This window comes from Urocitellus parryii, chromosome 1 (assembly GCF_045843805.1).
Source record: "Urocitellus parryii isolate mUroPar1 chromosome 1, mUroPar1.hap1, whole genome shotgun sequence".
NCBI lineage: Eukaryota > Metazoa > Chordata > Mammalia > Rodentia > Sciuridae > Urocitellus > Urocitellus parryii.
Genome location: NC_135531.1, coordinates 126,921,883 through 127,048,568, shown reverse-complemented (window position 1 = coordinate 127,048,568; position 126,686 = coordinate 126,921,883). Strand labels below are relative to the sequence as shown.

At 42.4% G+C, this 126,686-nt stretch overlaps 3 protein-coding genes, 1 long non-coding RNA gene and 1 other non-coding gene across 9 annotated transcripts; 4 read left to right on the top strand and 1 right to left on the bottom strand.

Annotated features, from left to right (window-relative positions):
• Window positions 1–10,197: 10,197 nt before the first annotated feature.
• LOC144256230 (uncharacterized) lies at window positions 10,198–12,485 on the bottom strand. Of its 2 annotated transcripts, none has more exons than XR_013344037.1 (3): window positions 12,402–12,485; window positions 11,499–11,677; window positions 10,198–10,329 (listed from the first exon to the last, which is right to left on the bottom strand). It is a non-coding gene; the product is annotated as an uncharacterized LOC144256230 (long non-coding RNA). The 2 variants fall into 2 exon arrangements; XR_013344036.1 differs by lacking the exon at window positions 12,402–12,485 and adding an exon at window positions 12,260–12,348.
• Txndc15 (thioredoxin domain containing 15) lies at window positions 12,248–28,964 on the top strand. The gene is made up of 5 exons (XM_026398190.2): window positions 12,248–12,756; window positions 20,592–21,079; window positions 23,145–23,308; window positions 26,067–26,197; window positions 28,258–28,964. Exons 1-5 carry the CDS (start codon window positions 12,690–12,692, stop codon window positions 28,452–28,454), a joined length of 1,047 nt encoding a protein of 348 aa, XP_026253975.2. The 5' UTR covers window positions 12,248–12,689; the 3' UTR covers window positions 28,455–28,964.
• Window positions 28,965–30,984: 2,020 nt separating this feature from the next.
• Pcbd2 (pterin-4 alpha-carbinolamine dehydratase 2) lies at window positions 30,985–79,280 on the top strand. Of its 4 annotated transcripts, none has more exons than XM_026398181.2 (4): window positions 30,993–32,206; window positions 36,139–36,270; window positions 77,789–77,869; window positions 79,040–79,280. In XM_026398181.2, the coding sequence occupies exons 1-4, from the start codon at window positions 32,123–32,125 to the stop codon at window positions 79,133–79,135; spliced, it is 393 nt and encodes a 130-aa protein (XP_026253966.1). In that variant the 5' UTR covers window positions 30,993–32,122; the 3' UTR covers window positions 79,136–79,280. The 4 variants fall into 4 exon arrangements, with proteins under 4 accessions (XP_026253967.1, XP_026253966.1, XP_077653147.1 ...); XM_077797021.1 differs by lacking the exon at window positions 30,993–32,206 and adding an exon at window positions 43,349–43,363 and having other exon boundaries at window positions 36,250–36,270; XM_026398182.2 differs by lacking the exon at window positions 36,139–36,270 and having other exon boundaries at window positions 30,985–32,206.
• Window positions 79,281–82,361: 3,081 nt separating this feature from the next.
• On the top strand, window positions 82,362–112,682 carry Catsper3 (cation channel sperm associated 3). Its single transcript, XM_026398176.2, has 8 exons — window positions 82,362–82,516; window positions 86,036–86,189; window positions 103,417–103,656; window positions 108,847–109,029; window positions 109,687–109,827; window positions 110,167–110,286; window positions 111,092–111,246; window positions 112,580–112,682. Exons 1-8 carry the CDS (start codon window positions 82,362–82,364, stop codon window positions 112,680–112,682), a joined length of 1,251 nt encoding a protein of 416 aa, XP_026253961.2.
• On the top strand, window positions 102,808–102,881 carry Trnaa-cgc (transfer RNA alanine (anticodon CGC)). Its single transcript has one exon. It is a non-coding gene; the product is annotated as a tRNA-Ala (tRNA).
• Window positions 112,683–126,686: the final 14,004 nt, after the last annotated feature.

Sequence of the window (126,686 nt, the reverse complement as noted above, 5' to 3'; positions counted from 1 at the left end):
AGCTCTGTCAATCCCCCAGGTGCCACAGATCAAGAATTTTTCTGTTTCCTACTGAGACAAATGGAACTGACATCTATGGGAGAAAGCCATCTGAGACATGGCTTTAGGACTTAGTGCCCAAATTTGAAATACAGAATTAAAAAATTTTTTTGGGGGGGGGGCTGGGGATGTGGCTCAAGCAGTAGCGCGCTCGCCTTGCATGCGTGCGGCCCAGGTTTGATCCTCAGCACCACATACAAACAAAGATGTGTCTGCCGAAAACTAAAAAGAAATAAATATTAAAAAAATTCTTTATCTCTCTTTAAAAGAATAAATAATTTTTTTTTTTTTTTAAAGAATTTAACCTTTATGGGCTGGGGTTGTAGCTCAGCAGTAGAGTGCTCACCTAGCACATGTATGCGAGGGCTTGGGTTGGATCCTCAGCACCACATGAAAATAAATAATAAAGGTATTGTGGGGCTGGGATGTGACTCAAGCGGTAGCACGCTCGCCTGGCATGTGTGCGGCCCGGGTTTGATCCTCAGCACCACATACAAAGATGTTGTGTCTGCCGAAAACTAAAAAATAAATATTAAAAAAATTCTCTAAGAGCGATAAAAATAAAAAGCAGTGTTCAAAAAAAAATTCTCTCTCTCTTTCTCTCTCTCTCTCAAAAAATAAAAATAAATAAATAAAGGTATTGTGTCCAACTATACCTAAAAAGTAAATATTGGGGCTGAGTCTGTGGCTCAGCAGTAGCGTGCTTGCTTGGAATGTGTGAGGCACTGGGTTCCATCCTCAGCACCACATATATAAAAATAAATAAATAAATAAATAAATGTCATTGACAACTAAAAAAATATTAAAAAAACATAAATATTAAAAAATAATTTAACCTTTATTTGTTATTTATAGTTTTTAATGTGGTGCTGAGGATGGAACACAGAGTCTCACCTGTCCTAGGCAAACACTCTACCACTGAGCCATAACCCCAGCTCCAGAATTAATATTTTACTGCTGAAGTTTATACTTGTGATCATACCAGGTATCATCTCATGTATAAGAGTAAAGTCTAATTTTGAGTGAGAATCAAAGTTTAGGGTGTATGTTCTGAGAAATGGTGAGAAGCCTGTGGTTTTTTTAAAAGTTTTTTTTTTTTAAACTACATTGTATCTTGGGAATATTATAGATTATTGAAGGAGGTCAGTTGAATCCCCTTTTATTATTTATAACTAAGAAATGTTCAGTATCAAGAAAATAGCAAGTTCCGATAATGCTAAGTGAAGTTAGCCAATCCCAAAAAAACAAATGCCGAATGTTTTCTCTGATATAAGGAGGCTGACTATAGGGAGGGGGAGCATGGGAGGAATAGACAATTCTAGGTAGGGCAGAATTGTGGGAGGGGAAGGGAGGGGGCAGGGGGTTAGCAAGGATGGTGGAATGTGATGGACATCATTATCCAAAGTACATGTATGGGGGCTAGGGATGTGGCTCAAGCGGTAGCGCGCTCGCCTAGCGTGCGTGCGGCCTGGGTTCAATCCTCAGCACCACATACAAACGAAGATGTTGTGTCCGCCGAGAACTAAGAAAAAATAAATAAATATTAAAAATTCTCTCTCTCTCTCTCTGTCCCCCCCCCTCACTCTCTCTTTAAAAAAAAAAAAAAAAAAAAAAAACAAAGTACATGTATGAAGACACGAATTGGTGTGAATGTACTTTATATACAACCAGAGATATGAAAAATTGTGCTGTGTATGTGTAATAAGAATTGTAGGGGCTGGCTTTGTGGCTCAGAGGTAGAGTGGATGCTTAGCATGCGTGAGGCACTGGGTTCGATCCTCAGCACCACATAAAGTAAAAAAAAGACGTGTACACCTATAACTAAAAATAAATATTAAAAAAGAATTGTAATGCATTCTGCTGTCATTTATTTTTAAAAAATCAATTAAAAATTTAGAAAATAGCAAGTTTGCCAGGTGCGGTGGCACACGCCTGTAATCCCGGTGGCACGGAAGGCTGAGGCAGGAGGATCACAAGTTTGGGACAAGCCTCAGCAACTTAGCAAGGCCTTAAGCAACTTAGCAAGACTCTGTCTCAAAAAAATAAAGAAAAAGGGCTGAGGATTTGGCTCAATGGTTAAGTACCTCTGGGTTCAATCCCCTATACAAAAAACAAACAAGAATACCTGTCCAAATACTTTTAAAACACAAATGTAGGGAGGAGACGGACATAATAGAAAGAAGGATCCATGTTGGAACATCCAGATGAGTCAGATTGGCTCATTTTCATTAATCATAAACTCATTTAGTGCTCTGTCCTACTGGCTTTACGTGCACTCTCAAATCAGGTATGGAGAGTGACAGACAATAGGTTAAAGAAGGAAAGATGAGCTGTTATGTACTGTTGGGGATGAGGGGGGTAGTAAGCCAAATGATGACTGTTATGGTTTGGATCTGCTGTGTCCCCCAACGTCTCATGGTGAAAGCATGGCCCCCCTTCCCAATGTATATTCAGATGTTAGGCTTTTAGGTAATGATTGAATCATGAGGGTTCTAACCTCACCAGTGGAATAATCCATTTGATGGCTAAATGGACTATTAAGGGGTAGGACCTAGTTGGAGGAAATAGGTCACTGGGGACCAGCCCTGGAAGGATTTATCTTCTCCCCAGCCTCTTGCATGTTCCTTCTCTATTCTCTCTCCACCCCATTCCTTCCTCCTTCTCAGCTGCCATGGGCTGAAGCAGCTTTCCTCTCCATGCCGTCCCATCATAGGTTCTGCTTCACCTCAGGCCGAAAGCAATGGGTCTGGCTGAAACTGTAAGCCAAATCAAATCTATCTTCCTCTAAGCTGTTGTTTTTCTGGAGGGTACTGGGGATTGAACTCTGGGGTACTCAACCACTGAGCACAACCCCAGTCCTGTTTTTTGTATTTTATTTAGAGACAGGGTCTCACTGAGTTGCTTAGCACCTTGCTTTTGCTGAGGCTGGCTTTGCATTCATAAGCATCCTGTCTACTGGAATTATAGGTGAGTGCCACCGTACAAGGATTTTTTTTTTAAGGTAAACTTAACTAGAAATGCTAGGGTTTTTTTTCTTTCTATATTTGGTTGTAGATGGACACAATACATTTATTTTATGTATTTGTTTTTATGTGGTTCTGAGGAACCAACCCAGTGCATCACATGTGTTAGGCAAGTGCTCTACCACTGAGCCACAACCACAGCACCATCTAAGCTGTTCTTGTTAGGTATTTGGGCCACAATGATGAAAACATGGCCAACATGACTGGAATGATAAACTCTAGAACCGTGGGCTGTTTCATCCATGTTGTTCATTCTCTCAGATCCTCCTGAACCCATGTGAGGGCTTTCTGTATCAAAACCATGGCAGCCTGTTTAGAATACAAAGATCATCCACAGAGTCAGATTAATGATGTATCTTTCTGGTCTAACAGTCTCTCTCTGATGGGCACAAGGAGACCAGGGTTATCCTAGTAGAATTATGGGATCAAATTCATTATGACTTTGAAGCGTTTACTAAGCTCATCACTTTTACACTCATTTAATCTACATGGCTTTATATATTTCACTGCCATTTTACAGATGAAGACAACAAAGTTTAAGAACTGCTGACCCAAGGTTATAATATATAAGTGCTGGAGCTGGGATTCACCACTTGCTCAAACAGCCCAGGTTCCCCTTAACCCTGGCATACTATCCAACAGACTGCTGTAAAGACCTTTGAAATAGATTCCTATTTTCACTTTCTTATAATAACTTTGAAAGCTACACTCTATTGATTTAGCACTGGTGGCTCTTCCAAATTTGCTTTATTCAATTTTAGGAGGCCCTTCCTGCCAAAATGCCTACTTTCTGACAAGGTGGGGGTCATTCTCTCTCTCCTCTTTTGCCAGCTCAGGGAATATATTTATGGCTAGCTCAGATAGAAAAGCTGGTAAAGGTTTCAGAGATATTTCTTGGTTTTAGGGCTGATTTTGGGAAAAAGGAATCTAGTTTCTATGACTCATTTTGTGGAAGAGGAATTTTAGTTTCTGAGAATAAGAAATATCCAATTTCCAAACCATATTTTCCATCTTGAACAAGAAGCCAGTCTATTTATACAAACTGCTTCCTTTAAAACTTACAAAGGGCCTTTCCTGCCTTCGTATGGGCAGAACCTCAAGCTCTAACCACTCTATGACCTCCACCCTCCATCTTTCTGTGGAGCATAGACGGACCCAATGTGCGAGATCAGATGAGACGTGCGTCTGAACCATGAGCCATAATCGCCAGTGCCCATGTGCACACAATAGCAAAACCATCAAACTGCCTGATATCTCCTCAAAAGCTTGTCCAGGAACCCTATCAAGTGTGCTGTTTCTCTTAGGCTCAAACATAGGCACAGTAAATCCTCATTCCTTTGATATTGTTTGCTTCTTAATGATTTCTGTCTTGAACTGAGCAAAAGAACCCGGGGCTGATTGGCAACATTCTTGGTGACCCAGCTGGACCTCTCACTTTAAAGGGTCCCAAAGAAGAGAACTGACAACAGCAGCAGCCTGTGTGGAGCTGCCTCGTGGCTGACAAAGTGGCGCGTACAGCTTTGTTTCATGTCACCACAACCAGTGGGTTCTGCTCTGGCCGTCCTCAGCTTGAATGACACTGCTGCTTTCTGTTTGACTGCTTCCATCCTTTGTTTGGCTTCTCTTATACTTACCTTTTAAATTCTGTTTATTGTTTCTGTTCTGGTTTAAAGTTTGAGCCTTGCATCCTACAGTGGACACCTTCAGGGAGGGTGGATTTGGGCTCAATGGCCCCATTCTTGATTGTCCTGGTATTTTAGGCTGCAGGAGGGTTTCACCTCTTTGGTAGTCTCTGTAGGCACTGTTTTGGATTCAGTTGTAGTTTTGCCCTGAACCCGACACACCCCTGTTTTACGAGTGCCTTTGATTCTTCCTGTTATTTTTTTCTCCATGTCTTTATTTGTGGGGACCTGAAACTTGTCAGATCTTGTGCCATTTGGCTGTTCCTATGTGGATAATGTCTGTACTCTCTGGAAGACGGCCCTTGGAGATCCTGAGACCCTGTCTTTCCTCTTTGCTTGTCTTATAAAACACCTTCTTTCCTGCTTTTCAGTTGAAAGAAAGCATGAACTTGAACTCAGCAGATCTTGGACTTAGTATAAGAGCTTCTTGAGGATTTCTTAAAAGTTTCTGGACACCATCAGTAGCCCAATGGGAAGCTTATTTCCCCCTTTTCTCTTTCCTCTCGTACCTATTTATTTTATCTTTTTTGCCAACATCTCTGTTCACAGGCCTCATGGAACCAGAAAAGTCACATACCCACCTTGGGTCCATTCTTGAGGTTTTACATCTATCACCTTGACCTCTGATTGTTGGTCACTGACTATAAAGATATCAGACATTTTCTGAGCATTCTGAAAGACTCACCCCTTGGCTGTCTGATAGCTAATTGGGACCAATTTGAACTTGATGGTCTCAAGAAAAATAAATGATTTCTCCCCCACCCAAATTGTCTAGCCTCAATACAAGCTGGGGGACCATGTGCATTGGCTAATAAAAATAGGTCCCTAAACTATACCACCATCTTCCACCTCTAACCATTCTGTAAGAAGGAGAAAAAGTAGACAGAAATTCTCTATGTCCAAATCTTTATGAAGCTACATTAGGTCCTGGACTGAGGGACTCCTTTTGGGTCTCTGTGGCTGTAACCTCTAAGTCTGCTAAGTCTACAGACCCACCACCCAGACATTCTGATTGACTCTCACCTCCACCCAGTGCCCTGCCAGCAGCCTAGTCCCTCTCCTCAGAATCCTGCACCCCCTTCACATCCAGCACAAAGATCTACTCCACTCCCTTCAGCACTGCCCTTTCTATCTCCTGAACCAACTGACAGCTCTTTCCTGGCTCCTTTCCCACTTCATCCAAAGTGGAAGTCTCTTCCTCTCAGTCTCTCAGACCACCTAATCCACCCGTTCCATCTCTAATGGAACTGAGGTCAGGAAACAAGAAGACACCCATCCTACTCAAGGGAATCTGTTCCTCCTATGGGAAGTGTCAGATGGAGGTGGAGAAATGATTAGGGTGCATGCCCCCTTCTTAGTAATGGACATGGCCCCAAATAAGGAAAAGTTTAGGAACTTTTCAGACAACCCTAATAGATTCAGGGATGAGTTCCTTAAATTAAGTTTGACCTTTGTCTTTGCTTGGAAGGATATGATTGCAGTAGTAATTGTACTCTTAATGAAAAGGAATGGATTCTTAAAAAGGTTGTTGAAGCAAATGGTGCTGGGAAAACTAGAAATCTGTAAGTTTTAGCAGAATTAAATTGAACCTCTATCTCTTACCCTGCACAAAACTCAACTCAAAGTGGATCAAGAACCTAAGCATTAGACCAGAGACCCTGTACCTACTAAAAGAAAATGTAGGCCCAGTCTTCCATTATGTTGGCTTAGGATCCAAATTCCTCAACAAGATTCCTAAAGTGCAAGAAGTAAAAAGAATATAAGTAAATAAAATAAAATAAAAGGTTGTTGAAGTAGCTTACAGATTAAGCAGATAACACCATGGAATATAATGTCCAATAACCTGAGGAATGTGTGGTTCCAAGTGTAGACCCTAAATGGGACTCCCAGGAGCGCATCCACAGAGCTAGAATAGAATATTTTACAACCTTTGTTTCTTTTCTTTCTGGTACTGGCAGTTGAACCCAGGGGTGGTTTACCACCGAGCCACATCCCCAGCCCTTTTTATTATTACTATATTTTAAACTTTGAGACAGGGCCTTCTTAAGTTGCAGAGGCTGGCCTTGAACTTGCAATCCTCTTAGCTTCCTTGTCGCTGACATTACAGGCATGTGCTACATGACTGGCTCTAACCTGTGTTTCTAAGGGAATGAAGTGATGCCTAGTCAAACCTGTTATTATGACAAAGTTGAGGTCACCCAGGAAAAGGAAAAAATCCTGTGGTGTGCTTAAGACACCCTATGAGAGGCCTCCTAAAAATACACCAATACTGACCTGGAGTTGGTGGGAGGGGAAGCTTGGATGATTATACATTTTATGACAAAAGCTGCCCCAGATATCTGAAGGAAAGTGTAAAACCTTAGGTAGGACCCCAGGTCCTCCTGCTGACCTTGGTGGGGGATGCCTGTCGAGAGCCACCTGTGGACTAGGTGTGAACTAAAATCAGCATCGTAGCCAGTGAATAGGAAAATCTGGTGTTTGGGAACTTCCCATGGCAATCCCAGAGGGCAAAACTGCCCCAATACATGTGAATTTCTAGTCAGCTTTGCCTGGTCCCACATAGCACCAGAGATGGGATGACTTGCCGCAGCCACACAACCTTTCAGAGATGGGTGTGACCTGCCAAGATGCCAATAAACCTGTTGACAGCAAGACATTAGGAAGCAAGACCTCACCCCTGAAACCTTATCCCTGCCTTTGATATACCCCTTAAAAAAACAATGGGAGACATTTTCTAATTATTCAGCTCCAGCTTCTGTGTGGGTTGGACCTATCAGGTGCTCCAAGCTCCTTAAAACTATTTTTCTGACTCTGTGTCTTATTTCTTCACTAAATATTTAATTTTCTCTGGTGGCTTATACCCTCCTGGGAAGGAAGAAGGAACCCCAGCAAGGCACTGGCAGCCTCATGATAGAGGCCTTCAGGGTATATAACAATAAAGACAGGGCAGAGGAGGCCAAGAAGGGTAGAAAACTAGGAAAAAAGATATACTCTTGACTACCCTGATTTGGCCACAAACTGAGGTTAACATACAAAGCTCCTAAGATCTACAGTCAGCCTCCAGTGCAGCTGTGATGCCAAGGTCAAAATCAGTGAGCATACTGACAAAAGGAAGGGCACTTGAAAAGGATTTGTCCTCATCATCCCCGAGAAGGCCAGCTGGGCAGCAGCTCACGTCCAAGCATGGTTCCCCAAGTGGGAAAATTGGCACTTGGATTGAAGAGGCCTGAGTCCTGCTCTCTTCCAATGTCGGCTTGCATGATGATGGTTATAGATGGGCAGCTTAAGATGAGAAGTTTTACTTTTCCCCTCAGTTGTAAAGTTGGGTCTACAGCCATTGCCCAGTCCTTCCTGTATGTTTCAGAATGCCCTATACCCCTGTTAGGGAAGGATCTTCTTAGTAAACTGGGTGCTTCTATTTTCCTAAAGGAAGAATAGATGACAGGTTCCTGCAGAACCAGGATAAGGAATTCATCTACCAGTCCTCCTTGACAGCCCCAGTTCTAAACTCCAGCACCTTCCTGACAACATAAAGACTCAATGCAGGCCTCAGTTTGGAACACTGACTTTACAGATATGCTGTAAATATAGACTCGGTTTAGGTACAACTGAAATCTGGAACAGACCATTCTTGGAAAAGGCCATATCCTCTCGAACCTAAAGTTCTAAAAGAATCCAACAACTGTTGCAGAGGTTCTTAAACACGGGCTTATCAGGCCTTCTGATCTTCTGGCAATACTCTATCTTGTTTAAAAAAAAAAAAAAAGCTTGTAGGGAAATAATGATTTGTTTCTCACCTCTATGGTTAAAGAAGCAGACATCACCATATAGTCCTTAAATTTTACACCCTCACCCGAGTCCATACAGGGGAGGTGACAGAATTGCTTTTGTGTAAATTATGTTGTGGGAAGCCATTCTAACACGTGATCGGGTGACTCCCGAGGCACTTTGGCTAAGTCGAAGTTTTCCCGACCCTTTCCTGATGAGAGAGCCCATCTGTGTGGGGGTGTGCCTGACCACTGACCCCGGGGAACCAATCACTGACCCTGACCTTGGAGTGCAGCCCCCCCTCAACCTTCATTGGATGGAATTCTCCCCTGAATCTCTTGTTCCCTAATAAAAGGCTAGTCCCCGGCGTACTCTCTCTCTCTATCCTGCTAGCCCTGAGTAATCCTTGCTGCCCTGCTGGGCGAGGGAACCAGAGGGGTGAGCCGTCTCAGACCTAGCAATAGAAATAAGGTAACTGAGTCTTGTGTTTTATTTCGATCTCTTCTAACTAACTTTATGCCTAGAACCTCATTAATGAAACCACTGCGCAGGCCGTGTGGTAGATTATGTAATGCAAATTTTTAAATCTTCTCCTTAATACTTTTTTATTTTGTTTTATTTTGAATGGTCAGCCATCGTGGCCCCCCTTTTTGTCCCCCAACTTGAGATGTATGAAGGCTTTTGGTCTCCCTGGGAGTGGGCTAAGGTGTAGAGGCAGCCAGGGCTTAACTGTACACTCACTGACTTGAGACCAGTTCAATAAAAGTGCACACCTTAAAACAAAAAAAAATTTACACCCTGCCCACCCAGGTCTTTTAGAATGCCCAATACTTGATAGTCCTAGATCTAAAAGATGCTTTCATTTATATTCTCCTCCACTAAGAATCACAGTAACAGGGCTGGGGTAGTAGCTCAGTGGTAGAGCACTTGCTAAGCATGTGAGAGGAAGTGGGTTTCATTCTCGGCACCACATTAAAAAATAAATAAAATCGTGTCCATCTATAACTAAAATAAATCTATCTATCTAATCTATCTATTTATATCTCATAGTATCAGGTACAGTGGCAGAAGCCTGTAATCCCAGCTAGTTGGGGGACTGAGGCAGGAGGATTACAAATTTGATGCCAGCCTGGGTAGCTTAGTGGGCACAAAATAAAAAGTAAAGTGGGCTGGGGATGTAGCTTAGTGGAAAAGTACCTCTGGTTCAATCCCTAGTCTTGTGGGAAAAAAAAAAAAAAAAGAAAAAGAAAATGAGAAAAGGCTGGTGGGGTGGAGTGGTAATACGGAACCCCTCTTGTGGGAGGCCATCCTCGCACGTGATTTGAGTTACCTCCCTGGCTGGGTGAGAGGTGCTTGGACACAGCGGTGTTAAAGCCATCCCACACCCTGTCCCAGGTATGAGGGCTTGTCTGTGCAGAGGTGTGCCTGGCCACTGACCTGAAGACCCAATCGCTGGCCCTGACCTTGGGATGCTGCCCCCCTTAACCTTCATTGGATGGGATTTTCCCTTGAATTTTTTGTTCCCCAATAAAAGCTCATTCCCTGGCGTGCGCTCTCTCTCTTGCCAGTCTCTTCTGTAAATCTCGCCACTGCATTAGGTGGCTGGAGGCGGGAGCTAGGAGAAGCCATCTCAGAGCTGGGAATAAAGGTAAATGAGAGTCTGTCTCTTTAATTTAAAACTCACAAGCAATTTTTATGCATTAAACCTTCTTTTATGAAGCTCATGTTGGTCCCGTGGCAGACCCTCTGCTGAGATGAAGATTACTAGAAGGCATCGAAGTCCTCAAAGCTTGTCCAGGCCCCTGCATTAAGACTCCCTGACAAGGAGCAAAATTCAGAATTATACAGTGACACACATTGCTTGGAGACATTTATTTACTAAATCATTTCCAAAGCTCTTTGGCTGAACAATATCCTTGTGGAAGTTCATGGCCCATTAACAAGGCCATGCTCTCTTCCCCCAGTATCATGGGTACACAGAGACCTAGAGGCCAGGAATAATTCAACTGTTCTTTCTAGTTGTGCACCCCATGGCAAGGTCTGGCTATGCTGCCTCCCTGCAAATACCCACCTGGCCACAAACTCTACCACCTCCTTCCTTGATGAGACTCTAGCCTATGATTATACTGATGACCTGTGGCTCAAAAGTGATTACACTCTGGGATTTCTTGCTCCCTCAGAAATCTCCATATTTTACCCAAACCCACTTCTTTTATACTGTAATAAGAAGGATATAAGCCTTATCTTAGCAGGCAAAAGGGTCACAGTAGGTATGGATGCACCATGGGGAGGGTTGGCCAATCGTGAAACTACCCTGCACAATCTAACCACAATTGAAATAATCACCCAAACACCCATGAGACTATTACAGGACTAAAGTTTCCTTAATTTCTTAGCAAATTTGGTTCTTGACAACAGTCTAGCACTAGATTATCTCCTGGTAGAACAGGGTGGCATGTCCTGTCACTAGTACTTTCTGCTGTATTTTGATAAATACTTGTACTTAGGATAAGTTGAGGTAAACATTAAAAGGATATGTGATCAGACCCAGTGGGTTTACAGGAAAGCTGTAAGGAATGCTTTACCTGGCATAATAACATGGTCTCTACCCTTTCTTGGACCTCTGTTAATTATCTTACTGTTAATGTTCTTTGGTCCTTATGTTATAAACCTCTTGGTTAAATTTATTTCCTTGAGGTTACAGCAGCTTCAGGTCAAACTGAAGGTGATGTAAGGTTTTAAACAAATACCTTCAAAAGAGGAATTGGGACTTGTATTTGCCATTAGAATAGCCAGCAAGAGATTTTTACACCTCCAGTTACCAGAGGTTGGATGTCCTCAGTCAGCAAGAAAGAGCTAAAGATACTTTTGTTCATGACTCCTTAAGGAGAATAAAATTTCTCAGGGGGAATGAGAATAAGAAACTGTCAAGTTCCCAATCATGTTTTCTGTTTTTCAGAAGCTAATTTGGCTGAATTTACACTACCTGCCTTCTTTAAAGCTTGTAAAGGGGTTTTCCAGCAGCCTCTGGACAGCTATATTATCTGTTGTATGATCTTCCTGGGATGGCAGTAATGAGCCTTCGCTATCTTCCAGATGAGCAGACTCAACATGCATGAGCCAATAACCAATCACCATGCCGAGTGTAGACCCGATCCAAGGTGCCTAGAGCAAAGATCAGATGAAACGTGTGTAGAAATCCTGAACAGTAGGCAACAACACACACAACCACCAACCCATAAAAACTTTGCCTGATATCTCTTTTAAAAGCGGGTCCAGGAACCCTATCCGTGGTGCTGTTTCTCTCCAATTCAAGTACAAGCCCTAATAAAGCCTCATTGCTTTGGTATGATTTGCCTCTCTGTAACATCTCTCTTGGAGTAAAAGCCCCCTGGGCTGTTCCTCAACATTTCTATGGCTTGCTTGGGGGTAAGGGAGAGACCTTGGTTCTGAGGCTGCTTCTGAAGAGGCCTTCCAATGTCTCTTAGTTCAAAAGACTCAGCATGCCACAGTGCTATACTTGGGGGATTGTTTTCTGAGACCCTCCCTTAGTTAAAATGAACCAACAAAAGACTCCTACCTTGAGCAAACAGGTACGGCTAAGACCACAAATGTAGCATATTCAGTTATAAGAATTGTCCTTTAGACATTTCTAAGTTAATGTGAAATTCTAATTTCACTGGGTTTATCCTGATTCTATTTGGCAATCCTTGCTAGAGTAGCGTGTAAAGTAAGAGATTTGAAGACCTGCAGCTTCCAAAGTTTCTGCCTCTCCACAAGGTGCCTGAAGGCGATTTCAGGGCCTGTCTTTGGAAACGCAGGGTGGAATCTCCTCGGGCCTGCTGCCCACACAGGTGCTGATTTGCACGCAACGAATGGGAGCACGGACCTCTGCTGGAGCCCTCCTCTGGACTTCGGGGTCAGGAGAATTGAAAAAGACCTGCGACATCTGGGGCTGGGCCTGGAATGCCAGTCATACATCAGCGGCCAGAAGCTGTCCGCCCGACTCCAAGATGGCGCCCGAGGCAGCCGCCAGACGCCAAGATGGCGGCGCGGGGCCGCGCCCGCGATCCCGACTCTTCTCCCCCAGGCTTCCTCCGGCGCTAGCGTGACTCGCGTCGCTGTGCGCCGGTTGCCTTTCGGCAGGGGTGGTCACCGCCGTCCACCGCCTCGCACTATGCGGCTCCTTGGCTGGTGGCAGGTAGTGCTGTGGCTGTTGGGGCTTCCGGCCCGCGGCCTGGAGGGTGAGTTCGCGCCGGGACAGTGACCAGGGCGGCAGGCGGTGGTGTGTAAAAGCGGGGCGAGAAGGAGGTGGGCCCGGGAGGCGCTCTTTACCTGCGCCAAGGCCCGCGATGCTCGCCCTGCTGTGCGCTGCTCCGGACCTGGTTCCCCCCCGCCCCGCTCCCTGCCCGTCAGTGGTCCGGGGCAGGGGATGGCGGGCGGGGATCGCCGGCAGTGACCCCGTCAGGAGGAATTTGTATTAAACGCCTATCGAGGTGTACCCTCTTGCTATGAGCTCTTTATTATTCATAACCATCATCATAACGGATAGCCGACGTTTATTAAGGCCTTTCTTAGAAGCCAGGAACCGTGCCTAGTGCTGTGCACCTTTATCCCATTTAGTCCGCCCACCAACCCTACGACATGGTTTCATTAACATCTCCATTTTACAGTTGAGATGAAAGGCCAAGCAATCTGCCCAAGTTTGCATCTCTGCAGACAGAACCTGTTTCTGACTTCAAAGCCCACGCTGGAGTTCATTCTGCTGGACCACTTTCTAGGGAAGCCTCAGGTGCCTCGATAAAGGACAGACTAGAAAAACTACTGGAGACCACCAAAGTCAGGCTTGCAGGGACCCCTTTAAGTGGGGGAAGGCAGTCACCCTGGACGATAGCTAGAGTGGGTAATGGAGGCTTTAGTCTTATTGCTCTTCTGACCGCCTCCTCACAGTCCAGACCTTTGGCCTTGCTTTTCATTCACACCTTAATAAAAACAGAGGCAGGGCAGCTGACTGTTGCTGAGCCAGGGGAAGGGAGAGGTACAGTCACACCGTTACCATTAATGAAAGCACTCATTGTGTGCCAGGTACTGTGCTTAGTGCAAAGTGTTATTTAATCTTTAAATATTATGCGGTAGATGTTATTGTTCCCATTTTATAGATGAGTAAAAGGAGCCTCAAGAGCCGGTAAGTCTTTGCTAAGGTCATATAGTCAGAAATTAAGGAGTCACATGAGACAAGCCCATGTCTGCCTGACCTCACAGCCAAATCTCTGTATTCCCAGTACACTTAGCCACTAGCCTCAGAGGTATGAAGGCATGTGTAGACAAACAGCTGGTCTCTTGCCTTTGGGTTGGAGGGGGTGGGAGAAAGTGAGGTCAGTATGTTGATTTTCTTAGCTGACTCCCTCAGGGGTTAGCCCAGGCGGGCTGTGTCCCCTGACTGAAAGGCCACCGTGTTAGAAAGCTGCCTTCTCTGAGCTGCATGTGTTCTTCCAGGTTCTGTAACTGCTTTTGCCTCTGGACCGGTAAAGTCAGTGATTGCCTTCCCCTCTGCTGTTTCTGGCCTTTGAGTTCCTTATCACTGCTTTAGTCTCTATACTGAGCCCACATATTGGTGGTCCCTTATTCAGTTCTTTTTTCTTTTTTTGATAAATTTTTTTTTAGTTGTAATTGGACACAATATCTTTATTTTATTTATTTATTTGTTTATTTTATGTGTTGCTGAGAATCGAACCCAGTGCCTCACATGTGCTAGGCAGCGCTCTACCACTGAGCCACAACCCCAGCCCCCTTATTCAGTTCTTCAATTGCCCAAGTTAAATGTGTTGTTTCCTGACAGAATCCTCGGCTAACTCAGGGGACTGACTTGTTGTTGGATCAATGTGAGCCCATCTTGTAGTCGGGGTCACATTCATGCAGATCCTGAGGATGATACCAGCCATGGGGTGGACCACTGGTCATCGTGGACTGCTCATGAGTAGGGTGAGAACAGAGGAAACTTCACCAGCTGGTTCCTTCCCAGAGTGGCTGAAAACCTAAGACCTTTCTCTGTAGAGAGCACCACTGGCAGATTAGCATCTGGAGCGGCAATGCTGCCCAGGTGCCTAAGGATCGGAGTGAACTCCTGGCCTCAAGACCCCTGCCACCAGTCACCAGGCAGTCAGCCAGCAGATTCTTACTGCCAGACATAGTTGGGCTCTGAGGATTCAGTGATGAACCAGACAAAACAGGGACTGGGAGTACAGACAGAGCCATGTCATGTGGGGCCTGTTTTTTAAATTTTGAGACAGGGTCTAGTTATGTTGCCCAGGTTGGCCTTGGCCTTGAACTTTGGATCCTCGTGCTTCAGTTTCTAGAGTAGTTGGAATTATAGATGTGGGCCACTGCACTCATCCGTCATTGTTTCTTTTCTTCCTAATAGCTAAATGACAATGTAAGATTGCTGTTGTTCCTAATTTGAACTATGTACACATATATCTTCATGGAGGAAAGGGGTTGTATTCCTGAACTCAAAATACCAACTCTGGGCATCACCGAGATTCTCTGTTGGTTTTCTGCTGGGAACATCTATCTGAGGATGATCAGAAAGATCTGGATTCTAAATTGTCCCTGTTGGCATAGTGTACAAGTTTTTTATTGTTGTTTTTTTGTGGTTCTAAAAACATCCCCAGCCCTTTTAAAAAGAAATTAAATTTTTTTTTTCTTTATCTTGAAGTAGAGTCTTGCTAAGTTGCCCAGGCTGGTCTTAAACTTACCTTCCTTCTACCTCAGTTTCCCAGGATATTGGGATTATAGGCATGTTGGAATTTTACCTGGAGGCTAAATTGTCTCCTGAGCCAGGTGTGGTGGCACACACCTGTCTGTAATCCCAGTGTTTAGGGAGGCTGAGGCAGGAGGATTGCAAGTTCAAGGCTAGCTTCAGCAATTTAAGGAGGCATAGAAACTTAGCAAGACCTTGTCTCAAAATAAAAATAATAATAATAATAATAAAAAAAAGGGCTGGGGTTGTGCCCCTAGGTTCAATCCCCAGTACCAAAAACAAAAGAGAAAAATGTACCCTGAGATTTTTCTTCTGGAGATTCAATGTTTTATCATTCTCTATTTACTTAGGGGATCTAGAATGTTGACTAGGTTAGTAAGGGCAGATCTCCATGGAGCTGGGGTGTTTTGGTATAGGGTTGACCCCCAAACCTGGCACCTTTCTTTCTTCTCCAACTCTCTGGTTTCTTTTCCTGTGCAGCAAACTTGTTTATGCTCATCAACTAAAGGCTATAGACGGAGCACCAGTGTGATCCTGTTCCCCACAAAACTGCCAAAGCTCCTTGCCTGGGCACCCTGGCCCTTCTCTCTGTTGTAGTCACAGAAGTGCTTGACCAGACTCACTTGCTGCCTAACATTGTCGCCTGTCCCTCCCTGCCTCTTTTTCCATTGGTGTTATATATCCTCAAATTGTTCCTATGTCCTAAAAACACAAATAAAAACCTCTCTTAGTTCTTTGGAGATATATATATACACACATACACACACACTACCTTGTCTTCCTTGTCCCCTTCATAACAAGAATTTTGGAAAGAATTGTGGGCATTTATCCATGTAATTCCCACTCTGCCATTCTTTATTCTTTTATATGTGGATTTTTTTTTTAAAGAGAGAGTGAGAGAGGAGAGAGAGAGAGAGAGAGAGAGAGAGAGAGAGAGAGAGAGAATTTTTAATATTTATTTTTTTAGTTCTCGGCAGACACAACATCTTTGTTGGTATGTGGTGCTGAGGATCGAACCCGGGCCGCACGCATGCCAGGCGAGCGCGCTACTATTTGAGCCACATCCCCAGCCCCTATATGTGGATCTTTATTTACCTTTGGTATTCATTTTCTTCTGCCTGAAGTAGTCCCTTTAAGATTTTTGTGTGTGAGTCTATGGCAGTGAATAATAATACTAATAATACTAATAATTATTATTATTATTTTCTCCTTCTCTTTAGTGCTGGGGGGTTGAACCCAGAGCCTTATACATGCTAGGCATACTACCACTGAGTCCCTATCTCAGCTTTTGGATTTTTTTTTTTTTTTTTTAGGGAGGGGGTCTTCTTTTGTTGCCTAGTCTAGTCCTGAACTTTGGACACAGGTAATTCTGCCTCAGCATCCTGAGTAGCTGAGATTACAGTTGTGCACCACTGCAGGGTTTATTTATTTATTTATAAAATATTTTGTTTTAGTTGCAGTTGGATACAATATCTTTATTTTATTTTTATGTGCTGCTGAGGGTCAAGCCCAGTGCCCCAAATGTGCTAGGCGAGCCCTGTACTGCTGAGCCACAACCCCAGTCCCTGCGGGGCTTTAAAAAAAAAAAAAAAAAAAAAATCTTTGTTTTTTGTAAGATATTTTTGATGGGTATAGAATTCAAGATTTGTGTTTTTTTTTTTTCTTTTCCTTCAGTACTTTAAAATTCTGCTCTTGCTTACATTATTTCCAATGAGAAATCCACTGTCATCTGTGTCTTTGTTCCTTTGTCCTTCATATATCTGGTTTTTTTTTTTTTTTGGACACTTTTAAGATTTTCTTTTTGTTACTGATTTTGAGCAATTTGATTTTGATGTGCTTTGGTGTAGTTGGTTGAGCTAGGGATTTGTTGAGATTCTTGGATATATGGATTTATAGTTTTTATCAAGTAGAAGAGTTTTGGGGTCTGTCTTTCTTTGCTGAGCATTGAACCCAGGGTCCAATGCATGCTAGACAGTACTCTACCACTGAGCTACATCCTCAGCCCCACTTTTAAAAAATATTTTTCATTCATTCATTTTTTTTTGTTTGTTTGATTTTTGGTATCAAAGATTGAACCCAGAGTTGCTTAACCATTGAGCCACATCCCCAGCTGTTTAATTTTTAATTTTGAGACAGGGTTTCACTAAGTTGTTCAGGGCTTCTCTAAATTGCTGAAGTTGGCTTTGAATTTGCAGTCGTCCTGCCTCAGCCTCCCAAGCTGCTGGGATTATAGGTATGTGCCACCACTCCTGACTCATTCATTTTATATATACTATATATTATGTTATCATATGATTTTTATACACGCACAAATACACACACACACACACCTACACACACAAATTATTTTTCCCCTCATTCTCACTCCGGTGACACAATTCACTGGTAGTTCCCAAGCCACATGGTAAGCTTTTCTTGAGGGCAGTCAGCATCATTTGTTTCCATTGGTCAGTGTCTGGTGTCTGGCATTGAATTGAGTTGGAGAGCAGGAGTCATCCACAGAGGTCTATGGCAATTGCTAAATGGGCACCAGGATTGCCCGGGACTCTTCCCTTTTCTGAATATTTAGCCCAGGACCCACCTTCTGGCTCCAAAGTGGGAGGAAAGTCCTCCTCTCCTTCCTGCTGTAGTGGTTGCACTGCTGGGCCCATCTCTTAGCATTCCAAGAACAGCAGCTCAAGGTTGGCGGGTAGGACAGCAGAGTCTAGCTGTCAAGGTCATTCTAGGAAGGAGATGCTTTGTGGCTTGAGTAGTGTTCCTTAGGCAGAATGGCCTGGCATCCTCCAAGGATTCATTGTGAGGCGAGTTAGGCCCATTCTGGAGTAGCAACCAGAAGCCTTTGTCCTTAGAACTGGCTCTGCTGGGGCTGGGGATGTGGCTTAAGCAGTAGCGCGCTCGCCTTGCATGCGTGCGGCCCGGGTTCGATCTTCAGCACCACATACAAAGATGTTGTGTCCGCTGAGAACTAAAAAAAATAAATATTAAAAAAAATTCTCTCTCTCTCTCACACTCTCTTTTTTTTTTTTTATTATCTAATCTTTTTTTTTTTTATTGTTGGTCGTTCAAAACATTACATAGTTCTTAATACATCATATTTCACAATTTGATTCAAGTGGGTTATGAACTCCCAATTATACCCCGTATACAGATTGCTGAATCACATCAGTTACCCTTCCATTGATTGACAAATTGCCTTTCTAGTGTCTGATGTATTCTGCTGTCTGTCCTATTCTCTACTAACCCCCCTCCCCTCCCCTCCCCTCCCCTCCCCTTTTCTCTCTCTACCCCTTCTACTGTAAATCATTTCTTCGATTTGTATTATCTTGTCTTACCCCTCCTTTCCTCTTATATGTCTTTATGTATAATCCTGAGGATCGCCTTCCATTTCCATGCGATTTCCCTTCTCACTCCCTTTCCCTCCCACCTCTCATCCCTGTTTAATGTACATCTTCTTCTCAAGCTCTTCGTCCCTACCCTGTCCTTGTTTACTCCCCTTATATCAAAGGGGTCATTTGGTATTTGTTTTTTAAAGATTGACTAGCTTCACTTAGCATAATCTGCTCTAATGCCATCCATTTCCCTCCAAATTCTATGATTTTGTCATTTTTTAATGCAGAGTAATACTCCATTGTGTATAAATGCCACATTTTTTTTATCCATTCATCTATTGAAGGGCATCTAGGCTGATTCCACAATCTTGCTATCGTGAATTGTGCTGCTATGAACATCGATGTAGCAGTGTCCCTGTAGCATGCTCTTATTAGGTCTTTAGGGAATAGACCGAGAAGGGGAATAGCTGGATCAAATGGTGGTTCCTTTCCCAGCTTTCCAAGAAATCTCCATACTGCTTTCCAAATTGGCTGCACCATTTTGCAGTCCCACCAGCAATGAACAAGAGTGCCCTTTTCCCCGCATCCTCTCCAGCACTTATTGTTGTTTGACTTCCTAATGGCTGCCAGTCTTACTGGAGTGAGATGGTATCTTAGGGTAGTTTTGATTTGCATTTCTCTGACTGCAAGAGATGGTGAGCATTTTTTCATGTACTTATTGATTGATTGCATGTCCTCCTCTGAGAAGTGTCTGTTCAGGTCCTTGGCCCATTTATTGATTGGGTTATTTGTAATCTTATTGTCTAATTTTTTGAGTTCTTTGTATATTCTGGTTATTAGGGCTCTGTCTGAAGTGTGTGGAGTAAAGATTTGTTCCCAGGATGTAGGCTCCCTGTTTATCTCTCTTATTGTTTCTTTTGCTGAGAAGAAACTTTTTAGTTTGAGTAAGTCCCATTTGTTGATTCTAGTTGTTAACTCTTGCGCTATGGGTGTCCTATTGAGGAATTTGGGGCCCCATCCCACAGTATGTAGATCATAACCAACTTTTTTTTCTATCAGATGCCGTGTCTCTGATTTAATATCAAGCTCCTTGATCCATTTTGAGTTAACTTTTGTGCATGGCGAGAGATAGGGATTCAGCTTCTTTTTGATGCAAATGGATTTCCAGTTTTCCCAGAACTAAAAAAAATAAATATTAAAAAAAAATTCTCTCTCTCTCACACTCTCTTAAAAAAAAAAAAAAAAAAAAGAACTGGCTCTGCCACTCACTAGCTGTGTGCCATCAGGCATTGCACTGAGTTTCTCTGTGCCTTATCTTGGTCATCTATTATGTGAACTTGATCACCCCATCTGGCACATCTCATAGAGCTGTTCCAAGGGTGCATAGATGCTTTGACCTAGTAGGGTCTTGCATAAAACTATTATTTTCTGCTGGGTTGTGCACACTTGTAATCTCAGCCACTTGGGATGAGGCAGGGGGATTGTAAATTCAAACTCAGCCTCGGCAATTTAGCAAGGCCCTAAGCAACTTAGTGAGACCCTGTCTTTGAATAAAAGTATAAAAAAGGTCTGGGAATGTGGCTCAGTGGTTAAGCACCCCTGTGTTCAATCCCTGTTTACAGCACCCCCTCTCCCCGCAAAAAACTCCCAAACAACAGCAACAACAATTATTTTATTAAGTATTCTCATCAAGCAAACGAAAATGTTGAAGTGTTTATATCATATTTTCCTGATCAGATGTCTGCACCAGAATGTTTTGGTTATAACTCATAAGGCAGGCAGTGGGGTCCAGGTGAACCTATGTATTTGTCTACTTATTTGGTACCCATTAATCTAGATTGGTGACAATCTTCCTGAAAAGGAGAATGGTGATAGTCCTCTGATAGTCTGATGGGAAGCATAACTTTTTCTCCACAGGCGAAAATTTCATTTTTTGAAGAGTTCATTTACTTTTGAGTCGATTATCACTGAACATGCTGGCATGTTTTAGTTGCAGAGAAAAATGATCACATATGGTCAGAGGGGCAGCCGGCTTCCCATCTCCAGGCAGGGGCTGTGTACCTGAGCGAGGAGGAGCCCCCACATGACCGCACGGGCCGGGACAGGGCTTCGGAGGAGGCTGGTGCTGGGCTGGGGCTGGACGCTAACCAAGATCCCATGGTGGTGCTGTCTGTGATTCCTGGGGAAGCTGAGGACAGACGGAGCTTGGAGCCCAGTGGTGGCACCTGTGGTGCTGATGGAGAGGAAGACTCAAGGTGCAGTGCCCGAGACAGCCTCTTCTCTCTGGACAGAGGTGGGACAAGCTTCCCTGAAAGAGAAGAGGAGTACTATGCGGAGCCTGAGGTGGTGGAACCTGATCCTGCCCCTGCAGAGGACACCAATAATACCGAGAGCCTCAAGTCCCCAAAGGTGAACTGTGAGGAGAGGAATGTGACAGGGTTGGAGAATTTCACTCTGAAAATTTTAAATATGTCCCAGGTAAGAAAAAACATTTAGCACTTTTCTCCTTTCAGTGCATGAGTCCTATGATGAATACTCTACCAGCTTTTCACAGGGAGGGCCACCATCTTTATCATGTTCTTAGTGGGGGGTAACATTGAGTGGCCCTGTTAATGAAAGTTGACTTTGCTTCTGGTGAAATTTATAGGAAAAGGAGGAAATAGAATTAATGAGCTCACAGTTTTGAGCTCACAGTTTAATTATGCTTTATTTTGGTACTGGGAATTGAACCCAGGGGTGCTTTACCACTGAGCCACATCCCTAGCCCTTTTTAAAAATTTTTTTCTTTTGAGACAGGGTCTCACTAAGTTGCTAAGTTGGCTTTGAACTTTCTATCCTCTTGCCTCAGCCTCCCAAATTGCTGGGATTACAGGAGGGCACCACTTTGGCTCAATTATGCTTTTTAGGTGGCCAAAATCTAGTCATTCTTTGGGTAATCTCACCATCATGCCTTATGATAAAAACCCCAGTGGATAGATAGTTGGTTAGCATCAGAATCATAGCATTTGACTTCCAGAGCTGGGGATATAGCTCAGTGGTAGAACACTTGTCCTGCTTTCAAACGAAGTATTTATTACAGAGGCAACATAAAATTCCTGAGTTACAACTGGTCAGTGGCTTGTGCCTGCAGTCCCAGCTACTCCCAAGGCTGGCTTGAGCCCAGAGTTCAAGACTGATCTGGGCAAAGTAGTGAAACACTGTCTCAAAATAACAAAACAAAACAAAATTGAACTAAATTATAATTTAGCAGTATTTAGATGAGAAGTATTTATAATTCCCTTGAAGTTATGTCACATTGATTGTCATTTTCTTTCCTCTAAAGAATGTGGACCAGTAATTGTTTTGGAGCGAGAGCTGAGACCGTTGTCCTAAACCCAGCCATGCTTTTCCAGCTAGTTGGATAAATGATGATTCCAAATGGAATTCTGGGACAATGACTGACAATTTCTGTAGTTGAGAAGCCAGAAGAGCAGGATGAAGTCAGGCTGCTTGTATGAGAAAAATAAATCCCAGCTCTGAAAGCTGTGATTGCTTCTTGTCAGGGAGGGCATGATACAGTTAGTGCATGTAGCTTCTCTAGGAACAAGGGTCAGCCTGGGGTCTCACATCCCCTCCTGAATGTGGTAAACATTTTGCCTTAGTCCTGCAGTATTGTTTTACTGAGTCACATACATAACCAGGATAGTCTGAGTTATAGTTTAAATAGCTGGTGGTAAGGACAGTGCACACTTGACTTTAGGTAACCTTTGGCCTCATGCATTGATCCAGTTGCTTGGTATAGACTTAGCTCTACTAAAGTGATAGCTTGGGTCTGATATCATAGTATCAGACTCAAATATCTTTTGAGATTGTTTGATGGATGTGTTAGTCAGTTTTCTGTTACTCTAACAAAATACCTTAGATAATCAACTTAAAAAGAGGAAAGGCTTGTTTGAGCTGACAGTTTTGTAGGTTTCAGATCATGGTCCGTTGACACTGTCACTGTTGGGCCTGTGGTGAAGCAGTACATCATGTTGGGAGTGTGTGGCAGAAGAAGCCCTCTTCTCATGGAGGCTAGAAAGAAAGAGAGAGTGTGAAGAAACCAAGGACCCCAAATCCCATTCAAGTACACACCTGAAATGCCTAAGACCTTCCAGGTCTATCCCGTTCAGGCTTCACCACCTCCCAGTGGCACCATGGGCCTTTGGGATTTAAATCATAGTATTTGAGATGCACAATTCAAAGGCATGGGCAGTGACCTGTACCCTGTGAGTATTTGCATTTGAAGTAATGGATTATGAAAAATACTAAAACAGCTCTCTAGTCATATTTGAAAAGCTTAGAGGAAAATACATACCATGTCATTTGGTACTGCTTTTCTACTAATTCCTGGATCCATGTGGTTTGAATCCCAAAGGTTCCTGAGGAAGTTGCGCAGCTCTCCCTGCCCCCAGCTGAAGTTCCTCTCTCTGGAGGCAGCGGGCGTTTCTCTTTCTTGGGTGTCCGGCCAGAAGCACGTGTATGTACTTTATTGCTGACGTCGGTGCTGTTTCTTTCACCACAGGACCTTATGGATTTTCTAAACCCGAATGGTAGTGACTGTACCCTGGTACTGTTCTACACTCCATGGTGCCGGTTTTCCGCCAGCTTGGCCCCTCATTTTAATTCTCTGCCCCGGGCGTTTCCAACTCTTCACTTTTTGGCACTGGATGCATCTCAGCACAGCAGGTATCTTCCCATGGCGGGGTTTATGGCTCATCCTTTTGGCTGATGGTGCGGTTATGTGGAGGCTGCAGTTAGATAAGTTAGAAGTGGAGGAGGAGGTGGTGGAACTATGCGATGATGGAAGGAAGGGAAAGGCAAGACTGAGGTGTGTCAGCCAGTTGCCGTGGCACATGCCTGTAGTCGCAGCTACTCAGGAGGCTAAGGTGGGAGAATCACTTGAGCCCAGGAATTTGAGAGTAGCCTGAGCAGCACAGGGAGATCCTGTGTCAAAAAAAAAAAAAAAAAAAAGTGAATTAGTGCAAGAGTGTCAAACTTCTGAGAAAGCCAGTGGCATCATTTTTTGGAAGACCCTTAACAAAAGAGGCTTGGTCTCTGTGTGGTGGATTTAAAGGTGTCACATTTTGGCAGAATAAAGTCCAAAGGACTTTGGAGGGTCCTGGCCAGAGTGAGTTAGTGCAACTGGTGTCACAGTATGAGGTCTCTTGTGACTTTAACCTGCAGATTAGGTCCCCATCCCTGTCAGCCTAACTCTTAGGACCCTTTTTCTGTGTTTACTTTGACATTCTTCCTTTCCTTGTATTTTCTCTTGTCTTTCCTTTCTTTCCTTCCTCCTTCTTACATATACTCTTTTTTTTCTGAGTACCAGGGATTGAACTCAGGGTCGCTCAACTACTGAGGCACATCCGCAGCACTATTTTGTATTTTATTTAGAGACAGAGTCTCACTAGTTGCTTAGTGCCTCCCCATTGCTGAGGCTGGCTTTGAACTTGTGATCCTCCTGCCTCAGCCTCCTGAGCTGCTGGGATTACAGGTGTGCACCACCGTACCCAGCTCTTACATCTACTCTTTGCATGCAAGTTCCACAGTAAACATTCAATAAAGTAATGAATTAATTTAACCCATTAAAGTAACATTTACCTTTGTTTTATGTTTCTGTTATATTGCCCACTCAGTTTTTATCTTTTTTGGGAGGGAGGGTAAATTGGGTCTTGCTACATTGCCCAGGCTGACCTTGATCCTCCTGCTTCAGCTTCCCAAGTAGCTGGGATTATAGGCATGTGCCACCACCCTTGGCTCATCTTTTTAAAATGTCTAATAAAACAAGTTAGAGAATTTATTCAGATATTTTGCATTTACCCTAAGTGCTGTGATCATGGCCAGTTTATAAACTGTGTTCCACTTCTTCTAAATCAGATGTTCCTTAGTAGGTCACAAGACAATGTGTGTGAATCAGTCTAGAATGTTGGGAACCTGGTCAAGGTGATGGTAAAGGCTTTATTAATTTGTACTCTACTAATATTTTTCAGTGTTGGTCTATAACTGCTAATGTTTACATGAAACTTTTATGGAAAAAGAATAAAGGAATAAAAGAAATAGAAATTTATTTTGTTTCATGGTTCCGAAGGCTTCAGCCCCTGGTCAGTTCAGGCCCTGCCGGTGTGCTAAGGCATCATAGCAGAAGCACCTGGTGGAGGAAAGCTGCTCAGCTCTTGGTGGCCAGGAAGTAGATGGAGTTTGCTTGTAGTCACAAGCCTCACCCCAAACACATTAAGCTGTGAACCCATAAATGGATCAATCATTTAATGAAGTCAGACCTTATGATCCAGTTACTTCCCAAAGCCCCCACCTCTGAACACTACTGCACTGGGTACAAAGCCTTCAACACATGAGTTTTTGGGGACGTTTAAGATCTAAATTATAGGCGGCAGGTGAGGTGGCACATGCCTATAATCCCAGTGGCTCAGGAGGCTGAAGCAGGAGGATCATGAGTTCAAAACCAGCCTTAGCAAAAGCAAGGCCCTCAGCAACTCAGTGAGACCCTGTCTCTAAATAAAATACAAAATAGGGCTGGGTTGTGACTCGGTGGTCAAGTGCCCCTGAGTTCAATCCCCAATACCATTAAAAAAAAAAAGATCTAAATCATAACATAGGAATCTCATATATTAATATGCAAATAGCATGTTACTTGATGAGAAGAATATTTTGATTATTCAATATTTTTGTTTCACTAATGGGGGAAGCTGAGGTTTAGGGAGGTTAAATAATCTGCCCATAGGTCACAACTGGTTCAGTGGCCTGAGACTAGAACCCAGACTGGTCTGTATTTTGTAGAGGTGAAATAATCCTACCCAGGTCAGATTACTTCCAAGTCCTCTTCCCCTAATTGTGAACTTCCTGGTGCATTACGTTATATATTCCCTTGCACCAATTACCAAATCAATTGCTTTCTGTAAGTTGATGTTTTTGTTTTTTTTTTAGGGATGGAGATGGGCATTCTGAAGAAATTGAAATTTCTTCTGTCAAATAAATTGATACAGTGTGCTTTGTCCGTGAATTAGAATTTTCTGTTCTGATGTTTAACAGTTAGGAACTTAAATAGTGGAATAATTGGGTCATGGGTAGATTCACATGGTCATAGAAAGCAATTCAGGAATACCCCCAATCCTGACCCATAAGGAAAGAGGTCAAGAAAAAACTGAAAGCTTCAAATTTGAATATCGGAAATCTCCTCAGGTCACACAAAACTGATCCTTTCTCATTTATTTCCACCATTCTGATATGAGAAAGCTTGCTATTAATTAACTCAGGTTTTCTTTTTTTTTTTTTTATATTTATTTTTTTTAGTTCTCGGCGGACACAACATCTTTGTTGGTATGTGGTGCTGAGGATGGAACCCGGGCCGCACGCATGCCGGGCGAGCGCGCTACCGCTTGAGCCACATCCCCAGCCCCAGGTTTTCTAATTGACTTCTTTCTCTCAGCCTTTCTACCAGGTTTGGCACTGTAGCTGTTCCTAACATTTTGTTATTTCAAGGAGCTAAACCAATGGCTAGATTCAATCATACAGATCGAACACTGGAAACACTGAAAATCTTCATTTTTAACCAGACAGGTATGTAGCAATAATATGCTGGGGAAGAAGATATCTTACTTCTGGGGGTGTATGCCTTTCTTTTTGGGGGGTTACTGGGGATTGAACTCAGGGCCACTGAACCACATCCCAGCCCTATTTTGTATTTTATTTAGAGACAGGGTCTCACTGAGTTGCTTATTAGTCTTAAAGTTGCTGCGGCTGGCTTTGAACTCACAATCCTCCTGTTTCAGCCTCGCCAGCCACTGGGATTACAGGCATGCGTCACTGCGCCTGGCAGTGTATACCTTTTGATTTGCTTAAATCCTTAGATTGACTTTAAAGTGTCAAAATTATTTTATTTAAAAACTAATTAATTAATTAATTAAAGTTCTTTTCTAACGAACTCGTGATCTTGTTAAATACCTCTCCATCAGTGGCAAGCTTAACATGAGTAGGTAATTTAATGATTATAGATACCATTTAAAAAAAAAGATTTATTAAAATATAATTCATATATCATACACTTTACCTATAGACACCTTTTTATATTCATTTTTAGTTATTTAATATTTACACAAAATTACATAAATCATTGGTGATGAATTTTTATAAAGTGAAATTTCAACATTACATACAACTGAAAATGTATGTAAAAAGATATCTATACCCTGAGTAACCCATACTCGGTACAAGAAACACATGAGCAAAATAGCCCCTCTGCAAAGATAGCCAGTCTTGACTCCATACCAGTCTAGTGTTACCTGTTTTGTATTAGTGGAGATGTATTGTGTATATTCTTGGGTGTCTGACTTATTTCGTCCAACTACTATGCTTATGAGATATGTCTGCATTGTTTTTGTTTTGTTGGCATTCATTTATTAATCCATTTGCAGATGTTATTCTAATTCTTTAATTTAATTCCTTAATGTTTAAACATATGGCCAGGGCTGGGGTGCAGGTCAGTGTAAGACCACTTTCTTAACATGTGTAGGACCCTGGGTTTGATTCTCAGCACTGCAAACAATCAAACCAAACCAAACCAAACAAACACAACTTCACTTTTTACTCTTTTTTTTTTTTTTTTTTTTTTTTTAAAGAGAGAGTGAGAGAGGAGAGAGAGAAAGAGAGAGAGAGAGAGAGAGAGAGAGAGAGAGAGAATTTTTAATATTTATTTTTTAGTTCTTGGCGGACACAACATCTTTGTTGGCATGTGGTGCTGAGGATCGAACCCAGGCCGCACGCATGCCAGGCGAGCGCGCTACCGCTTGAGCCACATCCCCAGCCCACTTTTTACTCTTTGTAAGAGTTTGAGCATTTAAACTGAAGAAAATTTCCACCATTGTAAAACTTAACTACTCAAAAGCCTTACTGTCTTAACTAAGAGTATCCCTTCTTTCTGAAGTGTACTTAGTGGAAATAAGTTCAAATTAGAACACACTTCCCAGATATAGTGAGTTGCATGCAATCACTTTTCTCTTAACACTAAAGAGCAAAGTGCTAAGTTAATTGGAGGTGTGCAAGTGGGCCACAAAGTGGTTAGGAATCCAGGTCTAGTACTGGATCCCAGACTGGTGTGTGGAGAGGAAGCCATTTTCTTCACTGCTCTAGGAAAATGTAGAACACACAAAATCTAGGAGTCCTAGTGTCTTTGGTGATTACAATCCTAATAGTTGCTAGTTCTACCAATTTTTTCAGTAACTTATTTAAAAACATTTTGAATTCAGCATTACTTAAACATGTGGAAACATTCTGTGAACTCCTGCAAATAAGTAGCTTTACTAGTTGCTTGTTAAACTTTGGTCTCAGGAGAACAAAAGGCAGCTCCTACAAGGCATTGACTAAGAAATCTCTGATGAGTCCACAGAAATTCTGGAATTTTAGCTTGGAATAGTTGAATGGATTCCTGATCCTTTGATGTGGTGGGGAGAAAGGCAAGCTACAAATTATACTGACAAGCAGGTGAAATTCATCCCAGATATAATAGCGGTGGTGTTTATTTTAGGATTGCATGTCATTTTGCATACCATGCATCGTACTTCAAAAAAATCTGTGTCGGATGTGTTTTCTCTCTGGTTTGAAACAATTGATTTTTCTTTCAGGTATAGAAGCCAAGAAAAATGTAGTGGTAACTCAAGCTGACCAAATAGGCCCTCTTCCCAGCACTTTGATAAAAAGCGTGGACTGGTTGCTCGTATTTTCCTTATTCTTTTTAATTAGTTTTATTATGTATGCTACCATTCGAACTGAGAGTATTCGGTGGCTAATTCCAGGACAAGAGCAGGAACATGCCGAGTAGTGATGGACTGAAAGAAGCTAAAGAGAGGAGAACTTGCAGTTTTTCATTTCAGAAATTATTGCTGTAATCTCATACATTTTCTCCAGTGAAGTGTTGACTTGCAACTTCAGTCAAGTTAAAAGAATCATGCCTTTGTTGAATGGGTAAAAGAATTACAAACTGGTGTTTTAACTAGTTTTGGAATAAGCAGATGCAAAAATATTCATTAGAACTTACTATTCTTGTTTTTATTGCTTGAATATAACCCAATATTTTAGGAATAATCCAGTTTGAAATGTGAAGACATATTATGGTAGAATAATAAGTATAGTGCCATTGTAATTACTGTGTACAAGGCAGAAATAGAAAATTCTTGGTTCCTTGTGTATGTCTAGGAAAGTTGGTTTTCTGTTTGCAGTTTCTCTTCCAGAGTTGGTTAAGCAGGAACATGTTTTGTTATGGGAAGAATAATTAGAACTGACAGTGTATCCCTAAAATTGCAACTGATGGAAAATAAAAAAGTGAAATATCTTGGTGTTTGTGATCTCTGCTTTCACTGAAAGAATTTAAAGTGATTTCACTTGTTTCTAGGTAAGACAGATGTTAGGAAAAAGTAATTAAAAAAAACATTTTTTTTTTTTTTTGTATTAGAGATTGAACACAAGACCTTGCATACACTAGGCAAGTAATCTGCCACTAAACTGCATCCCTGATCTTTTTTTTTTTTTTTTTTTTGCTACCGGGGATTGAATTCTGGGAAACTTGACCACTGAGACACATCCCCAGCCCTATTTTGTATTTTATCTAGAGACAGGGTCTCACTGAGTTGCTTAGCACCTTGCTGTTGCTCAGGCTGGCTTTGATTTCTGATCCTCCTGTCTCAGCCTCTGGAGCTGCTGGGATTACAGGTGTGCGCCACCGTACCCAGTTTAAAAAAAAAAATATGTTGAGATAGGCTCTTAGTTACCCAGGCTGGCCTTGAACTAGTGATCATCTTTTCCTTTTGTCTTAGCCTTCTGAATAGCTGGGATTACAGGCGTGCACCACCATGCCTTGCAAAGTAAATATTTTTATAACTCAAGGTAATGTATTAGTTCCATGCTAAAGCATATTGTAATCACAGTACTAATTATTTCCAGTGTTTTAGATAGTTTAATGTGTATATCATTATACCCTAAATTCTACAGAATTTGGTTTCCTGAGTGTTACACTGAATGAGAATTGACAGCTTTACGTGTCATATTGTGAACAGCCATGGTTGGGATGTCCACTGGCAGAAGGGGACCATAGCTCAAGACAGTAGCATTATGGTGTCCATTTTACAAATAAGCAAACTGAGGTTTAAAGAGGTTAAGTAACTTCCTGAAGCTACATAGATAGTAAATTAATGAAGCTGGGATTTGAACTTCACAAGTATACTTGTAATTCCAGTTATTAAAAAAAAACAAAAAACTTTAATGATTCCATCTGTGATAGTAACACTTGAGCAACTGTTACTGTGAGTGCTGGGTACTATTTTAAATGCTTTACTCATATTGTTTCATTTATCCATAAAATAACCCTATGAGATGGATACTCTTAAATAGCCTCATTTCAAAGAGTAAAAGGAGGCCCCCAGAACTTGCTCTTCCAGTGGTGGGACCAAGCTTCAAACATAAGCATTCTTACTCTAGAACCTCTGAGAGATGGGACTCTCCCCAGCTCCATACCATGTCCCAGGTAACCACTGATTGCCTTTCCCTCTAGGCTTTCTCCAGTGTGTTGTAGTCATACTATTGTTAAAATTTAGCAACTGGATTTTTTTTTTTTTTTTTTTTTTTTTTTTTGCTTAACAAATGACCAACATCTCACTGTTGCTAGTAGTTTTCTTAACCTTAACAGACCTTTGAATAGATTTAGCATACTTACCTGTCTTCTTTGGCTGGATATAATTGCATATAGTCTCATTTTGGAATAAAAAAGAATTACAAATTTTGTTGGGGGCAAATTCCCAGTGTTGTAATTATATATAAAAGATTTAAGTGTTTTCATGCCTTGTGATATATACTGGGTTGCTATTCTAGTCTGGAAGGGGAGGGAGGGCTCCCAGGATGACCAGCATATCCATGGCTTGCTTCTAACACTTAGTTAAGACCAGCTATGTGGGGTTCCCCTGGAGGGAAATAAGGAGCAAGGCTATTCCCTACAGAGGAGATGCAGAGATTTGTCAGGAAACACTGGTTTTGAGGGAAGGAAGGGGAAGTAGCAGGAGGAAAGGAAGCAGTCCAGGATAAGCCTAACATTCGCAAAGCCAAACATGGTTGACCACTGCAAAAGATGTACCCAGTTAAGTCTTTGCTAAGGGGCTTAAATCCTATTAATCTGGGAGCTATGTGTGAAGGCAGAGCATTCAAAGCCCCTACCAGATGACATCACTCCCCTGACCCTTACCATCTTTGGCTGTTTGCCTGACTAGAGTTGACATGTTACATTTTCATAAAATGTTAAGGAAGGAAAGTGATGAAGGGTCACTAATTTGTTAAATCACACATAGCAGTTCATTTTTCAGTTCTCACTTTAATAAGCAAATTTCAAGAATATTTTTCATGATCATAAACACCCAGTGTAAATATTGGAAATACAAACTTTAATTACACTTGTAGTCTGTCTGCCTCAGGAACCCTGCGAAAGAAGCCAGTGTCTTACATGCCTGTTGCCAGTGACATGTTCAGGCCTCCCCCATCCCGCACCCCCAGCTTGAGTCTTCCCCTGGGTTTTGCTTTTCAGATAGCCATGTCTTGTCAAGTGGGCAAAAGGGAAGAAAGCAGGCCAAGCCAGAAGCCCATGAATTTTAGGCCATTTTGAGGCAAAAGGCTTTATATTTTTTTCAAGTCCATGTGGGATATAAAACTGACGGCTCACAACGGTTAAATCGATCTTTTGTACATATCTATTCTTTTGCTGTAAACTCTCCAAACCCACTTATGTCATTCATTTGCTTATTTCGAATACAAGTTAATGCCCCAAACACTACGTTTTAGAGGGTGAACCTGATGGTTTGTCAATTACATCTCAAAAAGAAAAATATTAATAAATACACACATAGAATACATAAAAGAAAGAATACCTCCCAATACACGAGACAGTTTTCCTGTCCTCACCTGTCTCTGGAGAGGCTCCGGTGTTGAGCCCGCGGGGAGGCTAAAGATGCAGCTCTTACTACTTTATCAAGACGGATACGGCTGACCACAGATTCGAACCCATGGCTGCCTGATTTGCATGGTTTCGAGGTGAATCACTAAGATCCACTGTCCCCAGAACTGAACTAACTACTTAGGGGGCAGCTCCCTCGTGCCCCCTTGCCCTTGCCTTCTATCGCCGGCGTCCCCAGAAGGGAGCCCCGCGAGGTCGGACGGTGCGCGAGTCCCAGGCAGGCCGAGGCCCGAGGCGAGGTCAGGGCTGCGCGGCAAACCCAGCGCCCTGCTGCTCCCCGCCGCGGCCAGCCGGCACTCGGCGGGGACCACGCGGACAGAGCGCCGCGTCCGCCCGCCCGGCACCCAGCCCGGTCAGCGGCCATTGCAGCTCCTGCAGGCCTCTGGGGCGCGCCGGGGCCTGCGTGGCGGCTGGGCTCGCAGCTCGGCGCTGCCTGCCACTCGGAGCCGACGCCGGGGAGAGGCGGCCGGGGCGGCGGGCAGCTCGCGGCGGACGCCATGGCGGCGGTTCTCGGGGCGCTGGGGGCGACGCGGCGCTTGCTGGCGGCGCTGCGGCGCCGGAGCCCGGGTCTGGCGGCCCTGGTGAGTGCCAAGCGCTCGCGGCGGCCCGCGGCGCCGGGTGAGGGGCGGGAGGGCTCGGGCCTGCGGACTCGGACGCTGCGCCGGGGCGTAAACTGGTACCTGCCTGCGCGCGGGTCGGAGGAAGTATGTCCCCAGCAGTGTCACTTCGCCTTTGGCTTAAAAATTCCTCCGCAGCCTACGAACTTCCTAGCCGGAAACAAAGAGGGCGAGTTGCTTTTTTTTTTTTTTTTTTTTAAGTAAACATGAAAATTAGTTGCAAAACTGATGCTTACGGCCACTCGGTTAGCTAATGACCAGCGGCGCAGGTGGGTCCTGGACACGGTACGCTCCGGGCGAGCAGGGCCTTCCGGGGTGCTGGCAGTCGCCTGTTTCCCTCGGTAGTGAGCTGGTTTGTCTTAGCGCTGAGTTTTTGGAGGAACTATTGATAAATAAATTGCTTTTTTTTTTTGCGACACATCGATTTTTCTTCTCACTTCCGACGGGGTGTTCAGTTTTCCTGCTGTGGAAATTAATACTTTGGAGTAATTTAACATGAGGGAAAATTTTAACATGCAGCACCACCTAGTGGAAAAGTTTTGCACTAAACGCACCGTTTCATTTCCTCAAGTTGCAAGTTAGAGCACGTTTCAAATTTCTTTAATAGAAGAAATTTAAAATCGCTGGATGGTGGAGGAAGATAAGAACTCTGCTTTCGTAGCCACGAAAGCGAGAACAACTTGAGTGCTTACTGTCAGCTAGACATGTCTTATGGCATACCTTTCTCTTGGTGTGGGTGACCACGGAAAATCATGGTGTCTGGGAAGGATTTAATTGGAGTGACTGTCACATGCCAGGCTCTTTCCTGGGTACCTTCACATTTAAGTTCTCTTTAAACCTGTCAAAAAATCTTGGCAAGTAGATACTATAATATATATCCCCATTACAGACACACACTGGAATTAAGAGAGAGGCCAAGTTCAGCATCCCACAGTAAAAAGTAACAAAGTTAGCCCTTGAGTCAAGTTTACTCTTTCAAATCCTGTGCTTTTCTCTCCCCACACTCCTATTAAAAAATTTCTAGGCCTCCATGGAAGGGTTCTGCTGAGGGTGTGTCCTCATGTCCTTAAGAGGGCCATAGGTGTTATGTAGATGAAATGACTCCATTTCACAGTTCTGGACATGATTCCTGGGCTGGGCAGACATCTATGATGAGCCAGAGTTACTACCGCTGATCTCAATGGGGTTGTGGATGGCACCAGAGAGAAGCATTGCCAGAGTGCTCATTCCACCGCCGTCAAGTGACTACTGCGCAACAAAGGCATATTTAGTTTTCTTCACCAACCATGCAGTGTGGACACAGATTCTGATTCTTTTCTGAAATTCTGAGTTGACTTAAAATAGTTATCTTCAATAGAAATTTTAGATTAATTTCTGTGGTAGACCTTAGTGTGAAATTTTTCAGAACTCGGTGTAAGACTAATGGATAGCTCTTTTGGCTGTTAATAGTAAATGCTTTTTCAGCAACAGACCTTCAAATGTTTTTGTTGAAGAGGTATTCTAGTTTTTCCCTTTTGTTAGTTGTGGGGAAGTGTAGCAAGGAAGAAAAACTAGAAAGTTTGTTCATTACCTCCTTTTTTCCTCTTTTCAGGGATGTTTTACTACTGAGCTATATCCCCCCCCCCCCGCCTTTTTTAGGTATTTTAGATACTTGTTGTTCCATATTCATGCATGCACACAGTGTAGTTGGAAACAATACCTTTATTTATTTATTTATTTATTTATTTATTTATTTATTTTTATGTGGTGCTGAGGACTGAACTCAGTGCCTCGTATGTGCTAGGCAAGCGCTCTACCCCTGAGCCACAACCACAGCCCCCCCCCCCATCATTGTTATTTTTTATTTTGAGACAGTCTCACTAAGTTATTCAGGGCTTCCCTTAATTGCTGAGGCTGGCCTCAAATTTTTGATACTCCTGCCTCAGCCTCCCAAGTCGCAGGGATTATGGGTATGCATCACCATACCTGGCAAAACAGTATTAACTATATTAATATCAGTGATAGAAGATTTTAGGATTTTAGAAGTGGGCATGAGTTGCAGCTTCATGGCAGAGAATCTGGAGAATCCCCAGTTGTCCTTTGATGACAAGTGTTCAACATTAGTTCAGACTTTCTGAGTGCCAGTCTCTCACCTGAACCTACAGTAGCTCTGCAAGTAGGTGAGGCATAAGATATTGGTTGGCACTTATACTGGAGTGAGAACCTAACCTTCTCTCTGGCCATGATTTTTTTTTTTTTTTTTTTTTTTGTACTAGGGATTGAATCTAGGGACACTTAACTACTGAGCCACATCCCCAGACCTTTTTGTATTTTATTTAGAGACAGGGTCTCACCAAGTTGCTTAGAGCCTCGCTAAGTTGCTGAGAGTGCCTCAACCTCCTGAGTGGCTGGGATTATGTGCATGTGCTAATGTGCCTGGCGAGGTTTAGAGGTTTTTTTTTTTAAATTTTTTTTTTGTGTTATAGATGGACAGAATGCCCTTTTTTATTTGTTTATTTTTATATGGTGCTGAGGATCGAACCCAGTGCCTCACACATGTTAGGCAAGTGCTCTGCCACTGAGCTACAGCCCAGCCTGAAGGTTAGAGTTTTTAAAGTTAAAAAGCAAATGTCATAGGAAATGTGGGCACATTTACCAAAGAACCTGGATTTGTGAATGTTATCACCAGGGGGAGAAGGCGCAAGGTGGGTTGTACACCCCTGTGCTTTGGACTGGATAGTACTCTGGACAAACTCTGGAGGGAGTTTTTCTTTTCTTTTTTCTTTTTTTTTTTACCATGTCTTTTTATTTTTTATTTTTATTTTAAGTGGACACAATATCTTTATTTTACATTTATGTGGTGTTGAGGATAGAACCCAGTGCCTCATGCATGCTAGGCGACCTCTGTACTACTGAGCCATAATCCCAGTCCCTTTACCATGTTTTTTTAAATTGGTGCATTAAAGTTGAACATACTTATGGGATTTATTGTTCCATATTCATGCATGCACACAGTACAGTATAACAGTATGATTTGGCCAGTATCATTCCTGGAAGTTTTTTGAACTGGTGCTCTGAGAAAAGGATTTCATAAATGTACTCTATTGGGGCTGGGGATGTGGCTCAAGCGGTAGCGCACTCGCCTGGCATGCGTGCAGCCCGGGTTCGATCCTCAGCACCACATACCAACAAAGATGTTGTGTCCGCCGAAAACTAAAAAAAATAAATATTAAAATTCTTTCTCTCCTCTCTCTCTCTCTCTCTCTAAAAAAAATAAAATAAATGTACTCTATCAAGACAAGGTCTTTTTTATTTATAGTAGAGGGTCTGTGGACCCCAGAAGTTATTATATCAAAATTCTATGTAAATGTACATTGGTTTTTCCCTCTGGGGATTGGTTTTTATCAGAGGTAAAAGGGCTTATTAATCAAAAATAGTTACAACCCATATGACTAGTTGATGAAGGCTACCAGGTGACAGGGGACCCTCCTGAAGAGCACTAAGACAGGAGTTCAGAGCTTTGAGTTCTAATCCTGGTCCTGCCAATGGATTTGCAGAATTTCCTTCAGTGGGTGTTCTTACCTCAGTTTTCCAACTCCTGAAATTCTGAAACGGTCTCTGGAGGCCAGTGGCAGTGGTCAGTCTCAGGGACGTCTATAAGAAACCAGAGTTGTCAAAACGTGAAGTTTGAGGCAGGAGTAAGGGGCAGGAGAGCCATCCTATGGAGGCAGCTTATTTTGTATAGAGCTGGTCTTTCTTTTGTCTGGGTTTTTTGAGAACAAAGAAGTGAAAGCTGGTTAGAATTTGTTGCCCTTGAGACTTTTCTACATCTGTTCTTAAGGTAGAGAGCTATGAGTTTATTTAAAGAGTTTAATAAACCTCTACATTTTCAGATATGAAATGTGTTCTCTTTGTAGTCTTCAGATGCCCAGTTGTTGGCAGCAGAGGAGAGGAACCAAGTTATGCTTGACCTCAAAGCAGCAGGATGGTCGGAATTAAGTGAGCGGGATGCCATCTACAAGGAGTTTTCCTTCAAAAATTTTAATCAGGTAATTATAAATTCTGGTTAGCGTCACCGCAGGCTGTAACTCTTTTGGTATCTGCCCTCCCCCCCCCCAAAAAAAAAGAAGAGAAAAAAAAAAAGAATTCAGTGTTAGGGGGCATCCTTCCAGGTAAAAATTACCTCTTCTGGGGGAAGAGGCAATTTCTATTATTTGGAAAATCAAATTCTGAAACCACTGTTGATATGATTAGGTGTTGGATAGTATATTTAGTTTTGGAATTTTAAATAACCTTAAAAGAGGGTGTGAAATTTTTATTTTTATCAGAAAGGGGCATGAATAAGACCAATTGAGAAACATACACCTGGGCTGGGGATGTGGCTCAAGCGGTAGCGCGCTCGCCTGGCTTGTGCAGGGGGCTGGGTTCGATCCTCAGCATCACATAAAAATAAAATAAAGATGTTGTGTCCACCAAAAACTGAAAAATAAATATAAAAAATTCTCTCTCTCTCTCTCTCTTAAAAAAAAAAAAAAAAAGAGAAACATACACCTGTTGGACTGATTACCTTTCCTTTTCCTGGGCAGTTTTGGTTCTTTCTGTAGTTGTGTTTCTGCCTCTAAGTCATCTCCTAAGCTGTACCCTCTTCCCTAATTGGCCCATTTTCCTCAAGCCCAGTAGCCAATCCTTGAAGCTTTTCTTAAAACCTGACCTCCCTCTTGGAGACTCAACAAGGTAACTGTTCCATTTAGACCCCACCCTGTTTAGAGAGTCATCTCCCATGACTTACCCTTCAATTATTACTCTGCTGCATTTATATAAGGTAAATGCTTTTGACTATTTCGTGTTTGTTCAGTTAGTTTGGTAATCCTCTGGACAGATTTATTGTTTTTATTTATATTAGGTGTCAGCAACTAGAAGTCAGAGACCGTGTTTGTTTAAATAACTCTCTATTGTACCTAGCACAGTTCTTGGTACAAACAGGCATTTGATAAATGCAGACATTGATTGTAGTGTTTGCTAGTTTCTAGAAGGGTGTGTGAGGACCAGATTTCCACCAAAGAAACCCTCGGCATGTTTTCCTAGTAAATGCCGTTGGCTCCACCGAGCTGCCTGCCCTATTCTGTTCTCCATCCATCTGGCTGCCAGCCATCTGCTCTGAGTCCTCAACTCCTGAGGAAACCTGGACCAAGCAGGCTCCCTGTCCCTGCTGCCCCATGTGCTCGACAGCTCTTGTCAGGGGCTTAGCACTCTGTGGCTGGTGGCAAGGAATCCCATTGGTACAGTAAGCTTGTGTATAAGCTCTAGGTAGCATTTTCCAAGCTTATTAAAATTCTTACATGTGTACAGCTTGACTTCTTTAAGCCTGGGCTAATTTATTGGGCTTGAACATGTGGCTTAAAGTACTTGAGTAGTGTTGCCTCAGGCCCTGCCCATGAGTCAGTCCTCCAGCACCACTCCAACCTTGCACTCTGGACCACTTTCAGAAATGGGGGAAGGGAAGCTTGCAGGGCATCCCTGATTAACTAATATTATTCACTGGGACATTTCATTAACTAGGCCCCCCTCCCCCCGCACCTTCACTCAGCTTTTAGGAAACAGAAGACCATAAATACTAAGAAAATCAGCTGGTGTCAGAGAATGTATTCAGAGAACCAGCACTGACATTATATCCTGGGTCAATTTTCCAGCAGTCTGCTGTGACTTTTCCTGTAATGGCACTGATGTCATGACAACTGTCACTGCAGTCCAGCCAAAGACAACCCAAGAGCACACGTCTAGTTGAACAAGTTGGCTTTATTGCTCATTGCAGCAAAGGAGAGCACACCCTATAGGGAACCATGGGCATCTCAGGAAGACAGTGTGTTGCAAAGACTTGTGGCGGGATTTGGGCTTGTGCTAAGTGTTTTTGGAGAGTGCTGAAGGAATCAGGACTTTGCTCTGAATTGGATGTTGCCTGGAAAGAGACAATTCTGTGATTCAGTATTTTAATGAACCTTACCTAAGGGACAACAGACTAAGGTTGGGCCAAAGCTGAAACTGGAAAAGAAGCAGTAGTTCCTCATTAGCCGGGAAAGTGGGGGTGTTTCATGTTTTGGGGCTTGGATAGCATTCCTGTTTTGTCTGTGTTCAGATGTCATTACAGAATGGTCTATTTATTTTTTTATTTTTAATTTTTTTTTAGTTGTAGATGGACACAATACCTTTATTTTGTTTATTTTTATGTGGTGCCAGGGATTGAACCCAGTGCCTCACACATGCTAGCATGCACTCTACTACTGAGTCACAACCCCGGCCCCCAGAATGGTCTATTTTTGATCCATCATGGTTGCAGAGTGGCTCTGTCTGCTGTTGATGTTGTGTTCAACAGGAGAGCACCAGGGCCCCTTCATATTCCCAGGCCAGCTCCCCACACCAGGAGCTGCTTGGCTCCTGCTTACAACCCATGAGTAGGGTAGTGACTCCCTGGCACTGACAGATCCTCATTCATCTTTTGGAAAAGCCACTGTCTTTTGTTTTTTCTTTTTCTTTTTTAAAGAGAGAGAGAGAGAGAGAGAGGAAGAGAGGGAGAGAGAGAATTTTTAAAAATATTTATTTTTCAGTTTTCAGTGGACATAACATCTTTATTTTATTTGTATGTGGTGCTGAGGATCGAACCCAGCATCCTGTGCATGCCAGGCGAGCGCGCTACCGCTTAAGCCACATCCCCAGCCTGCCAGTATCTTTTTTTTTTTTTTTCTAGCAACAACATAATGTTAAAATAGAATGGTATAAATTTAAAAAAAGATTTCTCATTATAACTACTTTTATTTTTTCCATTTTCTTCTAGTCATTCTCTGTAGGTATAATTTACTCACAATGTAACAGTTGTATGTGCAGGTAAATTTTTTAAAAAATTAATTAATTTACCAAATATTTGTTAAGCATCTTTTTCTCTGTGCCGGGCATTCTTCTAAGCTCATGTGGCTTATATTTCAGTGGGGAAGATAGATAATAAGTAGATAATGCAATATCACCTCATAAGTGGCATGAAGAAGAATTATGTGGGAGATTGGAATAGAAGGTGAAGGGGGAGACCCTTTTTGAGATAGAATAGTCTGAAGTGGTCTCTCTGGGTGGAGATGTGTGATGCCTGAGTAGAGCTGTGAGTGTCGCTCAGTGGTAGAGTACTTGCCTAGAATGTGCAAGGCCCTGGGCACCACCACCAAAAAAGAAAAAAAAATCTTGCTGATAGACTGGAAATGTCTCAAGGATAACCTTAGGGTGTGGGTTCAAGCTGTAGGGTGAAGGATGGTGGCATTAGTGCCACTTACTGAGCTGTGAAGACAGGGCATGGGGGAGGGGAGTAGGGAATGAACCTTGCTTGGGGCACTTCAGGTTTGAGAGGAGGTCATCCAAGTGGAGACATCAGGTTAGCAGGTGGATATATGGCATCAGGGGTCAGGCTGGAGAGACCAGTGTGAGCATTTCCAGAGGGGTAACTGTGAGAACACAGGACTGGATGGGCAGTGCAGGCCTTGTCATAGGAAAGCAGGAAGAGTGACGGGTACCGAGGGAGGTAGATGGGTAGTCGGTGAATGCGGAAGGGAGGCGTGTTGGAGGTCTGGGGAGAGAGTGGGAGAAATGGTCGTCTTGGAGACTAAGGTGGTGAATTCTCTGGGGACGTGTAGCCAGTTCTTAGTGTCTCTTCAGAGTTTGGTCACATATTTAAAGTGAAGATTTTGTTTGTTTTTCTAGGCACATTTAGCTGCGTAGACACAGGCTTGGAGTAGGTGTGAAGTTGGGCTGAAGGAAAACTGAACATTTGTCAAATAGGAAACAGGAGCAAAGTCAGGGAGGTTGGGGAGGGTGTGTGCAAGGGAGGGATTAAAACATTGGTCCTTGGAGTTCGGGCTGGTGAGGAAGTGCAACTGTGACAGGGAGCTGGCTGGTGAGGAGCTGGGAGTGTTATTTGATATAATCTTTTTGGAGGGTAAGTGGGCAATGGCTGCCAACCTTTTTTGTTTGTTCATTTTTGTTTTTAGTGGTGCTGGGGATCAGACTCAGGGCCTCACACATGCTAGGCAAGGACCCTACCACTGAGCCACACTACCAGCCCCCACGCCTGTCAACTTTTAAAATCTACGCGCCTATGGTCCTAACCTAGGAATACGTCTTCTAGGTACAGTCCCTGTGTGTATGCAAATTGGGTAGGTGAGGGTGACCATTGAAACCCTGGGCCTATTTCTGTGTGTGTGTGAGAGCAGGCATTTGTGTGTTCACATGTGCACTGTGGTAAGGCTGCATCTCCCTGGCTACAGCCCTGCCCTCAGCAGGAATTGGGGAGGCCTGCTGTGTTCCATGTGCCCCTAACGATGGTGCCCCATCTTTGCTGAACATATGGATAAAATATATTCTTTTGCACAGTAGGTTATGAAAATTTTCAGTTCTTTGCAGTCTTCATTTTGCTTTCACTAAAATCTTTAGGAGTAGGGGCTGGGGCTGTAGCTCAGTGGCAGAGCATGTTTGAGCCACTGGGTTCAATCGTTAGTACCACATTAACAAAATAAATAAATAAAATAAAGGCATGCTGTCCATTGAAAACTACAAAAATTAAAAAAAAAACTTCAGGAGTTAAGATTACACTTGGTTTGACATTATAATTTTTAAATGATTTGCTTATGTAGTATTTGTAAATTGGTATCACAAGTTTGCATCTGTCTTTATTTCTTTTATTACTTTAGAAAATGAACTGTACATTTTAGGAACATTTTCAGGGGCCCTGGATGGAAACCTATTTCTCAGAGCTTTGGCTTTTTTCGCATTTTATTATAGTGATAGAGCCAGAAAAATGTTTGACCTTCTTTTTTCTCAGAGGTTTTACCAAGATATGGTTGATTTCATATAACCCAAGTTTATTTGGTAGCTCAAATGGGGACAAATCTGAGATGATAAATGTGAAAATCCCTAAGGGATTCTCTCAGCATAGGTAGATGAAGTAGCCATGGGTGTGGATTGCTGTTGACCTCTGCAGTATGCACAGGGTCTGCAGTGCTTCGTGGGTTGATGGGCAGTGTGATGGTGACAGATGGTGACACTTGGAGAGTAGACAACATGGCAGTGTTGGGACTTGAGGCAGAGACAGGGTGGGGTTGGCATTTGTAAAGGAGCTTGACTTTCCTTTTCTATTCGTGTAGACATAAGGAGGGAGAGGTCTGTAACTGACATATAAACTTATTCTTGGGTGTTTGGCAACTGCAGGGTGTCTGCACTGAAAGAACAAAATGTTAGAAATGTGGGTGTGAGTGTCCTATAAAGATAAATTTTGTTGTGTATTGTCATGTACAGGTATAAACGGGAAGCTTACAAAATCAGGACGGTTTCAGCTTTACAAGTAGGTGCAGAAGGTGAGGCTCTGGAACTCAGGAAACAGCAACTCCAGATACCAGCAGGTGGAGCCCTCCAGGGCAGGAGCCTAGCCTGGCCAGCTGCCATTCGCACCCCCTGGGCAAGCTGTCTCATTTCCACACTACTGGGTACCTGGGACCACCCTTGTTGGGCAGGGAAACTAGCTCAGTATCAGGAGTAGGTAAGCAGCCATGACTGGGCACTGGATTTGGTTTGGTACCTTTTGGGAAGGACTCTGGGTGGAGGCTACAAGGAGTTTCCTGCTGGTAATGGAGAGGGCCCATGCTCTGTGAGGAGGGGCTCCAGTTCCCTGTACTCCTGGAACCTTGTCTTTCCTTCCCGAGGGGCTGCTGGGTGTCTGACATTGACTCCTATGAACTGTCTAGTACTCTGCCAGCTTTCGCCTCCTGGTTCAGTTTAACAGCTTGTCCAAGTGTAGTACCTTTTGCAAGGCAAGGCCCAAGCTTTATTTGTTCTCCAGCTTGTTCATCACATTCACATTTGTAACTGCTGCCATTGAAAGACTTCTGGAGTGGTGTGGGAGTGAGGAGGAGCCTCCTGAATGTCTTGTTAGCATGGCTGTGGCTGCGTGGTAGTGGTCTGTGCACCTCGAAGTGGTAGCACCACACGTGGCTTTGGGGTGTGTAAAATGTTTCTCTTCCTGTGCCCAGAGAGACTCTTGCCTTAGAGCAGTTGAAAGTTACTGTTGCTGACTTTATAAAAAATGTTTTATTGAGGGACTTGATAATAGGCTTATGGTTAACATTTTGAAATGTTTAGTGAAGTCAGATACCAGAAGAAAGACAGATGATACCAGAAGAAAGACAACCGTTAATGAGTCTTAACAACCCTCCACAGGCTTTTGGAGGAGGTCTCAGCCAATTCTCATTGTGAATGAATTAGTTTGGGTTTTATTATTGTTTGTTGTGCACATCACAGTTGTGAGTCATCAGTGCACCTGAGCAGTCTTGGAAGAGGTATTTTGCCTGTGGAGGGTAGGGAAGCAATTCCGGAGAGGAGGTGCCCAAGATTTGGGCATGGTGTAGATTAGAAAGTGCCATTTGCTTAAGGCATGGGCTGATGTTTATGTGACTGGGAGCAGGTAAAGTGAAAACTCATGTGGCTATTACATACAGTAGCCTACATTTAATATGTGCTTACTGATGGGCTTTGTAACCATAGCAGACAGGAAACCTGAGAAAGTGTCCATGGTTTTCCTTGGAATGGAGAGTAGAGATGAGTGTGTTTTAACACACATTACCTAGACTTGGAAAAGATAACCAAAATATCTGTGTGGTATTCATCTTGGCATTCACTCTGGAGTTCTTCCTGAAGTCCTGGGGAGCCCTAGGTGGGACTGTGTTGATGATATCACATGGTGGCCGAAACATCAGTGTCGGTGTCCACCCAGGTGGGGAAACTAGAGCCTAGAAGTTTTGCTTCTGCTGGATGTGCCATACAATTGGCTTAAACCTGATGTGTATTTGTAAAAGCATATGCAGTGATAGACAGGAGAAATGTAAAACAGGTGTCAACAATGCAAATATGATGCCACACTGCAGTGCGAAAACACTGTGGTCATTACACCACCCTTTAATAAAAACGGACTTTTAACTGCATCGGTCTTTCTTAGTCGTGTAGTAAATCTTCTGTTTACAGAACTTAGCCTGAGTATTTTGTAAAAGTCAAACAGCCAAGACATATAATTTCCTCAACAGTCTTTGTCTTGCCCTTTTACAGATGGCGTAAAATCAGGTGTGTAAAAAATAAAAAAGCAGTTTGAGCTGACGTGAAAGATATTTCAGATTTATGCTTTGCAGATGATATTGGTATGATTAATGCATTCATTGCTTTTTTATTGCTTTTCACAGATAATGTACATAATGCATGGAAAGTGTTGTGATTTTAAATCTTTGCCAGGTTTAGACTGTGAATATCAACAGATGTTATCATATAAGTACCATAATTATTATAAAATAAAAAATTTGTCATGAAATGCATTGACATAAATTTCATTTATGTAAATTGCTTTCATTAGTATAAAACCTTACCGTAGCTGTTAGGGTTTGTGAAGCACTTTAGATGAGATTAACTTGGTATAAAGTGGTCACAAATGGGTTGCTTTAAATTTAACTGACAAGAAAATAACGCTCAGAGTTAGGAAATTACTGAGGCATTTGTTTCCAGCCCACATTGCTGGTACCGCTTAAATAGGTTGAATATGAATTAATAACAACGGACTGCCAGTTCAATAATTGCAGAAAATAATTGGAAGGAGACCTTAAATAATAAAAGTATTGCGGTCTTGCTCTTTTTCATTCTATTTCTATTTTTCTTTGGTGTGCCTGCTCGCTGCTTCAGTATAGCCATCATCAATGGCATTTAGGTTTGCACTGTAAGTTTTGGTGCATTCAAACTGTTCAAAGAAATATGCATTCAGATGCTTCAGAATATGGATGTTGGGTGCTTATGTGGAGGCTGTGTTAGCTACTCAGGGTTCTTGGTTGCACTCACATTCTGGTGGCTGGATAGTAGCCAGTTGCTGACTGTTCTCAGGAGGGATTTGGTCCAACAGTGTGGACAGGTGGGTGAGGTCCTTTTCCCCTGGCTCTGAGCTTTCTGTGTTCTGCTCTTTTTTTTGTGTGTCCTTTTAAATAAAACAGCATAACAGCCTCTCCTCTGTGTGGCAGTTAATTCACCATCATATTATATTGCCCTTGTGATCTAGGCACACTCATGGGCATTCTAACTCATTCACCATAGGATTGCTTGTGGTCACATTGGCTCATGTCGCAGTTAGCAGGTGCCAGACTCACATACTGGTTCTGGTAACAACACTTTTATCTTACTGTGATATAGAAAGCTTTTTTTTTTGTTGTTGTTGTTTTTATTTTTTAGGAGATATGTTGTTTTCCAAGGATTTCCTGTTGGGTTACTTTCCTTCCTTAAATGAGTTTCACCTTACTTCCCTGAGAATGGGGATACTCACCAGCTGACACAAACAAAACTGTGCTTGTTTGGGAGTAACCTAGGTATCACTGTTGAGCAACCAGAGGTCATTTAATTGTATCATTAAATTCAGTCCTATGAAAACAGCAATGCATCTAACGAATCTGTTTGCCAGTGTGCTCTTAGCCAGCAGGGCAGGATTGTGGTCTTTTGCCATACCATCCATCAAACCAGCTTCAAATGCTCTGCCCTTGCCATTGCAGCCCTGGCTGTGGACACATACCAGGTGCCTGGAGCCGCCCCAGCTGGGCAGGCCGGGAACCGCATGGTCTGGCTTTGTCCGGCTTAGTGAGCACTGCAAGGCACTTGAATTGGCAGCTGCCAAGAGACTGGCACCGTCCAGCCCAAGGTGTGGAAGGAAGAAGATGCAAGAGAACTATGTGGTTCTGTCTCTGCCTACAAGAGCTCCCAGTTTTGCTGGGGAGGTGGTGCATCTAAATTTTACAAGGCGGTTTAGTTTTTCAAGTTGCTCTATTAATCAGCACTAAAATGTGAAGTATGGGTAAGCTGAAGGAGATGTACTACAGGGTCGCTGCCTGGAGAAGGGGAGTTTTTAGTTGGTCCTTGGAGATCTGATAAGTTGTGAGGGAGTGTGCTGGGGAAAGGAGGGCCCTCTGTTGGTTCTGTGAGCTGGGTCCCTCGCAGGGCAGTCTCCTCCACCTTCAGCATTGCCTCAGGCTTGGGATGTCTGAAAGCCAACACTGGCCTTTCTTTACTTCGGCAAGGCCATCATCCTTTCAAGCACTCAGACCTGAAGCTGAATTATCTTGGAGACCAGTCACCAAGAATTGCTCCATTGTTCTTCAGTGTCTTCCTAGGACTCTGCTCTGGTCTGGGTGCCCCTGCCTTCCCCTTAGAGTTCTGTCAGGAGCTTTCTCACGGTCTGTCACCTTTAGATGCTCCCTGCTCCCACTGGACTGCATACCACTCTCTTGTGACTCGGTCTCTGCTCAGAAATCCCAACACATTTCTGTTGTGTTTTACGAAATATATTTCATCTTCTCAGAAGCTTTCAAAGTTGCCTGCAGTCCTGCCCTAACCCTGTCTCTCGTTACTCCTGCAGGAAGTCTCTCTCTCTTTTTAAAACTTTTTTAGTTGTTGATAGGCCTTTATTTATTTATTTATTTTCTTTTTTTAAAAAATATTTTTTAATTGTCGACGGATCTTTTTTATTTTATTTATTTATTTATTTATTTATGGTGCTGGGGATCAGGTCAGGGCCTCACACATGCCAGGCAAGTGCTCCACCACTGAGCCACAACTCCAGTCCCTATTTGCTTATTTTTATGTGGTGCTGAAGATCGAGCCCAGTGCCTCACACAAGCTAGGCAAGCGCTCTACCATCAAGCCACAACCCCAGCCCTGCAAGAAGTCTCTTTATTTACAGGTTAGAGCTATAAGATACCTGAGAGGTCACCCAGAGGTCACTGACTGAAGAAGTGAGGGGCCGAAGGCAGGAGAGTACCTTGATCGAGGCCATGGAAAATTAGTGGCCATGCTGGGACTGGGCCAAGACCCCTGGCATCTCAGTTCCATTCTTGTCTACTTTTATTCAAGCTGTTCTTCTCCCTGCCACCCCAGATCCTAGCCCATCCTGCCCCTGTCTGTCCACATTCCACCCACTTCTGTTTTTATCTATTCCCTGCTAATACACAACGACTGGGCACTCACTTTAGATGAGGCACTGTGCTGGATGCTGGGGTGCAGCAGTTTACAAGGCAGATACTGTCCCCGTCTCCACGGAGCTTACAGCCTAGTGGGGGAGAGAGCATAAACAAAGAAAAAAGGAAAGTATAATCACAAGTTACGGTGAGTGCCGTGAAGGAAAATCCTAGTAGCTAATGCTTAATGAACACTTAAGGACTTTACATGCATTTATGCATTTAATCCTCAGAAAACTTTGTGAAGTAGATGTTTCCCTCACTTTACAGATGAGAAAACTGATGCTTAGTCTAAGGGACTTGGCCACCATTTCACAGCTGGTAAGCATGGAGCCAGGATTGGACTCCAGCTGATGCATACCCTGGATGACCACAAGCACAGATGACCACCACCACAAGAGCAAGGGGCACTGTGAGAGAGAGTAGTGGGGAGGCCTACTATTATTGAGGAGATATTGGAGAGACCAGTTCTGTTTGAAGAGAGCAGTCAGGGAAGGGATCAGCAAGGAAGTGATGAGCTGAGGCATTTTTTAGAAAAGACCAATCAGAGGATGTAGAAGATGGAGTGGAAGAGGCCAGAGTCAAACTGGGAGAATGCTGAGGAGGCCGTTGCATTCTTCCAGATGAGATATCACTGCTGGGGTGGACTGGGGCAGGGACAGGAGAAGCACAGAAGTACGAGGGCTGGGACTATATTTAGGAGTTCACATGAGAAGAAACCAGAGGTAGCAGCACACTTAACTCTTATGGAAAATGCATATTCAAAGAGAATACTCAAGTTTCTCCTGACTAGGGAGGAGAGATTGGTGGGTGGTAGGGAAGAAGAGCAGAGGGTCCTGAGAATGGCTCTCAGATTTCAGGTCTGAAGGAGCTGGGTAACTGGAGATGCTAGTTATTGAGTGGAAATGTGGGAGAGGACAGGACTGGGGTGCAGGGATTTCTGTGTGGGACACTGTTAAGTGTGAGTTGTTGTGAGACATCCAAATGTCAACTTCAAGGAGGTAGTTTGATGTCTGAATCAGGAACTCAGAGGTGAGGTCTGGGTCACAGATAATGGGAGGGTCATAGGTATGTATGGAAAAAGGCTGAGATAATAGATGACGTCACTCAGGAAGAAATTATAGCATGAGAAGCAGGCTCAGGTCTTGGGCTGTTTAGAGACTGAAGAGAAGAGGAGGGGCTAGCAAAAGACTCAGACCTGTTAGAGGAATAAGAAAATGAGGTAAGTATTGTACAACAGAATCCAAAAGAAGGTGGCATTTTAAAAGAAGGGAAGGGTCAGTTCTGCTGAGATGCCAGGCAAGGTGAGTACCAAGGGATGACCATTAGGTCAAACCGCATGGAGGTCTTCGGTGCCCATGGCGAGGATGGTTTTGGTGGGGCAGGTGCAGGCCATCCTGGAGGGGAAGAGGAGCTCTTTGGCTTATACATATCCTCCCATGCCTCGGATGCTGGTGTGTTGTCTTCTTTCCTTTTAGGACTCAGTCTTTAGGTTGCTTTTTGTGTGAAGTTCTTTCATCCATGTTTTGATATTAAAGTTGTGAATCTTAGAATTGATCCTATGACTATCAGAGCTGGAAAGAAGAAGGTGACCAGAAGACCCAGGGATGCAGTGAGTTGCCAGGGTGACAGTGAATAATGGCAGAATCAGGTTGAGAGTTAGTGCACTTTACATCATGCAGCAGAGCAGCACAGCTACTCACCTGAGTCTCTCCCGCTCAGGTATAAGCACCTCAATGGCAGAGACTTGGGTTGGTTGTGCTTGTGTACCTCTCCCACAGTATGCAGCTCAGCATTACCTATGTGTATTTGAATACATGGGGTCCCTTGATTTGGTTCACTGTGGGTCAGTATACTTAGACTCAAAGGAATAAAGCATTTTTCTTCTTTTTGCTTCCTACGGGTTATTACCTAAAACCTGTTCTCACTAGGGACATTTCCTCACCTCCCATCTCCTTACTCCTAGTCACAGATGATTCCTGAGTTGGCCGCTAAGTGATTGACAGGGATGAGAGGGTGGTCTCTATGCCACTGGGCACTTCCCAGAAGAATGGCTTTTCAAAGTTCTGTGTGTAACTTTGAAGCAGTAGAAAAGGACTCAGGCCACTCCTGGCACCTCTAGTCAGTTGCCTCTAAGAAAAAGCACTCACACTTGCATTCACTCAGTATTTTCACACCACAGCCTCAGCCACCCACAGCCACAGCCACAGTCTGTTGTGAATGTTGGTGTCTTGGGACTCAGGACAGGTCCTTCCAAGACTCCACGAAGGACCCACACTGGGAGGCTGCCACAGGCCTGTCTACCTCATCTCTGTTAGGCACTCATTTCTGTTTCCTGACAGTTCTTTTAGTCTCATATTCTTTATTTTCTTTTCTGTGACTACTGGTGAAGCACTCTTGGCTGATTTTTCTTTCTTTTTTTTCCTTCATCATAACTTGATGGGGTTCTGTATAGAAAAGTTAAAAATATATGGAACCTATTTGGGGAGAATTATTTATAGAAATTTTAATGTAAAAATGTTGCTTTAGATTATTCTATATATGTGACTCATTTTGTTTGTTTTGAAATGGGGTCTCTCTCTGTTGCCTAGGCTGGTCTTGACCTCCTGGGCTCTAGTGAGCTTCCTGCCTCAGTCTCCCAAGTAGTTGACTGCAGGTGTGTGACACCATGCCCAGCTACCAGGTGACAATGAACGTTGTATTATTTACCTGAAACATAGCCAGATCACTTTTCTTTATGACAGTCTGGAGAATCACAAAGTACTTTAAGGACTAGTGAGTAAGTGAGGTCTACGGGGTGTCAGTAGCTTGCTGTTAGCTACCCTGTGCAATAATATCCCAGCAGCCTTCTCTGGATGGGTGTTGGTATCCTCATTCTGCGAACAGTAGAAAAGTCAGAGAAGTTAAGGAATGAGCTCAGACTTACCAAGGAAGCAGGCAGTGGCAACATATTTTCAAGCCTTCCTATGCTAAGGTGATGGCTTTTCTTAACACAAATCTATCTTTTGAAGAATTGTAGAATAACTCAGAATGTAGATTTTAGTTTTGTTGGTGAATGTCTTAGACCTTTGAATGAACAGCTCTGCTATTCCAAATTGAATGTTTTTCTACACATGGGAGGCTGTGTGTTCTTGGCATATTTTGAACAAAAAGGTAGCCAGCTACTGATAGGAATTTGACCTGAAACTTACTACATGGTTCCCTGTGCTGGGCCTGGAAAACATTAGTTTATAATACTCAATTGACCAGTTATCAGTCTTAAATCTATTACAGTTTGGAGGTCAGCTTCTATCGGGAGAGGAAAGTCACTTCCAGAAAAGAAGGTCTGCAAAAGGCAACTGGAAACTTCACCTGGAATAATGGAACTCTGCACAGAGAGACCCACATGTTGTGCATTGAGGGATCCATCTTTCTAAGCCACTGACTATACAGCCGTGGATACAGATGTGTACAAGAGAGGGCCATTGCAATTCAGTCTCACAGCATGATTCTCTAATGTACATTTGAAGATATGTTCCTTACATCTTCTATTTGTTTAAAACTGCAAGCCATAAACAAGAGTCTTTAATTTTTGTGGGTTACTCATTCCCCATGGAGATCAGCCAGGCTTCTCTCTCTTACGGGAAGGATACCACCATGCTACATTTGTGTGGTACCTTCAGCTGGCTAATAAATGTTTTTTTTTTTTCCTGGTTGCATAATATGTCTTATGATTTATAAAACACAGAAAGATACACTTAAAAATAATGTGATTGTGTGTGTGAATATACATTGGGGTTATATTGTAGATGATTTTTAGTCAGTTTCTTTTTTCACTTCATGTGTGGTAAACATTTCTCTGAATTAGTTAAATATTTTGCCTCATGATTTTTAGTGGTGGGAGGTACATTGTATCACATTGGACAGAAAGGTCATGTGTCATTTCAGCCAGTACTTTTATAAAGTAAGCACTGTCACAGTGGAGAGGCTTTGTGAGCCTCCCTTTTCTAACTGCTCCACATTGATGCTATTGGTTGAGCACACAGATGTCAGGGAGCTGCCATGTCCTTCTTGCTAAAGGTCCTCAGGATGTTGATGCCCATTAAGATCAGGCATAGATCTAGTCACTTGTTAAAAAAGTAAACTGAAATCATCACCTAGATAGAATTAATCTGTTAAAGCTAAAAAAATGAAGCCCTTCAAGTTACTTGAGAAGCCCAGAAGGAAAATATTATGTTATAGGGCTTTGTAGCTACTATTCTCACAGCTTAGTGCAAGGGTGAAGGAAATATTTTCATAGAAAGGTTTCACTTTTTGAGAGTTTTTTCAGATAAAGAAGGCTTGTTTAATTCAGGAAGAGTTATTTCATAGGAAATCAAGTCTTTGTAAATCCTCTATCACATTTCTACACTTGCCAGTTATCTGGCAAATGATGGCTTTCAAATGGTTCAGGGTTTCTTAAAAGCAAACAATTTTGTGTTTTATACATATTTATCTTTATTTAAAAAATTTTAATTGTAGGTAGTAAACTTGTACTTTCCTTTTGTATTTGTCTCTGGGTGATATTACTAGTTCCTAAACCCAGAATGGTAATTACTTGTAGTGATTTTCTTTAAAAAAAATCAGATTTGCTTGGTGAAAATATTTTCTTGGTTGTGATGAATGACTCTAAAGAACTAAAAACACAGCCAGTGCTGTTGGCCAGGCTCTGGAGAGTTGCTTCTGCCTAGAGATCTGTAATTATAACATCTTGGGTTACTGTGCTCCGTGGTGTCCACTCATGTTGTGTGCTTGGGAACCGTGAAAGAATTTTCTTTTCAAGTCTTAGCACATCATTTTTTCCAACATTGATCAAAGATTGGCAAACTAGTATTATATACGTAGCTAGGGTATTCATAACCGTCTTATATTCTTAATCTTTTGGCTATTTGGTTGAAATATATCTACGCCTCTTAAATATTAAAAGCATAATATCCTTTAACCTACAACCGCAGAGTTAAAATGAATTTTATGTGAAATATTTAGTTGTGGGCCACATCTTCAGCTTTTTATATGCCACAGTGGTCTTGCTTCCCCCCCCTTCCATTGTCTGATAGTGAGGTCATTTTCAGTCCTCTGAGAAATTCTATTCCCAGCCAGATGCGGCTCATATATTAAAAGTAGCACCTGTGGCTAATATCACAGCAGCTTACCATAAATTTACATGGTAACTAGGATTATATCTGTCAAGACTGTTAAAAAACATCTAGATTTAATTTGATTTCCAGTATTGTAGAAGCTATCCAACATTTTGCTTCATAACTATATTTTAAAAGTTAAAAATCACTCCATTGTTAAGTTTTATAGCACTCCTAGTGCCCATTAAGTTGATTTGTTCAATGGAGGTCAGAGTAAAGCAACTTGGCTACATTAAGATCGGAAACCAACCCATTTGTGACAAATTTAGTCCTTTCGTGTGAATCTTCTCAACGTCTCTGCGCTGATTGGATTCAGGTGTAGCTTATGTCAGTAGCATTTAACCTCAAAAGAATGAGCGGTGTGATTGGATTGTTGTAAATTATGAAGCATTTTGCCTTGGGTTGTTTAAGTGTGACTGTTGACTCTGCAGCCCATGCTCCACTGCATCTTCCTATCCTGCACTGGCGTGTTTTTAAGACAGCTCAGAAAATTGGGGGCCCATGTGCTTATTCCTTTCCCTCCTTTATGTGACCCTTCCTAAACTGCCCTAGTCCCCATTATCCTTTGAGTCATCTCCTACGTGTTATGATTTGCACACCTGCAGTTATAAAATTATTTTGGAGTGTCATTATATCATGTTGTTCATCAACTTTCCAGCATTTATGAATACAATAACGATTCACTGTAAATCAAAATAATTTACAAGTAACAGAGAATGTGCTCCTACAAATAAGCATTGAATGATCAATTTCTGTGGTGTCCTCCCATTTCAGATGGTTTCTTGAAAAGAAACTGGTAACGTATTTCTTTGTATTTGCAAAAAAATTGATTCATAGACCAGAACTGAATTAAAGATTAAGTTCAACCTTTGGGACATTTTATAGTTTAAAACATGTAAACAAATATGAACCAATTAAGAAGTAAGCAAAGTGTGTTTCTTAATTAAAAGTTGCAGTTGGCTGCAGTAATCTTGCTCCTGAGTGAGACAGTGGTGATGTTGAGTGTTGGCACTGAGGTTAGACCAGGGTGCAGCTTCTCTGCACCATGTCCATCATCCTGAGTTGATGTGTTTGCTTTAAATTGAAATTAGTATAGAACGACTTTCTGCTGCTGGTCACTTTTCTAGAGGGAAGTTTGTAAGCTCTTTTTGAGCCCAAGTGTCACCAAGAAAGTGGAACAGCAGCCAAGAATTATACTGGAAAGCTGTGATGATGGAAGAAATGATGAGGAAAGAGACTAAAAGGATGACTTAGTGTGTTACCAGGTATAATTAGTCACTTAACAGAAAATGCTCTTAATGACCAGCTTGGAACCTTGTAAAATTCTTTGTGGGGGGAATTGTGACATCTTGTTTTTGTGTCTCTAGGATAAATTGATTTCCTTGGACAACTTAGGTGCCCGATTTGTGAATCTAGATGGCTGTTGTGGTGTCTACTTGAACATTACTGAAAGGAGGAGTGAAAACATCAAGTGGATGTGTCCAGCAGCTTCTTGATTGCTTTCCTCTCCCCATCCTTTACCTCTTTTTTGTGGGTTGGGGAGCACCAGGGATTGAACTTTGGGGCACTCAACCACTGAGCCACATCCCTAGCCCCATTTTGAATTTTATTTAGGGTCAGGGTTTCTCTGAGTTGCTTAGCACCTCACTAAATTGCTGAAGCTGACTTTGAACTCAAAATCCTCCTGTCTCAGCCTCCCTAGCCGCTGGGATTACAGGCATGCGCCATCATGCCCGGCCTCTCCTTTACCTCTTTACAGCTCTTCATGTTTGACCTGTCTGGGCTCCCCCACCACACTGAAAGCTCCTTGAGGGACAGCCCCTGTGATGAGGGCCTAGACTCTGAGAAGGTGCTTGTGCACAGCGGTGGATTGGTAACTGTGGATAGCACATACTTTCAGGAGCAGACTGTTGGGAAGGTTCTGGAATTTCCAAATACATTGAAGTTTCCAGATCCTGTACAAAAAGCAGAAACTTAAGAAATTGATTGCTTTGCTGTCCAGGATTTTTTTTTTTTTTCTCCTCAGCTATCCATTCCAGTTAGAAGCAAATGTGTGGTTTTGTTTCCAAAGGTATCAGTTGATGTTCTGAAAGGAACAGGAATCATGAAGTTGCTGGGGATGAGGCTCCCTCACCAAGTAGCCTTCTTTGTTTTGACCCACAGTGGGCCCAGGAGTTCTCTTTGCCCAATGACCAAACATGACCTTAGAGCATAATTTTGAGAACAGAATTTAAACTTATTGAAGAAGACCTGCATATTTTTAAAGGGAAGTATTATTTCCCCACAACTCAGAAATGAGTTAAGATCCTAAAGCAATCATTGAAGTGTCCAGTGCCAGTTTTTATCACTCATTAATGCCATATTACCTTAAGTGGCTTAGATAGAGGAGAAATGGCTATAATTTAAAACCAAACAGACCAATGTTATAGCAATAAATAGGTATAAAATACTGTTGCATGCATTGACTTATAAGGCAATATTTAACTTGGTTCTTTCATAAATAACATTCCATGTTGAAAAATGAAAACTGTGGTATTAGCTGCATTTTTATTTAGAATTTTGTTTTAAGCCACGTAAAATTCTCTTGTATAATTGTGTTTTCAGATTATTGTATGAGAGTAAAGTACATATTTCTTCTAATGAAATCCTTATTTGGCAAAATTTGGCTGTTATAGTTGCTATTTGATGAGCAAATATATATATATCCATTTTATATGAAAAAAATTTCCATTCCTGTGCACAAACATTTATTTCTTAAATACATGCAACTTTTCCTTCACTAAATTATTAAAAATGTGTTTTATTTGAGAAATAAATTATTTTGTTGTACCAAGACCATGTAATAAATCTAATATTGCAATATTCTAGGACTATAATTAAAAATAGATTCTGCTGGTAAATGTTGGGACGAGGCAAAGAAGGAAGTTACAATACATTGCCTATTTACCAATTAGCCATTACCTGCCAAAAGCACATCAGACCCACACAGCGGACATCCGCTAATCCAGTGGTTAGCCATTCCGGGCTCTAATGCACACTGTTTTACACGTTAACGGTTTTGAAGTTCCAGGCCAAAGCTGACCTTTCACATGTGCTCCGTTCACAGTAGGAATCTCCACTCACTGCTTCCTGTCAGAATGGATTATGGTGACACAGCCCAGGGCTCACTTTGGCTGCAATTAAGTTTTTGATCAGAATTATTTCGTTCACAAACAATCACATTTGTTAAAATGTTACATCTGCCCTGAGAACCACTGGCAGCCTCTCAGTTTATCAGTGTGATGTGAGTGTAATTCTTCATTTGTTTTTCATAAAACGGCAAGCTATCTTATGTATGTTATTTAATTCTTTTTTTCTTTTCCTGGTTTCTGCCTTTCATTTCATTGGGTTTCTGGAAGGAAACTGCGTTCTGAAATTAGCACAAAGCTACGCAAAGACTTTGGGAATTTGAATGGAATTGTTTTTGGTGCAGAACAAAATTATTCAGTTGGGAGCCAAGACTCAAATATTATTTCCAAAAATCGTTGATGGTAGTTCTGTTTCACACATGAGGAAATGTTTTGGCTTGTGAATGTGGGGGTTTGAGGGCTTGATTCTGGGTCCACAGTTCTTGCCGTCTCCGTGCCACGATGCCTCTGCCTTTCAGCATTTGTCATCATGCATATCTCCAGGTCTGTCACCATTGCCATGGGCTTTGGTGCCAGGAGTGGAGCCAGCTCTGGTTCCCTTACATTCGTCTCCCGAGGCTCTTTGCCTTGCTTTTAAAAGTCATTTTCTCACTAAGAAATGGCAGTAGAGGTAGTACTAAAGGAGCCTTTGCACCAACTGACCAATTTCTGTCTATAAAATGGTGTATCTACATAACTTCTGAGTTTTACAGCTGATTTCCACTCTCTGACGAGGGTGTCATCTCTCCCTTCTGTGACCCTACTAATTTTGGAGGAGTCTTTTTGCTTGGTAGTTTGTATATTGGGTGGGGTCCTTTGCAGCACAAGATTAGAGTTTAGAGTGTGTCTCAGAATGGAAGTTAACCTTTGACTCAGTTTAGTGTGAGCAGAGGCTGGGAAGTTGGTCCTGAGGTAGTGGCAGCAGTAGGGAGGGCTGGAGTTGGGAGGCTGGGAAGTGATGTTTCGAAAGTTTAATTACTTAAAAATATACATATGTATTAAAAGTATACATATTGGACCGTAGCTCAGTAGTAGAGCATCTGCCTAGCACATGTGAGGCACTGGGTTCGATTCTCAGCACCACATATAAGTGAATAAATAAAATAAAGGTCCATCAACAACTTAAAAAATTTTAAATAAATAAATAAATAAATAAATAAATAAAGTCTACTTCATAAGGTCACCAACTTGAGATCATGCATAGGAATTTTATGGCATGATGCCAATCATTGTGTAAATGTTTAATAAATTAGAACATTTTAAAAAGAAATTATACTTTGTATATATTTAGGATGCCATTGAAAGAATTTATTATCAGATTTTTAAAATATTGCATTAAAACCTGATCCATTTCTCATTTGTTTTGGCATAACCAAACTCATTTACTAGTGCATAAAACTACAACTGGCAAAACAAAAAACCTCTCTTTATTTAGCTATGATATTTTAAGCATTTTAATAAAGTAGTCCTAGCTGCACATCTAAATAAATGGAATGAGGTAAGTACTGGTTATATTATCGTGACCTTCATTTTCCTTCTTGTCATATTTGTGAGCAGATTTTTCTTAAGTCCATTATTATAATTGTTTTTATTCTTTCAAAAATATCATACTTGGGATATACTTGGCCACATATACGATTTTTGTTGTTTTTGCTTTTTTGTTGCTGGGAATGGGTCTCACTCTGGCTGGCCTCAAACTCCTGGACTTCAGTGATTCTCTTGCCTCAGCTTCTGAAGTGGCTGGGCCTACAGGTGCACCTCATCACACCCAGCTTCATACTTATGTTTAAAGGAAATATGATTAAGGAAAACAATGAATAGCATTAAATTTTGAGAGGAAAACTCTAACTTGCAATCGGCCTTAGGTATGCAGCAGGTATACTTAAGTTTCTTTTATCTGTCATTGTTCTTTTTTGCCAGTCAGAATTTGTAACTTTATTAAAAGCTTATGCTAAGGCTGGGGTTGTGGCTCAGGGGTGGAGCACTTGCCTAGCACATGTGAGATACTGGGTTTGATCCTCAGCACCACATAAAGAAAAATAAATAACTAACCAAAGTTTTTAAAAAGCTTATTCTAATATAGCCATTTTCTTAGTTTCAGGTTTTGTTGATTTGTTTTGACATTCTGAAAATTTTAGAAGTTTGTATTTATAACCTGAGAAGCCCATATTAATGTGCATGGGGCATCTGCTGGGTCGTAGAAGGAGGCTTCATCTTCTTTGGGGGATGTCTTTAGGAAATCTGGAGCAGTCAGGAGAATGACAGGAACAGAGTGTTCTAGTCTCTACAAAAAAGACAGAGACCACTAGAATTCTACACAGCACCCATCATGTGTAGACAACTCTGCAGGTCTGAAAACCTTAAATCCATATAAGGAAGGCACAACCTTCTGCCTACTGTGAGCAGAAGCTTCACATGAAATTTACAAAAAAAAATTCAAAAATCCTCTTTCTGGAAAGACTGAGACAGACATCTGTGACTTGGGTCTGTCTACCAGTATATGAATCTGAAAGATAAGTTGGATGTTTGATTACCTTAAAGTTTTGCTAAAGCTTGTAAAAAACATTTCTCAGACCCCACATAGGTCCTTTAGGCCAGACAGAGAACTCTGAATTCTGTTCCAAGTACCCTGGAAAAAACCCTCGCTCCTAAATAATATGATTGTTGGCTTTTGGGAGATCCCACAATGTGCCGAGAAGAGAAGAATCTTTTTTAAGTCACCAGGGAACATAACACATTTCTCCCTATGGTGGTCACATAGTGAGAGGAACTCCTCTTGTCATTGGCCCAACCCTTCCTCCTGTCTTGAGGAAGCTGAGGCTGAGAGGGAGCAGTAACTATCCAAGGTGAGAGAACTTGGCCTTTCCCTTTTCAGCCTGTGGGATTCCCTATGTCACAGGACTCTGGGTACTTTTCCATTACATTCTGCACAGACCCAGAGAGACTTAAAGCAGAACACCATGTTTGTAACTAAAATGAATTCAAATTCTAAAACTTGTCAGGCATGCTTTTCTGAGCCTCAGGAATTTGGGGCAGGTAACTCATGTAGTCCCTGCCGGCTCTAACCTTGCTGGTCTCCTGAAGCATCGCTTCCTGGATTCTGCACTCCTCTCAGAGCCACCCCAGTTTGAGCTCATGCTCACACCTCACAGTCACAGCACAGTGTATTTTTTATTATGACCCTGGATTTGCAACTGGTCATAGTTCCAAGCTTTCAAGGAAGAATGAATCTCAGCACTCCAAGGTAAGAATGGCTCTCAAGTTAGCACTGGGTGCTTGTGGTGAGATTAGGCCGACCAAGAAGGGCAGTGAGACTTTGACCTCATCGTGAAATTCTTCCAGTGTCTCAATTTAAAAAAATTTGAGATGTAGGTCATTTCAGAGAAGAACTCTGTTCTCTGAGCACTAAAGAATATAGAAATATAGAAAGCTTGCTTGCTCCCAACTCCTCCGCCTTCTCACAGCCCCACTGTAAGTGCCTCTTGTGCAGGCCCTGAGTGTGGAGGTTGGGTGGCAGGTCCGAAGTCGTATGCATGGCTGGATGTATTTTGAGCACAAGAACTCATTCAGGGGCTGGGGATGTGGCTCAAGCGGTAGCGCGCTCGCCTGGCATGAGTGCGGCCCGGGTTCGATCCTCAGCACCACATACCAACAAAGATGTTGTGTCCGCCAAAAACTAAAAAAAAAATAGATATTAAAATTCTCTAAAAAAAAAAAAAAAAAAGAAAAAAAAAAAGAATTCATTCGGTTCCCAGAGAAGTCTGCTCCGGAGATCTCTCCACAACACACTCTGCCTGCACCTTGGAGGATGTGACAACAGTGTCCCTGCTGGCTCAAGTCTGGTGGATAGATTATTTGTTCCAGAGGTTTAATTGTCATTGTTTGGCACAGCAAATTGTTAATACCTGAAATAATTGGTTGTTTTAAAAGGTGCCCTGGTAAGGGACTTTATCATATTATCTAATGTTTTCACTAAGACTTCTCATTCATCCCATAAAACCCCAATTATGCAATTACGCTGTTAATTTTGTCTCTGAAACTCTGCAACATATATTGAGGGAGAGTTCAAAGAATCTTTATGTTCAGAAAGTCTGGTTTAAAAGATATATTTGGTTTATACATGTCTCTCTTCTACTTGATTGAACCATTTACATAAAATACTTTCTAAAACAGAGTTACCCACTCTGAGATTACACAGCATCTAAAAATTAGGAAAATCATGGAGCCACATGGAAAATGAGTAGGATGTTTTGTTATAAAGTGGTTTGGTTCAGGATACACAGATAAATGAATGTTATAACAATTGTGGGGGAAAAGGCACAGGGAGGAAATAAAAACAAAATATATAATAGCTTTTTTCCTTTTTCTAAACCTTCTGTAATACTTTTCTCTTGTAATTAAAATTTTAAAATAAAATTCACTGCAAGCCTATTTTTGCTGCAATTTACTTTTAGAGACAGGAAAAAATAAAGTACAATCTGACATTGGGGGATTGTACCTACAAGCACACACATAGGCTTTGGAGTTGGACATACTTGAATTTGAATCCCAGCCTCACTTTTATGTTGTGTGTGACCAGGCAAGTGGTTCACCTTCTCGGAGGCAGTTCTTTCCTTTGGTAAAGTAGGAGTGGTAAACCTGTTCACAGGGTTGTGCATATGACCTGGTGTAGAGTAGATTTTTAAATAAATAGTCACTGTATCTCTCCCTTCCCTTTGTCCTCAGACCTAACAGTGAGAATCAGTGGTCAGACCAATAGCCCTGAGATCCAGTAGATCTGCAGTCAGCGAGAATCATTTATGTTTAGAAGAGGCGCTTCTTCATCAGGAGAGTCTACTCAGGTGTTTCCATATGAATGATGAAAATTAAAAAAGTAACATGTTTAACATGGAAATAACCAGAACATGCTGTTCTTTGTGTATAATAGATGATGATATCATTACCCAGTTTAATTTTTTTTTTTTTTTTTTGGTGCTGGGGATTGAATCCAGAGCCTTGTTCATGCCAGGCAAGCACTCTACCAATTGAGCTATATCCCCGGCCCTAAAAAGTTTGTTTTGTAATTGAACATTAATTACTGTGTGCGTAAGGGCTCTGTGCAGTGTGATTGGTACACATCACCTCCTCTTACCCAACTGAGTATGTATCTTGCTCAAGATGTGGAGCTCAGATTTTGGATTTCAGGTCTAATAATCTTCCATTATACTGCAGTGCTTCTAATATATTTGAAGTATTTTTTAAAATGGCCTATTCTTTGCAAATCAGATATTTAAATACCTGTAGTCTATCCATTTCCCTATTGAACACTTAGATTCTTTTTTTAAAAAAAATATTTATTTATTTATTTATTTTTAGTTCTTGGCGGACACAACGTCTTTGTTGGTATGTGGTACTGAGGATCGAACCCGGGTCGCACGCATGCAAGGCGAGCGCGCTACCGCTTGAGCCACATCCCCAGCCCCATACACTTAGATTCTTTCCAGTGTTTGCTCTTATGGTCAGTTTCAGTAATAATTTGACTGCAACTTGTGTACAAGTTTCTTTCCTTGTGCATGGATATGAGAGTTTCCATAGGGCATAAATCTAGAAATGGAATTGTTGGGACAACCCTCTGGTATACAGATTAATAAAAATGAAAGTTTACAGGACTTGTTGACAGTCACATTGTAGCTCAGGGCTAGGCTTTATATTATCAGAGAACCTGTGCTTATGTACAAGGCCAGGTAACCCATGGTAACCTGAGCCCTTGACTTTTCAGAACAATATGAGCTAGATTTGAAGTGATTCTGAACAACTGGGGAGGTATACATAAGATACAAAGATCATGGAAGCAATTAGCAAGTAGGGCCTCAGTCCAGCTTATGAATATTTTAGACCTCCAAAATACCCATTATTAACAAAAATTCACTGTTGATAGCACTAAACTTAGAATATCATCAATACTGCAGATTTGTATTCTCCTGCCTGAAATTTTTACAAATGTGCATGACATCAAGTTTAAACCCAAGTTAATGAATGTCTATTGCCTGAAGTTGAGTGTGGTGGTGCATGCCTGCCGACCCAGGTACTTGGGAGGCTGAGGCAGGAGGATCACATGCTCAAGGAAATCTTGGGAAATTTAATGACACTGTATCTCAAAAATAAATAATAAAAAGGGTTAGGGCTATAACTCAGTGGTAGAGTCCTTGCCTGCATATGCGAGGTCCTGGGTTCAATCCCCTATATTGCCTCCAACCCCCAAAGAAAGGATACTCCAAAATTAGATTTTCCTTTTTTTTCCTTTCCAAATCAAAAGGTTGTTGGTTGTGACAGAAGTGTCACTACTTGCCCTCTCCATTCCTGTACAAATACTTGTGAGAGACTGGAAAATGGGGATGGTCAGGTTTCCTGGGTTGTGTGCCATTGGAGATGGCAGAATTGTGTTAGGTGGACCCCAGCAAAGCTGGGATTAAAGAGCAGATGCCTGCACACGCTGGTCCTGTCTCATCCCCTCATGTCTTAGTAATCTCGTTGTGTTCAGTGAGGAGTCCTACTTTACACTGATCTTTTTGGGCAAAGATAATTATATATATTTGCCTGGGTAAGCAAATTGATAAACTTGTAATAAAGTGTATCAGACCATTTCTTTGGCAGGACCGACCAGAACAGCTTGTGAAGCAGAGCCATTTCCAATGGAGCATGAAAAGCTTTGAAAATTCTCAGTAACAGCAGAAAGCAATATTTGAAACCACCCTTAAACAATTGTTTGTTTTCCTCTTCCCCAACCAAGTTTATAAAAATTTGGTCAGACAGGCGTTTTGTTTTGATTTAAAATATTTTCAGTGAATTGTTATCTGCCGAATGCACATGTGTTCCTGCACTTTTTCTTTCACGATTGAAACTTTAAACCTTTCCCTCAAGTTCTTCTGAAAAGTTCCCTGTACCTAGTAAGGTTTTGCATATGTGAAGCCAGTGAGGGGATTCAGACCTTGGAGAAAACTTGCAATTTGAAATCTGCCTGTATGGTCACATAGCCGGTGCCATATTGGGCTCTTTGTCCTTTTCTTCCACCAGGATTCCTCGCCCTAAAAGACACTGGTTAATTTGGGTATCTCAGTTTGGTGAATCAAATCATGAATCATCTCTGTGAGCACGCTAAGAGATAGGATTGATGCACTTACAAAAACTTGGCTCATGGTAAGCCTCATAATTTGTTTTAAAGAATTACCTTTTCAGTGACATTAAAAAGCAAAAAAACAACCCAAAAGACTGTGGTTTATAACACTGCACCTGGCCCAGATTGTACTGGATGAGCCCATAGTTGCTTCACTGTAAATGATTTTGAGGGTGGAATTCTTGGATTGTTTTCTGTCTTGTAAGCCCTTGACATTGTACTGGTACCTGTGTGCTTACAGACTCCCTGACATGGGAAAGGACGGCTCAGCCTCCCACTGAAATGCAGGTTGGCTGCATTTATTCTGCATGTTCCTAGAATGAGGAAATGATATGACAATAAACAGAAATGCCCTTGCTGAAGAGAGAAGGGAAGCTGGTGTTTATCTGGTCAGGTGGTTTAGATTAGCTGTGATGCGGCTCTGTATTATGTTACTTTAAATCATTGTGTCCCAACAGGACATAAATTATGAAGATTGTTACAGTATGTTACATCCTATGTAAGATCAACAAATTGGAATAATTTTTTTATAGGAAAATCACAGTGCTTTTGGCAAGGCTATTGAAGCCTTTAATTTGACTTGAGTATTTCTCAAATATTATTGCCTAATATATAAAGTATGATTTGCATAAGGTATGAAATAATAAACTTTTAAAAACAAAAGGGAAGAATTTCTCTGTAGCAACTGCATGACATGGCAGAGCACTCCCACTCCATCATATGGTTTTTGCCCCAGTGTTTCGGAGCTGGTTGCATTACAACCGTTGGCTGTGGCGAGACGTGAAGGAGCTCTGCCGTCTTGGTGCCGAGATGGAGCACTGCTGCGTGCAGCCTGCGCCAGCCTCACCTGCCTGGAGAAAGGGACTACTGTGTGGGGACCCGAGTAGGAGTCTGCTCTGAGGAGGAGAGCACACGTTCTTTACATACAATCAGAAAATCAATTTTTTTTTCTTTCAGGATAGTAATTATAAAACAAAGCAAAACAAAACCAAAACTTAAAAAATAAATAAATAAAAATAAAAACAAAAAACAACCCCCATAGATCAACAGCCAAAATTAAGCTAATTTATGGGAACCTTGAAAAAGAATGGACTTAACCAACTTTTCCTATGTTTTCTCCATTATTTGTCATTTTCTGAGTAATTAGTATTATCTGTGAATTTTTGGCAGACTTATAATTTCTCATTTGTATTTAGGATGCAGCTAAATTCATTTGGCCACACAGAACAAATTTTCTAGATTAAAAAAATGGCACGAAATTGCTTTGTGTCTGATTCAAGCAAATGGGAACCTGTTTAGAATCTCTTTGTGGCACATTTTCTGTGCACAGCACTCTGCATTTTTATGAGGCCTCCTTACACCCCACAGTGAAGTTCAGAAGTAGTCTCAGATTTACAGAGACTAGTAGAGGTGAGAGAGGTCTGGGATTTGCTCAATGCCATGGATCTGGACGTGGCTGAAGTTAGAAATTTTCAGGATACAATGAAACCACCCACCAGACTTGCAAGTCTTTGATACCAAAAATAGAGTTGAGTGCTAAGCTTACTTGACTCTCTATGCGGCCTTAAGCCCTGAGATCTTTCTTTAATTATTTAGTAATACCATTTAAAACATAAAAACAAAAAAGTCCCTTCTTTCAATCTTTAAGGGTAAAAATTTAACTCTCCTTAAGCCTCCTCCTCGTAACAGGTTGTGATAAATTCTGAATATATTTGTGGTTTGCTTTAGCTCAGTGTCTGAAGACAGGTTCAGGGACCTTTCCAAGTTCACAACCTGTGAGTGCACTTTGAAACCAAAACAGATAACTTACGAGATGGTCTCTTTCCTGGGCTGCTTTTTGCTGGGCACAGTTTTCTGAAATGTGTCTCTGGCAGGCTTTTCTCTTCCAGGATGCTTTGCCACCGTCTTTCACTGGAGGTCCTCTGTGGAGTTATCAGGATGTCCAACCGGGCTCCAACATTGGGGTGATGTATTTTCTTACAGAGAATATTGGCAAATGTTGCAGCAACCGTGCTTAAAAACTCTTAAAAGGGGAATGGATTCCCAGCTTATGATTCAGTAAAAGAGAGGATAAATACAGATTCGTTGATGTTTCGAAGACTTCTTTGTACTGTCAGCTCTTTTGTGATTTGAAGTGGGATGATACTCTATTTTACAAAATGTGTTCTATTTGTAGAAAATGTATTTACTGTATAATTAAGCCAAAATAGGTGTTCCTTTGGTTCTTTAAAATATTTTTGAGCCCCTCACCCTTTCCCACATGATGGGGAGTAGGTGTTCTGACTGCCCTGAGACCTTGTTTTTTTTCCTCTACCCTCTTGATTATCATTACAGAATCTTGACTTTCAGTTTAACCTGTCCCAATGGAATGGAAGCCTTTTTGCCCTTTCTCTCTCTCTGTTTAAAAGTGGATGCACTAAGATTCTTTTCAGTATGATAACAGGGAAAGACAGTTTCGTGTCAGATATAAACTGGAATTACATGATGTTAGTAGTAGTTGTGTCTCTTGAAAGGAGCCAGTTGATTATAAAGAAGAAAAGCTAGTAAGCAGACTGCCATTTTGCATATCATTCAATTTTTAAAGATGTGTTTGGTCAGATACTCGGTATTCTCTTGGCTTAGATACTTGGAGTAGAAACCTAGGGATATTTTTCTGTATGAAGTTGAATTTTTATAAACTTTATAGTGATGAAAATACCAAGGAACTTAAAAAAGGGATTGCTAAACCAAAACAAAAAAAACTTCGGTAGTATTTGAATTACTTCTCACCTCATGAGACCCTGAAAGCTAACGAATGGGATTATCAGCAGGTTAGGGAAGAAAGCCTTGATCAGGCCGTGGGTTGGTGATAAAGAGCAGTCCCCGTGCCCAGTGTGACCAGCAAGGCTTCAGAGGCTATTTTGGTGTCAGGTAACTCCAGTAAGTGGCTTCTCTGGTGGATTCCTCTTGGGGGCGGTTTTGAAACCAGTGTTTTGGTCTGTATTAGAGGGAAAGAGTGAAATGTGCTGATTCAAAGGGAGGAAAATTGAAGGATTGTGAGAAATCCAAGAAGCAGATAATCGGACTGGGCAGTTGATCTGCCCAGTAGTAGCCGATGAAGATACAGGCGAATGTAATTTAAACTTACGTTCAGAGGAATTCGGAAATGAGTAGTGTCTTTCAGGGAAAAAAATCATCTTGGCCAGAATGTTTTTGGCACACATTAGCTGTGTTGAAATCTATCTAGTTGGAGAATTTTCACTAAAAATGGAAAAGAAAGGGCCCTTAGGTAACATTGTGTGTAGAGATGCTTTATGTTGGTTAAACTCTGTTGCCTGCACAAGGTGGACTTAAATTAGTAGAACCCTGTCAAAGGGGAGCCTTCCTAGCTGGGAACTCAAGAAGAATTTACTAATGTAATGATACATCCTAATTCTACAAAGGAAAACTGTTTTGTGCCTTGCTTTTTCATGTAATGGTATATATTGAAGATGTATCATGTCAAGAGCTGCCTTATTTTGCTAATTGGCTGTTTAGGACATTATGGCAATTATGAGAAATGGTGACTTAAGAACTTTTTAAAAAGGTTCTAAGATGTTATGATCTGTGAACACGGTGTTTGAAGGAAAAGTTTAGAAGTGTGCATACCATCTCGCAGGTGGTGTACTTGATTCCACTAGCTGAGGGGGAACTAATTTAACCCGAGGCATGGTAGACCATGCTTGTCTTACAGTGGCTTGTGCACATTTTCTCTGATCCCTGGGAAAGCCAGGTCAGTTTTAGAGTTGGATGTTCTTGGCCTGAATTACTGGAATGGTGAGCTCTGTAGTGGATCCAGTTGAGGTCTGGTAAACTAGTAGCCCAGCATTGGTGGGTTGTGTCTGCTCCCAGACACACACAATAGACGGCCCAGGCAGTGGTCCTCAGGACAGGCCTTTAGTCCTGCTTCCTCAGGGAGATAGGGCCACCTGCTGACACCCACTCAGAGAAACAATTCTAGAGATGCTTTTGGTTTCCTCAGCCTTGCAAAGGTGAATTATTATTATTATATTTTTGCCTTCAGTTTGGTCTGCTAGGTTTGAATGGGATTCTTCTTTTCTGGCCACAGACATATGTTGAAGTCTTGTTGATGATGACACTAACATGAACTGAATATCACCAGAGTGCCAGGAGTACTGTAAGGGGTGTTACATGAATTACATATGAGGAAACTGAAGCTTGTTTAAAAGGTCGAGTAACTTCTGAGATCACATAGCTAGTGATAGTGGAGCTAGGAGTTAAACCCAGGTCTCTGATTCTGAAGTCTCTGCAGTTGACCTCTGGGCTCAAAATATGGCTCAGTGTCGGAGGGGGGAAACAAAAACATGGATGAAATACATCTTTGGCTGGATCTGTTCCTAACAATTCTAGTTGAGAATATTCTCGTGTTGCCTGCAAATTAAGATCTGATGTTTCCTTTGTAGTGGCTGAAACAGTGAATAGTGTTTTTCATGTGAAAGTCATGGTGAGACATGTAATCATGTTTTGGGGGCAAAGATTGCTTTTCCTCAGTACACCAAGCAATGTTTATGTGATTGATAAGTCACCAACACCAAGGGAAGGTCCTGTCCTGTGACATGTGCGTGCTTGGCAATGATCTTGCCTTGCATTTTGCTTAATAATTTTCATTATTTTTAATTAAAGTTGAAGAAGTGCAGACTCTAGCTGAAATTAAGGTAGGTTGTGTTGCCGGAATCTGGTAATTACTTTAATTGATCACAAGATAGTTTCCTTGATCACCAATTAGAGTAAATTGCCGATCATGTTTCAAGACGTGAAGAAATGCCCAAACTGATTTATGTAATAGTGTTTTCATTTCTAATCAGACATAAATATCATTTCCTTCCATAGCAATTGTGTTTTTTAAAAGAAGGGTTATAGGCCTACAAACATAGAGGTGATTCATAAACAATAGAGTTCTAATTCATTGAATTAGTAAAGGAAGTATTTAGAGGCTTAATGGAGATTGTACTGGGGAAATTACTTTGGAGTAGCTGGTGCTCATTTTCTTAGTGGGAGATATGTTCTTTTTTAGTACATAATTAAAATAGTCTATAATCAAAATATAAAAGGCAGCTGATTTAAAGAACATATATCAAAGAGAATTGCTCTGAGTAATGAAAGATTCGTATTGTAAATATGTGCTAGACATTAAGTCTTAGAACTTTAATAAATCATACATGTTATTTGGACTCAAGCTGTATTTTAAATTCAGGGTGCTGTTAAACATTTCACAGACTGATACAGGATTTTTGTTTTGGTTTTGTGCATCTGATAGTCTTTCATAGTTCCATGGAATAAAATGAAACAAAAGGAACTTTAAGAAAAATTAAAGTTCCCAAAGAATACTTGATTTGGGGTTCATGGAAAAATCTTTAATTGCTGATGGTTTGGAGATTTCCAAATGACAAACTTCATTGGCCCAATTTACTGTGATTGTAATGCTTACATTCCTGAAAATGGCAGAGTGACTTAAAAAGTCATACTTCATCATGCATTCATTGACTTGTTCATAAAATGTTTGTAATTTGCAATAGAGGAAAGACTGAAACTATTATCAGCCATTATATGTTATTTGTTGGCCATATGTTTGTTTGAAATGGCCGTGGCTCAACAGAACATGGCTCATAGACAAACTATGCTGTAAATTGGCACTAAAAACCCACCTAAACAGGTAGGCATATGTTAAGAAGTTAACATGAGCCAAAATATTTTAATATGAACCATATTACATACATTGTAGGATCCTGATTCTCTTTGCAGCGGGAACTTCATTTGCATGGCTTGTTCATTTTCTCCCCAAACTAACTAATTTTTAAAAATAGGTCATCTACATACAAATTCCAAAGGCACCAAGTGTATAGTAGGTCAGTTCTTATTCCTGATTATCACCCAGTTCCCACCATTCACTGCTACCTCCATCATTCTTGCATGTTGTTCCAGAGATTTTCTTTTCTTTTGTAGGCAATTCATAGACTGTTGTTATGCACTTTTTTTTTTCTTTTAGAAGCTTATCTTGGAGGTGTTTCCATGTCAGATGATAATATCCTCATTTTGCTTAATGGCTGCATAGTATTCCAGTGTAATCTGTAATAATCTGTTTAATTATTTCCCTGTTTTAAGTCTATAGCTATAACATGCAGTACTGCAGTGACTCATTGTGTATGAGTGTGTCTGCAGCACAGAGTCTACAGGCCTGTTTGGTCTAAAAGCTTGGTTATTTTTTTTCCCTAAGGGTATGGACCCCCTCCCCGCCCCCTGCTTTTTGGCATTGGGAATTGAACTCAGGAGTGCTCTACCACTGTGCTGCATCTCCAGTCCCTTTTTAATTTTTATTTTTGACACAGGGTCTTGCTAAATTGCTGGGGCTGACCTCAAACTTGTGATTCCTCTTGAACTTTTCATCAGCCTGGAGTTGCTAGGATTTTAAGTCTGTGACACCAGGCCTGATGGGTGTGGACATTTTAAATTGTTATAGATATTGTCAGGTTGACTTCCATGGCATTTCATTTTATATTCACCAGCCATCTCTGAGAGTGCCTTTTCTTTTATATCTTCACCAACAAAGTATTATCAAACTTTTTTATCTTGGCCAAACTAATAGATTTAATATAATTTTGATTTGTGTCTTATGAATGAGATTTGAGCAGTTTCTATGGTTCAGAACCATTCATATTTCTTTATTGTTATCTATGCCCTTTGCAAATTAAAAAATAATGGGTGGTTTGTCTCTTATGCATGGGCAGGAGTTCTTTTATCCTAAGAAAATATGACCTGCAAGCGCACTGTTTGTCTTTTGGTTTTGTTGCCTGGTTGTTATTGCTGTGTAGAGAAATATTCTTAATGTAGCAACATTTATCTAGTTTTTAGTAGTGGTTAAAATTTTCTGCTTACAGGATTTGTACATTTCTTGTTTATTTCTAAGTAATTTTTCGGTATCATTTTAAATGGAATCTTTTCTTCCAATATATTTTCTAATCAGTTGTTGTTTGTTCAAGAATACTGTTGACATTTTTGGTTCTATTTATTTATTTATTTTTGGTACTGGGGATTGAACTCAGGGGTACTCGACCTCTGACCCACATCCCCAGCCTCATTTTGTATTTTGTTTAGAGAGAGGGTCTTACTGAGTTGTTTAGGGCCTTGCTAAGTTGCTGAGCTGGCTATTAACTCTTGATCTTCCTGCCTCAGCCTCCTGAGTCACTGGGATTACGGGCGTGCAACCACTGTGCCCTGCTGGTTGTACTCTTCATTGAGATTTCTTTTAATGTTTTTCTATCAATAATGATGCTACCTTGGACTGAGAATATATTCTGTCACATTATGGAAGGGTCCACTTATCCCTATCATTAAAAGTTTTTTTATTTATGTATTTATTTTTTTAATTTATTTTTTTTAATATTTATTTTCTAGTTCTCGGCGGACACAACATCTTTGTTGGTATGTGGTACTGAGGATTGAACCCGGGCCACACGCATGCGAGGCAAGCGCGCTACCGCTTGAGCCACATCCCCAGCCCTATGTATTTATTTTTGAGATGGAAAAATCTGTGTTGCCCAGGCTGGCCACAAACTCCTAGGTTCTAGTGGTCTTCCTGCCTCATCCTTCTCAGCTCCCTGAGACTATAAGCTCATGCCACCACACTCAACTTTTGAGAATTTTAAAAAATAACAGATATTATTAAATTTATCAATCATTTTTTTTTCAGAATTTATGAAAATCATATGATTTTTGCCTTGACTTCACTGTGGTAAATTATGTTAATGTATTTTCTAATATTGAGCCATCCTTGCATTCTTAGAATAAATCTTACTTGATCATGTTCTTTTGTTCTCTTATTATGTTATTAGGTTTTATTTGTTAGGATTTTTACTAATATATTAAAACTCTGCAGTTTCATTATATAAGCTATCTTTATGGGATCATGGAGACAGTATTAGGTTGGACTATAAAAATAATTTGGGATTATTTCTTTTACTATGCTCTGGATAGTTTAATTGATGTTAGAATGAAATATTCCTTGAAGGTTAGAATTCTTTTTGATTCAAAGAATCTGGATTTCTGAAATGATCTGGATCTGTTCTTATTTTATTTATTTATTTTTTTGGTGTCACTCTTAGACATATTTCTTTTTATTGTTTAGATTTTTTTTTTTTCTAATCTGGGATTTTTTTTTTTTTTTGTACCAGAGATTGAACCAAGGGATGCACTTTACCCCTGAGCCACATCCCCAGCCCTTTTATTTATTTAATTTTTGAGACAGGGTCTCTTTAAGTTATTTAGGGCCTTAATAAATTGATGAGGCTGGCTTTGAACTTGTGATCCTCCTGCCTCAACTTCCAGAGTTGCCAGGACTACAGGCCTGAGCCACTGTGCCTGGCTTGACCCAAGAGTTTTAAAAGAAGGATTTGAAAAAATTTCCAGGTAGTGTTTTTTTTTTTTATTGCTTTACATATGAATTTTCTTTTTAATTTATTGCAGATTGTTGTCAGTATTCTTTCTACTTTTACAATTGATTGAGATATTTTCTTTGTGGGCTAAGTATGTTTGATTTCTGTGGATTTTCAGTGGGTACTTTAAAAGCTGTGTTCTCAGTTTTTAGAGTTTAAAATATACCAATAGTTCTATCTTTTATTATTTATTATTCAAGTAGTTCATATCCTTACCTTTTTGTTTCTTAATCTGTAATAGGTTAAAGACAGAAATTAAAGTCACCAACAGTAAGTGTTTATATTTGTCCTACATTTTGTATAGTTTCTGTCTCATTATTTTGATCCTGTGTTATTTGAGGTGTAAACATTCATAATTATTCAATCTTCATTTTGGATATACATTATAAATATTAATTGCCCTTCTTTTGTAATTTTTAGTGTTTTATCCTAAATCAGCCTATCCAATATTATTTTTTCCATGACTTTTTAAAATTAGAGCATTATAATTATAAACTTTGGTTCGTTTTAACAAAATAACACATGCAAGGAATTTGACTTAATTTCCTATTACCTCACTTTTCCTTCCCTCCTTCCTCCCTCCATTCTTTCTCCTCTTCTCTGATCTTCCTTTCACTCCTTTATTTATTTATTTTGGTGCTGGGGATTAAACCCAGATGGCACTTTACTACTGAGATACATTTCCAGCCCTTTTTATTTTTTTTGAGATAGGATCTCGCTAAGTTGCTTATAGCCTTGGTAAGTTGCTGAGGCTGATCTTGAACTTGCTCTCTCTCCTGTCTCAGCCTCCTGAGTTGCTGGGATTATAGGCATGCGCCACTGCCCACAGCTCTTTATTTATTTATTTACTAAATATTTATTTATTTAGTTGTAGTTGGGCACAATACCTTTATTTTATTTACTTATTTTAATGTGATGTTGAGGATCGAACTCAAGGCCTTGCACGTGGTAGGCGAGTGCTCTACTGCTGAGCCACAACCCCAGCCCTCTTTATTTATTTTTGATTGGTATTTTCTATATATACATACAAGGAGAAGTTCTTTTGGTACATTTATATATTTATGTAACATGCTATTGTTAAATGCATTCCATATTTCTACCCCTTTCCCTTTTTTCCCTTCCTTTCTGTCTTTGTCTTCTACTCTACTGATATACCTTATATTTTCATGATATCCAGTCTCCTCCCTTGCCACCTTCTTTCCCTTATTTTGCTCTAGCTTCCACATATGAGAGAAAACAGCTCTTGATTTTCTGAGTCTGGCGTATTTCACTTAGCATAATTTTCTCCTTCTCCCTTCATTTACCAGCAAATGCCATTATTTCCTTTTTCTTTATGGCTAAGTGTAACTCCTTTAACTGTGTGTAAATACCATATTTTTTTAAATTTTGTTTTTGTACTTGTTCATGTGCTTTTATTTTCAGTGATTGAACTTTGCTTTGTGATCCAGTATGAAAGTTTTTTCTTATTTTAATTTTCTGGATTTAGTCTCTTTACATTGTTGATTAGACAGACATTTGGTCTAAAAAACATAACAGAACCAACATACTTTTTCTTCCTTATTTTAAATCATATCATCTATATATGATTTTTGTTATGTTTTAAAATTTTCTTATTTGTTTTCCTTTACTTTGTTGGGAATGTTTATTTTTATTTTATTATTGTGGGTACTGTTATAATTTTACATAAAATTTTTAGTCCTCTGTTTCTTTAGATAGCATTCCCATTACGCAATTTCAGAATTATGCTTCTACTCTATCCTACTTTACTATTTAATTTTAGTTTGTATTATTTTTTAGTTCTAGTGCTTATGTTTTATAACCTTCAATATACTTATTTCTCTAACACTGAATCTTGTGTTACTTAAAAATTTTGTTTTACTCTCATTTGTCTTTCTCATTGCTTTCCCCTTTTCTTTGAACCCCTTAAATTGTTTATACCATTTATGTTTTATTCTGTAACTTTAATCCCCACAATTCTGTTAAATGGATTCCTGAAGCTGAATGAATATATTATTTACTGCCAATGCCTTTGGTACAGTTTTCCCATTCATCTCTTACAGTTCATCATTTAATAGTTTTCTCAAGATGGGTGAATGGGAAATTCCCTCAAGTTCATTTCTAAAATGTCTATTGTATTTAGTTTCTGAAGAACAGTTTAGCTGGGTATAAAATTTTGTTTGCACTTTCATTTTCTAAAATGTCTTTGTGATTATTATTTCTCTGACTTCTAATGTTGAATGTTGGTATACAGAAGTTGAGGTCAGCAGATCCTTTTCATCCTTACACATGAATTAATCTTTTTGACTAGATGCCAAAAAGATGTTTAAAAATTTTTAAGTTCACTAACTTTCCTAGGATGGGTAGAACTGGTTAAATTTTTACAATTTATGGATTTAAATCTCTTATTTCTGGAAAAATTTAAAATTCTATCTCCATGTTTTTCCTGTTCCTTTTTTTTTTTTTTTTTATACTGGGGGCTGACCCCAGGTGCACTTAATCACAGAGCCACATCCCCAGCCCTTTTTATTTTTAGTTATTTTGAGACAGGGTCTTGCTAAGTTGCCTAGAGCCTCACTAAGTTGCTGAGGCTGGCTTTGAACTCGCAATCATCCTGCCTCAGCCTCCTGAGTTGCTGGGATTACAGGTGAGTGTGCTGCACCTGGCTGTTCCATCTTTTTTTGTTTTATTGTGATAATTAACTCTTGTTAGTTCTCCTTTATTTTCCTCGTATATTTATTTTTGTGTAATCTTCTAAACTCTTGTTGATTTCTATTTCATTTTTGCCCACTTTCTTGGTCCTGTCGTATAAGTCTCTTACTGAGTTGTTGGTGGTATCTTTTCTGCCTTGAGCTATTTACAGCTTTCTTTGATGCCGTGGTTTTAGAGGCCTACACTTTTAGCTCAAGACCTTTTGCTTCCAACTGGAATCCTTGCCAGTAAATAGCTATGCTGTAAAAAGAAATCTTCTAAAGGGACAGATGCCTTTCATCATTCGTTGAGTGTTTGGTCATGTTTCTTCATTGTATTTCAGATAATTAAAATTCCCTTTTGAATTTTTTCTTTTTTCCTCTCTTATCTACTCATCTAAGTTCCTTATGTAGTCATTCTTATAATTTGAATGTGTATTTTTAAAAAAAAATATTTATTTTTTTAGTTGTAGTTGGATACAATACCTTTATTTATTTATTTTTATGTGATGCTGAGGATCGAACCCAGGGCCCTGCATTTGCTAGGCGAACACTCTACCGCTGAGCCACAGTCCCAGCCCGAACATGTATTCTTATGGATGTTTTAAATTTGTAGTTTTAAAAATAAATAAATAAATTTTGGAAATTTTTGGTTCTTTTATGTAGAAGGAAGATTATGGAATTGTCTCTTTGCCCACAAAGCAGATTGAGTATTCTTCCCAGAAGGAAGAATTATGACTATGTCCTATACAATGGCTTATCAGGCTTGTGATACTTTCTATCAGTTGAAGAGAAATATGCAAAACTGAGGAAAACACAAGTTTGAATAGTCTTTATTTTTTTTCTTCTGAGGGTTTTATTGGTCCCTCTATAACCTGAAGAGAAAGCCATGCTCACAGCCAAAGTATGACACCCAGGGTTTTTATTGTCTTTGCAGTCTCGTCTTCACAGGAGTGAAGACAACCCATGTCTGTGCAGAACAACTATAAACCCCATGCTTCCTGTGTCATGGGTCCAGGGGTAGCAGGTGACAGATTCACAGTTGGTACATTCAACAGCCTGGTAGGCCTTTTCTTTAGGGTCTGTCAGGATAGCTGCACCCCAACAAGCAATGCTGATGCCGATGACCATGTGCTGGGTGTAGCCCAGCTTCAGGGTGTCCACGCCACCAAGTACACGGATGGGCCTGTGGCCCCGAGAGAACCAGGCAACTCCAGCAGTTATTAAACAAGGGAGCTTCTGATGGGAAGTTGGGCTCTCTGGATGTACCTGGGGGTGTGGAGTTGGCTGGGGGAGGTGACCTTCCTAGGCTGCAGAAGCTGGGACAATGAAGAACCCATGTTCTGGAACTTGGACCAGCCCTAACAAAACTTTGGTTCTTGAATGGTCTTTAGATGTGTGCTTTTAAAATATTTATATAGAGTTAAAGATTTGAAGATAGTCAAAGATTTGAAGAGCACTTCTGACCATGTCCAGGAAATTTTTGGTTCTTTTATGTATCCATTTGGCTCTTAGGAAGTGGTTAGGGATTCTAGGCATGTTTTTAGTTAGGTTTTTGTTGCTGTGACCAAAATACTGACAAGAGCAACTTACAGGAGGACATGTTTATTTGGGGCTCACTAATTCAGAGGTCTCGGTCCATAGACAGCTGAATCCATTCCTTGGGGCTCCAGTTGAAGCAGCACATCATGGAGGAGTGCTCAGTGGAGGAAAGCTGCTCAGTTCATGGCTGGGCCAGGAAGGGGGGGTGGGAGAGGGAACCCAGTGAAGGGGGCCCAGGGAAGATGCACCCTCAGGGGTGTGCCCTTGGTGACTGACTTCCTCCAGCCACAGCCCTCCTGCCTACAGTTACCACCCTGTCAGTCCATTCAAATGAGGAATGGATTAAAGGAAAGGTCACACTTCTAATCCAGTCACTTCACCTCTGAACATTCCTTCATCGACACAGGAGCTTTTGAGGGACACCTCACATCCAAATCGTAACAAGGCATCACTTTGGACCTTTTAGGATGACATGGCTCAAAGAAATTATGACCACAGGGCTTAAGAAGTTGAGCAGTGACAGACTGTGTCCACATAATTTCTTGCCATTAAGCTTATTTCCCCAGACATTGTGCGATCCATATACGTATGGGGGTCTCTGTGACAAATGGGAAAAGAAGGGCCATTCTTCTCAGAAACAACTGAATCTTAGATTCTCAGGCCTGTGGAAAACTTTTTACCCCTCATTGTGTTTTGTCAAGTTTATCTTATTCAGCTTGACAGAAGCAGTAGAGGTATCAGTGTGTGCCGTTGTTGATATCTTATTCTATGCCAAATGCTTGCTAAGTGCCTGTATGTACCCATATAATTTTTTATTAAAATGGTTACATGAGTTATTATTATTTCCATTTTAATAATAAGAAAACAGACTTGAAGTTAGGTTACATGACAGTTAAATGGTAGAGTCAGTTTCAATCCAGGATTCCCAGGCCCCAAAGGACAGACCCTGAACAGCTGTATTGTCTCTATATACCTAAGGGGCATACTGCAGACTGATAAAAGAAAAAGCTTCTATCATGTAAATACAATTTATTAAAAAAATAACTCATCTAAAGAAGTACACATTGTATCTCTGCTAGTACTAAATAAGACACCTCCACTGCAGAAGAGAAATTTTCATTAACACCATTTAATACAGGTTAGCTTTGTTTGAATAATTAAAACAGACTTTCCCATCCTGCTTGTACCCTCCATAGAATCTGGAGAATCAGATTGTGGATTGAGAAGGGCTGGGAGAGTAAATGCTGTTTTTCCACGAATAATTCCATAAATGGTTAAGTGGGTTTTGCTTGAGCTTCCTTTTCCTAATGGGGAAAACATTCAGTTCTTAAATGTCAAAATGGAAATCTTTATCCCGAATAAAGAGATGGGAACTGTAACGAACAGTATAGAATTGTTTAAAATGGTAGTTTGTCTTCATAATAGCTGCTATTCTGACTGGAGTGAAATGATATCTTAGAGTAGTTTTGATTTGCATTTCTCTAATTGCTAGAGGTGATGAACATTTTTTCATATATCTGTTGATTGATTGTATATAATCTTCTGAGAAGTGTCTGTTCAGGTCCTTGGTGCTGGCGAGGATGTGGGGAAAAAGGCACACTCATACATTGCTGGTGGAACTGCAAATTGGTGTAGCCAATATGGAAAGTAGTAGGGAGATTCATTAGAAATCTGGGAATGGAACCACCATTTGACCCAACTATCCCTCTCCTCAGTCTAAACCCAAAGGACTTAAAATCAGCACACTACAGGGACACAGCCACATCAATGTTTATTGCAGCATAATTCACAATAGCTAAACTGTGGGGCCAACCTAGATGCTCTTCAGTAGATGAATGGATAAAAAAAGGTGTCATATATACACAATGGAATATTACTCATCAATAAAAGAGAATAAAATCATGGGCATTTGCAGGTAAATGGATGGAGTTGGAGAAGATAATGCTAAGTGAAGTTAGCCAATCCCCAAAAAAACAAATGCCGAATGTTTTCGGAGGTTGATATAAGGAGGTTGACTCATAGTGGGGTAGGGAGGGGGAGCATGGGAGGAATAGACAAACTCTAGATAGAGCAGAGAGGAGGGAGGGAAAGGGAGTAGGCAGGGGGTTAGCAAGGATGGTGGAATGTGACAGACATCACTATCCAAAGTACATGTATGAAGACATGAATTGGTGTCAACATACTTTATATATAACCAGAGATATAAAAAATTGTGCTGTATATGTGTAATAAGAATTGTAATACATTCCACTGTCATTTATTTTTTTAAAAAATCAATTAAAAAAAGAATTGTTTAAAATGGTATCAAACATACTCTTCCACTGTTAACTAGGAAATGTGCTCTTATGTCATTTGGTGATCCAAAAAACATTGCCCAACCACCAACATATTGGTTTTTCTGGATGGGGTAATGAAGTTAAATATTTATTTATGTGGGTGTAATGGGCACTGCCCTGTGAATTCCACTCTAACTTTGTAATTAATGTGCCATCGCCTTAACCTGACCAAGTATTTCTGCTTTCTGCACACAAGAGACAGACTTCTGCTATTGTTTGCAGTTACTCTCATAAAAATTTGAAAGCGAGAAGTTTGTCTTCTGCTTCATTTTTCTATGTTTCTGTGGTAAGACGACAGAACCCCAGAGGTTCAGACTTTGGCCTGTGGCTGGTTTTTAGTCCTCTGCTCATTTCCAGCTTGTCTTGTGTCCTGAGGCAGACGCACTGATACCTCAGAGCAACAGGGCCGGGCAGTAGCAAGAAGACCCAGAGCAGGCAAGCTGTTCTTTTCTCTTTTGCTCTAGAATGCAGTGAAAAATAGCCCTTCATTCCTCCCACCTGAGAGATGGGGTGAGGAAGTAGTTCAGGTCTGCCAGTGCTTTTGTTCAAGTCACACTCAGAAGACCTTTTTCCGTCATCTCATGGTTGATGCCTTAGCAACCCAGTCACTAAAACAAACGGCACAGAGCTGCAAACAAAGTGACTCCTAAGATTTGGGGCCAGGTAGTGAAACCCAGCGCACCGAGTTGGGGAAATTATTCCTGTGCTATTTTGGAGAGTCTTGTCCTGAGGACAATTAAACAGTCCAGACAGGTCACTGGGTGAGACCAATTTCCTGGTTTGTTTATTTGAGCCTGATTGTTTTCACCACTGAGCAGCCGGACACAGTCTGCCACACTGTTACCCCAGGCCTGCAGAGAGCGATCCTTTCATTTTTGATTTCTCTAGGCTTCCTACGGATTCTAGCATGTCTTTATCTGGTGGGGTTGCTCTGGAGTCTCTCAGGCACAGACAGGGTGGAGGACAATATCAGTGATTGCTCTTGACTTCATCTTATACAGGCATTTGGCTTTATGTCCCGAGTCGCCCTACAAGCAGAGAAGATGAATCATCACCCTGAGTGGCTCAATGTGTACAACAAGGTAAACGGATCGCCTTATTTTGGGATCAATTTTAATTATGGAGTTCGAGAAACTTCTTTCTTCTTTTCTTCCTTGTCATCTTGTGCAACTAAATGTGCTTGTGCTTAAGAAAGTATTTTCTGATTCTTTCTCTTAGAATCCCTGTGTATTATTGCAAATTAGTGACAAATTTCAGATCTGCTCATGAGAACAGTGAATAAGCTCTTTATTTTCATGTTTGTCTTCTACTGAAACTTTTAATAAAAAGAAAGTTGGGCCTAATTAGGTTCCTGAATTAAACTTGAATATCAGCCACGCAGGTAAACTATTAAATTGAAAATAATTTATTGAAAGAAAGGGTTGCAAATAAAATAGGTATGTCCTAATTATCTCATTGAAATATATTTTCTCAGGAATTATACTTTATAAAATAACTATTAAATTCTGGATCCTCAAAATTTACAAAGTTTTAGAGACCACAGTGAGAAGAATCATGTTCCCCCCAAAAAGTGTCCTTGTCTTTATGGTCACACCATTTGAAATATCTTACCATCCAGGTTTCTGTGTTTATTTTCTCTCTGGAAGTCCTCTTTGAAAAAAGAAACATCACCATTCTTGATTATATATATATATATTTTTTTTTTGAATAATTCAAAGCACCCCCATACTAGCATCAACTTTTCTTTCGTAGTTGCCTTTCTTTGCCCATAATTTTATTTTGCTTTTTAACCAATTTGTCAAGGGGTGTTCCCAACACACACCCCTTTCCTAATTTGGAAATGTGCTTTTTTTTAACATCACTGCTAAGATATTACATTTGATAGCTTGGCTTTTCTCAGGGGCCCCAAAATAGTTGGTGTAATTAAAGTAATGGGAGTTAAAATGGAACCCCAGTCTCTCTTTTTTTCTCAAGAAATGAGGTTTGAGATCCTGGCAGCTAAATTTCCTCCTCGTATAGGACAACCTTTTTATCCTGGGTGGCTGCCGGGCCCCCTCTGATGAAGACTGTGGTCCTGGAGTTTGCTGGGTTTTGGAAATGCTGTGTTTATTGTTCATATGTATTTTCTAAATCATTTGATCCCTCTGATTCTCAAATATGAATGTTGGATAATAGATTGATTTCTGAACCACCCAAGGAGAATTCCATGAATTGTAGCTCAGGGTTTTAAAAGCTGCTTTCTTCTTTCTTAGGTCCAGATAACCCTCACCTCTCATGACTCTGGCGGACTGACCAAAAGAGATGTGAGACTGGCCAAGTTTATTGAGAAAGTGGCTGCTTCTGTGTGATTTCTTCAAAATGCATGCAAAATCTTATATACTGCTGCAGTATGTCTTGAAGGCAATTTACATAAACAAAAATCAAGTTTTAAAGGAGTTCATCCTTCTACATTTTGTATAATCAGTGTATAAATACAAGATGACCTAAACCTGAGCCTAAGGTGTTTTTTATTACATCTATTCACAGGCATAAGATAACTCAACCTAGCAATTACATTAATAATATTTAAAGAGAGAAATGGATTCTTAAAAAACAGAACTTAGGAAAGGGAATAGTCATGTATTTCATAACCCAGAAATTCAAAATCATGACTTTATAAAAGCATTGTGTTGAAGAATAGTTGTAAGGCACCTTTGCAGGGAATGGGTTTTAATCTTACGTAACAAATTGTAGGAAGCTAAAGTCGATTTGGATTTTGGTGCTGCTACTACTTAAATAATTGATTAGATCATGAAAGTCACAAAAATGAGCTGTCTTGGTGTGTCTTACCTTTCAGACAGGGAGTTAGAGGATGAGGGTCTCATTCGTGGCTTCCTGCAAGATGTGGCAACACAAGGACTCTCTGTCACGGTGATCGCTTACCAGGCCATTATTGGACTTACAGGGTTAAGGAGGAACTGAGGGTCATTTCTTTGCATCATTTGTATGTTGTGACCCCTGAACTGAGGGTCTGCAGCCTTGGGATCTCGGATTTAACAAGGATCATCTTTGTAAGACACCTCACTTCAGAGGCCAGAAGCAGCATCCTGTTACAACAGGCAAACCTTCCCCTCCTCAGCCCAGCCCCTGCTCCAGCAGGACAGGGAGGCTGCATTCTCCTTGAAGTCCTCCTTGAAGTCCGTGCTTGGCTGATTCTGTTAGCCAAGGAAAGACAGCTTTGGTCAGTTGGCCCCGTGGGCATGGAATGTGCAGGGAGGGGAAGGGAGCGGAGAGCCACAGGCTCTATAGTCCCCAGGGGAGCAAAAGCCTTCATACTACAACTTCTGTTTCCTAGAATTTTTCAAAGGAAAAGGCAAAGCTATGTGCTTTTTATAATCTCTTCCCTACATTATAGATTTGGAACGTTTATACATTTTTTACCAAAGATTTTTAGTTCATGGTTTCAATTTTTACGTGAGCCTTTTTAAAAACAATTTTTAAATTTTGTTTACTCTTATTAGTTATATATGACAGCAGAATGCAGTTCAATTCATATAACACAAATAGAGCACAACTTTTTTTTAAAGAGAAAGAGAGAGAGAATTTTTTAATATTTATTTTTAGTTTTTTGGTGGACGCAACTTCTTTCTTTTATTTGTATGTGGTGCTAAGGATCGAACCCAGGCCCCCTCCCCCTGCATGCCAGGTGAGCACGTTACCGCTTGAGCCACATCCTCAGCCCTAGAGCACAATTTTTTATGTCTCTGGTTGAACACAAAGTAGAGTCACACCATTCGTGTTTTCATATATGTACTTAGGGTGATGACAGCCATCTCATTCCACCGTCTTTCACATGGGCTTTTTTTTTTTTTTTTTTTTTTTTTAAAGAGAGAGTGAGAGAGAGAGAGAGAGAGAGAGAGAGAGAGAGAGAGAGAGAGAGAGAGAGAGAATTTTTTTTAATATTTATTTTTTAGTTCTCGGCGGACACAACATCTTTGTTGGTATGTGGTGCTGAGGATCGAACCCGGGCCGCACGCACGTCGGGCGAGCGCGCTACCGCTGAGCCACATCTCCAGCCCCACATGGGCTTTTTAAACATGAAAAATTTTAAACGTGCAAAAGTAGAGTGAATAGTACATTGAACCCTTATGTATTGATCACCCAGATATAGCAGTTACCAAGATTACGACCAGTTCCTTCATATAATTCCATTTCTGTTGATAAACTATTTAAAAACAAATACCAAATAGCATGTCATTACTCTTCTGTGTTCTTCAGTAAGCATTTCTAGGAAAATATTGTCATCATCTTACATAAAACAACAATGCCATTGTCACATATAACAATATAAGCCATGATTCCCTGGCACTACCAAATACCCAGGCCAAACCAAATTGCTCTGAGGTCAATAAAGTCTTTGGACAGTAATTTGGTTCTAGTTAGGATCCACATGAAGTCTACCCATCACATCTGGTGGCTGTGTCTTTATTCTCTCTGAGCCTAGAGCAACCACCCCTCTTCTCTCCCCAACCCTTTCTCCATGTATTTGATTTATCAAAACTGGGTCAGTTGTCTGGTAGCATATTTGCCTCTGACTTTGGTGTCATTTAACTTGTTCCACTCACCACCAATGTAAGCCTCGCCTCCTATTTTGAATGTATCTGAGGCTAGAGGGATGGCTGCGTTAACATATGCCACATAGAGCACAGTGGGGAAAGCAGGCTATAGCTCCTAATTACAAAGACCTGGAGCAGAGTTACCGGTCAGCATCCACGTGAGGGTTTGACATAAGGTCCATGTTAAGGGGATTGCATCTGCTGGAATTCAAAAACAGTTTAGAATCAAAGATCCTGTATCAGAAGTCAGTAGAGATACTCAGGGTACCAAATTCCAGCAGATGAATCCCCAGACTTATTTCAAGTAACTGACTTCGCAACTTGAAAGAGACTTTGCCAAAGTTGAAGGCCCCCAAATCCTTGTGTGCTGACAGTGGTTTCTCTGATGTGGTAAGCTTTGGTTTCCCTCTGTTTTCTCTCTAAGTGATCACCAGAGGAGAGAGGAGTTAAACAGACACAGTCTACTCCTTGAGTGACTTCCATGTAACAAACCACGGTCAGCATGTTTGACTTTGTCCTTTTCTAAAATAAAGTTAATGAAAGTTTGGGAAATAATGGCTACTTTCTGTCATTGATATGATTTAAGAAATCTGGAAATAAATAAGCATGGTTCTTTGTATTTTCACTATAGGCAGAAAGCAGCAGCCTGTATATTATATTTGAAATAAGCCCGACTTCTATCAATGTATTGAATAATTGTCTACAGTATTAGTATGGAACAGTGTGAATACTCTCTAATTCACACTCAAAAATGTAATAGTTGAACTTTCAGTTTTGTAAACTTTCCATCCCAGTAATAGGGTTTGGCTGTTATCATATGTGAACTTTGTATTTCAGCGCCAATTTCTTGGGACCACGATTGGAGGGTCCCCAGGCTGCTGTGCCTGCTGAGGCAGCCGAGGTAGGGCTGTCCAGGCCCAGCAGTGTGAGCTGCTGCTGATAGGGCGGGAGAGGTGGCACTTGGGCTTCTCATCCGGGAATGCCTGTCCTGCCCACCTGCGTGTGGGAAGATCTGGATTTCAGGAGGCCCTGGATGAGCTCACCACCTCCGAGTTCCTGTTGCGCTCCCCTCTCCCAGCTGGAGTTCCGTTCCCAGACTGTCTTCATCAGTGGCTTCCGAAACCGCATTCAGCTGTGATGGGCCGCGCTGATGTGGTTCACTAGGAACAACTGGGCTCTTTCTCCTGCCTGCAGCTGGCTGTCTGTCCTCACCACCGCACCCAGCATTACATTTTTAATCCCTTCTCTGTTTTTTTCCCAGAGGAAGTCCCAGAAGTGTCCCTCTGGGGTCCTTACAGATGCACTTCCACTGTGCCACACTAACTGAGTGATGCTACTCAGTTCGGTATCCTGTTCATCTAGCTTGTGTGCTGCAGGGGAAGCAATAGGAGTCATAGGAAGAACTGGTCTCTTTTTCTCTCTGATGGAGAAAGGGTAGACTCAGGGGGTGCAGCTAAAGTTTGAATCTTAGGTAATCTTGGTAATCAAGCTGATTAAAATTTGCTGTGATGATTTGTTTTTAATTAACAGGTAATAACTATATCTGTGGGGTACAGTGTGATGTTTTGGTATATTTATACATTGTATATTGATCAACTCAGGATGCTTAGGTTCCCCATCATCTCAAAAATCTATCATTATTTTATTTTGGGAATGTTAAAAATCTTCTGTTTTGAATTTTATGATACAGTACTGTTAACTGTAATCACCCTCTGTGTAATAATTCACCAGAACTTTTTCATCCTGTCTGGCTAGGAGTAAATAAGATGTTGTCACCCAGTTCAGTATATTTTCCTACCAGGAATGGAAATATGCACTTACTTTAAAATACCAAGGACAGCAGAGATGGTGGGGTGGTTACCTCATTTTTTTAATGGTCCAAGAATTTAGGTTTCGAGGAAATCGACCAATTTAGCCACTAAATATTTAATATAACATACAGCTAAGCAGATCTGTTTTGATTTGCTTTGAAGGCTAAAGGGGCTGGGGGAGGATATATTAATCCTGAGAGTTGAACAGAACAAAAATCCTGATATAGTAGACCATCCCTTACACCCTGCTTAGGTGTTTCATACACACATATATCCCGTGCCCCAAATGAGCCAACATAGGGCCTATGTTACCTTCTCTGCCCCTCCTAATTCTTTTGTCCTAGTCCCAAATGGATCATAATCCTTCCTACCAGATGTTTCCATTGCTGGCCCTGATGTGTTCTCTCACAGAATCATAGAGAACTTTGCTTTTTTTTTTTCTTTTTTTCTTTATTACATGACCTTCAACCTTTTCTAACATCATTAAGGGTCTAACAGACGGGACATTTCTTGAAGTGGGAACTTTTGCCCTATCTCTAGTGTTGCCCAGCATTCACCCAAACTTTACCGTTGCTGGGTGCGTGTGAAGCCCCTTGCTCAACTGAAGCACTGTTTCCTTGAGAAGAAGGATCCTGGGACAGGCTTGCTGGGTGCACTCCACTCAGTGGTCTGTAGGCTAGTGATGCGCTGGAATGCCCGAGAGTGATCTCATAAAGCCAAGATTCCCTCGTGGACCCTTTTCTGCTGCCTCTTGGAATCCAGACACCAAGGGGATCTCTAAGTAGAGATTTTTTTGATTAGCCATAAAAGCAAGGAATAAAAAATTGAAAAATTTTAAAATGTCTCAGGCCATTTACGAAGATGTGCCACCAAATTCTACTTCCAGTTCGCTGTTTGGTGCTGCATCACAGGCGTTCTGTGGGAGATGCAGGAAATTTAAGTAAATATTTCTATTTCTGTTGTTAAGAAGTGTGTAAAGGGCAGGGTGCAGGTGGGTGTCAGCTTTCTAGCCTCTTCCACACGCTTGTGGGCTTCCCAGGTGGAGGGCACCTCTGACCGTCGGTTTCCCTAGTTGGTGAGGCTGGCACACTGTTACTGACCTGCAGACTGCAGACTCAGTGTTATCTTTTCCTGTTAAATAATTTGAAGCCTTTTAAAATTTTGTAATAGACTCTATTTCAAGCCAGAAAATGAGAATTACACATCTTGTTTTTATAAATCACAGAGGTATATATGATATTCATGCACACAGCACACTTTTTTTTTTTTAAAGACATGATCTTGCTATGTTGCCCAGGGGTGGTCTTCAGCTTGTGAACTCAGGTGATCCTCCTGCCTCAGCCTCCCAAGTAGATGGAACTATAGATAACAGCCATTTTGCTTGGTTACATTCTGTATTTTTTTCACCTTAATGAAAATGAGAAAAAAAACTAATCTTTGAGAAAATTTGCAAGGCACAGATAAATGTAAATGAATAATAATAAGAATGACATAACTTCACCACTATTCACACTTTGACATATTTCTTGCCGAGTGTTTTCTACCCATTTTATATCATGTTTTTAAATTTTTTTTTATTATTGTTTCAAGGTCTACCAGAGAGTAAACAGTTTTTCTAAATCATGAAAAAATGCATAGCAAGGGCTGGGGTCGTGGCTCAGTGGTAGAACTCTTGCTTAGCATGTGTGAGGCACTGCGTTCGATTCTCAGCACTGCATATCAATAAATAAAATAAAGGTCCATCAACAATTTAAAAAAGTATTTTAAAAAATACATAGCCATATTTTAAGGTCTATGTTTCATGAGATGGAGATGCCAGAGTTTACTTAATCACTCCTTTTTGTTAGATTTTAAAATTGTTTTCAGTTTCTCACTACTATAAATAATACAGGAGTAAACATCTTTGGCTAAAGTCACTTCCTGTGTTTTACATTGTTCTTTTGGAATAGATTCCACAGGTGAGAGGATAGGAACAGTTCTGGGCTCTTTAGAAAAGCTGTCAACTTAGCTGGGCCTGGTGGTGCATGCTTGTAATCCTAGCAACTCTGGGAGATTAAGTCAGGAAGATCACAGTTTCAAGGTCAGTCTGGGCAATTTAGGAAGACTCTCCCTGTCTCAAAAGGAAAAAAGAAAAGAAAAGAAAAGAAAAGCCGGTCAACTTAGATTTCCCTGGAGGCTTTTGAGACTACCCCATCATTCTCCACTTTGACAGCATTAAATACTATTATGCTTATTTTTTATTTTTTTAATTTTTATGTGGTGCCGAGGATCAAACCCAGTGCCTCACATGTGCTAGGCAAGGGCTCTGCCACTGAGCTATAACCCCAGCCCACAATCATGTTCAAGTCTTTGCTAATTTTATAAGCAAAAGTGATTTTTTTAAAAAAAGACTCCCTGACATTTGGGGCTTATTTCGGCCACTTGTTTTTCTTTCATAAGTTGTGTGCCCATTTTTGTCTTAGGGTGTTCAATTTTTTTTATCATTGATTTGTAAGCAATTGTATAGATGATGATTTGATTGTTATCAGTATTTTTTTCTATCAGACCAATAGTATTTAACCTTTTCACATTGTATTTCTAGTACTTACTGTGTTGCTTGGCATATAATAATCACTCAATAAAAATTTGTAAATGAGTAAATGAAGGCTTAGAGGTTCGCTAAGAGGCGGACATTGATGATGATCACACATATTTCAGTTGTCATTCATTCAGCATTAATTGCTATTTGAAATGTATGTGGATTTATATTCACAAAAGGGGAAAAGCAGACCCTGATCCCTACAAAAAGGTGTGCATTGTAACTCTGCTGTGTAACCATACCTCTTATTCACCTTTTTAATAGGAGGAAAGACCATCAATGTCAGGCATTTGTGAGGAGAGTCATAAGGAGTCATCTCTTTCAGATAATTATGATTAGCACCGTCTCTTTGAATGCCTTTCTTACAGTCTTGTGGACCAGTTATGAAATAAGATACCGCTTGTACAGAGTTTTTGAGGTAAGCTGAAAAAAGGGGTTCATTTTCTTCTATTTTACCTGTTTTATTTCTGGAAATGTTCTAAAATCCTGAAGCTATTTTATTTCAAAAAATTTTCCACAGAAAAATTCTAAGGACCTTTAGAATATACTCTAAAACCTAGGCAGATGGTAACAAGAGTGGCAGTGAGACATGGATTTTAAAGTTTCCTAAATTCTTTTTAAAATAGCCATTAGAGAGCAAAACTAAAAACCCATGGGAAAAATTTACAGCAAAACTAGTTACTGAGAGCAGCCAGGCGAGGTGGCGAAGCCTATAATCCCAGTGGTTCTGGAGGCTGAGGCAGGAGGATCATGAGTTCAAAGCCAACCTCAGCAACAGTGAGGTGCTGAGCAACTCAGTGAGACCCTGTCTCTAAATAAAATACAAAATAGGGCTGGAGATGTGGGTTCAGTGGCCGAGTGCCCCTGAGTTTAATCCCTGGTGCACCTCCTCAAAAACAAACAAACAAACAAACAAACAAAACCTTGGAGCCATTAAGAACATGCCATTAGCTTCTGTGGGGGAAGAGGCAGAGGGGAATTGGTAGGTATTCCCTGGAATGTGTGATGGGCTGATGTGAGAACAGCTTTTGGGAATAGTATTGCCTAATCCAATACTGGGGGAGTGCAGAAGGATCCAGATAATTTCTGAAGGAGCTGGGGCAGTCCAGACCCAATGAACCAACCCTGCAAGTCTCCCTTCAAAGGTAGGGCTGCACAGTTAGGAGAAATACTGGAAGTGGAATAAAAATGAGCAAATTAGAGACAGCTGAAGAAAGAGATGTGAACAGAATTAGGAAACCTCAAAAATCCAACTACCACATTTTAAAACATAACCTAAAAGCAGAAGAGAGCTCAGTGAAGTTGGAACCACACTTTCTTCTAAAAGTGCAGGAAAACTAATTGGACATAAAAAAAAAAAAGCACACTTAGGATTGAAGGAAAACAGCCTACAAAATTTTTATAAGAAAAAAAAGTGGAGAATCACATTTCTATGATTAAAGCAAGTCTACTGCAAAGGTATGCCCACAAACGGATAAAAATTATAGCGTATGATTTTAAAACAGGGTAAATGTTTAAGAAACTGATCAAGTTAGGAAAAGAACAGAAGTGACAAAACTCAAGAAAGAATTAGAAAGCCAAGAAAATAAAAAATGAAGACTAATTAAGGGCAATTACATACAATAGACAATTGCTTAAGAGAAATACATGATTAAGTAGAGGAAGTTTTTTTTAAAAAAACAAAAAACAAGAAATGAACAGATGGAAAAAATTCAGGAGAAAACAATGAACAATGACAATGGGAAAAAATTCAATATAAAGATAATAGGAAGGCTGGGGTCATAGCTCAGAGTGCTTTCCTAGCATGTGTGAGGCACTAGGTTTGATTCTCAGCACTGCATATAAATAAAATAAAGGTCCATTGGAAACTAAAGAAAAAAGATAGTGGGAGCCCCTGCATTTCAGAATAAATGCTAAAATCTATCATGCCCCCCCATTACCTTAATAAAAGACCTCAATTTATATGTTGAAAGAGCACATGTCACATACCTGAGAATATGGATTTAGAACACGCACCAAAACACATCTAGTAGAATTTTGGGACTATACAAGCAAGAAGAATAGGGAAAACTGTAACCAGCTAGGAAATGTGGCTTCTAAGGAGAAGAAAATTAATTATCATCAGACTTCACTGTGGTAATGCTTCAGGCCAGAAGATAATGGAGATAATTTAAGATTCTTCAGCAAAGAAAATGTGAACCAAGTTTTTCAGATCAGCAAAACTGACTTTCAAGTACCAAGGGCACAAACTGTCACATTCAAAAACTTGGAGAATGTTCTTTCCAGGAACCCTTTCTTAGGCGTCTACTACAGAACAAGTTGAGCCAACCAAAACAACTTTATACTTCTGATGATAGCATTAAATATATAGTTATTTGTGAAAGCAATTAATTGTGGTTTAACAGGGAAAGAGTATCGCATATAATGAATATATTACCTGACAACAAATATATAGTATGACTATAAAAATGGGAGCCACTGGGAAGAGCAAGTGCAAAAAAATTTTAAACCATTTTCAGTAATCAACTTGGTGATGCTATGAGTAGTAGTATTCTGAGACGGATGAGCATGGGGTAATTATGTGATATTTTTTGGGATCCTATCTTTCATCGTCTATGTTCTTGAGAACCAGGGTATTAATGGAAGAAAGGAGATAAAGATGTATAGATGAACGTTAAATAAAAAATGTTGTACATTTGGATTGGAAGTATCATCCTAAACTACTGAGGTATTTTATTTTATCCTCCGAATGACTTCAAACGTTGATCAACTTTGCAATTATGCATGTTTTGTGCCCATAATGTGATATTGAAATATCATTTCTCACTAAAAGAAACCAGAGTTTCTTAGAGAAAGAAGAAATGCATCAAACAATCTATGAGGTGATAATGATACACAACATAACTGGCCATTTTGGATATTTAAAAAGAGCTAATCCTTGATCTTTTTCTTTCCCCTTTGTACTGGGGATTGAACTCAGGGGCACTTTACCATTGAGCTACATCCCCAGCCCTTTTTATTTTTAAGACAGGGAATTGCTAAATTGCTGAGGCTGGCCTCAAATTGTGATCCTCCTGTGTCAGCCTCCTGAGTTACTGGGATTACAGGTGTGCACCTCCACATCTGGCCAATTCTTTATCTTGAAACCTGCCAAATTAAGGGAAAGTATCAAGATTTACTAACCTCTCTTAGATGAACTGTGACCCTGAGGGGGTCATCTACTATGTGACTACTCATTCTTAGAGTTAATATCTTTATAAAGTGTCCCAGTTAATAAATGAAAAAGAAATGATAGAAAAAAATCACCATTTTTTTCAATATAGTAATGGATCTAGGCATTCAGCATTAATGGTTGCTGCCATAATAATAATAAAAAAGAGATAGCTAGATGTTATATGCCTTCCGTGAAGGAATAGCACCTATAACGTTGCCAGAGATCCAACCTGAATCTGATTAAGCTGATCAACTTGGAAAACATCTTCCTAATTTTAGGAAATTTGGAAGATAGAGGAACATGCAGAATGGCACCATAAGTGTGCAGTCAGCAAATTCCAGACTGAAATGTTCTATGAGTTAAACTAGTTGGATGCTTTTACAGATAAACTGTAAGAAGAAAAAAGGAATGGGAGATTTAAAAAAGATAAACCAAAGTTTAAAAAATTATAAAAGGCAAGACTAAATTATAGGTTCTTGGGAGGCATATCTGGGTTTCTATCCATAACGGAATGCAAGGAAATGATTATAATTAAAAAATCCAGATAATAGTTAATTTTGTAGGTAGGGAAGGAGTTGTGATTTGAGAGGGGCACATGGAGAGGCCTGGGATAGCTGTCAAAGCTCTACTCCTTGACCTGGTGGTAGTGATAGGAGTGTTGGCCTTGTCATAATTCGTTAGGCTAATTCATGTGGTTCTATGTGTATTTTATTTTATAGTAAAATGTTAAAATATACTTCATTCAGGGTAAAACTTACATTTATTTCTTAATGGTAAAAATGGTTAGCATCAACATAATGTGCTATCAGAGGTGGTGGAGGTAGGTGGCCTACTTGAAATTCACAGGATCCACTTGGGGACACTCCTGTGAATGTGCTGGTATGGTAGCAAATTCCACACCACCACAGAGTGTGATCATGGACGGTGGGAGGTCATGTTGGTACAAGAGTGATAGGTTCAGGGAAAGAGATCTGTTGAGGAATCTAAATCCTGATTGTCCTCCGGAGGCCATAAGGTTACCAAGTATGTGTCCTTTGGGGACCCTGGTTTGCAAGTCTAGTTCTGTGTTGTGGGAAGGATGTGGACTTCGGGACTGTACAGTTGTGGGTTCAAGTACCAGCTCTCCTACCTTTTTACTAGTTGGGAGAATTTAGGCAACTTATGTAATCTTTTTGTGGTTCAGGTACAGCATGTGTAAAATGATACACCTTCCAGGAGGCTGTGAGGCCATTGAGCATAATGTGTGAAAGCCCCTGGTTAACTATGAACTGTAATGAGAAATCATTAACACTCTTGAGATCCCCCTGAAGGTTCTAGGAAAGACCTGAGAAGGGCTGATCTTTCACCTCTGGATGATCTTGAGGCTCTGAGTAAGCAGGAAATGAAGGTAAATTGCTACTATTGGCAAATTGCTGGAGCACTGAATGCAGGCCCCAATACACAGAGCAAAGAGCCTTGGCAAAGACTGGGAGGCTGATTGGTTCCAGGCATTTAGGGGAATCTCCATCCAGACATTAGGAGGCCAGTGAGCTAACTGAAGGGCTGGGGATGTAGCTCAGTGGTACAGTGCCTGCCTGTCTTGCATGCACAAGGCCCTGGGTACAGTCTTCAGTACTGCAGTAAACAGACAAACGAGCTGACTGAACAGAGGCTTTGATGACCACACACAACAGACTTGACAGAATTCAGGAAAGGCACTTGGAAAAGAAAGAAACTAACAATTAACCGTACTGAAACAAACCCTGGAGAGAGGAAAGGCACTTGGAAAAGAAAGAAACTAACAATTAACCGTACTGAAACAAACCCTGGAGAGAGGGGAGAAGCCGATTCCCAGTTGTGACATGTTATTTAAAAAGTCAATTTTATTAACAACAAAAAAATTATGAGACATGCAAAGAAACCAAGAGTGTTCAAACCAAAAATGTTGATCTTAAGGAAGAGAGTAGAACCGTAATTTCTAGAGGCTGGGAAGGATAGGGGCAGAGAAGATGAAAGAAGTTCGGAAAAACAGGTGCTAAAGTACAGTTAAATAGGAGGGATACTTTTTTTTTTATTATTGTTCCCCAGCATAGTAGGCGAATAGTTTATAACAACTCATTATATATTTTATTTATTTATTTTTTTCATTATATATTTTAGGAAGGACTTAGAAGATAGGAGTTTAAAGGCTCCAAACACAAAGATAAGAAGATGGCAATGCTAATTATTTTAATTTGATTATTATATATTGTATACATGCATTGAATATTGTCACTCTGGAGCCCACCAGTATGTACCATTATTATGTGTCAATTAAAAAGAAAAAAAAATCAGATTTGGTATGTAGCTCAGTGGTAGAGTGCTTGCTTAGCATTCTTGAGGCCCTGGATTCTTTTGCTACTTGTGAAAAAATAATAAAGAAAATGAAAGAAAAATAAAACAAAAAACAATGCATAAAAAGAATGTATGTCCCATACACAAGAAGAGAAGCAATCAGTGGAAACTCTCCTTGAGGAAGTCCATTTGTTGGACATACTAAGCAAATACTTTATTATTTATTTGTTTATTTTGTGGTGTTGGGGAATTGAACTCAGGGTCTTGCTAATGTTGGGCAAGCACTCCACACAGAGCTACTTCCCCAGACATTTAAACAAATACTTTTAAAAAGCAGCTATTATAAATATTTTCAAAGAACTAAAGAAAAACATATCTATAGAACTAAAGGAAAATATGAAAACAATGTCTCACCAGAGATTATGGAGAAATGAAAATGGTTACAAACAGCCAAATACAAACAGGATGAGCTGGTGCACAGCCTTAGTGCCAGTGACTCAAAAGGCTGAGTCAGGAGGATCACAGTCCAAGGCCAGCCGTGGCAACTTAGACCCTGTCTCAAATTAAAAAAAAAAAAGTGGAAGCTCATTTGTAGAGTGCCCCCCGGAAAAAGAAGAAGAAAAAGAATCACAAAGAAATTATGTAGTTGGAAAGTACAATAACTGAAACAAAAAAATGTGCTTTCAGATTTGAGCTGGTAGAAGAACCAATGAACAGGAAGATAGTCAGTTGAGATCCTGCATTCTGAGGAGCATAAAAAAATCAAGAGTCTAAGAGACGTGAACACCATCAAGCGTACCAACATACACATAATGGGAGCTCCAGAGGTATGGGGTGGCCAAAACTCCCCCAATTTTATGAAGGACATGAATATATACATTCAAGAATCCCAGTGAACACCAAGGAGGAAAACAAAGAGACCCACACTGCAACACATTATAGTCAAACTGTCAAAGCCAAACAAAGAGAGCAAGAGATAAGCAAATTGTCACCAACAAGGGAGCCTCCATAAGATTAACAGCTGATTTCTTATCAGCAACTATAGAGATCAGGAGGCAAAATGACATGTTAAAAATACTGACAAAAATACTGTCATCCAGGAATTCTATGTCTGGAAAAACTACCTTTCAAAAATGAAGGTGAAATTAAGACATTCTGGATAAATAAAATGAGAGTTTGGTACTAGTATATCTGAACTAAAAGAAATGCTAATGATGCTCTTAGGTGAAATAAGTGAAATAAATCAGTAATTTGAAGCCATAATAAGAAATAAAGAATACTGGTACAGGCAGCTCGTAGGTAAATTCAAAGACCAGTATTATTATACTTTTACTTTTTATATGATTTAAAATACCAATGCATAATGCAGTAATTTTAGTTAATAAACACAAGATGTATAAAGATATAGTTTGTGAAAGCAAAAACTTAAAGGAAGAGAGAGAGAGCTATATAGGAACAGGATTGTTATATATTAATAAAACTAAGGTTATATTAATGTAAAAATAAATTGTAAAAGTTTAAGAGATTATCATCACAATGGTAGCCACTAAGAAATAACCAAGAAAAAATGTAGAAATATAACAACAACAACAAAAACAACAACAAACAGTGAAAAAGGAATCCAAATGGTACCCTACAAAAAAATCAATTGAACACAAAAAGCAGTATTTTGAGGAACAAAAATATATGACAGAAAAAAAAAGCAAAATAACAGAATTATGTCCTTTGTCAGTGATTAAATACAAATGGATTGAACTCTCCAATTCAAACGCAGATATTGGAAGAACTTTTAATTTATTTTTAATTTTTTTAGGAGGAAAAGTTTATTTTGGCTCACAGTTTCAGAGGTTCAACTAAAGATTGGACAACTCCACAGCTCTGAATCCAAGACGGGGCAGAACATCATGGTGGAAGAAAGACATGGTAGAGCAAAGCAGCTCAGGACATGGCCACTCAGAAGCGAGAGAGGGTTTTGCGTACCAGGGGCAAAATATAAACCACAAAGCCACCCTACCCCAGTGACCTACTGCCTCCAGCCACAACCTTCCTGCTTATAGTTACCCAATTAATCCATGTTAGTGAATTCTCTGATTAGGGTATAACTCACAATCCAATTTTTTAAATATTTATTTTTTAGTTGTAGGTGGACACACAATATCTTTATTTCATTTTTATGTGGTGCTGAGGATCAAACCCAGTGCCTCTTGCATGCTAGGAGAGCACTCTACCTCTGAGCCATAACAGCAGCCCTCCCATCATTTTATCTCTGAAAATACTTTCATTTTCTCATTTATTTATTTATTTATTTTCCATTTATTTATCTATCTATCTATCTATCTATCTTTCTATTTATTTATTTATTTATCTGGTGCTGAGGATCGAACCCAGTGTCTCATGAATTCGAGGCAAGTGCTCAACCACTGAGCTACAACCCCAGACCCTCCAAATAGTCCTAATAGTGACAGAACTACCCAGAAGTCCAAGTCCAAAATTTTATGTAAGACTGAAGGCAAACTCATGAATGTTTTCCACTGAAAAGATCAAAAGTAAGTCATATATAACCCAATATATAATAGCATAAATATTTTCATTCCACAAGGGAGAAATAGGGGCATAGAAAGAACGATGGGACGAAAGCAAGATTGAAATCCATCTGTGCAAACATCCAGCATGTGGAGCACATGACATTGTGATGTTTTCTCCAAAAGATTTCTGTACCTTCACCCTATGACCTTGCTGGTTGCAGCCTGCATGGCCTCTTGCCTTGTTTCTGTTCAATTCCTATAGCTTTCCTCAGCAGATGCTCCATGGCACTCTCATCTCTTAATCTTTGGTGTCTCCACTGCAGCTTCAGCTTCCTACTCATATCATCATGCATTGCCATCTCAGGGGCTGCCTGCAGTGATTACAATCCTAATACACTTTGCCTGTCCTCCCTGGCCATCCTTTGAAATGTTGGTGGAATGACTTCCTAACTCCACCATCCTGCATTCTTGCATAACTGGCTCCACATGGTTTATGCCAAGGTCTTTCAGTATCTCAAGCAGTAGCAAAGCCTCTTGGGACCATGGCTGCAGCAGCCTTTGAGTGTCTGGGTAGCTGAGCACAATGAAACAACTTCTAGGCCCTTTTGTGCAAGCCAAATGTCCTTTTGGTTTCTTCTCAAAGGAAATTTTACTTTTAAAATCTTGAGCCTGAGATGGGTTGGACTTGTCAGTTCCTGAGATGTCCTCAAGCCATTTTTCCTATTGTCTCTGTGCAAAGTACTTAGCATCTCATTAGTGGTTACAATGTCTTTAACAACCATGACTTCTTTAGCCCCAGTTTGACTCACACTCTTCTGCAAAACTGCAAGTTATTAAAATCTTTCTGTTTTCCTTTCTGTTCCTGATTATCAGAGTAAACTTGGATAAAAGATGCCTACAATGTCCATGCCACTGCCTGAATATGGTGCTGCCTTGAAATTTCCTCAGCCACATCAATTAGTACATCACCTTCAAATTCAGCCTCACAGAAAGTCTCAGGACATGGGAACATGTTGACAACTTTGCCAGAATTTATCATGAATGGCCTCTAGTCTAATTTCCAAGAGTCTTCCTTCTCTGAGACCTCATGAACCCAGACTTCACTGTTCACAGTCTTGCTGTCATTCTGGTCTTCTGAGCTCCCACTGGAATCCCCCATTAAGCTCCACTTACAACATTCTTGTATCTCTAAACTCCAAAATTCCTCCCTCCACAAACCAGTTCCAAAACCTTCTGAACCACATGGTCTTGGTAGTCATAGCGATTTAGTACCAATTTTTTTTTAGCCACCTTTTCCATTGCTGTGACCAAAATACCTGATAAGAACAACAGAGTGGAAGAAAAGTTTATTTTGGCTCATGGTTTCAGGATTTAGGGCATGGTTGGCTGACTTCATAGTTCTGGGCCCAAGGTGAGACAGAATATCATGACAAAGCATAACAATGGATTTTTAAAAATCCAACTACATGATATCTACAAGAGACTCATTTTAGATCCAAAGATACAAATAGATCAAAGTGAAAGAATGGAAAAAGAGATTCATGCAACCAGAAACCAAGAGAGCCGGGGTGGCTAAACTAATATCAGACAAAATAGAAGTTAAGGTAAATAGTTCCAAGACATGAAGAGGGACATTTTATACTGGTTAATTCATCAAGAAGATAAAACAAGTTATCTCTAGAACATATGAAGTCTGCAGAATAGATTATAGGTTAGGCCATAAAATAAATCCCAATAATTGTTTTACAATATTAAAATCATAGAAAGTCTCTTCTCTGACAATAGTGAAATAAAACTAGAAATCAATAATGGATAATTGGAACATTTGAAAATATTTATAAATTAACACAATCATAAAAAATAGTTGGTCAAAGTAGAAAGCACAAGGCAATTATTTTAAGATTATCCAGGGGTGGTAGTACATGCCTAACAACATGAAAGGCTGAAGCATCTAAAAGTTCAAGGCCAGCATCTAAAACTTAGGGCAACGCTGTCCCAAAATTTTGGGAGGAGGGTACTAGGAATTGAATCCAGGGGCACTTGACCACTGAACCACATCCCCAGCTCTATTTTTTAAAAATTTTATTTAGAAACAGGGACTCACTGAGTGGCTTAGTGCCTTGCTTTTGCTGAGGCTGGCTTTCAACTCAAAATCCTCCTGCCTCAGCCTCCTGAGACACTGGATTACAGGCATGTGCCACCATATCTGGTCTCAAAAATTTTTTGAAAGGGCTGGGAATGTGGCTCAGTGGTAAAATATCCTTGCATTCAATCCCTAGTAATGGAAAAAAACCCTTAAGATGAATGAAAATTAAAACAGTATGACAAAACTTATATAATAAAGTAAAAATAGTGCTCAGAGGGAAATTCATACCTATGAATGTGCACATTAGAAAAGAAAAAAGATCTTAAATCAATAACCTAATATGTACACTTTAAAGCACTAGGAAAAAAAAAAGATTAGACTAAGCAGAAGGAAAAAAAGAAAAAGAAAAAAAAAAGATTAGAGATAAACAAAATAGAGAATATAGAAACAACAGAGAAAATCAACCAAGTCAAATATTGGTGCTTTGAAAAGATCAACAAAATTGACAAGACTTCAGCTAGATCAACCAAGCAAAATAAGAAAATTCAAATTAACTGTCAGAAATGAAAATTGGGACATTAATACTGACCTTATAGAAGTGAATTAGGTTACAGGAGACTATAACAAACAACAGTAGCAAATTAATTAATCTAGATGAGTTCTAGAAGTTTTCTGGTGGGATTTTTTGGGTCTTCTAAATACCTCTGGTAAACAGAGGTAGCTTGAACTCTTCTTTCCTATTTGTATCCCTTTAATTTCTTTCTTTTGCCTAATTGCTCTGGCTAGAGTTTCAAGGACTATGTTGAGTAGAAGTGGTGAAAGAGGGCATCCCTGTCTAGTTCAATTTTTGAGGGGTGGTGCTGGGGTTTGAACCCAGGGTGTTATGCATATGAGGCAAGCACTCTACCAACTGAGCTATATCCCCAGCCCTAGTTCCAGTTTTTAGAGGGAACGCTTTCAGTTTTTCTGTTTAGAGAAAAATTGTAATCCCAGGGACTTTGAGGTAGGATGATTGTAAGTTCAAGGCTAGCCTCCCCAGCGTAGTGAAACCCTGTCTTAAAATAAAAAAATAAAAGGGACTGGGGTTGTAACTCTGTGGTAGAATACCCCTGGGTTCAATCCACAGTACCAAAAGAAAAAAAGTAAAAGACAGATATGGTATTAAAGCCAATAAATTTTTAAAAATTAGCTGAAATAGATAATTTTATAGAAAAAAAATATGAAACTGACATTCAGTAAGAAAGTGAAAACCTGAAGTAAACTTTATATGTCCATATATTCCTTTAATGACTATAAAGCATTGATCTAGTAGCTCAAAATTTCCACCCCACCTTCAAAAATAAAATAAAATAAAATAATAAAAAAATAACCACTAACCTGTATTAGATGATTTTACATGTTTCCATAAGATCAATTCAAGAAATGTGAAAAAAGTTTATCATAAATGTACTTCATGAAAAATAATAGCAAACTAAAAATAGAAAGGATTTATTTTTATGCAATTAAGGGTACTATGAAAAACCTATATAAAAATTCACACTTAGTGGGTGGAACTTTGGCTGTGTTCCCTTTGAAGTAGTATACTAGTTGTTATTAATAATAATATATTTATTAAAGTCCTAGGCAATATATCATACAAAAAAGCATTAAGAAATAGAAAGAGTTTTAAAACTGTCACTATTCATAAATGATATATGACTGGGCTGGGGATGTAGCTTAAGTGGAAGCGTGCTTGCCTAGCATGTGTGAGGCACTGGGTTCAATTCTCAGCACCACATAAAAATAAAATAAAGATATGTTGTCCAAAAAATAAATAAATAAATGACATATGACTTCTTCATAGAAATTCCAAAATAATTAGGAACATTATTAATTGAATTAATACTACTATAAAGTTAATGAATAATAAATTCAGCATTCTCTGAGCATTTTACTAATATAAATCAAATTAATTTTATTTGCTGTTTCAGCAACAAAAAAATAAAACTTATAGTAACTATAAAATATAAAAAGTACTTAGATGCAAACCTAAATTTATGTGACTTTTATTTTTTTTTGAGAGAGAGAGAGAGAGAGAGAGAGAGAGAGATTTTTTAATATTTATTTTTTTAGTTTTCGGCGGACACACATCTTTGTATGTGGTGCTGAGGATCGAACCCGGACCATTTGCATGCCAGGCGAGTGCGCTACTGCTTGAGCCACATCCCCAGCCCAATTTATGTGACTTTTAAATAGATAAAAATGTAAACACTTAGCTGGGTGTGATGGCACACACCTGTAATCCCAGAGGCTCAAGAGGCTGAGACAGGAGGATTTCGAGTTCAAAGCCAGCCTCAACAAAGGCGAGGTGCTAAGCAACTCACTGAGACCCTGTCTCTAAATAAAATACAAAAAAAAAAGGCTGGGGATGTGGCTCAGTGGTTAAGGGATCCTGGGTTCTTTCCCCGCCACTGCCCCCCCCCCCCCCCCCCCGCCAAAGAAAAATATAAAAATGTGTAAGGTCATTAAAGAAGAAATAAAGAGAAAAAATATACTATATTATGTGCAGAAAGTTTCAGTTTCTTAAAGATGTGATCTCTCTCTTTATGCATGTAGTTATTGAAAGACCATTAAGAGTTGGATGTGGTGACAAAAGCTTGTCATCCCAGCTACTCTGGAGCCTGAGGTGGGAGGATTGTGAGTTCAAAGGCAGCCTGGGCAATTTTGCAAGACTCTGGAAAAAGAGTCAGGAGGGGTGAGGACTAATCAATAAAAAGGTGAAAGAGTGTGTTAAGTCAGTGTGGGAGAAGATGCTTGCACGGATAACAAAGGATTTAAAATCTGTAAGATGTCCTCCAAATCAGTCTGAAGGTAACAAAACAATCCAGCAGAAAATTTGGCCAAAGATTAAAAATAGGCAGTTCACAATTTAAACATATGCAAAAATGCCCAACCTCATTAATACAGAAGTGAAAAAGAAAATTAAAAATGCGATAATATTTCATATTTATCAGACTGACAAAATCAAGTGTGATAGTGGGAAGTATTGGCAAGAACGTAAAACAATAGGCACATGGCTGATGTCAAAACAAATTGGATCAGTCACTTTAGAAAATCAATTTGTTAATACCTAGTGTGGTTGAAGATGCTCACATCTTACAACTTAGTAATTTTACTCTTAGCTATCTTACAGAGAAACTTTACACATGTGTATAATAAATGTATGAAGAATTGTTCAAGCTGGGCACAGTGGCACATGCCTGTAATCCCAGCATCTCTGGAGTTCAAAGCCAACCTCAGCAATGATGAGGTGCTAAGCAACTGAGTGAGACCCTGTCTCTAAATAAAATACAAAATAGGGCTGGGGATGTGGCTTAGTGGTTGAATGGCCCTGTGTTCAATTCCTGGTACCCATGCCCCCCAAAAAAGAATTGTTCAAATTTTTTGTACTATTGCACTATTTGCAATAGTAAAAAAAAAAAATATGAACAGGCTAAATTTCACTCATCAAGTATCTGGATAAATTAAGTGTAGTATTTTCACAAGTGGAATCGCTAAATAGGGTGAAACAGTAAACTCGGTTTGCATACATAAACATGGATGAATCTCACAAACATGATTTTACATATTATTTATTGACAGATAATGATTGCACCTTTTCAGGGGATACAGTGTGATGTTTTGGGACACTTAAACATTGTGTATCGATCAACTCAGGATACTGAGGTTATTCATCATCTCAAACATTTTATCATTTCTTTGTGATGAGAATATTCCAGATCCTCTCCTCCACCTGTTTTGTGAACGCTGATCACTCTTCAGTGTCATAGAACACCGTAAGGTATTCCTCCTCTCTGGTTGTGACCTGGTAACCAAGCTCCCCGTGCTCTTCCTCCTCCCCTCCCTGGCCTCTGAGATCCACTGTTCTGCTCTCAACTTCCATGAGCTCAGCTTTTTAGATTCCATGCATGTGAGAAATCATGCAGTATTTGTATTTCTGTATCTGGCTAACATTTGGAACCCCAGGTTTGTCCATGTTGCCACATGTGACACAGAATTTAATCCTTTGTGTGTATGATATTGGAGATTGAACTCAGGACCTCGCTCATGCTAGACAAGTGCTCTACCACTGTATCCCCAGCCCTTTTGAAAAATTTATTTGGAGACAGTGTCTCACTAAGTTGCCTAGGCTGGCCTCAACTTGAGATCTTCCTGCCTCAGGGATTGAATCCTTTTAAATGGCTGAATAGTATTATGTTTTGTATAGATAAATTTTCTTTATCCACTTGCCTATCAACTGAAACCTTGGTTGATTTCATTTTTGGTCTATTGTGAATAGCACTATGATAAACGTAGGAGTGCAGGTGACTCCTTGATATATTGGTTTTGTGTCCTTTGTATATAGACCCATAGCAGTATTGCTGGGTTGTATGGTAGTGTTCTCTCTCTCTCTCTCTCTCTCTATCTCTCAATTTTAAATATGTAAAAAATTTGTTGATGGGCCTTTACATTATTTATTAATTTATTTATATGTGGTGCTGAGAATTGAACCCAGTGCCTCACACCTACTAGGCAAGTGCTCTACTACTGAGCCAAAGTGGCAGCTCTCTCTCTCTCTCTCTCTCTCTCTCTCTCTCTCTCTCTCTCTCTCTCAAATGAGGATTAAACCTAGGAGTGTTCTACCACTGAGCTACACCCCTGGTTCTTTTTATTTTGAATCAGGGTCTCTCTAAATTGCTGAGGCTGGTCTTGAACTTTTGATCTTCCTGCCTCAGCCTCCTGAATGGTGATTCCATTTTTAAGTTTTTGAGGAAACTCCACACTGTTTTTTGTATTGGCTGTACTGATTTACACCCCCCAACAGTATGTAAGAGCTCTATTTTCTCCACATCCTCATCAACATTTGTCATTTTTTTTTGTCTTTTTGATTTTAGTCATTGTAACTGAGGTGAGATGATATTTCAGTGTGGCATTTTTGTTAGTGTGCTTTTTTTTTCTATACCCAGAATTGCTTTGCAACTCATCTACACCCCAGCCTTTTTTGTGTATGTATTAGGAATTGGACCCAGGAGTGCATAACCACTGAGCCACATCCCCAACCCTTTTAAAAAATATTTTATTTAGAGACAAGGTCTCTCTAAGTTGCTTAGGACCTTATTAAGTTGCTGAGACTGGCCTCAAACTTTCGATCCTCTTACCTCAGGTCCCTAGTCACTGGGATGGCAGGCATACATCACTGGGACCAGCTCAAAGTGTTTGGGTTTGTGTTTTCTTGATAATTAGTAATATTGAGCATTTTTTTTCATATACTTGTTGGTCATTTTTATCTTCTTTTGGGAAATGTCTATTCAGATCATTGGCCAACTTTCAAATTGGATTATTTGTTTTTTTTTCTGTTGAGTTTTTGAGTTCATGAGATATTCTGGATATTAATTCTTTGTCAGATGAGTACTTTTACGCATTTCCCCCCATTCTGTGGGTTGTCCTGTTGCTATTGATTGTCGCCTTTGCTAAGCAGAAGCTTTTAGTTTGTTGTGACCCCACTTGCCTACTTTGTCTTTTGTTGCCTAGGCTTTTACATTTTTATCGAAAATATCCTTGCCTACACCAATGTCATAAAGCATTTTCCCTGTTTCCTTCTAGTAGACAAACGGAATTTAAATGAAAAGAGCAAATTGTCAACGATATGCTAGTAATATAGGCTATTTATGTAATGCCTAAAAAATGCAAAAAAATAACAGGTCTTTTTAGGGATATCTATGTGACAAAAATATAAATACATGAGCATGACAGGCTTCACATTTTCAATTGGGTTACTTTTGTGGAAAGAAATTTGATTAATGAAAGAGCCACAAGAGACTTCCTGTAATAGTTTATTTTTTAAGCTGAGAGGTAAGTATATGGTTGTTTGTTATATTAGTCTCTGTGTCTTTTTGTGTATCTTAAATGTTACATAGTAGTTTCAAAAACTAAAAAGTATATGTAAATGGTTGTCTTGTGGAGACATTTGAGGACAAATAGAAACACCAGCTGCTCTAATGTTATTCAAATGGAGAGGTGTGAACCGAGGTACAATTTCCAGTGACCACCTATGACTTATCCTTAAAAGATCACACATCTCAAAAATCTTTCCCTCCAGAAGCCCTCTCTGTGCCCTTCACCTGGCTGCTTACCAGTCACTCCCTCTGAAACCTAGGAGTCTTGCTGGCCACCTGTCTTTTACGTGCATCCTGGAGTTCAGTATCAAGTCCTATCCTCACTGTCCACACAGGCTATCTGGAACATGTCCTCTTCTCTCCCATACCACCACTGTCCCCTCAACATATCTGGTTCACCCTGGATGACTGCTGCAATGACTAACTAGGCTACTCACCAATGCCTCCCTGCCCCACCTCTAGTTGCTGTTTCTCTTATACTGAGCAGCAGCCCAGATTTCTTAAAAATGAGCAACAGTTAAAGAAAATGTGGTATATGTACACAATGGAATATTACTTAGCCATAAAAATAATGGCTTTATGAACTTTGCTGGCAAATGGATGGTTCTGGAGATGATTATACTAAGTGAAAGAAGCCAATCCCCCCAAACCAAAGGCCGAATGTTCTCTCTGATATGCTGATGCTAACAAACAACAAGCAGGAGAGGGGAAGAGTAGAAATTCATTGGATTAGACAAACGGGAATGAAGGGAAGCGAGGGGAGATGGAATAGGAAAGATAGTAGAATTAATCAAACATAACTTTCCTGTGTTCATCTATGAATACACCACCAGTGAAACTCCACATCGCGTACAACCACAAGAATGGAATAAGTTATCCCAATCAGAATAAGTTATACTCCATGTATATGTAAAATGTCAAAATACACTCTACTGTCATGTACATCTAAAAAGAGCAAATAAAAAAAATAAATCTTAGGGCCTGGGGATATAGCTCAGTTGGTAGAGTGCTTGCCTCGCATGCACGAGGCCCTGGGTTCAATCCCCAGCACCACACACACACACACAAGCTATATAAAAAAATAAATCTCAAAAAAAATGAGCATCAGTGGGGCTAGGGACGTAGCTCAGGGGTAGAGTGCCTGACTAGCAGGTGCAAGGCCCTGCGTTCAACCCCCAGCACTACCAAGAAAAAAGAAAGAAAGAAATGTCTATCAGTTCTCATCGCTCCCTTGCTCAAAATCCTTCAAGGCTGAGATGACAGTGGGGTTGGTCCTCGCCTGGGCTCCAGGGCCCAGTGGTCTGGCCTCCAACTGCTTCCCTGGCCCGTTCTCCTCTCTCACTGACTGGGGCCCGTACAGTCAGTCATTATGCCCAAGCACCTCGTTTCAAACCTGGGGCTTGGAGCACAGGAGGGAAGACACCAAAGGGGAGGGAGTCGGGCACACTCGGAGCGCTCTGTGTGCCAGGGACTCTGCCTGGGTTTCTCCAGCATGGGGGTGACCCGGATTGGGTCGCCCAGGCAGGGAGTGGGCCGGGACTGTGGGGCTGTGCTTTTTGGTTGGATCTCTTCAACCCTTGCCACCCCTGCAGATCTCAGAGATCATCTTTGTGTCCATCTGCACCTCCGAGTTCGCCATGAAGGTCTACGTGGACCCCATCGACTACTGGAAGGATGGCTACAACATGCTGGATGTGTTCATCCTCATCATCATCTTCATTCCCTACCTGCTCCACAAGATCAAGGGCAAACACTACCCCTACCACAACATCGCCGAGGGCATACAGTCCCTGCGCATCCTCAAGCTCATCCCCTATAGCCGAGGCATCAGGGTGAGTGCCCTGGGAGTGCCAGGGTGCTGGGAGGTCAGGCTGCAGGCCACACTGCCACTAGCCCCATAAGAAAAGGTAATTTGACTGCTGTCTTCCAGTTCATGTGCCCTTCTGTGTGGTGGGGTGACCTGTACTGGAATTATTATCTTGATCTTAAGATTCGCTGGACTTGGTGGCACATGCCTAAAATCCCAGAGACCCAGAAGCCTGAGACAGGAGGATGGCAAGTTCTAGGCCAACCTCAGCAATTTAGCAAGACCCTGTCTCAAAATAAAAAATAAAAAGGGCTGAGGATGTGGCTCAATGGTAATCGCTCCTGGGTTCAATCCCAGCGGGAGGGTTAGGAGGAATACTTGGTCGCAATCTTAAGATGAACAATGGCTGGAAAGATTTTATTAGCTCCATTTTACAGATGAATAAATTGAGTCCTAGGGTCACTCAGCAGCTAAATGTCAGGGCTGAGGTTTGAAAGGAGTGTCTGAAGCAGATGCCATCTGAACTTCTGTCCCATGCTGCAGAGTGACTAGCTTTTGTTCTTTTTTCCTGTTTTGTGGTGCTGGGGATGGAACCCAGGGTCTTGCACTCTACCAATGAGCTCCATCCCCAGCCACTGACTGACTTTCTTATGGGACAGATGTTTTGAACTACATGCCTAGGAATCTCCAGCTCTTCTGGTGACCTGGGCCAGTGGCTGCTTTACCCAGACAGCCAAAGGACTACTGCTCCTCTCAGTGGGAAGCCTCCTCACTTTGTTGAGCAGCCCAGCAAGTGCTGCTTCCCCCAAGAAGTCTTCCTGGGTTGCCCCAGTCATGGGGTGCTCGGCCTTGCCTGAGCTCTGAAGCTTTCAGAACAAGCCTGGGAGCTGACCCCTTGTCCTCACCCGGGCTGGCAGGCATGCGTCCTGGATACACCGTGTTTGTCCTGGCAGCTGTTCTCCAGGAAGGGGTTGGCCTGGGCCTATTTGTCCAGTCAGGGTGTGTCACCTATCCTGCTGTGATAGCCGCCAGCCCTGGTCCTCGGGGGGAGAAGGGACAGGGCCTGGGAGCAAGCCCCCCCCCAGTCCCTCATCTCTTGCCCTCATGTGGTCACATGCCTGTGTGTCCAGCCCTCTCTCCGCCCCTTTTCCTCTCCAGTCTTACTTCCTCGTCCCTCACTAAGCCCTGACTTCTTCCCCTCCCTCCAGAGCGCAGGGCCTCTCGAGGTTGCCAGATGCGGTGGCCATTTCCCTGGGCGTCCTGGTCACTGCTTCTCTTTCTCATCCTGACCTCTCGTGGCGTTCTTTCCTCAGGACCGTGCCCTGCCTTCTCTTTCCCTCCGCCCTCTGCATATTCTCTCTGGAGGATCTTTTCTGCTTTCTAGGACTCTCCACCTGCCTGTGTCTGTGACCTTCAGACCCAGTCACCTCCTGAACAGCTCATGCGCTCCTCAAGAGCGTGCCTAACTGCAGGTTCATCACCTGCCCCCACCCCTGCCCAGGTCCCCAAACCCTGGCTCCTCCTCCACTATTTTATCTTTTGGTGGAGAGTGTCCCCCACTCCTATTCAGTAGGCAAGTCATAAATCTGAGTGTCAACTTGGCTCTTCTCTCTCAAAGTCTTGTCATGCGGCCCCCTAAATAGTTGCTGACTTGTCCACGTCTTTTCATCCCTGCCACCGACTTGTCCACGTCTTTTCATCCCTGCCACCGTCACCCTCCACCTGGATTCCCGGGTGTCCCGGGCAGAAATGCCTCAGCAGCAGGCATGAATCTTCTAAAGGCACTTCAAGTCATGACACCTTTTGCTTCAAATCTCATCTTCATGGGTCAGGGACAGCCCCTGGGCTGTGACCTAGAAATGGGGGAGGGAAGTGTCTGAGGTGCTGGGTATTGGAGTTGGAGTCAGGTAGGGCTGAGGGTAAGACAGGTGGATAGAAAAGGAGACTGGAGGTCCAAGGGGTCAGACAGGTGGGGGTGCCTCAGAGTGAGAGAGATCAGAGGGAGGAGTAGCTCAGCTTTTCCTGGGGCCTGGAAAAGCTTCAAGAATCACTAACGAGGAGGACGTTCAGGGAGGAAGTGGTCTAGATCATGTGTCATCTGCAAAGATCCCCCAGGCTAGCCTCAATGGGGTGGGGAAGGAGGTGGTGAGCCTGGAGGAGAGATTTCAAGTCACGAGGAGGAGTGGGAAGCCAGAAGTTTGGCCATGCCCAGAAATAGGGACTTTGCCCATGGAGTCAGGGGCTCCAGAGACGAGGCAGAGGATGGCCCCCTGAATCCCAGGTCAGTGAGGGATAGGCAGCTCCCTGGAGAGGGCTGCTAGGGTAATCTCAGGTAAGAGGGGATGCTTAGGTGAAGCCGGGAGAGAAGGCACCGTACGACATGGATGCCAAACCCCTGAGGGAGTCACGTGAGGGAGAGGTGGGTGGCGGGCTGAGGGACCACGCAGGGAGAAGGACTGATGGCAGAAGGGCCTTCATCTTGGAAGGAAGTTGTTGTGACCCAGCTGGGCACCTTGTAAGGCCAGGGGCTCTAGCTACACTGGTCTTGGCTGTGTGGGGGGAGCTGGTCAGCAGGCAAAGACCTGAAGGTGCCCAAGGTTGAGAGCCTGCCAGGGGCAGCACCTCCTTCCAGCCCAGGGAGACTCCCTAGTGGCCCAGGGCCATATCCTGGAGCAAGCCAGGCTTTTCTTGTGAATCCAGGCCCCTGCTCAGTCTTTGGTCCTCGTAGACATTCTCAGAGACCCGTGGGCACGCACACACCACGTGTACACAAATGTCTATCCCAGGTTTGGCCTTAGAGTTTTCTGTCAGTCACCAGAGGTATGCATCCCAAGAGTGGTGCCTTGGAGACTGATGTCCTGGCTGTGGCTCTACTGTAGCCTCTGAAATGTCTTGGGACCTGGGTTCACAGGGGAACAGAGGTGACCCTGGATTGCATGGCTTTGTGTGCTGGTCTGGCCTGCTGGCCAAGGGAGCTGGAGCTGCTGGAGGTGGGGACTTGCCCCTCCATGCTAATGTGTGTGAATGAAAGTCTAAAGGAGCCCCGAACAGAGCTGACACTCTGGTACATCCTCGGCTCTCCACCCCTGATTCATTAAAATGACACTCTGCCATCCACCTAATGGCAATAAACTTGCTCCTCGAGGAAATCGTTCCTTGTTGTTTTGTACGTAGAGAATTCTGTTAGCTGGGTCCCTTGCTCCTGGTCGTCTGCATTTTATTTGGACAACTTTCCCTGCTGGCTGTGAGCCCAGCTTCGTCTTCCTCTTCCCCACCTCTCTAGGGTCCCACCATTTCCCCCTTATCCCAGGGGCTGCCCAGGAAGACTCTCTCAGAACCCTGACCTGGCCACCTGCCCTGGCCACCACCCCCAAAAGTCCCAGGCATAAGGGAATAGCTGTGGCTGACCCAGGACCCAGGAGAACGGAACTGGATGCTGGGTATTGCTTCTCCAAAGAATGTGGAAATTTAAAACCAGACATCTACTCGAGGCCAGGCTACAGACCTCGAAAGCCCAGAACTTCCTCAGCGAAGGATCTCCTGACCTGTGGGGACCTGGGTGGCCATCCTCTGGGACTGGAATTCTGCCTCTTTCTTTTCTTCATTCCTCCCTCCCTTCCTCCCTTCCTTCCTTCCTTTTTTTTTTTTTAAGGTACCAAGGATTGAACCCAGGGGTGCTCAACTACTGAGCCACATCCCCAGCCCTTTTTTATGTTTTATTAAGAGACAGGGTCTCTCTAAGTTGCTCACGGCTTCACTAAGTTACTAAGGCTGGCTTTGAACTCATGATCCTCCTGCCCCAGCCTACCATATCGCTGTGATTACAGAGGTGTGTCACTGCACTTGGCAATTTCTGTCCCTTTCTGGATCTGTTCATTAAAGAGGCTGCCTGGATTGTGCCTCAACCAGGTAGTGGGGGTCCCACTGGAGAGTGTGACCTTATTACAACTACTTTTCTCAAGGCTGCTTGGCTGTGTCCTCAGGTGGGCTGTCCTGGAGGTGGGACAGCCAGCCAGACCTCTCCCCAGCCCTCTGCACATGCCTCAGGTTCTGCCACTCGGGCGCCCCCTGCCCACCTGTGCAGACCGAATTTGCAGGCCATTGCTGGGTTTCCTGTTTCCTGTTAGCACTTACTGGTTTACTTTTCCAGTCCTTGGGAAGAAGTTCTGCCTCTGTCTAGCAGGGAGAGAGATAGTGTTTTGTTTTTTTTTTCCTTTAATAGTCAGCTCTTTTGGAATGAATCTGAAAACACCAATTTTCTCCCCCAGGGGGATGAAGAATGAACGGGCATGTGTTCATTCCTGCCAAACCATCCTGCATGTGGGGCAGCCTGGGGCTCTGGGGATATCTCTGCCTCCTGGAGTACCCCAACTGTCCAGACTTCACTGTCTTGTGTCCAGCTACAAGTACTCCCTTTCCTAGTGCTAATCGGCCTCTGTGCTCAGGGCTGCTGGCGGGTGGAGGTCATGACATGAGGCAAAGGGTTTTGGAATTGGTCCCAGCTCTGCTGTTATACTGGAGTGTGACCCTGGTCAAGAGAGTTTGCTCCTCTCAGTCTCTGACCCCTCATCCTGGAAAACTGATAATATCTATCTACCTTGAAATTATGTCTGTGAAACCATTTGAGGTAGGTGAACACATGTGGAGCACTTATTGCATGCAATACTCCAGAGAATAGAGAACGAATGATGGGGAGTCACACGATGTGCTGGGGAAGCCAGATCCCACTTCACAGAGGGAGGCCTGGGGACCTGCCTTCCAAGGCAGGGTCCAGAAAGAATGGGAGCCACATTCCTCTGGGCCCTCTCTATTCTAACCTGCAGGTGGTTCCCCTCCTCCTGGGCCTGGGGCAAGAGCACCCAGGGCTGGCCCTCAGCTGAGAATCAGGAGCAGGATACCCTAGGATGTCCTCAGAGCCAGATGGGGAGTGGTTCGTGGTGACCTGAAATCCATGACCTGGGATCCTGTGTACCCTCTGCCCCTAGGTGACTGATAAGGGATGTTCGATTCTGGCAAATCAGTTAGATGGATGCAGCCCTCGATCTGAGCACATTTCTGATTCACTTCATTCATTCGACCACTAATTGTTCATCATGCTGTGTGCCAGGCATGGCACCAGATGCTGGGACAGTTGTGACCTGGGGCAGACTGGATCTCTGTCCTCTGAGATGCCCCGCCTGGCTCCCTGGCCTAGCTGCGTGTCCCTGCCTTGCAGATGCTCATCACTGCCGTGGGGCAGACTGTCTACACCGTGGCCTCTGTGCTCACCCTCCTCTTTGTCCTGATGTACATCTTTGCTATCTTGGGCTTCTGCTTGTTTGGAATTGTAGAGAACGGTGACCTGAATAACTGGGGGAGCCTGGCGTTGTCTTTCTTCACCCTCTTCAGCTTGGCCACGGTACTGTGGGAACAGTGGAGAGGGTGGGGGCCTTATGGGACTGCCAGGTGGTGTGAGCAGGTGGCTGTGAGGGTCTAACGTGGGCTTTCCCCATATTCGGGTACTTAGTTGAGCCTGGGGAAGGTGGAGGCTGGCCTTCCAGCATGAGTCAGAGGCCAGGGATTCATCTCCGTCTCTGATCTTGTGACTCCGTGTAGCATTCCCATATGTTCCAACAAGGCCGTCAAACTTGTCAGAGTTCTCAAATGATACTTCGTTTGGATTAAGTTTAAGTTATAAATGAAACCCATGTTACATAGCCTTTTTGGAAACAGGCTGTTACAAACCCACCCAAGAATCAGGATGCAAGGCCCAAGTCCAGAATTCCAGACTCTGTTGAACTCTTTCAAAGAGTGGAGTCTTTTCAAAGGTGGGACTAGCAAGAGGCAATGTCCTCCCAAGGAAAATGACAGACTTTGAGGGGACAGACCCCAGGGCATGCTGGTCTCCATCCAGAGGTGCCCTGCGTTTCCAGGCCACCATGTAGAGGGGCTGAAAGGCTGATGTGGGGCAGAGGCAGTTTCCTCCTCAGTGAGTCAGGGGCTTCCCTGGCACAGGTGAGATGGGGGCCTGCTCCACTGGGCCCTGGTACTCAGCAATCCCTGCCCTGCTGGACAGGTGGATGGCTGGACAAACCTCCAGGAACAGTTGGACATGCGGAATTTTACTCTGAGCCGGGTGTTCACCATTGCCTTCATTTTGCTTGCCTCCTTCATCTTTCTCAACATGTTCGTGGGGGTGATGATCATGCACACGGAGGTGAGGCTGTGCTTGGGGGTGGGGGATGGGAATGCCAGGTGTGACAGGCAGAGGTGTGGGCCGGGCCTCTGGGGAGAACGCAGAATGGTGTCTCTCTCTGAAACAGAGTGATGGTGGCCTGGTGGGCCCTTCCTGGGCCTCACCACCTCTTGGCCATGAGCTTGTGCGTTTGCCTAGCCAACAGGAGGGTTGGCAGCTTGAGTTGGGGGCTGGCTCTGTTGGGGTGGATCTTTGTGCTGAGGGCCTGAGCCACAGGCAAGGAGAGGCAAGGGGCGAGACCAGGTCGCGGGCAGTGTGCAGCGAGAGGCTGCTCCTGACCTCTACCCTTTGACTCACTAGGACTCCATCAAAAAGTTTGAGCGGGAACTGAAGCTGGAGAGGCAAGTCACCCTGATGGAGGAGAAGCAGGTGATTCTGAAACGGCAGCAGGAGGAAGTGGACAGGCTGATGAAGACACAGGTAGGCAGTGCCCCAGGCGGGGCAGCAGACAGAGAGAGGGACAGTCAGGGCTGAAGTACTGGCTGGGAAGAGGGCCCTGATGTGGAGAGGGCAGGTGGCCTCAGGCTTTGTGGCCTTAGGTGAGGCAGGTGCTTCTCCCGTATCTCCCATCGCCAAGCTTTCCTTCCTCGGTCTCTTTGTTTCTCTGACCCCCTTGGAGAGTCCAGGGCTGTAATGTTGGCGTCTCCTTTGTGGCAGAACTGCCCTGTGGGACCTTTTGGGTCATTCAGCCTGTGCTTACTGGGTGCTAGGCAGCCCAGTCCCAGGTCACAGGATGGATGAGGATGAAGAGGCTCTGACTGGGTGTCACTCCATCTCGGTTTCCCCACACTTCGAAAGCCAGAGGAGGAATTAACACAGCAGGCTGGAGGTTTTGGGTCAAGCACGATAAACCTATGAGGGCTGGTGCTGCTTCTTTTTTCTGCCTAAGCTTTGGGCGCCCCTGCTGGGTCCCCTCATCTTTGGTCTGACCCTCCTCAGCCTTTTCTCTGAGACGACATCTGCCTGTCTAGGCTGTGTCTGGGGTTTTTCCAGGACTGGAGGACACACTTAGCCACTCTGAGACTCTCATGGGTTCCTTTGTGTGCCACCTGCCCCACATTGATGATGGTGGCTCATGAGGTTACCTCACCCATGAAGGTTCAGGCTCATCCTGGAGCTGGGAACAGACACCTGCCAGGGGCCCATCATGGAGGGTTCCCAGATCTCCTTGCAGCGTGACTGCCACTTTTCTGTCATTACTCACTCATTTTGCTTCCTTCTCTAGAGCAATGTTGGCAAGAGTTTCAGTGAGTTGGTGGAGGACTTCAAGAAGACTCTGCGGCACACTGACCCCATGGTCTTGGATGATTTTGGCACTAGCCTACCCTTCATTGATGTCTACTTATCCACTCTGGACAACCAGGACAATACTGTCAACAAGTCAGTCCCAGCCCCAGCCTTTCCTTTCCCCCGGGCTTCCTCAGAGTGGGGGCTGTGTTGAGGGCCATGGGAGGGTGGAGCATCCGTGACCCATGTGTAGGGCAAGCCGGTGGGTTAGAGCCTTTCTGAGAGTGCAAGAGTCCATGAATATGTAGTTTGGGCTGCAAGTGGACAGGCCTGTGGCTGGGGAACTCTGCTGTCCCTCCCCAGTCCTCTCTCTCTCTCTCTCTTTTTTTTTTTGGTACTAGGGGATTGAACTCAGGAGCACTCGACCACTGGGCCACATCCCAGCCCTATTTTGTATTTTATTTAGAGTCAGGGTCTCACTGAGTTAGTTGCTCAGCACCTCGACTTTGCTGAGGCTGCCTTTGAACTCGTGATCCTCCTGCCTCAGCCTCCCGAGCTACTGGGATTATAGGCGTGCGCCACCGCGTCCAGCCTCCTTAATCCTTTTTGACTTATATAGAGATTCTGGCTCCTTCATCTCTCCAGGGCCTCCTTTCGAACCCCTTTTCAGGGGGCAGAGAAAGCATACTGGGTGGCAAGTCAGGGAGTGAGGAGGCTTTTGGCCTGGTTCTGCCACTACCTTCCTGTGTGACCCTTGGGCAGGTCTCTGTCCCTTTCCCACCTGTCCCAAAGGAGCTACTGGTCTGATTAAATAGTAAAAATGTATGTGTGGGGCTGGGGTTGTGGCTCAGAGGTAGAGTGTGTACCTTGCATGTGTGAGGCACTGGGTTCGATCCTCAGCACCACATAAAAATAAATAAAGGTATTGTGTCCATCTACAACTAAAATTATATTTTTAAAAAAATGTATGTGAAACTCTGAGCTAGGCCTGGACAGGGCTTGTAAGCCTAGCTGGAGTTATGACTGGCCATAGCTGAGTAGGAAGGATATAAAATCCTGGCTGTGGGCACTGGGGAGCCTCAGTGGGATCTTGAGTAAGGATAGACATAATTAGCTTGGTTTCTCATTGAAAATCCTCTAGAGGGCTTCTGAGATTGGACAAAACTAAAAGGAAGGACCAGGGAATGTCCACTTGGGGCTCAAAAGTGGTTCAGGCACTGTCTGGGCACCACTGTACAGTTCCTGCTCTTCACGCTCTCGGCTCAACGTGTGAGGTGAAATCAATCACTCCAGGGGGCCAGAGGCAGAGTAGTGGACCTAGGATGCCAACCACCTGATGTGGCTCTCTGAAGTCCTTGCTCTTCACTGACCCCACTGATCTGCCAGAAGTGCTGAATGCACCCGAGCCAGCATTGGTGGGTGTGGTCTGGGCGGCAGGGAGCCCACCCTGTCCTCAGGTCCCCTCCCCTCCGGTGGCATCTTTCAGGCTTCAGGAGCTGTACTACGAGATCGTCAACGTGCTGTGCCTGATGCTCGAGGACTTGCCCAAGGAGAAGTCCCAGGCCTTGCAACGGCTGGAGGAGAAGTAGCTGGTGCCCTGGGGGTCTTGCCGACCGGGAGGGACCTCATTAAACATGGCTTTCGGAGCTGGACTCCAACTGCTCTAATGTTTCCCTGCCTTTGTGGGTTGGGCTGGAGAGGTGCTCCTGAAGTCTGATTCCCAGGCCCCATGACACAGAGCACCTACGGAGAGGAAGACTCACTCTGGCTAGAGGCCACATCTAAGCCCACAGTGGCTCTAGTCTCCCTGGACCCAGCAGCAAGGATCCCCTGGGCTCCTGGAGGGAGCAGACTAAGGAGGGTCCCCAGCAGACCCATAAAGCATGTGGCCCTGCTGATGTTGGATCCTCTGAGGGCTGGTCTATGTGGGACCCCTTGCCTGGCATGGGTGCCACTCTGTGGACCTGCTATTTTGGAGACCTGTCTTTGGAAGTCTGCTCTGATTTGCCCTTTGGCTCCTTGCAAGGGGCACCACAGTCAGTGGCTCGGTTCTGCTGTGTGGGCACGGGAGGCAGCCAGGGAGCTCAGCATGGGGAGCAGCCCACTGGCAAGGGCAGCACCACATACCATGGCCCAGAGCAATGGCAGTAGCAGGTACTTTGGACTACCTTCCTGCTGTGGTTAGTTAGGACTCTTTACTGCATCATTCCTGGCCACATGAATACCAGAACTGCCAAGGTCTTGGTACCACTCTGGCCCAGACATGACAAAGCCATCTGTGGGCCCTAGAGGGACAGAAAAGCTGGCACCTCCTGCTCCAAATGGGCCATCACAGAGCCCTGGTGGTGCCTGCTCTGCTTCCATTGTGAGAGAGTTTTCCTGAAGCCTGTCACCTTGGCCATGTCACCTGGAACAGAGTGGGGAGGCAGGCTTGGGGTAGAGTTGGGGATGAGAGATTGGCACCTACAGTTGGGTACAAAAAGGTCCCAGACACACACTGGGGAGTCAGGTCACTAGAAAATGCCTGGGGTGGAAAGAGTGTGGCTGGACAACAGGGTCCTATGGTGGGGCCTGTGGGTTCCTGGCCTGGGGGATGGCACCCTGAGTCCACAGGACAAAGGCAGGTAGAAGGATCTTGTCCTTGTGGTTGATCAACTACTGTTTGCTGAGTTGTGCTGGATACTGAGATTCAGTGACAAGGAATCTGTAGTCCCACCCTGGCCCTTTTTTTTTTTTTTTTTGGTATTGGTACTGAACCTAAGATTCTTTACCATTAAGCCACATCCTCAGCCCTTTTTATGTTTTTAATTTTGAGACAGGGTCTTGTTAAGGTGCCAATGATGGTCTTGAACTTATGATTCTCCTAAGCTGCTTCAATTAGAGGCATGTACCACCACCCCCAGCCAGCCCTGGCCCTCTTGATGCTCTTGGTTACATGCTAATTTTCCTGAGTAGGTGACAAGAATTGTTCCAATGCAGAGAGCACCTGCCTTCTAAAATACCCAGATCATTTCCATTTGCAAATGTTCACACTCCCAGGGTCACAGTGAAAATGACCAAGAGGAATTGCTGCTGGGGGTGGCCACATTGCGTCTCAGGAAGGGGATGGTGCCTTGGTGGGATGACTTTGTGCTAATACCTGAGAGGTGGGCCTGAGGTAGGTGGGGGAGAGGCTTGGGATTCCACCATTTGGGGATGACTCCAGGCTAAGAACTTCCAAGGGTGCTCTGGAAAGAACACCATCAGAAGGTAGGCAGGCAGATATTGTCACTTGCTCACATTGGGTTTGGCAGCACTGCTCAGGGGACATTAAAATATAGGTAGCACTCACTCTCATCAGGATCTTTGGGAATTGCCCTAGGCATCTGGGAGTGAATAAGAGATTTAAAAAATTGCCTCAGAGGGGTAAGGTAGAAAGTACCAGGGTTTTAGAGTCAGGAGACCTGGCTTCTTTAATCGGCTGACTTGGGCAAAATGTCTGGTCTTTCGAAGCCTCAGATATTTCCTCTTAGAAATGGGAAGATAAAACTGACCAGCTACAGGGATCAAATAAAACAGACGTGAAAATGTGAGCTAAGGTGTTGCCCACTCATGACTGGGGCTTCCTGGCATCAACCCTCTGCTTCTGCTCCCTTCAACTCTGCTGGGGACAGCAGCTGTTGGCTGAGGGAACAACAGTAAAGTGTCAGAGAGGAAAAGATGAAGCAGAAAGCAAAGTGGAGGTCAGAGACCCGCAGAGGGGGTGTGAGTGGATTTCCAGATGGAGCTGGTTCAGAATGGGCAGGCTGCATGTCAGATGGGGAGACCTGGCCTAGAAAGGTGGCCCTGGGAATGGGCCACTGGGTTGTGGGTCAGAAAAGGGCAAGCCACCTGTAAGGGCACAAAAAGAAGACTTTCAGAGAGCAGAGAGCCGGGAGTGGGTGACGTGCACAGGGCTGGCAGAACAAACTGATGGATATTTGGCACAAAGTCCCAAAGCTGCATTTCTGTTTGGCTCTATTGGCCTGCAGAGCAAACACTGGCAGATTGGAATTCCCACTTGGGCTCTCACCAACTCAAACAAGCTTGGCCAAGGCCTTTGATTGATTTGCTTTGGGCAGAAGTGCTGTGCTCGCCCTGGCCTGGCTATGGGAAGCAGGACCCTCCTCTTCAGCTCCCAGCCCTGGAATCCAGCAATCGGTCCCCAGCTCATCTCCAGACTGCCAGTTGGGGTTTGGAGAGGTGCAAAGGTCTGGGTTTAAGCTCTTGATCTTGCCCAGGCCTTTTCTCAGCTCTTGAGGGAATGATCTGGAATCCAAGACTGGAGGTGTTTGGAGAGTGGGCAGGTTGGTGTGTGTGGCTTTTTTTTTTTTTTTTTTTTTAGCTGCTTGTTGATCCCATCAGCAGAGAACAGTCTCTATAGTGTGGCAATCCAGGGAGTGACTGAGAATATAAATTCTCCTGTTTATTCCAACAGTCCCTAGAAATCTGTTAAAGAGACACTAGAAACTTCACACCTTGATGTTGTCTTCAAATGTGGGTGAGACAGGATGCCTGCTAGGCCAAACTGGCCTTCAACAAGTCAGGTCTTGCTCTCATTGGGGTCTCCACCTGTTTTAGGCTCTGTCCTGGCCCCAAATGGGCTTGCTCCCTTATTCTTTCTTTCTCTTTCCCCTTCCCTCCCTCTCTTCTTTCTATCCTTCTTTCTTTTGTACTGGGGATTAAACTCAGGGATCTTAACCACTGTGCCACATCACTAGTCCTTTTTTTTTGTTTGTTTAGAGGCAGGATCTCACTAAGTTGTTTAGGGTCTTCCCAAGTTGCTGGGGCTGGCTTTGAACTTGTGATCCTCCTGCCTTGGCCTCCCAAGCTGCTGGGATTACAGGTGTGCCCCACTGAGCAGGGATCCTGCAGGCTTTTGAAAGAGATGATTTTGAATTCCTAATCAGGATTACCAAAATGAGAGGTTGTTGTGGCTGATTTTAGTCACAAGTTCAGAAAACAGGCCAGGGTGAGTGATAAATATGATGAAGCAGGATTTATCAAAACATGAATGTCATCGCTCTTTCCTGCAGAGAATTTTCTCTTTGCCTGCTCGGGCTTGGGCCACCCTTCTGCAAACTCTGTCTCACAAGACTGGGGTGGAAGGAAAATGGGTTGTTCTTGCTTCCTTGGCTAGCTCCTGGGTTCTCCTCCATGGTGGAGAATCAGGATAGCCAGCCCAGCAGAAAGGAATCTGATTGACCACCAGGCCTGATGAATGTGCCCGGTGAGAAGCTGGGACAGTGGAAGGGAAAAGGAGGCAAAAGCTGAGGGATCAGAGTCTGGGAACTTTGACACAACTGGCATGAGAGACCCAGAGAAAGGGGGTCCTTCAGTGTCCTTTTAGGCTAAGAATTGGGCCCCTGTTGATATTCTCTGCGAGAGGCAAGTAATGATTGGAATTAAAAATTACTTTTAGTTGTCATACATTTAAAAAATGGAATCCCACGAATAAGAGAGTAGATCATATGGAGTCTGGATTATATTTGGTTTATATACAAGATCTCCCTGAGGGCTGGAGCAAGAGCTCAGTGGTAGAGCACTTGGTGAGCATGCTCGAGGCCCTGGGTTTCATCCCCAGCTCTAGGGTCGGGGGTTGGGTGGGGGGGGGAGCCCTTTTATAACAGAGCTCTCTGAGGCTAACACTGGGAAATGTTAAGAGGGTTTTACAGGGCTGGGGATGTGGCTCAAGCCGTAGCAAGCTCGCCTGGCATGCGTGTGGCCCGGGTTCCATCCTCAGCACCACATACCAACAAAGATGTTGTATCCGCCGAGAACTAAAAAATAAATATTAAAAAAGAGGGTTTTATAAACCATGGACTGAGCCCCTGCACCAGTGTCCTCTAAAAAGTATCTAGAAGAGAGTGGAACTGGCTTCTTGCAAAGTGAAATTGAAGTCTCAAAAGGAGAGTGGGGAAGAGGCCAGCGGGGGACGAGAGAGCTAAAAGTGCTAAAACTCTGAGAAATTTGGGATTGACTGCAGCCTGGGTAGACTTCTGACAGGACCGTGAGGTTCTCACAGCAGAGGTGGCTGCTAACCCCCAGGCCGGCATCCTGAGAAGGCCACTGCTCCTGGCTCCCTCCCTCCCCAGGGAAACTTCGATGCCTGGGATTGGGGCAAAAGATAAAAGATCTCTCAAAACTTGATGCTGGAAGAACTCAAACGGAGGTCAGGCTAGGACTCTAAAGGTATAGCCTCTTAATTTTTTTTTTTTTTTCGTGTAGTGTTAGGCATTAAACTCGGGGCTTGCATATGCTAGGCAGGGGCTCTACAGCTGATCTATACCCCCAACCCCTTTTAAAATTTTTATTTTGAGAAAGGGTCTCACTAAGTTGCTCAGTTGGGCTTGAACTTTCGATCCTCCTGCTTCAGCCTCCAAGTAGTTGGGATTACAGGCGTGCACCACCATGCCTGGTTCTGTTCTCTGCATTGACTGTGGAAATACTACCTTTTGATTTGCCAGCATTTCTGTTTATCAGATAAATTCACACATGGGATTTCAATCGCATAACAACACTTAGGTATTTATTGCCCTTATTCTCAGTAAAGAGGTGGCAAAACAGAGGTTCAAAGAGGTGATGTAATGTACCCAAGGCTGCACAACTAAGGGGTAAGAACCAGGATTCCCAACCAAATGCATCTGACTCTAATCACTCTTCTATAAGGCTGTGCGACTATCTCCTAAGGAATCCTTATTCCTGTTTTATAGTGGGCAAGTTGGCCCTCAGAGAAACTCACGAGGCCAAGATCAGCATGAAAGGCAGAGACAGTATTTAAATGCAGGCCACACACGTACCTTTCTGCTCTCCTGGCTCATAGCAACTTTTTTCTTTCTTCTTAAAGCTACTTCTTTCTTTCTTTTTAAAAAAATATTTATTCTTAAGCTTTAGGAGGACACAATATCTTTATTTTAGATTTATGTGGTGCTGAGGATCGAACCCAGTGCCTAGTGTATGCTAGGCGAGCGCTCTACCACTGAGCCCCAGCCCCAGCCCTTAAAGCTATTTCTTGAACTTTAAAGAATCAAGCCACGATTCTCTCTGAGCAGAGTCTGTCTGTGGGAGGAGGGAGGCAGCTGCTCAGAGGGCCTTGGTTTGGCCCGCTCCTTGGCACCTTGTTGCTGCCTGGTCAAGGCTCTGAAGTCTGCTGGGCCTGGAAGTCCTGGGAGCCTTAGAGATTGAGAGGATGGCAGGAAGCAATCAGTGTGTGCAGAGAGGGTGGTGACTGCGGCACCTAATCAGGAAATTACAGCCTGGGCAGAGAGAGGGTTTGGCTGAGACTGGCCTTTCTCTGGGCCTCACTGCAGGCCCACATGGAGGGACATGCTGAGCAGGCGTGGGCAGCTCAGCCTCCTGGAGAGCCAGCTCAGCACCCACTGATAAGTCCTTGGCAGGGTGAATGATGGGGCACTTGGAGGGAGTATCTGAGGCTGTTGGCCAGGTAGTTTTTTTGTTGTTGTTGTTTGTTTTTAATCTGACCCTTGAAAGAGCAAGTTGAAAAGAATGGAAAGAATTGTCAGGTGGGGATAGCCAGTTGCAGAGCTGTACAAATATGACACCATCTGTATTAAAAAGAAAACAAAAAGGAGAAATAAATAAACTACACACACAAAGTAGCAGTGAGTTTTTTTTTTTTTCCACCTTTCAGATGACAAAGATAATAGATAAATCCCAGTGCTGCCCAGGCCTGGAGAATGGGCACGCTTGTCCACATTTGGCAATGCAGATAGGTGTGGCCTTGTCATAAAGCCACATGGTTTAGATTTTATATATGCACTTCATGGGCTCAGCAGTTCTGATTCTTGAAATTATCCTAAGGAGCCCAAATGATAAATGCACAGAAGTACCAGGAGGAGGGTGTTTACTGTGGCTGGTTATACCAGAAACAAGACAAAAGAAAACAGGAAATTACCTAAGTGCTCGTTGGTGAGAAAATAGGTTGAATTATTACAAATCCACACACGTGACCATCAGAAGCAATGGTTTGTTGATAAGAAGAAATGGTATTGATATTTTATTGACTGAAAAAAAAAAGGCTTCTAGAGCAACCTATGACATGACATCTCTGATACGGTGCATACAGGATGTGCTCACGAGTGTGTCTATACAGAAGGACGTCCAGAAGGTTAATTATGGAAATATTAATTGTGATTTGAGTGATCTTAACTTTTGACCTCACATTTCACTGAAACTTTTGAATTTTAACAATAAATATGTCTCTTATGATCAGGAAAAACAATGCATCTAAAAAATGTGAAGCAATGCGTGTGTGCATGCACGTGCATGTATGTATGGACCCGTGGCAGGTGGAAGGGCATTCCAGGTGGAAGAAACCACTTGCACAATGGAAGGATGTCAGGGCCCTGCAGAGGGTTTAGGGAGTGCTGGGAGGTTGGTGAGGCCACAGCTTGCAGTGAGGGGGGCTGTGGGGAGGTTGCAGGGAGGGGGAGATTGGAGCAGGACCTTGAGTGCTCAGCTGGGCGGTTTGAATTTTAAGGAATGGGAAGGGCTGTAAGCAGGGTGGTGACCTGGCCAGGTTTGATTCCCCCTCACATAGCACTTAGTTTTTAATTTTTTTTTTTTTGTACTGAGAATTGAACCCAGGGGCACTTAACCACTGGACCACATCCCCAGCCCTTTTTTACTTTTTATTTAGAGACAGGGTCTCACTAAGTTGCTGAGGCTGGCTTGGAACTCACGATCCTTCTGCCTCAGCCTCCAAAGCCGCTGGGATTATGGGCACGTGCCACTGCACCCGGGACTCACGTGGCATTTAAGGCTCTCCTATTCTGTGCCCCCATATCTCCCAGGGCTCCCCCTTGTCTGGCTCAGTCTCATCTCTATGCTTTTGCACCCATCCCAATCCTGCTTGTCTGTCAAGTCTTTAGTCCCAGATTGCTCCCATTTGCTTCTCTCGTTTCACCTTTCCCACCTTACCTTAAAGCAGACTTTAATTCCTCTATCCGTAGATATTCCTTCTTCCTGCATAAGTTGGAGAAAGCTGTGGACTGAGAGGTCATACCCTAGCAGCTGGATGCCAGTGACCAGCCTGCCTGGGACATGCCAGCTTTAGAATCCCAGTGTAGGGAGGGAGAACATGGGCAGCAAAGAGCTCCAGAGCTTATTTGGAGCTTCTGCGTCACAGGCAGGGTGCCAAACACCAGCATACTTTTCCACATTTATTCCTATTTTACAGAGAGGTTATACGGCAGTGAATAAGTGGTGGTGCTGTGAGTTGAACCCAGGCTCCGCTTGCCTGCAACGTCAAGCTCTTAACACCTGCGATCTCACTGTCTCTGGCCCTTGCCCACGGGGGATGGCTGGGTGGGGCCAAGGCAGGACCTTCCTGTGCCTTGCTGTCCAGGGCCAAGTGGCAATGCAGCGGCTAGTGGAAGTGCAGGACTCAGGTGACTTGAGGGAGGGGAGGTGATTCCATCTCACCCAAGTGGTAGCTCTTGACTCTATGGAAGGTCCTGGGATAAAGCAATGTCCCTGCTGAGGCCACTGTCCCTAAGGAAATAGAATGAGATACTTCCCTAGGGGGAGCGACACCGTGATACATCTGGAGGGGAGGGAGGCTGGACATGTTGACCAAGAAAGAGCGTCCTCAGAAATTTTCCAGAAGCAGAAGGTCAGGGAGATGAGGGAGAAAATGTTGTACATCTGAATCAACAGTTCCTTGAAAGCCACATGTACTGGTCACACCTTCAAACCCTGAGGCAAACCCCAAGAAAAAGGCGAGGGGGGTGTCCAGTGCCCATTTAAGAAGGGAGACTCAGGCTCTGTGAGGGAAAATCTCACCCTGGGGCTGGAATCTGGGTCTCATGACCCCCCAGAGGCCTGGCCCTCTTCCAGGCCCCTCCACCAGCCTTGGCTCAGTGGGCATTCCTGCCCCGAGGGGCTGCTGGGTCTGGAGGTGGAGCTGAGGGGGCCTGGTGGGCTTTATCAGCAGACTCTGGGCTCCAGATGTGGGAGAGTGGAGAAGCTTTGGTGGAGGTGACACCCAGCTCAAGAGCAGTCGGGGGTTCACCGTGAATTGTGTCTGTCTGCATTCACAGCAGCCCGGATGACTCAATGGAAATGCCACCCTGGGGGAGGGAGGAGGGATCCTTGGCCATAGTGTGGGGTCTTTTGTGTAAAATAGCCTGTATTAAACCGTGTGGGTGCACATCCATGCGAGCACGGGTGTGCATGAGCAGACTGGAGCTCAGGTGGGGATGAGTCTCCATCCCAGGGTGTCCTGGAATGTTCCCCCACAGGCCACAGGTGGGAACAGCCTGGGGAAAGCCTTGCTGGTCCCAGGCGGTGAAGTGGCCAGCCGCGCTGTGGCTGTGATGTCTTGGAAGGTTTGCCAGGCACTTTCCGTGAAGTCACTGGGACATTAAACTCTTGGTTCAATTAAATGGGTTAATAAGCTTTGTCTGATTTTTGATGACTAATAATAATATAATGTGATAATGGCAATAATGGTGCCATTAGCTGTGATTATCACGCGTGCCGCACCATCCCAGGCACAGAGGGGAGGTGCCGCACACATGCCCCACACTCAGGCCCCATTTTCCACTCATAAAACCCCATTCTTCAAAGCTGTTCCAGTCCAACCCCCTATATCCATTTTCAGGACAAATTACCAACACTTAAAAAAAATTGGGCCATTTTGCGTGAAAGCCAAGTTGAAATTCCTATTACTTTCCCCTTTATGTTTGAAACAGAAAAAAAGGTAGGGGTAGGGAGTGGAGGGGGACACAGGGGACAGACGGATAGAGGAAGCGAGGTGGGAGGGGGGTAAGAGGAAAAAAGCAAGCCTTCTAGTTTCAGTAAAAATGTATTTCTGGAATGATGTTTCAGTTTACTCAGGCAGAAAAATTAGAAATGGTGTGCTTATTAAACAGGCTAAGTAAGCATGACTATTTTTAGTAGTGTAGTAAAACCTCGGTAATTTGGACCTCTTTAATAAAGATTCCATGATCATGCTGGCTGGCAGGCACAGTGTGTGTGTGTGTGTGTGTGTGTGTGTGTGTGTGTGTGTGTGAAGGCCAGGTAGGAGTTGCTGACTTGAAGGGAGGATGGTGGGGACAGGGTGGGGTGGCATGCACTAAGGGACAAAGGGGAGAGGGATGGACTCCCTCTTGAGACAACCCTTTTCAAAGGCTGAGATCCCTTTGCTTAGTAATCAGATTACTATAAATTATGCTTCTCTCTGAATATTCTTCTTGGCACCTCCTAGTTTGACATCTACTTAAAGAAGAATGTATTTGCAAACAAAAATTTCATTTCTGCAAAAATCTATGTAGGTTTACTTGACATCTGTCACATTGAGTCAGCCTTTCCTGGGGGAGTAGATGCATCCAGAGTGGGTAATAACTGACACCTTGGGATGAAGACAGGGACACTCTGGGCAGAAGATCCCTTCCTGTCCTATGGATCACAGGTTATTATATTTTGAATAAAATTATGGTTTTAATGAAAATTATTTTTCATTGCAATGTAATGCATGCTCAGTGCATAAACTTGGGAAAGTGAAAAAAACAGCCTCATTTCTCTCCTCCCAAAGGTAGCTGGTATTAACGTTTTGTACACACTCAGAAATTTCTGTGTATATATACATGATGTGTATATTTAAATGATTCTGTGCTTATAGACTATTTTGTAGCTCATAGAGCAGCTCACTTAAAAATGCAATAGCAAAGCTCTTACTTGTATGCTAAACTCAGAGAAAAGTCATACATTCTGAATCGAAACTCAGTATAAGAAGTGTTTTTAATGGCTTCCCAGTGCTACTACTCTACCTTAAACAGATGGAGACTGAAGCCTTCGAATGGCGCACATCTGTAATTCCAGCAACTCGGGAGGCTGAGGCAAGAGGATTAAAAGTTCAAGGTCATCCTCAGCAACTCAGTGAGGCCCTAAGAAACTTAGTGAGATCCTGTCTCAAAAGATAAAAAGGGTTGGAGATGTGGCTTGGTGGTAGAGTGTCCCTGGATTCCATCCCCAGCACTGGAGTGAGGATGGGGGATGGAGAAGTAGAGGGAGGGTCCTGCAGATGTCAGCTTTGCTGGGGCTTTTAAGGGGCTGTCAGTAGGACAGCTTTCGGGAAAGGTTTGCCAACAAGCAGGGGGCCAGCTCTGGCAGTGGACCCAACCCTGGGAGTCCTGGGTACCAGTCTCAGATGCCTCTCGGAATGAGATAGGTGTGTATAAACAGAGAGATGCTTTTTTGAAAAAAAAATTGTAGTATTATATACAAAGCATAAAACTTACCATTTGAACCTTTTCAACGTGCACAGTTTAGTGGCATTAAGTATATTCACATTGTTGTGCCACATTCACCAGTATCCATCTCCAGAACTTTTTCATTTTTCCCAGCTGAAACTCTGTACCTATGAAACTATCATCCCCTATTCCCCTTTCCTCAGTCCTTGGCAGCCATCAATCTGCTGCATGAATTTGCTTATTCTAGATATCTCATATAAGTGGTACCATAGTATTTTTATTCTTTTATGTCTGGCTAATATAACCTTACCATGTGTCAGAATTTCCTTCCTTTTTCAGGCTGAATAATATTCCACGGTGTGCATCTACCACATTTTGTTTATCCATTCACCTATTAATGGACACTTGGGTTGCTTCTACTTTTTCTATTGTGAAGAACATGTTTTAGTTCCTGCTGTGAGCATGGGTGCACAATTCTCTCTTCAAATCCCTGCTTTCATGTAACTATACACCTAGAAGTCAGATTGCTGGGTCATATGACAATCCTGTGTTCAATTTTTGAGGAATCATTATTCTGTTTTCCCTGGCAGCTGCATTTCCATCCACAATGCACCAGGATTCCACTTTCTCCACATTTTCATCAATATTTATTACTTTCCACTGTTTTCCCCTTTTGATAATAGCCATTCTTGTGGAGGACGGCTGAGTGTGAGGTGCTATCTCATGGTGGTCTTGATTGGCACTTCTCTGATAATGAGTGATGCTGAGCATCTTTTCATGTGTTTATAAGCCACTTGTTTATCTTCTTTGGAGAAATGTCTGTACAAGTCCTTTACCCATTTTTCAATTGGGTGGTGATTTTTCATTGTTCAGATACACTTTGAAAAGCAAGGCCAAGGGCTGCCTCTGCTGAGGGAGGAGAGGGGAGAGTGAATGGAAGAAGAGAGAAGCAGAGGGGAAGAGCAAATGGAGCGAGGTGAGGGAGAAAGGAGTGAGATGTTTTGTGGAGCACAGAGGAGAGGGAAGGCAGCCCTCAATTCTTCTATTGAGCTAATATTTATTGAGCACCTACTGTGTGCCGACATTGCTCTGGTGCTGCAGTCCTCACCTGTTTGACTCGGTTCTCCTTGCTGGCTCTCCATGACGGCAGCGACCCTGCCCAGCTGCCAGTGCCAAACTCCAGGAGGCAGTGCTGGGGGTCCTTCATCCTACAGCTTCTGTGGTCAGAGCGGCTAGAGTTTGAGTCCTTTAAAAATGACATGTGTGCCTTTGGACCGTTTACAGGACCTCCCTGAGCCTCACCTTTCCCATCTGTAAAATGAGGATGGTAAGAAAAATAAAATGTGTAAAGTCCAGATCAGGGGACAGCACAGGGACGTGTGCCTCCATGAAGACTGTCCTGCCCTCTCCCTCCACCTTGCTCCAGATGCAGCTTCCTGCACCCTGACCTGCTCCCCTGTAGCAGTCCGATTCATAGACTCTTCAACTGACTGGGTGTGGGAAGCCATGTCTCCTGGGTGCTCTGCAGTCACTGCTGGGCCATGCCAGCTGTGGGGGGCCTGCAAGGCAGTGCAGGGCTGTGAGGGGCCCGACTCCCATGATGGGAGGGGCAAGGGGGCTGGCCCACAGGCACAGGGAAGAGGCCAGGGAGGGCTTCCTTTCCCAGGAGGCAGCAACTACAAATATCCATCTAGGAAATGAGAAGCTGTAACACTGACTGAGCTGGGCTGGGAACTCTGGGTGATATTCGTTCACCAGAGCTTCCTCAGTCTTCCATTGCCCATGCTCTCTGCTGTCTCACACAGCCCTAAGCTTGGGAGGGCAAATCCTGGGGCCTGGGCCTCTTCTTTCTCTCTCTTGGAGCACAGTTGAGTGCACCCTCTTGTAGTGAATTAAATTTTTTAATTTCCTTTCCTGCCTGAATAGAAATGTGACTCCCATCAGGGTAGTTAGTGTATATTGCAGCGGGTAGGAGCTCAGGCCCTCATCCGGGGCCTCAGCTCAAGTTCTGACTCTACCCCTCATTAGCTGGGTCATCATGGGCAAGTTATTGATTCCCTCTGAGCTTCAATTTCTTCCTGTGAAAAATAAGGATGATGAGCCCCTCCCTCGTGAGGTTGCTGTGGGAAAGGGGTGCTATAATTCTTGTAAAGTGCTTGCTTGGAGCCGGGTGCTCCATAAGGGCTTGATGTTAGCAATTGATAACATGATACACAAACAGAAAGAAGTGTTCAGATGTCTTCAGCTCAGTGACCAGGAGCCCTTAGAGGAGCGTTCTGGGGTGAGTGAACACCAGTACTTCAGTAACTCATCTCTGAATACTGACTGGGCTGATCAGCCTGTTCCTGGAGGCCCAGAGGACTGGGGAATTGAGCCTGGTTCCTCTGACTTTCCCAGGGGCTGGCCCATGGAGGATGGTGGGAAAACAGGATCCCAGGACAACTGGCTAGGTTTCTGAGAGCCCAGACTAGGATGGCTCCTGGGGTTGGGTGGGAGAAGGTAGGGTGGGGTTGGTCAGCAGGACTGTCAGTCATAACTCACATGCCACCCAGAGAAGCTGGAGTAAGAAAAATCCAGTTGAGCCTGAAATGATATTTTTAGAAATGACCCTGTTTGAGAAACTTTCACAGAGAATCTCTATTAATGTAGAAAGGGGGTCCTCCAGAGAAGTACTAGGACATTTCACTTTAATAATAACAAGAATAATAATACTATCAAAAATAACAATTTGGGGGCTGGGGTTGTAGCTCAGTGGTTGAGCACTTGCCTCACATTGTGGGACATTGGGTTCAATCTGCAGCACCACATAAATCAATAAATAAAACAAAGATATTGTGTCCATCTACAACTAAAAATAATTTTTTAAAATAACAATTTATTAGTGCTTTCTACATGCCAGCACTACCACTAAAACCTCTCATTTCAATTTATTCTTTAAACAACAGTGAGGTGATTGCTATTTGCTTTTGTGGAAAAGGAAAAGAGAGGCTCAGAGATATTAATGAGGCAACTCAGAGCTGGGGCAATCTCAAACTCTTGCATTCGAAGACAATAGCCAAAGTTCCTGTGGATGCCAGGGTCCAGTGATTGGTTCAGAAAACAGGGAGGGCTAGTGGCGTCAAAATACTCCAACCTCATTTCCCAAACTGGCCCCCTTGGTGATTCAGTCCCCTGGGCTGTGGTCTCTGGGATGGGGAGGGGGGTGGGCAGCAGGCTCAGCCACGACACTGAAGGGCAACACAGAGCTAGCGCTAGGGCCTGGTCCTTCTGGGTGATACCCTCTCCAGAGCAGATCTTCCCCTGGACAACCCTGGCAACTGGGCTCCAGGAGATCTGCGGCCTGACTGGGGCCATAAATCC

Coding starts and splice junctions, on each gene's coding strand:
- Catsper3 (XM_026398176.2), top strand. CDS start 82,362: ATGCCTGTCCTGCCCACCTGCGTGTGGGAAGATCTGGATTTCAGGAGG. Junction 103,657..108,846: donor CCTATAGCCGAGGCATCAGG/GTGAGTGCCCTG, acceptor CCTGCCTTGCAG/ATGCTCATCACTGCCGTGGG. Junction 110,287..111,091: donor ACAGGCTGATGAAGACACAG/GTAGGCAGTGCC, acceptor TTCCTTCTCTAG/AGCAATGTTGGCAAGAGTTT.
- Txndc15 (XM_026398190.2), top strand. CDS start 12,690: ATGCGGCTCCTTGGCTGGTGGCAGGTAGTGCTGTGGCTGTTGGGGCTT. Junction 23,309..26,066: donor GATGCATCTCAGCACAGCAG/GTATCTTCCCAT, acceptor TCTTTCTCTCAG/CCTTTCTACCAGGTTTGGCA. Junction 26,198..28,257: donor CTTCATTTTTAACCAGACAG/GTATGTAGCAAT, acceptor TTTTTCTTTCAG/GTATAGAAGCCAAGAAAAAT.
- Pcbd2 (XM_026398181.2), top strand. CDS start 32,123: ATGGCGGCGGTTCTCGGGGCGCTGGGGGCGACGCGGCGCTTGCTGGCG. Junction 36,271..77,788: donor CCTTCAAAAATTTTAATCAG/GTAATTATAAAT, acceptor CATCTTATACAG/GCATTTGGCTTTATGTCCCG. Junction 77,870..79,039: donor GGCTCAATGTGTACAACAAG/GTAAACGGATCG, acceptor CTTCTTTCTTAG/GTCCAGATAACCCTCACCTC.